We start from the raw sequence: 127520 nt of genomic DNA, 5'->3' as shown, positions 1-127520 counted from the left end.
TAATAAATTTTTGGATTAAAATATATAAGACAAAGCTTGTTTGAAATTTATTGAGAAAAATGATATTATCTATCTGTACAGTTAAAAATTAATTTGCTAGGATCTTTCAAACGCGTATAAATAACATAAAATTAAATTAAAATAATAAATTAATAAATTTAAAATAATATAGTTTTAAATATATTTCTCTGTTTCTTGACAATAGAAAATTGATTTTTATTTGATTACTGTAATTTAGTATGTATGTATGCCTATAGATGTAGGCGTTAAAGCCTGTATATGAATATACGCAATCGTTATATAGTGTGAATATACATTATAATAGTTACGAGCCGTGACGTTAACGCTTCTAGGGAAGATTTTCACCAAGCTTTTATACACAATAAGTGACCTCGATATAACAAGAGACTACATTTTAGAAGAAATAGTCACTTTTACGTTGGATGCGTTCCCGGAAGTTAGTGTGTCAATAGCGCCTTCATTGCTTTTGCCCTGAATATGTTGCTGCCAAAAGTAACTGAGAACGTTGTGATATTAAAATGGTAATATATCGGCTAGCCACCCGTTATATCGTAAAGAGTATTAGGTTAAAAATATAATCTACTCTTAAAGGCATGTAAAATCAATTACTCGAAAGTATCATTTATTGTTGACTCTATTTTTGTAATGCTGATTGCTTATCTCGATATGCCTTGTACATTATTTTGTATTTATGAGAATCTGTCATTTATCTGTCATCAATAATAAAGGAGTTAATGTGTATAGTTTGTACATAATTTGAATCATCTGATGCGAGTTTAATGCTTTTATTATTGATGGAACATTAAACGTAAATTACTCAAAAATAAGAAAAACTGCGTTTTTAAAAAATCAAGATGCTTGAAATAAAATTAATATTATGGTGGATAATGAGCAATCAAAAATTAAATAAAATTTATTAAAAATGGAAAAATATTATTTTATAATAAAACAAATAAGTAAAGTAAATGAGTATAATAAATGATTAATAAAAGAAATAAAAATAAAAGTAAGAGAAATAAAAAAAAGCTTATAAGCTTATTATACATTTAATTAAATAAAATTTATCTTAAAATGCTATTTATAAAAAAACTGTTATAATATTTTTGATTAAAATAATAAAATAATTGAAATACACACGCTGTATAATGAAGTGTACAAATATAATATCCTTATTTTTAATTAAAGATAGTATGTATTTTTAATATTATATAAAAAGATTCAGTTGAGTTACGAATATAGCATATAATAATGATCACTGAATATATGTTTACGATAGTAGAATGAATCGATATAGTAAACGTAAATAAGGCAAAAAAAGTAAAAAGAGAAAAAATTATTGTAACAGGTTTCCATATTGGTAGATCATATAATCAACATTGTCACAGTTAATTAGTACTATGCGGGTATATAATTACATTGATAATGACAAATACAACGATTCGTTGAGGCAACACGTAAAGCTTGAAGTCTGCGATATTTTGCTACTCAGCGCTCGTTTTTTTTTTGCAGCGAATAGAAACATATTTCGCATACATTTCGCCAGGCATGTTGCTATTTTTCAATCATCCGCTTTCCGTCCGGAAATTACCTTTCGATATTTGCAGAAGCGAAAGTTCAGGCGCCGCGGTTAACGGAGGGTTGCTTTAAAGTCTCCCTATATGTCAGTATGTTTCTGATAAATTCACAACAGTTACACTTTATTTGATCAGCATGTTTCTCTTTTCTTTTGTTTGCTTGAATAATCGAGCTCATAAAGAAAAAAAGGAGAAAGAGAAAATTTGCAACAATATCGGATTCAAAATTTTTCTATCCATATTTTGTGATCGATAATTTGATCTGGCAATATTCAATGTTTTATTACATTTCATATCCATTTTCAGTTTTATTGCTTAATTTCCTAGTATTTTTTTTTATATAAAATATCTATATTTTTTCTTTTCTTGATAAAATATAAATACATATATGATATAAAACTTTTTCTGTTAAGAAAAGAAATAATACGCTTAATATTTTTTGTTTTTTTTTTGTTTTATCCTTTTTTAACTTGGAGATTACTCGTAATTTCGAAAATTAATGTTAGATGTCATAGAGAAGAGTCACAGATACATAGCCGTGCAATATTGGATACGATGAGATTTATAGCAAGGGATGGTCAAAGCATGCTTAATTATTTGTGTTACGTGAATATGTTGTTTATTGACAATTCAGAACGATTTACAAATTGAATATATGGTCATGTTTGGAGAATTAAAGTTGAACTGCTGAAGTTCTAATACGCTTGAGTTGCCAATAAAGTTATCAACGGAACTGTATGGTAATATTAATAATCACACATTACATAACATATTAATCACATTACATAAATCCTACTAAATTAATTGTATATAGGGAACCAGGGTTTATTAATCAAAAAACAAAAATTTCTTTTAAACATATGCGTTTATATTAATTATTATGAAATAAATAAATATAAAAGATATATTATAAATATATAAATATATTATAATAATAAATTATAATATATTATAATAATTACAAGTATAAGAGAAAAATTTTGTGTTTCACTATTTTATTATTATTTTTTCTAGACATATATATAATACAAAAATGATATTTAGAGTCAAACTTCTTTCTTCAATTCTTAAGTTAGATAAAAATACTTTTTATTAGTCAAATAATTTTAGATTAAATATAAATTATTAATCACAGAATTTGAAAATTGTTATCAAAATGAGATTATTTTTTATTCATAAACTTACGTTAGACAGATAATATAAATTTTTTTAAAGCAATATATTTTATTTCTAATGACTGTGCTAGTGCAAACGGAATAATTACAATATTGTCAAAATAATGTACAAAAAGTTCACATTTTTACAATAGCTTAATGTTCTTTATAGCTTTGCTATATCGTAGTGAAAATTGCAACAAATTTTATTTTCTAATACAACTTATTTCTAATATATGTGTATATAACAACAGTATTAAAAATAATTCCATAGAAAAATTTAAATAATAAGGAAATCTTAAAAATAAATTATTTTATTAATAAAAAGAATCGTGAAATTTACCAACAATGTGAGAAAAGGATATAAAAATTAATATTTCTATAATAATAAAAGCTATCGCAAATTTGTAATTTTTCTAAATCGATATGCAAAAAAAATTTGAACACAAAATAAAAATTATATTATAAAATACTAGTCAGACACGTACACACTTTTGCTCACGTGTTTTTTTTTCATAGAAAAAATCCGAGTCATTGTAAATCACTGAATTTGTAATCTCATAAATCTATGTAACTCCTTTCTCTCTCCCTCTGTGACAAATAATATATATATATATATATATATATATATATATATATATATAACTACAGAAAGAGAGAGAGAGAGAGAGAGAGAGAGAGAGAGAGAGAGAGAGAAATATACAATATATGATTGATTATTTAAATAAATAAATTTCATACAATTCGATGATAACATCGATGTTGTGAAATCTCCGATATTTATTTATAATTGCCTATATTTATTGATATTTATTTATCCGAGACTTCTGTTTATTCGTCTGATAATAACACAACAGAGACAAAATAATTTTTATTATCGAGATTTTGTATTTGGAAAATACATCTGCGATATTGTCCGATATGCGCATACAAAAATTCTACTAACATAAAATCGCTAAATATTATAAAAATTCTCAGAGACAAGCGTGTAGAAAGAAAGAGAGAAGGAGAGAAAAGAAGGAAAAGACTTACAATAAAATAACTTTCCGAGTGAAACAGTGATGAAGGAATATGTACATCGAGATATGAAGAAGTTTAATCCTTTCCAAAGATTTATGACGACGTATCCCCTTTAATCTTCAATAGAAGGAAGATTTCAGAGAGTTTCGTGTGTAAAAACGTAAATTCCTTTCAGGAATTTCAAGTATCAACATTACTCAGTCTAAACTTATCGATGCATTGATTTTACATCGCTCAAGCTGCGAAAGCTCTTGTCAGTTTTTGTGCCATCATCGGAAACAACGGTGCAACAATTCAGTTTCTCCTTCGTCCTGTAAAATCACTATGTGTTTTTCGATTGCCTGTTCCGGCTTTCTTATTTCCGTTTAAAATTGCTATGCCTCAGTTCCGTCGTTTATATCGAGGTGAAAGTTTAACGATGGCTTTCAGAGAGAGCTCGGGTTCTCTTGGGCGCGGCTTGCATCGCGTAATAACGTCGAAGCGTCATAAAGAGTCTCGAGGCGAGTATTTACGAGTGCGAAACTAGCTGAACGATGAACGTGATCGTAAAGAGGATATTCGCTAAACGATTGATAGAGATATTGAGCACTTGAGGATTTTCGTAGGAAAGAAGCAACTTTGTTTTTCAATATACTTTCACATGTTTTTTTGTATATATTTAATTTGACAAATAACATTGCATAGAAGGACATATGTACAACCTCTCTATGTAAAGATACTTCCGCAATTTCCGTCTGACTTATTTTACGAAAGAATTCCGGATAAAAGATTCGTCCTGGAATTGTATGTTTGATCACGCTGCGTTTATTTCACGTTCAATCTATTGCGTATAAAGATGCGCTTGCGCGCAAGGACAACGTCGAAGATAAAATGTACTTTGCGCAAAAATACATGTCGCGCGAAACGGATAACTCGCGTGAAGGAAAATTAAACTTTCACATGAATGAAATATCGGATATTTAGAGAGCGAAGGAGATGGGATACACAACGAGAGAATTTGCGATTTTACGGCGAGAGCGACACGTGGGTGGATTGACAACCGTTGACAAATACCATGGGAGCAAATACCTTCAGAATCTAATTTTGTTAGCGAATAAAAAAAGATTGAAAATTCCGTCGGATTTGGAGAATCCAAGATATTCCATAGCGATATGTGTTATATATATTCAATAAAAATTGCGATATTTTTTACACTCTACAATTTTATATAATACTAAATGAAGAAACTTTTATTTGAATATTCGCCGAATATTTCAGTATTTCACGATTTCATGCATATAAATAGATAATTTAAAAGTATTAAAAGATTATACATTATTAAAACGTAAATAACATCACTGAATATTCTCATACACATTTACACGTATATCTTCTTTTCTCGAAAATTACCTGCAAAATCTCGTGAATATAAAACTGACATTTCACGTGTAATATGATTTGATACAGATGTTTATAAATGCAACGTTGCACGTGGCTACGTGAATCAATTTACTTAACTGTATCAACATTTACTGCACGTCCTGCACATCGTAATCCTTAATTGGATAACGCTCGTGCGCGTCGGTTAGATTCACTTTAATTAATAAGGGCTAAATATCGTTATTCGAGGAATCAATTCTATATTAATCTCCTCCATCGGTTCAACATCGGTTAATGCACTCTCGACCTTCGTTGTACTTTAAACTCGATGCAACAGAATTAAAAACCCGAGGTGTCGTACGTCGTTGCGAGGGAGAAGAAAGTTACCCTTTGCGTTATAATCTCTTACTTACAATCTCTAATTTATTCTCTAAAGAAGAGAATCGGGACGTGATATATCCTTGACAAAAAGATAGTAGACGGCAGACATTTAGAGAAAACTAAATTAAATTCTGTCGCAACAAATTATTCACTCTTGAAAGATAATGTACTTCCAACGAGATACACCCGCGATCCAGAAATAAATCGAATTATTTCGAATGGATAAACGCACGCGTTGTTATTCATTCTCGTCTCTCTGTCTCTTTATCTCTCTGACTCTCTCTCTCTCTCTCTCTCTCTCTCTCTCTCCTTCTTTTGTATTTACATTGCATTGTCTTAAGATATTCGTTCGCTACAAAGAAACTTGGCCGTTTTTGCCATCACTAAAATTTACTGCAAGATCGTATATTTATCGCGCATCGACGAAATGTCATTGCCGTTTAAAATATCACGTTATACGCGGAATTTTGCTTAAATTAGAGTTTATTACGAAAGTAACAAAGATTTTAAACTCTCATTATTAGCATATCAATCATTTCTGAGATTAATTTGTTCCGCTTAAAATCTTTCCTGCGTTGCTTCCAGACAACGACCTAAATAAATATGTTAAGATTTTCTTTTCTTTTGGAATATACACAAAAAGAATATGATATTAATATAGAAAATATATATATTTTCTTTCAGATAATACGTATATTTTCTTCGGATAATACATATATTTTCTTTACAAATGATTTGTTGATTTTTCTTGTCTTTAGGAGAAATCGCAAATTGTGAAATAAAGTTACTTAACATTATACAATAGATGAATCAAACATGCGACTATTATTTCCGAAGAAGCGGTTCTTGTATAAAAATCATGGAAAAATAAAAATCGCGAACGTAAGATCTTCCATCCTTTGTTGAGAACCGCATTTTCACTTATCTTAAGTAGTAGTGATATCTATATGGCCAGACGTACGAGAGCGCATCAATATATTCTTTCTTGTGTCTAATCATATGATGCAAGACAAAATACAGAATCGTGTTTATACTACTGTAGTACAATAATTATATAAAATATATATTTAATCATATAATATAAACGTAATTTATTCACAATAATATCGTGAGAAATCATGAATGTGCTTTTATGTCTTAGATAAGCAGCATCTACTAAATACTTTATATAATGCATTATAATTACGGATATCAAGACAATTAATTGAGAAAAGCACATATAATACATTATGATGATATCTTTGTAAAATAATCGGGATATTATAAAAGCCACTCTAATTTATACGAGAAACGTTCTCTTCGAGTCCGCGTAAGATTGATACATGTATCGGAATATACTTAATATAGTAAAGGAACTTCGATCTCTCTCGTCAAAGTTTAGCTTGCAAACATCGACCTCGTTTCTAGACGCATCAGTAGCAATAGTTTTCGGAAAGTTGTACGCGAAGGAAGGTTGATCGTAACAGCTCACGGTTGTTTGAACATAAATTGCACATTTGATTTTGCCGTGATACTCAAAACATGCTAGTTTAAAGCCAAACTAACTTCCGGATGATTTATTACTACATATATAGAGAAAAACAAGAAAACTAATCTCTCACGTTGTATCTTCTTCACAGTAAAAAGACTGAATATATCATAAATGCAAAGGAAAATATATCGTAATAATTTAATATCGAAGCAAACCGTCGATCAAGTATAATAATTAAGAGAGAGAGAAAAAAGGAATAAAAAAATTTGAACAAAATAAATATAAATTAAAATTATCTGTTAGAATCTAAAAACTTTTTAACAATATATAGACATACATATGTTATTTTTTGTTGTAATGTTTGATAATCATAACTGTTATCGAAGCAAAGTATCAGATAATGTGCTTAAAGTGGAAGAGACATTCTCGCAAGCAAAATTTCATCAAAGATATTGGTTCAAGCATGTCATTTGCTCATATCAGGTGCTTCATCGCGTGCTCCGTTTTGTGCTTTCGTAGTTGATGAAAGAAAGAAAGGTCGCTCCGCGCGACAGAGATACCTGTGACACGTCTACACTCCGGTAGACTCTAGATAGAGCGTATCCAGTGATGGCAATGCGCAAGTGGAAGAAGGTCCGAAAGTTTACGAGAGCGCAGACGCCGACCGAAAGCATCGAGGATACCACCCGGTACGGTATCGAAGTACCGGACAGAGCTAGCTCGCCCGCATTGCCGTATTCGTCTACACGCCAGCGTGTCAGATCGTATATTCAGCGAGTCATTAGGGAAACGCATATTCGGTTGGTCGGAGTGTGTCGCGAGAATTTTTGCGATTTCGACGGTCGTCCATCTGGCCGGTGATATCAACGCATCGTCTTCGTCTCATCGCCTCGTTTTGGAGAACCGTTTTCCCGCGCTTGGCACGAAGTCGATTTGCACCTGTTCAATACCACGCCGCTTTCACTCTCGACGTGTCCCGTTTGCATGTAAGTAGAGCAAGAGACCTCAAAGACACATTTGCATTTTAACGATCAACAACACCTGTAGGATTGCGCGAGGAATTTTCAAAATATAGCATGGTTGGGATGAATAATGCGTGTCCTCGTAATAGCTAGGAATTTCGAAACGCGCACGAGCATGGGCATAAATATAAATGAGCTTTCCACAAATTGGACAGGCGAGAATTGTAATAAAGTGTGGTAAAGAATTCTAACTCTTTGTTTAAATATTAATTAATGAAGAGACACAAAAGATACAGATATATACAGAAAGATAAGTTTCTTTATTTTAACAGAAAATTTTAGTATTTAGAGACATTTACTATTATATGATTATAATCATTGTATGTCAACATTATATAAATAATTTATTGCAGGAAATACGAAAAAAATTGTTTAATCGTATTTCTCTAATGTTACTAATTCTAAATTCTATCAATTTCAAATAGGTATATATTTAATTATGTACATATAATTTTATATATATAATATAATTATACAATGTGCTTTTTAATATTTTACAATTATTTAAAACTGCTATTATTTAGCAATATATAAACAGACAATAGAATTAGATATAAGTATATTATTTTTCAAGAATTTAAAGTTATATATATAAAGATTATAGAAAACGAAATATTTCTTTTTTATGGATAAAACGCAAAATAATAATCTACATTCTAGTATTTTTGATAAAATATTGATTTATAATAAATTTTGTATAAAAATTTCAAAATAATTTGATGTATTTATTATTTATTAATTGCGTTATTATTATCTATTTGAATTATTCGTATTTGAAATATCAAAAATAATATTTGAGAAGAAAAGATATTTGCATATTAATTTTCATGAATTATTAATATAATTATATTATATTCAAACAAAAGTTAATTAATAATTCTAGTGCTGCTGATTCATTTTCGCTGTATTGTTCACCATATTATTACCTGTCATCTTACACAGATATTATAGATTGTGTTACCCCCTGTGTTTGAACACAGTTTGCTACTCTACGCAAACTACCCAAATTATACCACACACATAAACATACATAGACATCATACATATACATAATCCATAAAAAATAATAACTTTTGCTATTTTCATGAGTACGAATTATTGCAAAAAATTTATGAAAATTTATATTAGGGTAATAAAAATTTTACGTAATTAAATTTATATTTAATCACAATGTAATTACCATATCTGTTTGTGTGTGTACTCGAAAATATCTATTTTTTTAGTTTCTTATAAAAATTTGATGCGTTTTATTAAAATCATATAATTAAATTAAATCAGAAGAAAATGTAAAACACGTCAAAAGTTTTTAGTATATATATATATGTATATATTTAATTATAAGCTCTATTTTTAATAAATCAAGATATTTAATATAAAAAAGGAAGAGATAGAGAGGAAAAACGTTATCTTACATAATATATAAAGAGGATCAGTTGTTTAACTCTAAAAAAAAAAAAAAAATGATATAATTTCTCTTACATAATAATTTTTCTCAACATATAGCTCGTTATTCTAAAAATAAAGTATCATCGGGATAAAATAATTTTCAATACGAGACATTATATTTTCGCGTTTGCGACAGAAAATAGTATTCGTGTGTATTTTTGGCGAGCTGAATGGAACTCGACTGAAAGAGCTGTGATATTTCCATTTATTATTTTTTTTAATTTTTTTTACACGCGATACATTTCCTTCGTGCCGTAATATCGCGCGTAGCGTATTATTCTCTTGTTGCTCTTTTACGATGGAATCGATCGCCGTGCAACATGAAGAGCCGTTGAACCGAAATTTCTAATTAAGTTACACATGCAGACGATTTACGCGTTTACATTCTCGAAAGATATTCTCAATACCCTTCGGATCCCCTATCTACGAAATCCTTCCGAGTCAGGTGTAGGGAACGGCGTACGGCGCAGTAGATTGCATCATTTACCGAAGTGCTCTCAAACCGCAACTTTAGCACACTCAGCCAGTGCGAACTTCAGCCGCACGTGCGTCTCTTTAACACTCAGCAATCGCAAAACAAGCGGCAAAACTACATTAAAGACTGCCCGTTAATAAAACACCGTAAAAGTCAATTTCTCGCAAAGATTCAACCGTTAAAAAAAAAAAAAAGTTAAATGAGAAGCATGAGAAGCAATTCTGACCGTTATTCTAGATATTAGTATATAAGCCTCTTCTATAATCTAAAATTAGCGAAGAACTTTGTCATTCTATACTCAACAATGTTTGGAATAAAAGAATTACTCCAATGTTTTAATCCTATTTGATTAATTTAAACTAATATCAAATTTTATACAAAATTTAAACAGAGAGCATGGATTTCACACGATGATACGAGTAGGAGTTATTTCGGTGAAGAGTTCTCTACGTAATCTCAGATAACTGTATTGGTTCGTGTGAAACTTGAATTGAGTTTTTGATGTAACTTGTATGACGCTTTAGTGGAAAAGCGATTAGTTTCTAATTCGAAATTTGTGCCGGCAACCAGAATATCAAAAAATTTGTCCTCGAATTTTTCCTCGGAAATATTTCAAAATAGCAAAGTACGGTAATCATTTGATAATTGAATGGCATTCTTATGATAAAAAAGGGATTATATATACATAGTATCATATAATGTTATAAATTGAAAGCGATATTTCGAAATATATCGACGATGTATTTACATATAAATTATAGATATCCTAATTATATCAGAATATGTATAATTTTATCGGTCATCCGTTATAATAATTTAACTATCACATTTTACGTTTATTGCGCATTCATTAATATCCATTAGCCACTCAATATTGCTTTTATAACAAATTTTTGTACAACAAAGTTTGCATACTTTGCAAACGGCGTTGCATTATCTTAACATTACGCTATGATCTTGTTCTGGTAAAAATTATTTCACTTATAGAGCCCATTATAGCGTGCACTTTTGACATTTGAACCGATGTTTCGTCGCAAAACGCAATCATCTGTTTTTTATTTTCTTTTTCAAGGCTAAAATAAAACCTTTTTTAGCACTTTGAATTAGTAATTAGCTATTATTTGTATGAATGATAAGAGAGATCGACATCGTTTGAGATCTTGGCTTCCTGCCAAAGCAGTTTTGATAAATTGCGGCGCGCTTATTTTGTGAAATAATACGGATCTAAATTAGAAAAAAAGACTGAAAGAAGTGTGAGATTTCAAGATTATACTAGATAATTAAATTAACTAAAACTGTACTTCTTCTTTGAACTCTTTTACTTCACTAATAATTTTTGTAATTTACAATTTTTTTTTCTTTTGAAAAAAATATCATCGAATATTTTCATTGTTGACTTGTTTTTTATTTTGTCAAATAGTATTAATAATATTTTTAAGTAAACCAGAAAATCAAAATTTGTTTTACTTTCCGCGTTGTCTTACTTTTTTTTATGAAAGATTGGTAGAGTCAAAATAAAGAAAAACAAATTAAATGAGTAGAAAAATTTTGCTATCCACATTTGTGTATCAGATATACGCACATTCCGTACGATCGCTAATTAGATCAATTCTATCAGTGAATTGTAAATGGTTACGTTTCCATTGGATATCTGACGTATGACACAGTATCGTCCTGTAACGATCACAGTAAATTGACATGGCTCGGTCACGCCAGAATAAATCAAGTGATGAGCTTCTGGTAGACGTTGTTAAGCGATATTGCAACGCGATAATACTATCGGATCACTATGTTAGCGTAACGCTGCGTTAATATCTTTACTTTAAAAAATTGCAGAATATTTGATTGTTGTCTAAAAATATTAGGTTAATTGCCATTAATTTAAAGTAACATTAAAGATTTTTTCAGATTTTTTATTCACATATTTATTTACAATCTTTTTAAATATCTTTCGTATCTGTGATCTATAATATTAATTATGAGATAACATTAATTATGTCATGTGAAATGTAAAATTAATTAGCAACGACTGCGGTTTCTTTTTGTCTTTAAAATAGAAAACGGAATAATATTGTATTTTAAATTATTTTCTTTATGATATAAGTGTAATTTCAGACTTCAAAAATAGAAATATTGAATCTTTTTCACATACATTACGCGAAGAAGATTGGTATCTTCTTTATATTGAAAAAATGTTACTGAAATAAATATCAGATATCGTAGATATTGATATCACTATGATAAAACGATACACTACATCAAAATATTTTCGTATATTTTGGAGCACAATGCTCTTGGCAGTTGAAATATTCGAGATTTATGGTAACGATACGCCGACAAAGTAAATTCTAGATATACTTTCTCTCACAAGCTCTCGTCTTCTTCACATTGCGAAATTTAAGATGAGTTTTACAAGAGGGAGAATTGTCTTAGTTATAATTTTTATTCAACGTAGCTTCTAATAAGATTTAAATTTGTTATGAGAGTTCGCACACCTTAGCATGTTATATATGAAAGATTATAGTATATTATAATCGCAATTCTCTCACAATTCTTGAAAATTTTATAATGCCAGGTGATATTTTTAAAATTTATAACTTTAATTTGTATTTGTAATGTCTTTAATGTAAAAATTTATATGGAACATCTTTTTAACGCTTTGCTTTTGAATAAAATGTTGCGTAAATCTATCAGCTTTTTCCGTTTTACGTTCATGTCACTTTTGTCAACAAATAACAATTACAAGTTCTGATCGAGCACGGAATTAATTCTAAATATTGTCTATCAAAATATAACAAAAAATAAAACATTAAAAAAGAATCAAATATGTCAATATCTGTTCAAAAATCACACACAAAAAGTAAATCAATATATGTGAGATTTGTGAAATATTTACAAGGAATTAAAGTAATATTAAAATTTTACATCTTTTCCTTTTTTTTTTTATTCTGTACTTATCCTTATAAAACTTTGCTCTCTCCTATTTTTGTTTAATTTTAAATTCTAATATTATATAATTAGTTCTTCTATATCTCGTACACAGATATAGAAAATATTCTCAAGAGTAAAAGTTAAGCTTACACATCTCTGAGAAGACTTTTTTGAGCACTTTTTTCAGTATATTCTAACTATAAATTACGAATGGGAGAATATTATTCAATTAACATGCGTCCTCGACAGTGATTTCGACTTGTTCCATCGCGATTATACTATAGTCATCAATTAATTTCCTGAAGACTCGATTTCGTGGGTGCCGATTAAATATATTTGAAGCCTAGCTTGTGCTAAGTTTAATCTCGTGTCAGATATGCTACGAGTCCAATATATATACATACGTATATATATATATATATATACATATACATATGTATATTGAACTAATTGTTTCATAATAATTGGACTAATTGCTTCATGTAAATATATATATAATTTCGAATTAATTTAAACTCTAAATTGCCAATATACGTATATGGAAAATGTGTTTGGAAATGATATAATTAAATTTATTTATATCTAAAATATATATATATATATATATATATATATATATATATATATATATAAAACAGCGGAAAGCACGTTTCGATGTATTTCATTTATTTACGCGCGTGTACGTATTACATTGTAATATAATTCTTTTTGCTTTTCCATTCCATTTATATAAATGGAAGGTGAAAATATTAATCTTTATATTTTCTCACTTTTACTAGACATTCTATTTTGCGTTACTTTTGTAAATGATGAATATCCTATTTCTTACAGCGCGGTCGTAAAAAATATTTTTCCGTTACCACAGTATGTCTATAAGCGACTTGCTTGCGTGTGGAAAAATTTCATGAGCGAAATATCTCTTTGCGAGTGAGGACGTGGCGACGATTTGTCACTCTAACGACAACTCCGTAGATGAAAAACGATCCTTCTTGTTGTCACGTTTAGTTTTCGTTCATTAGCTTTTGTAATTTTTGATACACATTTTATAGTATATAAATATATAGATAAATAAAATCATTTATTATGTAGGATGTCATAAAAATTCTTGGCATTTGCTTCTCTTCTATGGAAATTCTTGAATTAATTTGGAATATATTGATTTTCTTATAATAGCGTTAAAATATTAATAGTATTTATAGTAATAATACTCTAATAATCTTCAAACCATAAATAATTGAAAATCTACAATTTACAAAATAAATCACGCAGAACTTCATCCTTCTTTTATTATTGGCTAAATTATTCAACTTTATACAATTTAATTTTCGATAGAACTGTATCTTATTTTATTTTAAATATCTTGTAACCTTTTTAAACATATATAAAAAATGCAAATTAATATATGTATAATGCGAGAAGTGTTACAAATTAAATTTAATTAATTTTATCTCGTTAATAAAATATATTACATAATAATTATTGATGCAACATAATTAGTTGATTGTTATTTGTTACTTGCGATGTTATTATTTACTGTGTGTTTGAATGTTTTAAAGAGATTTTTTTATACAGATACTCCAAGTGGAGATATATTTACAATGAATAACGAACAGATAATTAAATAATTCACATGAAATATTATCTCTCACTCAACATTTTCCAATATATTTTTGAACAGTGTTAATTTTATTTGCTACATATGATACGAATTGGCCCATTGAATTTTTACGTAAAACACGCGCTTTGCGAATGTTCTCGTTTCAAACAATATTACAGCAGCAATTGGTCACACACGGCGTGACAAAATTTCATCGATAAAAAATGATCGGAACGGTTCCTCTTTTTGCTTCAGCATTCTTTGACCTACATCCTAAATTAAATATGAATGTCAGCGCGTTTGCAAATATTAACAAGTATATATGACAAATTGCGTTTGTAAAATGATGTATATTTGAATACAGATTTCCTTGTATAATACGAGAAAAATAGTAATATTAGATCAACAAATTGATTGATTTTTTTATCTCCCAAAAAATTGATCAAATTAATATTTTATCTATGGATGTCCGACATAAATACAGTCACGTCTTGTAATATGTGGAAAAAAAAAAAAAGATTTATTTTGTACAAAAATACATTATGTTTACACTTTGAATTAAATTATACAGTTTTATTAATATACACACTTTAACTGTGCAATGCAATATTTTCACCGCATTCTGATGATGATCGCATTCCGATTTTATTTTGATATGGAATAAAATCGTTCCAAGTTACGTATAATACTAACAAACGATTGCATATTAAAATGATATAAATGCATTACTGGATTACATACAGTTGGAGAAAATTAGCTCTCTGCAATCGAGCTTTAATGTAATGTATTTATGCTCTTCAAAGACATCGCGATGTCACTCAATAATTCTTGCGCTATCGGATTTTACGCTTTAATTAACGTTACTCAATTGACATTTCTGTTACCGTTGCAAAAGTCGATTTTAACGAGTAAGCGAATGGATTAGATCAAACTAATAGTAGATTAATGTTTTCGTTAATTGTATTTTTTTTAATGCAATACCTACAAAAGTGCCTCTATGAGTACGCGTTTCATAGAGTTTATTGCCTATTCGTAAATGTGTTCCCGATTTTTCAAATGAATTGCGTGTTGCACAATCCATAAAATCCACGAACTGTGCGAACAATATATTTTCAGTCAGCTTTTATCTCGATTAGTTTCTTGGGAATAAATTTTATATTACGAGAAAACGTGCTTGTCCTTTCGGATTTATGTCTCTTCCACTTTCCTCGAATTGCATTCTGATTTGCATCACGGATGCAATAATCTGCTCTAAATCGCGTTTTTGCGATTGTTAATAAATTAATCGCGTCTTAATATTATATATTAAAATAGTAAAGCTTCCGTCACCTCACGTAAGTAAATCAATGTCCGTTTGCTTAATGAATAAAAAATGTGTTGTAAAATAAAAATATGAATGTATACTTTTGATCTGCATTTTGTATACAAAGTGTATTCTTTAATTTAAGCTATTTAAAAATATTAATCCTTCTTTTACGAAATGTTTGATAATATTACAAATTTTGGAATTTTTATATTTTTTTAGTTTGTGTTACAAAATAGAAAACAATGGAGAATTTTAACTTTACAGAAAATTAATACCAAATCAAAGAGATAATTAATTCTTTAATTTTATTTATTGTATCTATAAGGCACGTTAAAAGATCTGATCAAAAGAGAAAGAAAAAGAAAGAGAAAGAGAGAGAGAGAGAGAGAGAGAGAGAGAGAGAGAGAGAGAGAGAGAAAGAGAGAAAAAAAGAGGGACCGTAGGTATACTCCAGCGTAGGATGCAAAAGATGTAAGAGTGTCAAAAATGTGTGAAATGTCTAGAAACATGTAAAAATGCTCCGCTTGGTTAACGGTGACCGCCTTTACCTAGGTAAATACCACCCGCTTGTATAATCTCATTTAACCGTGTAGGAGTCCTATTAATAATAAATCAAAAAACAAAAAGAAAAAGAAGCTAAATCATAATTTTGCGAATTGCAGCGTAGGGGCGCCTAAGGCTTTCGTAAGGCCTCGCATATCTTTAATGTTAATCCTAATAAAATTATTTGTTGACTTTATTACGAAATGGAGTGTGCATATGTGCGGATGAATAAACCTTGTTTGAAGATATTGCATGGGATTAGACACGACATAATATAGAGATAAAAAGAGCGCAAAACGACGCAGAATATATAATAAACTTAATAATTTTGCGCCTCCGCGATCTTTTCGCGCTATTGATATCCGGTGTCTAATATTGTTCAAATGTGATCCTCGAAAAATACGTGTATATATGAGATACTATCGAAAATTTTCCGGACTGCATAAAAAATGTTAGACTCACCTTATTTACAATTTGCCTTCATTTCTTTCTGCCATGTTTCAAATTTTCCCTGGAAATTTTTTCGCGTGTGAAGCGCTCTCTGCGATTCGGTCTCGATCTCTTGTACCGTTTCGAAACATCGTCCTTTGAGCTTCAGTTTCAGTTTTTTTTATTTTTGGGAACAAAAAGAAGTCAGAAGGGGTGAAATGTAGCGATAGTCATAATTTTTTCAACATTTTCGGAGGTTGTGCTGGTGTGCGGCCGTCCTGTGTGCTTGTCGTCTTCGACCCTTTTTAAAGCGTGCATGCCACTTAAAACACTGTGTATGACTTAGAGCGTCGTTACCAAAAACCTGACAAAGAATCGTAGTGGCCGATTTTCCGAGTTTGATACGAAATTTTAATCAAGATATTGGTGGAATACGACAAATACACAAGACGGCCGCACACCAGCACAACCTCCAAACATGTTGAAAAAATTATAAAAAAAGTTTGTGAGAATCATCGCTACATTTAACTTCTTGTGACTTTTTTTTATTCCCAAAAATAAAACTGAAGCTCAAAGGGTGACGTTTCGAAACGGTACAAGGGATCGAGACCGAATCGCAGAGAGTGCTTCACACGCTACAGCAAAAATATTTCCAGGGAAAATTTGAAACATTGCAGAAGCGCTGGGGTAGTTGTATAAAATCACAAGAGGATTACTTCAAAAGGGATGGAGGCAAATCGTAAATAAGGTAAGCCTAACATTTTTTTATAGAGTAAATGCGGAAAATTTTCGATAGCACCTTGTATATGCAATTGCTATAATTGCATAGGAAGAATAAATATGTGGTAGAAAGAATAAATAAGAAAACCAGAAAGAGGAACGTCCATTTATATAATATGTAGGATACAGAAGAGTAAAAAATTAATTATAAAAAAACTGTGATGCAGAACAATTATTTTAATTCGGTCATTACTAATTAATCATTGCTAGATAAGTATTTTATTGATGTGACTCAGGCTCATACTTCAGGTTCATTTATTAAATTATCATAAATTTACGTATATATACGTATGTGTGTTACTAATTCCATACATAATCTGCAGATTAGATTTTCATAGATGAACAACGGCTTGATTATTATCGCTCTGTAGAATGTAGAATGTTGTTACTGTGAATGTCACAGAAAGGCACATTTAAATTTGCATTTAGATGGCACAAATTTTACTAATAAATTATCACTTTAATATAGTTAACTAAAGTGTTGTTAACTATATATTTTTTAAAAATTATTTGTGTAATAGAAATAATATTATGTAACAATTATATATTGTACGCACTTTATCGTAGCATTCTGTATTGTCATATATGACGCAAAAAAAATACTCTTTAAAAGTAGATGTGTAATAGTTTAGAATGATTTTCAAGAGGTAGGCGTTCCGATGTTTTCAAAATGATTGTTTCTATTTAATGGCAAGTCTATATTCGCAAGAATAGTAATTTTGAATGAATCGATAATGTACAAATTATCGTTTGTGGCCGGTTATGCAATGCGTTTTCGCCGTAATCAGCAAATTAATTATTAGACCTAACGTTTGCTGATACGGAATCTGTAAACGTTATTGCGAGTAATAGCGTGTCAGAATGTTCGTTTACAATAATAGATGCAAAATAAAAAATGCAATAGTACTATCATAATATTCATAACATAAGTTTCTGCACGCAATTTTTACGAGAAAAGTACCGTTCTATAATTTGTCGTTCCTCCCATTTTATTATCGTGTATAGCAATGATTTATAATAATATGTAAAATTTGATTTCTCCAAAAAGCGATTATGGTAATAGTTGGAACGAAGTTACGTGTAAACAAACGATGAGAAAAATGCATTTAAGACTTTTATCCTATGTCAAAAGAATACCTCTCAGCGACGAATATATCATTCAATTATAATAGTTAAAGTCTCCGGGTATTCTACAAAACAAATACAAATTCTAAATGCACATTTATTTTCCTTCAAAATATGTTTTATATTTCTTTTTATCAACCATTACGGTAACAGGCAAAAGTTAGCGATATAGTCGCTATATTTATCGATCCGCAAATTTTTCCATGCTATAAATCATAGCACAGAATGCATTAAGCGCATAATATAACGCGCAATTATCACCTGTATGGTCATAGGAATACCGGTTATGAGTCTCAACGTTCTTAATGTGAGATTTATGCTTAGGAATATTTATGATTCCGAAAAGAGATATTGCGGAAATAGGTCAGCAGATATTTAATATCTCATGAATAGTCACTATCGGCGTTTACGTAATTTCGCTCAGTCTTAAATATAAATTATAAAATAATTTTATATAATTGGAAGAAAGAAAGTTATATATATTGTACTATATTGAAAAAATTTGAAAGAAATTTATATTCACTTCACCTATATACTTATTGATTATTTTTTTACAACGGTGATTGTAACAATTAATAAATATAATAATTATTATTATAATATTATGTGCTATTATATTTACATTTATTTAATTTTGTTTTTAAAATACAATTTGCATGAGAATTTTAAAAATTCACAGAAAGTTATAAAGTGGAAATAAAATGTGAAAATCATATTCAATGTGGACAATGGACCGTACAATCATATGAGGAAAGAGCAATGGTAGTCTATTGGACTGTTAAAAATGTTATATCATTCAATGTAGCAGAATAAATAAATTCATCCCAAACGTGTAAAGAGTATGTTATGACATATGTTAAATTTTCTGTTTTTAATTATATTTATATAAATAAAAAGATAATATAATAATATAACAATATATGTTTCATTTACTTGGCAAGCGGTTTTAAAAATTATACTCGAATCGGAACCGCGTCATCTTACATTTTAATCTTATTGAAATTAAGGACATGGCTTCAAATCTTAAAATTTAGTTATAAAATAATTAATAATGTTGTAATAAGTTTGCTGTATGAAACAGACGATGGAAAGTTAACAAAATTTGCTGTACTGGTCATACTTTAGATTTTCTAGCGAAAGAAGATACTTGTGTTAAAACTTTCCTCAAACTTTACCGGGACGAGCTCGAATAAGTGTGAGAAATTTGCGACAGAATCGAACCCTTCTACAGAGTGAATGTATTTTATATTCAATATGCGAGAGCTTTATTGTTTTCTCTTTGTGAGTGGATTTAGAAAACTGATCGGGAAATATCGTTTATCTTTGATAATACTTGAAGTTGGTTGAGCGTTGAATATTCTCGCCGGTTTAAATTTCCGTGTTCATTTTCGCATCACAGATCTCTCTGATCTAAAAGATTTTCTTTCTCATTCTAGAAGTTTCGAGAATTTAATTAAGATTGAAACACCGTAATTTAAAAATTGGATTGAATGTATATATAATACAAATAAAAATCCGCTGATCGCGCAACGATAAAAAATTACACGAAAACGCTTTGATACAATTAATTTTATTTAAGGTAAATTAAATTTAGAAAATGTCAAATTATATGTAGCAATATTATGTTTACTTTAAAGAATTCTTAACATCTATAATAAATAAAGATCGCGTTAAGTTTATTTTTGCTCATTTATTGTTTGCCAGTTCCGTAAATGTTATAAACGGATTCTATTTGCTTGAATAAACATGAATGGAACACGGAACGCTTAAGTTTACGGTAAATCGGGATGTGATGCGTCAGTTTTGCCGACACGCGCGCACGGATCTCCTCCTACAAAATAATCTCTCGATTTATTCGTGGTTGCCGCGCAATTTAATCCCGCATCCGCTAACGCGATTACATCACGCAATTAATCCCATATTCAGTGACGTAACATTCAATTTCCGCGAGTATTAGTGCTCGCTTTATAATGCATGTCTGTGTCGCCTATATTTTTCGCGTTATTGAATTTCACAGCCCATTTTCCGCACTTCTGACGAAAGCGTCGCACGTTTATCCCGTAATTCGCGTGAATTCGATGTTCCAAGAAATACCAAACAAGTCAACATAAAGCTCTCTACGTGAAAAGTTCGAGTCGCGAAGACAAAAGTTGTAAACGATCGTGATACATGTAAAATTACTCGAACAGTAACCTCAGAATCAATCGCGCGATGCTAAATTTAATTTAAATATTGTATATAATCGTAAATAATTTTCTTCAAAAAAAAAAAAAAAAGGCAAACCAATCTTAATTAATAATAGTTTTATTTTTAAAAAGTATTTCTCTCAAAGTTGCAATATATATATTGGAAAAAATATATACTGTATCTCTTTTAAAAAATCGAAAAAAGAATAGAGAACTCTAAGAAAATATTAAACTTGCTTTTTATTTTTGTTAATATTTGCTTATTTTTCTTATGATTTCTTATGAATTTTTCTGATATCACCTTTAACAGGTGACATTTCCGTCTGAAAAGCGTTTATACTTTTTTACGCAAACAGCATGCAGTTCTTGCTCGTTTCGAGAAAGTAAAGAGGTGCTCAAGTGACCCATTAATAATATCTGTGATTTATGCGACTCTACTTATGTAGATCGCTTCGTATTTATCGCGTATCACGTCGTTCGCGTTATCACGGCTTAACCCAAATACAGTTTTACACTTGGGGTGATTTTACATTGATACTTATATCTTTAATTTATTTTTATATGCATAGCGTCAGATGTTGTTTACACTGCTGAACGTTACCCTGTTTTGCTAATCGTTTTCGCTAGAGTATATTTATCGGTGTTGAACGTACTTTTTGGCATTAATCTGTGTATTGACTATTTTTATACAAAAACGAAAAAGTAGCTAACTGACAAATCTTGTCGCGCGTGGATTATATGTTACGTAAGTAGATCAGTTATACAGGTTATTGACCGCGCTTGCTTGCACAAAGCTTGTATTAATCACTTAAATCAGATTCTCCACTACATACACACGCACTTTTGAGGTTTAAGAAAACCGTGAGGAAGTTTATAGAATGTATGTAGAATTTCTTTCTACTTAAAAAGAGAGGAAATTATTTTGTAAACTAAAATTTTGCGATTACCCCATAGATCATAATTGATTTAACTAATTTACTTTTTTGATTATCAAATTATAATTATATATATAAAATTTGTAGAAATCGATACGTTCGGAAATTGTGGCGATAATTGTACAATATGCACAATTTGAGATCTGTTAGAGAATTAATTATGTTTTGTCATATATGTATATAATATTATATGTTATGTAAAAGCTTGTATCTCTCTCTTTCTTCCTTTCTTTCGTAATTTATTTTATAAATTTATTTTAAGAAATTAGAAAGTTTCCGTGAAGTTTTAGAGATTTATGACAAATTAAAATACGTACAATTGGCTCGAACGTACGCATGTAAAATGGCATGCAGAGTGTGTCTACTTCTTCTTTCTCTTTACTAATTTTATCGATCGGTTCGCGATCCAATCGGAGCAGCGAGGATGTTACTCCACTTTTGGTGGTGGTATTTTGGTGATGTTAATTCGGGTCGTCCTGATTGTGGTGATAGTAGCGGAGCCGTTGACCGCATCTCTGGTTTTCTAATGTTAATAGCGCGGATCGAGCGTCTTTCTCCTTTTCGAAATTTTGAATTTCCGAATGCCCTGGTTCTTTTTAGAAACTGACATCTATAAACTTTTCTGTCGACCTTTTTATGCGTGATTAATATCAAAATGGCTTTTCCACGACTATAATTCACGACGGTATTCTGGATATCTGACAGTGGAAACCTCCGCAATATATGTCGGTGTTATCTCGAAGGGATGTACGGTGAATTATTTGGTCAAATTAATTGCTCCAAGAATTGATCACGTGCATAGGATGTGACATGCATGGTTAGTGGAAGATATTGTGTAATTTATACCAAAAACAATCGTAATAAGCGGAACGTAATCAATTACTTTTGTAATTAACACACACATATATATATATGTGTGTGTGTGTGTATATAAAACATGTTTGTGAAATGTCAATATAATAAAAATTAACTTTTTTCTCGCTGTTATATATATATATATATATATATTAGTTAATTTTTATTATATTGACATTTCACAAACATGTTTTACAAGCGTAAAATAAATAAAATTATGGATTATGCAATGATTTTCAAATATTAGCACGTATAAATATTAATATTAGCAAATAAATACATCATGCATCGCCAATGTTGATAATATACCATGCTAAAATAAATATCGTTCTTTTTAAACAAAAGATGCAAATATTCTGTGTATATTTGAATACGAACAATGCAGCTCTCTTATAAATACATAGAAAATAAAAATAACGAAACTTTATGTACGTTTTAATAAGACTAGCACAACGTAACGCGCGCTTCGAGCGCCATTTATTCTTTTTCATTAAATATTTTTAACGATATATACACAAAATAATTATGAAAATATGCAATGAGAGCCGCTTACACAGTAAGCGCAGAATCAATCAGCATCACGGAAAAGCGACAACAATAAAATTCGAGACTTTCGAATATCGACTTTACATGCCTTTCTTAGAAAGAGATCGTCGCAGAATCGTTTCAATTTGTGTTATCTCATAAAAGTTTGCGCCAAAAATATATTCTGTTGTATAAAAAAGAGCAATGAAGTAATAATATTTGTTGTGAATATTTTTTTAAATTTAATTTTTATAAAAATGTATTTATTATTTAAAAAGTTGATATTTGATAAAAAACAGCAGCAATCTTTTGCCATATTATTACTTACTCCGTTGAAAAACTTGAAATTTTACGCAAAACATTCATAATAATCTTGGGATACTCCAGACATCAATACTGAAAGTTTTCAATAACTCTGAGTAGTCAGGCAGTTCGATAATTTTGCATATTTGCATAACGTCACCACGCAATGTAGCTACAGAATTTCCATAGTCGACGCGTTCCCCACTAAATCCTAAAAATACCGTTTTAAAATTGCTCGCGGGTGTTTCCATGCACACGAGTTGCGTAGGAGATTGCGAAATCCATGAATAATCGCGTCTCACGGGAATGGATCGTGTGTGGAAGGTCGGTGAATTTTTGTGCGCGCTCTAAACACACATACAAAGATATACTCGTATAAAGAGTCACATATATACGTGGGACGATTGGACATTACGGACGATCGTGACGTAGCTACGATGAAGGTGCGTGCCTATGTAAAATGGAGCAACGACCGGCTCCGTGCTGTCGGGTTTCGTTGTATTGCACCGATCCAGTTTACACAGGCAACGACGATTACTACGAGACGGCGACTGACATTGTCGTCGTCGTCGTCGTCGTCGTCGTCGTCGCCCTCGTTGTCGATGCGATTCGATTCTCCCTCGTTTCCTCCTGGCTTCTTGCCCCTTTTTCCTGCTTTAGAAGACTTCGGCGCCCCGTCGCGTACAATGTGGGGATGTCAGCAACCCCTTTTCCGTTATCATCTTATTTCGTTCATCTACAATTTCGTCGTCGGTCTTCTCATCGAGCGATATGCAGGCCGGTATCGACGTTGACGAAGTCACGTTCTCGCGATATGTTCCGTTGTCAAAGAGATAATATTTGTCCGTATAATAGCTTATTAATACAAACTTAAACTGATCAAATCAGTTCATAAACCTATTTTTTAGAAAACTTTAGAAATAAGATTATTTTAAAAAACTTGTTTTTTGTAATCAGCAAAATATATTTTCTTTCTTATATTAAAAAATTATAAAAAAATTGTAAAGTTTTTTCTTATAAATAATTTATAACGATGCTACTGAATCTTTGTATTATAAAAAAAAAAAAATAAAAAAAGAAAATTATATATCGATGTATCTGCATAGCTATATATAAATTTACGAAATTGACGTTAAACATTAGTAATATCAAAAATTTTACAATTATGTATTTCTACTAATATTTATTTAAATATTATTTAAAACATATTTTATTTATGCAAAATGAGAATAAATGATAAAATTTAATTTAACGTTCTGCGCGTGATTTTTAATATTAATATCATTTTATTATATTTATCGTGCTCTATGTAACAAGTTGCCAAATAACTTTATATAGAATGTGTACATAATTTATTTGTGATTAAAACTGCACTAATGCAAATTATGTTCGATGCGCACCGCCATATTACTCATCCGTATGTTCTTGCACTTGATTATAACTTGATATGGAAACTAATTGAAGCCGTGCGCGATATATTCCACATTAAATACTGAATATTTCAATCAGATAGCTTCAATAGCTGTATTTCATATGACCTATGTGTATTATGTATTTTTACTTAATAATAAATTTCTTAATAAATTGCTATAAAATATATTGAAAAACTGATGAAGAAAAATATATGCAAATTTGATTACTTTTAGCATAATTTGTATTTATCCCGTCATAAAATTAAATTAAAAGCTAATTTCCTTTTTACATAATCAACTTTTTATATTACCAGCCGATTAAATTTTCTTTCATATATCAACGTAAACGGGGGAGGAAGAACTATCACCGCCGGGGATGTTACGTTTTCGTTATACGCTGAGTATGGTGAAAGGTTACAACTAGGATTTAGACCCTAGAGATCTGTCAGGAGATCACAAAATAAACGTATGAAATCAGCAACTTGTGAAAAACCATGGTTACTAAAAGAAAGAGAGAGAAAAAAATAGAGGGAAAAAGATCTCTAAAGATATCAGAGAACTTCTTTCGACACTCACTCTGGTCTCTGTAGCAAAAACATGTTTTCGCACCAACTATTATAAATTTTGAACAGATATAGAGAAAATTAATAAAATTTTGAAAAATGATGATATATATGTAACATTTCCAACTGTCTTTAGTATTATTTATAAAAAGAAAATGTTAGAAACACGCGTGCACGTTCTGTGATCGGTTTTGATTAATTTTCAAAACTTGAAAATACTTATTATTATACCGCTAAGATTTAAGATATAATATTGTCGCACTTAAAGGAGCAGGCGAAAAATTCAAAGTACATTCGCCCGCGTAATCCTCGCAATGGTTCACGTAACAAGTAAGAAGTTACTTTAGACTAGAGGATTAACGTATATCACTCTTACAGTCCCTGAAGTACAATCCGACGGAAATATACACAGTTTCTAGAGCTTTTACGACTCTGTGATCTGTCGTGCGGACACTTCATGGTAAATCGTCGGTGAAACTACGTAAAATAAAAATCAACAAAAAAGCAGGCAGGTAAAAACAAATCTGTTTTGAAAAGTAAACTTACGTGTCGGATATTTCTATACCATCTGCGGAGATATTTCATAATTTTATACATTGACGTGAAAAAGATTAATGTATTACACATACCCCTTATCAATTATCTATAAAATATTGTATAAAATATTTTTTATCACATTCTAAACATATTTTTAATGCAAAACATGCATCACAAAAGTTATATGATTTATAATTAAGAAATATCGGTTTTTGTGTATGAATCTGTGGATATTTAAGTAAAAATACAATAAATTTGTTCTTTAGTATAAAATCGAAATGTTTTATTGCGAAATTTGGGTTGAAAGATTCTCTTTTTTAATAAGCAAGAGATATTAAATACAAATAATTATTTAGTAAAGATTTATTTAAGAGAAATTATGATACATAAATTTTCGTATGTAAAGTACTGCCGTTTTTACGTCATTGCGTGCTAGTTCTAACAAAACGTTTACCCGCATTACTTTTCGAAATAATTTGAATATCGATCCACAATATCTCTCTCTCTCTCTCTCTCTCTCTCTCTCTCTCTCTTTTTCTTACCCGCTTCCCCCATATAATGTTACGTGTTTTTGCGATACCCGCACACAAAATTTACATCTTTGCAGGAGCAAAGAAAACGACACGGTGCACCGTGTCAGAATTTGTTGTTTATGCTCTGCACGTAATGAAATAAAAATATTCCGATATTCACGGGACGAGATTTATTCGCCTGACATATTCCCTTGTTAACGTCGTCTATTATTAAAACGCAATGAAATATTTTGGTGGGAACGATGCAACCCGCGCAAATCTCTCTAAGCTAGATTAGCTCTATGGACCCAGAAACGCACAACTTGATTATGATGATTAAATCATAACGATATTACCGCTTATCCTCTTTTATGGTCCTGCAATTTTGCAGTCATCATGTCGATGCCATATAATTTCCGTGTTGTACAATATATACGCAGAAATATTTTCCTGTTATATAGAAGATGCATCGTGAAAATTATTTCGTTATATAAAATTATACGTTGAATAAAATTATATGAAAATATTTGATGATCTTTGAAGATGATAATTAACAATTGTAGAGCTGTAAAAAAATACTTTGTAAGAATTATTGATAAAATACATGATTTTTTAATTAAATAGCAAATGATTTTCTTTCGTTAATATAAATTTTATTTTAAATATAACTTTAATATGTATTTTAATATTATTTTCAAATATATAAATGTATAACGTTATATTACATTCATTACACGTAATATAAAAATCATATGAAATTTAGCTCTTTTTAAAAATATAAATAAGTCATACAAATTTATAAAAATTTGAATTTATAAAAATTTAAATTTGCCACGCCAACACATTATGTTGCATTTATTAAAAATCAGTATTTAAATTAATTATAGAGCAGAACGTATAGATTGTGATTTATGGAATTGTATTCTAGAATTTTTAACTAATGTATCATATAATATATTATATAATGTAAATACTACAAGTTCCGCACACAATTGGAGGGTGTCTGACATGTTTTACGCAGTGATTTGCGGAAGAAGCTATTGAATAGCTTTTGTATAGGAAAAAGAAAATTGTGGATATTCGAGAAACCCTTGTAATTTCTCCTCTCGATCTGGAGAATTCCCGGATGATAAATTCTGACGCGTTTCATAGGTCGAACAATACTGTTACGTAAGATTGGATCGTGAGAATGATTTGCAGACACATATTGACGAGACATTAATATCGTATTTGGTTTCTCTTTTCTTTCCTTCGATTATTGTCAAGTTTTTTCCAAGCTAGAAAAATGATTGTGAAAAGATGCAAATATATTACAATAAATGAATAAATATATATATATATATATATATTCGGTGTGTTCAAGAAATTCCAAGGCTGATTTTTTCAAAAACTTACTAAGACTATCTCTCAACCAATACTGGAACTAGGTAGTACCAATCTTTCTAAGTCTCCCATAATTTTTTTTTTTGTTTAATGCAGTAGTTTTTGGATAGTGCACATTAAAAGATTATTTGTTCTTTTTGCATTGTCACGATTTCAAAAATGGAACAATGGGCCGCGATCAAATTTTGCTTTAAAAATGAAAAAATTGTTTTATCGAGATGTTATGGATCGATTATTGAAGCAAATTTGGCGTGTTAAGTCCGAGTTGTCATGGAGAAGGAACTATTCATCTGATTAGTAAATGGTTCCTTCTTCATGACAACGCACCCGCGCATTCGTCAATTGCCGTCTCCCAATTTTTGCCCCAAAAAAATGTGACCATCATCATCTACTCGTCGTACTAGATTTGGCATCTGCCGTCTTTTTTGGTTTCCCAAGATAAAACTGACGATGAAAGGGACTCGCTACGAAGATATAAAGACGATTCAACGCGCTGTGACGAAGCATTTAAATGCAATTTCCCAAAAGGAATTTTCCAAGACCTTCCGGCAGTTGTACGAATGTTCTGCTGACTGTGTGACGAGAGAGAAAATGCAATGAAAAATTGAATTCTACAGATAAACAAAATTTTATAATTTACTTTTCTATATATATACTTTTTAATTTTATATATTGCATAATTAATATCTCATAAAAAAAAGATTAGTAATTACATGAATCTAATAAAAGCGTCGTTATTAATATTTACATATCAAACCAAGCTCCATTATAGAATCGATCAGAGAAGCAAGCTTTAACTAAATATATGCGTTATTGACAACTGGGAAAAAATTAGAAGACGATTCAATGATATTATTGATAATTCAAGTCCGTCGCGTAGCAGTTATGACGATACTCACCTATCAATCGTTTCCGTTCCTCTCGAAGATAGGATATGCAGATTCGCGTATATTAAACGGGTATCTGTTATCTTAATGGGAAATTACGTTATAGTTATTGATCCATGATAAATGTCGATAAAAGCCGGTTTACGTGTTTATTTAGAGCGAATCGGGACTGGGCTGTTTTGAGCGAGATTGAAAAATATCGCTTCTCTGCAGAAGAAAAAAAAAACGAGCCTATGAGCCTTATGTTTTCTGCGTCTCTTTTCGATATTAAGAACATTATACTTCATGAATTAATAAAAACTGAAGATTCAGATAGCCGAAATTTTATGATAAAAATTAACGAGCGAAATAACGAAGCTATTGATATTAAGTGGGAGAATCTATCGCTTTCTTTATTCCGAAGATATTTTACGAGCAGGAAAAAAGAGAGAAACGATGTGTATTTCTTATTTTATATACACATCATTATTATGCATACAGAGTAATCGCAATGTTACATACCATATATATGTAATTGTTTATAATTATTATTTTTCTTTAATTTATATATTATGTATATCTGAACACATATACACATATTACAGGACAAAATAGTCGACGGAAGAGGTCAAGAATATTTTAGAGCTGCTTTATCTGGCTTTGCATCCTCTGTAATATTTTACACGACTGCGGTTTTATGTCTTCTTTTGTTCTCCGAGTAAATTTTAGATCCCGACAAATGTAGAAACAGAGATAGACAAGAGACGAGGGTTTACTTTCAGTGTTTCTTCGGGAAGCTTGATTGCTTCCTTAATCAGTGCCCGGTCCTCTTGCCGAAGAGCAGTGTGGAGACGATCGCGAGAATAAAAAGAGGCTCTTGTACGGAAACGTGCTACGCTTTATACGTCGAACACGTACATTCGATTATTTAGGGTGGCAGCTTAAGCCATCTCGCTGTGTTGCGGCTATTCAATAAACTTCGTAACGGCACAAAAGATTAATGATGTAAAGCGAAAAAAAGATCGCCTAAAGCGCTGTTCCGTACATACAAAAATGGATTATACTTGGCGGGAAATGAATTTACCCTGTTAGAGTTATTATGCTGTGGGGTATATATCTCGTAGCAGGATTGCGAGCATACTTGAGTGAATTCTTTGATGTCAGTGTTGTATCATCTCAAAATTAACTGCACCGTAAAGGAAAAGTAGTGTAATCGGTCGTTATTTAAACTGATGATCTTACAAACTCTATATTTTCCGTATTTTTAAAATTTTAAAAATAAGATATAAATGTAAGGTTCTTATCGATTAAAATCAAATATTTGCAATTTTAATTTATATGTTTTATCTCCATAAATACACAAAAGCACAATTGAAAATAACAGATTTGTTATATATAAATTATATTTTAAATAATCTTACAAATGTCGGTAATATTAAATACAATGAATTTTAAATTGAGTATCGTTTATAATACATTGTTAAAATTATTAAGCATATATCGATCAATATTCAACATAATATTTGCAATAAACTAAGCGATTAGCGACAGCAAAATTCTATTTATTCGTGTATCAATTGAATGTGTGAAAAGACCGACCATTTGCATGGTCGACCATGATTTTTTTCTCATTGCTTTATGACGCAATTACGCATAATCAAAATGTATAACATTAAACACAATAATATTAGATATAGAGATTGACATTCGTAAAAAAAAAATATTGACTACATATTTTCCATATATGTATATTAAACTCGTGTATATTAAAGAATTTAAAGAGTATATATTCCTATATCAATTTTTTAATCTTATTTTCGTTCTCTTCCCCAGAGTTAATAAAATTAGAAAAATGGCAAAACTCAGTTATCTCAACACATTTTTATTAACTTTTTCTTGCGTGGGAATTTTTTTCGATCGTTATTAAATTTTCGGGAAAAGAATCGAGTTAATAGATAAAAAGAGGGAAATTGCAACGCATATTTTTCGAGAGACAAGAATTAAGACACTAATAAATTTATTAACGTAATTAATCTTTATATGCAATAGTTGCGAAACAAAAGTTTCATTTTTAATACACGTGAATTCTTATCGCCAGAAATTTCACGGCACAAATGATGAAAGGCCGTCATCAGTTTCGCCGTCGCTTCAGTTTGCAACCTTCGGCACATTTGAAAGAAGAACAAGAAGATACAACGACAAAGAATGTCAGGTAATGTGCGAAAGAGTTTCTTTCACAATTTTTATTTCTCACTACTATTCGCCGATCTGTAATTAATCATGATCAAGTATTTTAAAATAAGATTATTCAACTATTCTTCTACTGACTAATCTTCAAGTAATAAAAGATTTAAAATTCATTTCCAAGAAAAATAATATTATTTTTAATATTTTTTCTATTAGTCCACTCTATCACTCATATAAAAATTACTGGAACGAATCGCAATTATAATTAATGTATGAGTCATCTTTAAGAAGAAAAGTTTCATGATACGTGATAGAACCAATATTAATCTTTTCATCCCTTTGAAAGAGGAGAGATTCATCTTCTTTCCGGGAGACGCGTTCTTTGAAGCAACATGCAGATACAGTGTGTTCGATTTTCGATATTATATCTCTTCGGTACCTGAGACACGAAGTAATAAGTCGTAGGCCAGAAAAATTGCTTTCAGCGTAAAATCCCGCTTGGGTGCGCGATGTACTTGCTTTTTTCCTGCACTTTCCTTTCCGTTACCGTCCATTTCTCGTAACTAGCCAACTATCAGAGTTTAGTTCGTTTTGTAATTTCAAGGCGAATCTACGCGAAAAAGGAAGCTCCCTTTTTCTTCTTTGTGTACCCGATAATGACTACATCTGACTTCTTCTAATAAGCGCAGATGATTATGAAGAGACGAAGATATTTAGAGACAGTTGCTGCTATTTGGTGCATGTAAAAGCGACTGTATGGCCTCGCCGCTCACAAGAGGCATTCTCTAGCATCGATAATGCCTCGTATTCAGGACAGTCTATACAAAACTGTGGTATTCAATAACATGCGCTTTCTTGTATCGTGTATTCTTCGCGTTCATTAACGCAGCATTCTCTTCGTTGAATGATTGTCTTTCTTAAATAGAGAATGTGTGGTTATCTCTTTATTTCCGCCATTGTATCGCGGAAGAAATTGTATTCTATTGTTTCCGTTAATAACAATATCTCTCATAACAATTCCTCTCGTACCTCTTAACGCGTGCAGCGATTGATATCTATTTAGAGAGATATATTTGAATACACATTGTAATGAAAAATGTTGATAATACTTCCGTACAAATCTGTTACCGTAATTGTAATATTGTTTTGCTCAACTTTTTAAAAGTTTAATATTAACGTATCGAGTAAAACCTAAGTTAATGAAAAGAATGTGTTAACATTTCAGAAACGACAGATTGTCAGAATCGGACAGCGGCGGTGGAAAATCGGCCGAGAGTTCGATTCGGCATAAGATCGTGATGATGGGCGCAGCGAAAGTCGGCAAGTCAGCAATAATTAACCAGTTTCTTTACAGTACATTCACGCCGAAGTATAAGCGCACCGTCGAGGAGATGCATCACGGTGATTTCAATGTTTCCGGGATCCAGTTGACTCTCGACATTTTAGACACGTCCGGCTCGTACGAGTTTCCGGCAATGAGAGATTTATCGATCAAATCAGCTGATGCCTTTGTTCTGGTTTACGATGTCAATGATGTTAACACGTTTCTCGAGGTGAAAACTCTCAGGGCTCAGATACTCAGCACGAAAGGAGCCGTCCCAATAGTGGTCGTTGGTAACAAGATCGATCTAGTAGAAACGGAGCAGGAGGTGAGTTTCCACGGCAATAATATTATCGTTGACCTCTTTACTTTTCTCTGGAATTTTCAAAGAATTTTGGACACATTTTCACCGTTTTCATAAAAGAGATTATTAAATGAAAGCTTGCACTTGCTCAATTCTAAGAAAATTTATTTTATTCTTGAAATTTTATAAAATCTTTTACAATATTTTGGAAAAGAAGATATTTATCGCGTTACATTATTCTGGATATTTATATCCCGTTCTAAACCTGATTAGAGCCCGATAAGAATTGAATGTTTATCTAAACCTCGTATAATCATGAATTCGAAATCACAAATATAGGAAAATTTACGTGTAGAAATATTTATAAATCTAACAAAAATTTCAGGATCTGAAAACCCAAACAAAAATTTAAATTTTTTTCTAAATAATATTTAAGTGTATGTATGAAAAACATTAAAAAACAAATTGTGAATTAAAATTTAGAATGCATATAATAATGAAAATTGTATACATATTGTAAAGTTAAATAATATTGGATCTAATTATCTGTGTGATAAGTTATAATGATGAAAGTAAATTGCAGGTGGACACCGAGAGCACGAGAGAGTTAGTAACCATGAAATGGGAAAACGGCTTCGTCGAAGTGTCTGCAAAGGAGAACCTAAATATCTCCCAAGTATTTAAAGAGCTTCTCATCCAAGCTAAGCTGAAGTATAATCTAAGCCCGGCGCTCCAACGTCGTCGTCGACAATCTCTGCCACCTCCGCAGCACATGAATTCGCGTAGTAGCAGCACCCACGTGCCATCCCCGACTCAGCTTCAACACCTGCAACAGATTCGCGAACGCTCCGATTCCAAAAGGAATTCTTGCATTTTGTCGTAAGGCGAGATCCCTGCTGATATCGCCGCGATAAATCTCCCCTGACGATTCCACCGATTATATCGGTGCTATCGAATCGATCGGCGTCCAATCTGAGAATTATCAAATGTGACAGATGACAGATAATTCATTGATCCGGATAAGGTTTTATTTACGAGCTATGGGATATGATATAAGCTATGGATATCGATTGTGCGAGATTTCGATAATTCGCGCAAAGCCACGAAAAATGTCACGATAATTCGATATTTCGTCCGTCAAACATGCAAAATATTTAAACGAGTCTAAAAACGTGCATGTATTCAGAAGAGTTTTGCTCTCATGTCAATATTTTTAAATATGTCAAAATGACGGATCTTCTATATATGAGTAATGAAAATTTAAGGAAAATTTAATGAAAAAACACATTCTATGGTAAAAATATAAAATATAAAAATATAAATATAACTGAATCTCTTTTTCAAATATAGAATATAGATATATATTATTAAAGATTACTTTTTATATGATTAACTAAAATACTAAATATTTATTTTGAATTTTAGAATATGCGATTTCTGCAATTTCTGTATCTTTAGATCTGCAATATTTTCAATAATTATATGAGGAGTCACACTTGGTTTGTTTAAGTAAAGAAAATTATCTTGCAAAACTTTTTCTAACGTGTGCGAAAACATTAGGATCTTGTCTCATACACAAAGTGTAGTTCAGAAGAAGAATAATATTCTAAATATTTAACTAAAATATTAAAATACAACTGTGTCCAGTTCTTTTCGTTTCAATCTATGTGAATACTTCCGTCAATTTGATGGAAATAACAAACATAACACATCAACAAAAAATAATAGTTGATAGCAGTATAGTGTAAGTAAAAAAAAAGTATCACACACATGAATCTGTATACATCGCTTCTTTCAATTTTGTAATAACTATTCGCTTGGATAGTAAACAATTTCAAAGAGTCAATTTTTATTACGGCATCACGCAAACAAAGCGTTATTTGTTTCTTCGAATGCGAAGAATATATTTCATAAAAATATAAATATACTATATATCCTATTAGTAACTTTTGCAACTTATTGTAAGCAATTTCTCTACTTGTCGCAAATACGAGAGATATGATAATGACTATGAAGCAGACTTTAAAAAAATCGGTTAAAGAAATTAAAGATGATGCAAGATTAAAGAGAGTACACTTTTCATATTCTATAAAGTAAAGATTAAGAATTTGTAAAATTTCTTAAAAAGAATTATTAATTTCCAATATGTAGAATGTCAAAAATATAAGAGATGTTTTGTTATTATATACTTACAATATATGTGCATTAAGATATATTAACAAGACTTTCTAAACAAGATCTTTCTTCCATATTGTCTGTCAACTGCGATCGAAACAATGATCTAAATAAAACAACAATTGTGCGTTCGTCTATATACCGGATTTATATAAAGATAATAATAAAATAATTCCGAATTATGTATAATTACATAGTTTTATCATTATACATACATTTGAATATCGTATTTCAGGGTTACTTCACACTGCCCGGTCTTTTATTATCATGAATTACACATATATATTGTAAAAATCAAGAAGATACTACAAAAACTTATCAACTTTCTATATAGTTATACATATATAATAAGAATTGGTTCTTATCTCTTTGTTTTTTGTATGAATATATATAATATATGTATATTTTGTTAGAATTTATTATATTAATATTATTATACTTATAATATTATACTATATATCGCTAACAAAATGTTTACTTGCAATATTAGCAAAATGATAACAGTGAAAAAGAAAGGAATGAGAGAGAGAAAATGTCGCAGTATTATACAAATAAATATAAACTTTCGCCTATTTTTACGATCAAATGAATCAAGTTCTTCTATTAATAATTGAAAAACGAACAAAATATTCTATCTACAGCGAAACATTAGACGTTTCAAATATTTGTAGCCTCAGCATACTAAATATATAAAATAATCATAAAAGTCTGTATTGTCTAGAATTCATGTGCTAAACGTAAATCTTATGACATTCTAAGTGTCGTTATAATGATTATAACAGAGCAAGACACTTTCAGCTGCTGTTCATATCAAAATTTTGAAAAGAAAATTTAATGTAAATACTGTTCATATTGTACTTCACTTTCAAGCTATAATATAAAGCGGAAAACAATAGTAATATGTAGAACATAGGTTTCTTTTTAAATACATACTTGACAAATATATATGCATCTTATAAATTAAACATGGCTGTTTAAATTGAAAATGTGAGAATTATTAGAATAATCTGGTAGACAGTGGGTAAAATTAATATTTGTGCAATACATTTTTTCAAGTTCCATAGAGTACAATCGCGGAGTCATACAAAAAATGAATCTTTCTGGTTGTTAATGTACATTTAAATACATGTTAGATACATACAGAAATGTGTTACGTGTTATTCTTTTTTCTCTGATGTGTAATCATGTGAGTCGTCTTTTAAATATTATTTTTTTAACATTGCTTAATTAATTTTTTAATTATGTAATTGTTTACTAATTGTAAATAGAAGAAAAGAAAACTTTTTATTATCTCTAGTTAAACGAATAGGGTTTTGAAGTGTAATACGTTTAATTCTTCAATTTTGCGTGTGCAAATTGAGAAATAAAGATTTTTTTTTATTTGGAAAATTTGTCTTATTACATATATATTTTTATTACTAAATTTATTTATATTTCAACTGTATTTTTTGCATTAAAAAGAGATATACATGTACATAAAATTGTAACGTTGACATACATTTACATCTTGCTGTTTTTAAATTTGCATTATGGATTTAATTTTACACAAATATATACAATTAAGCAATATAATATAATTTTAATATAAATTGCATATATATATTGCATACATGTGTGCGTGTGTGTGTGTGCATGTGCGCGCGCGCGCGTGTGTGTCACTGTTTTAGTATTTGTTAGTACTATAAGAATCAATATAGTATATAAGTTTCAACTAATATAGGTATTTATAGAAAATAATAATTTAAAAATAATTACCGTTTCAAGAAAATACTTCTGTTTTTACTGTATATTTCTTTTGAGATAATAATATGACAAAATTTATCGTCGACATTGAACGTGTTGATAATAAAAACATAAAGTTTTATATATAACATAAATAATATTATTTTCTTATAAATATATTAGAGCGCATTCTTCTATGAGCGCAGCTTTATGAGGGAAAGAAACATAAATTAGAAAAATATGTCGTATATAATGTTTAAGTGAATTATATATTTGATCATAGCTGATTTATTTTATAATATATGATAATATATGACTGCAGCCTTTCCTCTCCGTTGTCTGAATAAATTACATTAGTAACAAATGCTAGAATTACACATTTGACTTTGTATTATTGCGGATTAATAAATAAAATATACAGTATAAGAAATAAGATCTCCTGCTTTTCGCAAGTTTGTTTTTTTTCTGTAACCATATTAAACTTTTTATTTCGTTCGGACGAAATTAATAAAATATATTGTACAATATTGCGCATCATACAGAAACATCTATATCGAGTCTCAATTGAGAACATTTCATCAGCATTTCGCTTATTAATAAATTATAACAATGATTTTGTTACATGTCTCATTACCATTGTTATAGTAATATTATTTGCAAAACTGCTGTTGATTCAATTGTGTAAAAAGAGAGAAATAGTAGCATATATATATATATATATATATATATATATATATATATATATATATATATATTCTAATAGATTTGATTCGTGTATGTCTCAAAATATGTATGTAAAATGAGTACATTTCAGAAGAAATTATACTCATATGACACAAAACAATATATTTTCTCGGATTTTTAATAATATTTCATTAGCCTCTAATTAAAAAATTTGAGAGAAAAAATAATATATTGAAGAAAGGCAGGAAAAATGTTTCTCTCGTGTAAATTTGTTCTAGATGGCGACACCATTCAGAGATTGTGCCCTCTTGCTCACAGCTGATTCGGGATTGATTCGGATTTATTCGGGTTTCAAGTTTCAAGCAGTTTCAAGTATTCGAGCATGTGAACTGTCGAAACAAGGGCGAATGGATCGAGAATAACCAAGAGAGACTGACGATCGCATTGCCATTCACGTCGTTTACAACTAACACGTTCAAATCGACCCGTTTCACAATGATAAATGCAGGAATCACGATGAAGCATCCACATTTCCGATTAAAGATCGACTTGTCCAAGTTTTTCCACGATGCGCGCAAATTTTGCTGGATTTTTATTGACGGAACAAAGATCCAGCAGATTTTTCACATCCAACAACACATTAGTAAACTCTTCAGCATCACAGAACCATTCCATTTATTATTAAATGATACCGAATACTTGCCGCCAACAGAGGATGTGCGTATACTTAAGGAGAATGAAACGATACAGTTAGTATAGTTTAATTTGTCAACGTTTTTCGTGGCTTAAAATTTTGATTTATTGTTTTTTATTTATTTTGCAATTTTGCGGTAATTACTTGTCTTAATTGTTAATTATGTATTACTGAGTAGCAATCTCATGAATTGCAGAGTAGTTCCTGGATCAGGTATAAAAAATGAAGTTGATAAAGCAGAAACATACAATGGCTCTATGCTTGATAAACAGGTCCATACCACAAATATAAAAACAGGAATAAATACATCTGATGCACTAGTTGTATCTAATAATACCTTGAATGATACGCAACCAACCTCAATAAGTTAGTTTCATTTATATATTGTATCACATATAAATGCAAATAAAATAAAATGAGATCTTTATTTAGTAACATAATTATTGATTATTTGCATTTATTTTAGATAGTACTACAGGAAATATGACATTCTACAGTGTAATCAATGATACAGCGATTGATGATACAGAAGAAGATACAGATTCTAAAGTTACGGATAACAATATAACAGAGGATTGTAATCTGACAGATTCTGTTATATCTATTCCAAAGAGAAAGCGAGTACGAAAACGAAAACCAAAAAATCAATCAAAAACTCAACTTACATTATCCTCTAATATGAGTGAAAAAAACAAACCGAAAAAACCAAAAATTATAGATTCTTATATTATTCCATCTGGAAAGCATATACGGTTTGATAATACAGAGAAGGAAGAGAATGATATTGCGAAACAAATAGTACAAGAAATATCTAGAAACGAATCTTATATAAGCAAAAACTCATCTAGAGATTTAGGTAACCTTTTAGCATTGGGACAAAGCTCAACGCCACTTACATATGTACACAAGAAAGTAAAAAATGAAGTTAAGATGGAAAATGAATTAAATGATGGGATAAAAATAAAAACCTCAAATAAAATTGCAGAAAATAATATTAGCACAGAAAAAAATTTAAATAATAAAGAAAAAACACAATGTTATGAAAACTGGATGCATAGCGATCCAGAAATAATTCCAATTATGACTAGAAAACCGCAAGTTAAAGACATTATTGCCTTTAAGGTATATAATACGTGGATTATTGTAATTTATATATATAAATATATAATATACTATATCTTCTTTTTTAAATAACTATATCTTTTTTTTAATTTAACATTAAATTCCAGACTTTGAAGATAGGCGCTGATTATACACCTCAATTATCTAATTTTATTGTGACTGAAGTAGTAGATTTCTGTGCACACTCTGCAAATTATTATTTGAAAATAATCAGTAAGTAATATTATTTATATTTACGATTTTATTTGTTTAAAGTACATACATCATTGAATGATATAATAGATGATGTAATATAAAATTAGAGAATTTTATACAAATTGATATATTATTTACAGAAGGCAAAGAAGAAATTCAAGAGCCATGTGGAAAGTTTTCTCTTTCAGAAGACATGTCCGCTAGTCACTGTGACACAGATACGTTTTTACTTAAGTTATCACAGATACGAGAACCTCGTTTACTTGCCTCATTTTCTAAGCCTTCCATTTTATAAATATTTGTTTCTATGTTTTCATTTAATTTTACTTAAGACGCAATTTTAAGTATTTTATATTTAGCTCACTAATCTATGATTTTTTGTTTTTGTTGAACATTGAACTTGATTGCTACCCATTGCGATTTCTCAGCTACGTAATATTTTTTATTATACTATACTTATATATATAGAAGAGATACAATTTTTTATTTTATGATTAATATTAAAGTTATAATTTAAAATAATGTTTAGTTAAATTATATGTATGCTACTTTCACATGAAATGGAATTAGTATATATATATAAAAAGTCTTTATATATTTAAATTTAATAAAACATTAATTTCTTATTTATAATTTTTCATATACATCTCAGGAAGAAGAAAAAAATAATAAATAGATATTATCATATTAATATATGGATATAAATATAAAAGAAAATAAAATATAAATAATTATTATATAGATATCTTAAGATAATATTTATATAGATTATATAAATTCTGAATCATGCATTTTGCATTATATATAAAGAGCTTTTTAGCAAGAAACACATGAATACTATGTCATACGATTGACTATCAGATAAAAAAATTGTCGAAATTTTTAAAATTCTATATTTGTTAGATAATTGCAAATTATCCTACCATTATCGAGTCTCTGCAATAGTAAAGTTCTATATATTATATGAATTCAGACATTGTGGGACTTTCGATATTCATTAGATTGGCAAGAATGCCGCGATATACAGCATAACGCGCGCATGCGCATGATTCTGATTATCTTGCCGCGCTCGCACATCGAAGTAAAGTCACATCCGTAATGCGTCGCGTCTTTTCCGAAAGTACATCGCGGGTGCGAGGAAAATTATATCGTAAATGTTTTGAAAATATTCAATGAAATATTATAGTTTATCGCGTTAATTATTTCATATAAATAGTGTATTAGTAAATATTTTTGATATACTGTTATTTAAATGTACGACAATATCTCTTGGGAATTCGAAATGATAATTCTTAAACAGGAGTTAACTTCAAAGGAGCTGGTATAGCATGATGATATGGCGATTGGTGAGTGAATTTATTTTATATAATAATAATTTATTTTATTATACTTGTGTGTGCGATATATATGTTATTTGAAGAGTTTGAAGACAATATAGATTAAGAGTCATGTATGTGTAGCAAAGTTTTCAAGTGAATTTTTAACCGAGAAAAGGAAAAAACCGTAAATTTTAAAGAGGACCTAGCATTCTTTTTTGCAGCTTTTAACATAACATTTTTAAAAATAATATATTATAAAGAAATTATGGACACATGATCGGTTATATATATTTGGCATAATCCTGATAAGAGAGAGAGAGAGAAAATTATTATAGTTAGCTTAAACAAACAATAATTGAAGCAAATAAGGGCAGATTTTATTTTGAATTTTAATCGACGTTTAATCTCATGTTGCGAAATGAGTATGTGAGAGAGAAAACAAACAAAAAGTTGATTTTAGACAAAGAAGTTAATCTAACGAAATACTCTCCGCATAAGATGTCATATGGTCGTGCGGAAGTTGTAGTTCACAGTTGACATTCTTGCTGCGAAACACACAAAGCGTGGAGAAACCGAGTGTAAGTCATTATCCTCGTTGCAATATGTCTCCGCAATTGTTTATGCCGGTGCGAACAACATCTTGTTTTGGTTACTCGGTCGTGAATAATTCAAGAATTAGAGCGCGAATATGTAAATATATGCCTTCGAGGCTCGTTGGATTAGGTCTCGCTAGTGCAAAGAATTTTTATCCGCGAAATTCGAAAGTCTATTTTTTCATGATATTCATAGTCAAACAATCATCGTACTAAATATATAATATACGCCCGATACCATCGGGTTTTTCTTGTTTCGAAAGCAAATACTTTTTGTGCGCTATGTTTGACAAGATCGTTTGTTAGAATTAAAACTTGAACAAATATTTGAATACGATCTTATGTTACAATCAATTATTTCAATATTTATAAAGTGCTGAAAAATTATTCAAAATTCTCGACGGCAGTTAGTTCGTATTCAGACTAAAAGCGGATTATAAGCACTTTTCAGTTGAATTATTTGCACATTGTTTGACTGCTACATCATCCAATCGATGGATCCCAATCATTATGCATGTTGCAATTAATGACATTCATTCTGTCGATTGAACGTCAATTAGAGTTCTTTTCACATATTAATTATTTGCGTACTAGGAGTGGAGATGGGAAAATCTTGTTATACACGTATCTGCTTTCAGAGGGATTCTTTTATAGATATCAATGAAAAGTCACGTATTGTATAAAATATATTTAGTGAATTTAATTGCGTAGGATGAATATGATTTGTTGAAAATATGTGACAACACTAAATTTATATAATACATTTTATATATTTCAGCAATTTTCATGAAAATTAATTTCTAGAAAATAAGAACCGGGAATTGAAGAAACAAATTTTGAAAATAATTAAATTTAACAATAATTAAATTTAAAAACTTTAAAGAGAATAGAATATATATATATATATATATATATATATATATATACATAAATGAAAATCTTATCATGAAAAATACTCATTAGAATATTATTATTCGTCTCGCGTGATATTTGAAAAAGAACGTAATGATATATAAATAAATGATACATTACATATTAATTTTTGCGTACTCTAAACGCTTTTTTACATCAAAAATTAATAAATCTAATACATTTCAAGATTTATGAATTTGACATTGCATATAAAGCACACTTTTAGCCTTTTAAGATATAAAATTAACAATTAATTTATAAGTTAAAGTAAAGATTTGCTCTATAGAATATAATTTAATCTTAAAATTGGAAACATTTATCTTATATCGAATTAATTCTTTTTTTTATAGTGACTGTATCACAAAAATATTATGATCGTGCATAAAATTGCATGAAAAAAACTTTTAATTATATAGAGCAAATCTTTACTTTAACTCATATATTAATCATTAATTTTTATATTTTAAAAGATGTAATTAGTGTGCAGGTGGGCAATGTTAAATTTATGAATCTCAAAATGTATTAGATTTACAATGTTCTGTCATAGCTGATCCATACAATTTTTCTTTAAGCAACTGCTATATAAATCACAAGATATTTTCAGTATTTTCGCGAACAAGACATTACTATTTCAATATAAAAAGTGGCATAAAAATTGTGGGTTAAAAGAAATTAAATTCTTGATAAGTTCCGGTAGAAATTGATGAAAGCAACTTATAATAAATCATCGGTGCAATTATTCATTTTATAAGAACTTTTCGCTCAGACTTCACAGAATGTTTTTACGAGTTTTTTATTTATTTTTATTTTATTTTATTTTTTTTTTTTACGAAAAGCAAGCTACTTTATCTACATACAGTATTCAAATAACCTGCGATCTTTTATTCTGGGAAATCATTTTGTTTTTGCTACTGAGTTTTCATACTGCTATAATTTTTTTGCTAATTATCTTTCGTAAATAAATAATTTATGTAAATATTAATTTTGCGTGCGAATAAAATAAATTTAACATTTTATCCGAAATTTTAAAATTATGAATATCTCACGCATGCGTAACAATTACTAAATTTGCATACGGAAGAGCACTTCAACTAAATCGTAATAATAAGATATAATTTTTTTTTTAAATATAATTTTTATTTTACGATTACAAATTTGTGTTTTTGCAATATTTGAAAAAACTAAAAACATCGTATTTTTATGATATCACAATATTATACTATACAGCGTACGTCAATATAAGTTTAAATATGAATACGTAAACAGAAGCCTTCGAGATTTCAACGTATTTCTGAAGCTTTTATGAGATTCTCTTGTTTCCTTTTTCGCAACTTTCAGTGTCAAGAGTGATCGTTTCAAGTTTAGATCCTTTCAATAGAACGAATGCGCGTGTTGCAGATTTTCTTTCATCCATTTCTATTGTATTGTAACTTAAAATTTTTTTCCACGTATATATTACATATTTTCCATAAAAACAACATAAACTCGCGGATTTTAAACGAGCTCCTTTAACATGGTTGGAGCTACAATCAATGTTTAATCTAGTAGCGCTAAAACTCGATGTGCAATGTGCAATCACGCGCACCTTATTTATACAATCGCAGTTACCTTATTCTCACTGAATAAATCTCACGACGATCGGTAATTTCGGGGAGAACATCGAAACTTTGGAGAACTTGAAATCGTAATCTCTCAATTGTTATTCACGGTGATTATTCTTCCTTTCCTTGCAAGTTATAATCTTATTGCATAAATTTTCATACAAAGATATATTACTTATATATTACGTACGAAAGTTTAAGCAGTAATAATCCAGCATGCATAAATTTTAAGCAATTCGTGATTTAAAAGCAAGGGCAGAGCAAGATGGAGACGTTATAAAAATAAGACGTTATAGAAATGCCGAACAACAAACTGGACGACATAGAATGAACCATTCGCTGTAGCAAGTATTGATTTAAAAGCTATTGACAATCCCGAATATACTTGGGTATGCTATTTGTGACGTTCAACGAAACTTTTCTACCTTTCTAGGGTGAATGCGTACAATCCAATTTTTACCGTTGGAAGTTGCGAATATTTCGATACATAAATATGCGTAAAATTTATGTATGTAATTTATATATAATTTATGATCTAACTTATTCATATACAATTCTTTTCTTGAAAAATAATTGACATTACACAAATCTAACTGATGAAAGTTTATGGAAAATTAATATATATGGATATATCCTTGCATAATGAAATCTTCGGTATTTGAAAGATTTAATATAATATTCGATGTGTGTCTTGTTTCATTCTTAATAAAGCAAACTGAAAAAATATAAAAGAGAGAAATACAAAATCTCTTTCTCCTCTATAATAAAAATTAGCTCACACACATACACATACAATAAAGTCATATAGATCAGAATAATAAATGTGCAAATAAATTATAAAAATTCTACATATATATATATAATTAATCATATTTCATGGCATTAGCAATAGAAAATTTTCAAAGTTTTATTCTAATATTAATTGATAATTAAAAATATATTTATTACTCATTTATATACTTGCATATATATATATATATATGATACGTTTCGCTCCCACAACAAACTCGATTTTTTTTTTATTATCCCTACGGGGATCTGTAAAGTAAACTATTGTTCTGTTCTAATCGTAATACCATCGAATTTCGGAAATAAGAAGGAACTGTCCGAAGATGAACAGTAAATCACCGATCATTCGTTGAATTGCGGAGCTTATCCTTACTATTGAAGCCTTCGCGATTTATAGGACCGAGCAATCGAGCGAGCAAACTCGGTGTATCTTGTGTGTGTATCCGATAATAATTCATACCCTTTCGTGACCAGCAACATGAAGGATCTGTCGGGTGCGTGCACACTGAGATACGCGTGTATATTTACTCACGACAACATCTCAATCAATTTACGTGCCGACAATGGCGCGACCGTGTGTATGTATCAATATATATACGTCCGTAGAATAACGGATTTATGATGTATGGTGTGCAATAACATGACGAAGTGATGTTGCAGGAATAAGAACACCTCGTAATATGATTTTCTTCGCGAAAAGAAAACGACGCTGATGAAATCTGACAATCTCATGAAATATGACCAGTAGGGAAGAAAGGGGGGAAGAGGAAGAGTTTTATTTAGTTATCTCTAGAAACATTCGTTCGACACACATCAAACGTACATGGTGTATATTGATAAAGTTGTAACGATGTATATGATAATTTTTACATGCTCGACAAAGAATTAAAACATTATAAGCTATAATTAAGAAAATTATTAAACTTATTTGCAATTTATTATTATAAGTGGGACTTATTCAATGAATATAATACGAGGATCATTTCAATAATGCACAATGTGGCAACGCTGCAGATTGGATGAAATTTCTGGTGATCAGACGGTATTCTATATTTTGACGAACGATTTGCAGAAAAGAAAAATTTTGAACCGATGGGTCTTTCACTGCTTGACTGCTGCACAGAAATAGACTTGTTTGGACAATGCAACTTTGTTTCAAGCTTCACGCAAAGCACTGTGAATATCTGTTGAATTTTTGGCCACGAAAAGTTTCAATCTTGACGTGCGATCGTTGATCTTCACGCGTCACAGTATCTGAGGCGTTTGCAGAAGCCATTTTAAAGTGCAATGCATATTTTGTCGGTGACAAACTTCGTCTTCTTAATAATTTAGCAATTCCTAATCAGCAAATTTGAATTATCGAAGACTGCCAAGTTGGATTAAACATTAAACATTCGCTTCTTTGAAGACGTTGCAAGATACTAATTTAATAGTTTCGAAGCATTTCCATTAAACTAAATTGGTAAATTGGCCTTCCTAGTTTCCTGTTTACTTAGCATCAATTTACGCTGTTGAATGATATCTACATTGGCTTATCGTAATCGATTAAGCCTTTTAATTAATCTGGAATCGTGTTTGCATAAAAGATATTTTAACAAAAAGCAGCAAATTTTTTTTATATATAAATAGAATAGATTACTATTCCGGAAACATACATACATTCCCATAATAGAGTATTTTAAGTTTTATAATATAACGTTCTTCTCTTATAATAAAAGAGAAAGAGAGAGAAATGTATTCTTTTTTAAAAAAAATTTATAATATGCAAGTGTAGCTTTACTATTATACAGCATATATATAATCGGTATGAATTTTTTGATATAAAATCATTTCCATACACAGAAATAAAAATTATAATGTAACATGAGACCATAGTAGCAATATTATTCCATGAATTTTCAAATTCGATGCATTTCGACAAATTTTTAAAACACGTGCGAGTGATCCCATTGCACAAGCATTAGTTGCTGAAAGTTTAATCAATGGAAATGTGAACAACCCACGTATTTGTTCGTGCATTTTTATCAAAATTTCAGGGGAAGCATAACGGAGCAATATTCTCTACTAGCAATAGAGCTTCTCGAAACTTTTCCATTGCCGAAGCACTTGATTCGATTCACACACGCGTGCCATGTTCCGAAATATCACACTTTACACAAAATTCTGATGTGCATTGTAATATATTATACGCAACACCCGGGGCTTATATTTTATATCCGATGGTCTTTTCGAAGAGTATCGGCAATTTTCTTGATACAAATTATGATCTATATTTCTTCTTGTTTTTTCTTGTATATAAACAAAAAGAACCGATAAGTCACAAGTTGTCGAAAGATGAACCAAACTCGGGAAAAGACACGTTATTGAAATTCTGAAGTGATTGAGTGCCTACTTGAAACTTCATGGTTCAATTACCATATTTACAGAGAACACGAATTCGCGCGAAAGAAAAAATTCGTGAAAAATTTGATTCATTACGTTCATCTAAATGAAATTTTACAATGGAAATTAGCATATTTATATTATATGCCTTTTTCTAATCGAGCATTTATCTTTATCGATATCTCATCATACATATTAGCTTTATATCGTAATATATATTTTTATATTGATATATTTATTATATAACAGATAGAGTATATAGAATAAATCACTTTGTTATTTATATAAGTAGGAAAAATGACTGATTCCAATTTCTGAGTTGTGCTATTCCGCGACAATTGTTGTTAGGAAACGAAATAAAAGCGAAGTAACAGTACATCGTGGTGAAATTTCATTCTTTCTTTGTGTGTGTGTGTATTTTTATGTGGAGCAATGTAGACTGGAACTGAAGAGTGGCGAGAAGAGCCTCTCCTATAAAACCCAAAATGTACTTCATGGTATAGTGCCAAGCGAAATAGAGCGACTAGGTTGATAGTGCTTGCGACAGGATGCCTGACCCTTGGGCAAATTGTCACATCTGTGAGAAAATTCGTAAATAAAAAATTGTTACGTTAAGCACAAGATGAAAAGGATAAAAGATAAATCTCGATAAAAATAACGACTTTTGGATTATGTTATTTAATTAATTTGTTTTTTATATGATCAGTTTTATCAATGTCGTATGCTGTATGGATTTTAATTAACTTTGCAAAATTAAACTACGCTTAACTAAACATTGTACGTCGAAGTGTGATTCATAAAAATATTCTAATTTATTTTCTAATTGCTTTTCTATTTATATATATATGTAATTCATCTCAGTACAATTAATTATATTTCATTTGCATGCCAATGAGCGACACGATGGCATTCAATATACTTCATTGTAGCAATCTACTCTTTCTCAATGAAACTTGTATTGCGTAATTCAAGCTTAATGTAATATAACAAAACGAGAGATTTTCAAAAATAGTTTGATATATTTTAATTTTTACATCTCGAATACGAACGTTTCGTGAATCGGAAAGATACGTACGATCATAAAAAGGACAGCTTAGATTCAACAATTTTTTATCAAAAGAATTCTCCGACAAGTTCTCGCTTGCCCGATCGCGATAATGATGCGAGATGGAATAGGAATCTGTCACGGGGAGACTACAACGTGGAAGAAACCTGCGTTTAATCGGACTCGAGAGCCGTGAGAGAGAAGAGACACGCATGCGCATCCCCTTTACATTTCCCCCTTACCCCCATGAACTACCGGTCGCTAGTAGCGTCGACGTCGACGTCGACGTCGTCATTGTCGTAGTGGTCGTCGTACTCGTCGCCGGCGTCGCGACGCCAAAGTAGTCACGGCCGTGTGTGCCGCCTCTCATCCTCGGAGCAGTGCGTGTTCGCCTCGCGAAGACGCGTTTTCTTCTCGCTGATCCTGGAGAACTCGCGCTTTATTTTCACCACGCACACGATCACGTTGCTCGTGTATGTTACCTTGCGATTCGCGCACGTGACACTATCGCATTCCTCGCGCGACTTTCTTTTCATTCTCTCTCGCGGACATCCGTATGCTAATTCACGATGCGCTTCTCGTTGCTCTCCGAGCGTTGTTCAAAGAGGAACGTGTCCGACCGAACGCATGAAGGAAGTTATCGAATACCGCATGACAGGCTTGTCACGCACGACAGGACGCTGTGAGGTAAAGGGGTAAACGAACGTGTGGTCTGCATGCGAGAGGAAGCGTGTCTCGCGTGTGCATGCGAATTTAAAATTCAAATTTTCTCGACCAAAACCGCGATCTCCCGCCGCACGATGCATCACTGAATATCAAAACAGGGATACTTTGTTAATTTCCGAGCATTTTTCCGCTTAAATCAATGTCACTCATCATTTGCTATTTTTACGTTGGAAAATGCCAGTGCACGCATTGTGGAGCGGCAGGAAAATATGAAAAGATATACATATGTATACCTTATTTATATATTCGCATATTGAAATATGTATGTTTTGAGAGTATATAGGGAGCAGTTTGTTTTAAAAAAATGTATTGGGTTTTAGAAAATAATATAGACATCCGAAAAAATTTTTGAGTTCTATTCAATTCTGATCAAATATCTAATGGCAAAAGAATGTAGTTGAAGCAAAATAACATTACCCTCTCAATAATTATTTCCACAATCTAGAATCATATTAAATTAAAATTCTTTCCCAAATTAAATATTAGCACACTAAAGTATTCAAAAAGAAAAAATTCTATTGTTTTATGTTTTTGATATATACTTATAAAATCTTTTAGTTGTAAACAATAAATTTGATTTTTACTTATTTTAAAATTTGAAAAAAATTGCGTTTGCATATAATTATTTTAAAAAGTCGGAAAATAAATAATAATATTGAAATATATATATTACTACGTATATATATATACACTATTACTACATATATATGTATATTATACTTTGGAGATATTATAAATATCTAATCGTATAAATCTAATATTTTCAGTATTCTTCTACTGGTTCTCCTACATAAAAATTAAATTTTATTTTCTACTGTACCTTTAGATTTTAGTTACTTGCATATTTTATATTTTTATTATATATTGAATATTTATATAATATAAAGCATATATGTATATATATATATATATATATTACATAGTTGTGATTATCTATATAAACAAATAAAACATTTAATGTTGCAAAATTATATAAAATTAGTACAGATTGATTGGTATAAAATTTAATTTGCAATTTAAATTGCATAAAAAGAAGTTTTAAATTAATGTTAACAATAGTTATTACTTATAATAGTTAATATTTAAAGTTAAAAATGTAATAAAGATAAAAAAAACATAAGTTTAAAAATGAGTAAAAGTTTAAAATTATATATTTAATATTTTTATATATAAATCAATTTTTATATAAAATTCTTCTTTTATGTATTTTTATAATTTTATTATAATTCGTACATACATAAATATTTCTGTAAGTATAGGAAGTATAAATATAGAAAGAAAATTTCTTTCATTAACAATTAAAACTTTCTCGGAAATAATTATAGTCTAAAACATTCAGAGAGATAAAACAAACATTGAATGTACGAAATCTTTATAAAACATATGTGTAAAGGCGTATTTATAGCTTTCTATCTTTAATCATAGAAACACATCTAATAATAAGCAGTATGGGGAGAGAGTTTGATTTTTTTTTTTCCTTTTAAACGATGCTTCTCTACCGAGAAAGCGATTGTAAGAATCTGGAAAAAAAGGATTTTCGATTTTTATTTCCTTAATAACAAGTAAGACTTTCGATGTTCTTCGACAATTTCGTGTTCCGGACTTGAGACATGAAGTTCTATAAAGAATCGTAATTTGGATTTTACGAAGAGATAACAATATCTGTATTTTTACATTACATTTTTAGTCTAATTTAGGTGAAATGTAACCACATTTTTTTTCATTTATTTCACGCACTTTATATATAGAAAATAATTATCCCCCCCCCCCCCCTATATATACAATATATAGGGTAAGTAGATAAAGAATGTATATCTCTAATAATAAGTAACATTTATAAATGATATTTCGTGTGCATTAATCTGACATAGCTTCTGCTATGAAAGGTTCCTGCTAGAAAAAAGTAGTCTTATAGTTTTTTCTTGCTTATCTCGGTTTATTTTATTATCACACATAGTACATTATACGATATATACATATATAATGCTTCATCATTGTGTCTTTCTTTTCTTTTTTTGCTTCTCATTTTCTGCATCATTTCTTATTGTGGCGTGCAACCGCGCATACAACCCAGCATGATTTTTTTTTTTTTATTGCTCCCCTTCAGAAGAGAAATATCTCATTGTTTCCCCGAAATGTTTAACTACATATTTATTGCATAACTTAATGCATTACGGCATATTTATCAAAGAAAATTAATTATTCAATGGATATTTTCCTAAATGTTATTGTTATTAATATGACTAAAATATTTAAATGAGGTTGTCGTTTTGCGTAAAAACTGGTTTATAAAACTGATGTCTTCAATAATATACAATTGCAAAACAATGGATAAATCAATTATCCTAGCTGGTAAAATAACTATAAAAATAAATGAAATAAAAATATAATATTAATTATTGCTATCGCAGTATAATAGATCAAAAATGCACTACATAGCATTTGAGTATAAATGCAGTTATGCATTGTGTTTGAGAGCACTTTGGCTTTCAACGCAGCTTTATGTTTAATGCGAACAATTGAAGATCTTCTTTTTATAAGATCTCTTGATATCATTTTGAGAGAAACAAACAGAAAACAGTAACATGTTTATGATAAAATAGAAATGCGCAGATGAAATTAAAATCCAAAGTAGCACCATACCGTACTTTTTTTACGACCCTTCATAATAGTTGCATTCAAAACGCGAATGCCCAGATCATATTTTACGCAAGTACTTCTGAAAGGATGCACTAATTATAATACTCCTGTGCGTACAAGAAAAAGCGAATTGGAATTATAAAGACAGTCATTTTACAGCTTCGACATGTACGACTTGAACATACATCAAGTTATACTACTTATATGTCAAGCTCGTACTTTAGAATGCATTGCGCAAAAAGGACACGAAGAAAATTATATGCAGGTTGCATAACTTTAAATTTCCTGAATATTTAGACATGTTAATTCAACTTTTCATCTAAAATTATTCCAGTAATTGTCATTACGATTATGAAATAATTAGAAATGATATCAAGAACTCTTAAAAATATACTTATAAACAAATTTAAATCTCATTTAAATAAAACGATGTTACTGTTTCTTAATAAACGTACATAAAAAAAAAGGGAAGAAAAATTATCTTGCTATTCAAAAATAAAAAATAAAAAATTTGAAATTTTTTTGTTGGAAAAATAAAATATAAAGACGAAATTCCCGCAGATTGAAAATCATTCAAAAGGATATCGCGTTATCAGCATCAGAGTCGATGTTATAAAACCAGATCCTTAATCTTCCGCAAATCCGTCAATCTCTTTTTTTTTTTACGCATCATGCCTTAATGCGCGACGCGCATTAAGATTGGGAGAAAGCCGAGCAGCAGCGGGACCCGATATAACCACACATCGTCTCGTTTGAATATGCTTAAGTAAATATGCATCAAGTTGTCTCGCGTGTCACGATTCATGATCGATCGATGTGGCTCGCGTCAGACCGTAACGTCGCAATTATCGTCATAAATCTTGTCTGGCGCATACATTAGGGAAGTTAAGGTGCGAACTCGCACGAATTTACGTTTCTATAATTAGCGTAGTCGTCTAGAGTTCATTTCGGTCTCCTTGACAGATTGGCCTTCTCGTTTTTGAACGATGGACGTCGTTTCTTATTTCTATCTGCGCGTATTTCCACGTCTCGACGTCTCTAAGGAATATAATCTGCGAATGTTTCCCGTCATTATGTCCGATTTAATTTTGCTATCGCACCTTTATTGAGGCTTTCATCATATAAACCGACTTTATAACGTTTTTTCGCAGTGTCATCGTTCAGCTTCGTGAAATACGATGTCTTCGATCGTGTACGTGGTCTCAAGTAAATCTTCTTTTTTCCGCGCTCAAGTTACAGGGATATATAGAAAGTTCTTAATATATAGGAGATGTATTTCAAATGCTAAATATAAAATTGCCATGTCAATCGATCGATATATAATATCCTTCGAACGCGGTTTAAATTTAAAACAGCTAATGATATAAGATGCGAAGCACAATTCTGTCTTGTTGCTAAGATATATAACGGCATTATATATTCGATTAATATAAAAAAACACTGTGATCCGGCATATACCCTTGAGTTTATTAAAAGTTTATAGCCGCTAATTGTAAATGGCTTGAACCTTACGAATGGCCTTTGTCTCAGCTTTAGCGACGATATTTTCATTTTATGGAAATGTACGTACATATTTCGCTGATTAAATCGCTTTCTCGTGATATTGCGTATGAATCTTCCCCTACCTCGTCGATATCTGTCCAACTTTGATTTTATACTTTTTTCTAAATAAGTAGAATACTTGTGACAAGTGCTCGCCATAGACATACGGGGACATACATCTCTTACGATAGTCTCTCAATGATATAAACATGATAAAATTTGTAGGATGCTTCTCACCTCGTCGAATCTCGTTGCTTGCGATGGAAAATTTACTTTCGCGCTTTTATAGTATTTTTATTATAAATTTGTCCCCCGCATGCGCGCGTTTGTTACGTATGCGAATACTTGTACAGAATTTTTGTTCGTAAAACGAGGGATTGTTTGCCAGGAAACGAAAAGAGAACGGTTTGTACGTGACTGAAATTACTTCTGGATATTCGTTGTTACACATCGCTTTTCTCGCATTGTCTTCGTCCTCGAGTGTCGCTTATAACGTACGATATTGCAAAAGGATATTCGTTTCGCGCGTATCTCGCGCCATTCACAACTTTTCTCGGTTACTTTCATTTACACTGCAGGCAACATTTCATCGAACAAGCACAAATTTCACGCTGATGAATGATATATATGAACATGACACGAGCAAAAATTTCGCATTGAGATGAATAATATTGATGTCAAAGGGCAAGAATCCCGATACGTTCTGTGGTCGGTTTCTTATGCTATTTCTGCGATATCATATCCCCCCTTGTTCGACAGATTGATTTTCTCGCTTATCGCAATTCGTTTTATATGTCTGCTCTCTCATATCAATACGGGAAAATGCGTCACGTAGCCAATTTCTTCCTTTATCGAGCTTCTTCGCGATTACCTATCTTTTGTCGAGCATTTCAATCTTCTCGTGCAACAATATATAAAACACGTCCTTTTATTTCATTTTTCCTACAATTAGTAAAGCACGTATATTTATTTTCATACATATTTATTTTTATAAATCATTATAATTTATTAATTTAAATTTTTATTAACTTTTTATTAATTTAAGTTTTATAACTTGTTGAACATGCAAACGATGTATAAATAATTATTAATACACTAAGAGATTGACTATTTCAGCAAATCTATTAAATAAACACAAACGTAAACTAAATATCTTTAAATTAAATAATACAAATATAAAATAATTAATTACATTATTATAATGTAAAATAAGATTTTTAACTTATGTACTTGCGCATCTCTATCGTCAAAAAGAACCAATATTCGTGCAATTAACGTTCGATTAATTAGCGTTTTATATTATATTTGAAAAAGAAAGAAAGATAATAAATAGAATATCAAGAATATTTTTCTCATATATTATTTTCCATTATCGGCTGCACGTGCGTTTACGATTGATTAAAAATGAACTTCTTGATTTGTAAAGCGATTTATTAGTCTTTTAATCTTGATGAATCCCCAACAACTCAAGATCCGCTTAAAAGGGGGAACGAAATCCTTGGACAAAGCAGTCATAAGCCCTTTGCTTTAATAGCAAAACATGAAGATATGAGGTCTTAGAATGCGGATACGAAATAATTACGGAAGGAATTATATTATATTAAATATGTATTTCGGATTGAACGCGGAATTAAAAACCAAAATTAAAGTAGTCAGAGATACGCATATAATCCTTTCGGTGAGGTCGTCTATAGGGACCGTAAACGTAATTAATCTACGTATTGTTTTAATTTTACAATAGCGTGCAATGCGTATAGCTATATTTGAGCAAGAAATAAATGCATGCAATATGCATGTGCGCTAATACTTACATCTTTTTAAATATTTACATGTATATATATATATTAGAAACGCAGCTTGTATTTTTCTTTTATTTTACTATCATGGCGCATATGTGTGTGTTAATTCTTGCTGAAACATCCGACATAATTCCTCTTTCTATACCAGTATTTATTTATTATAACATTAGTGTGCGTTATATTACACGCACATTTATCATATTTATCACGCGAAGACCCTATCATCAGCTTTATTCAATGCTTTTATCGATTGGCGTCAGGTCGAACGGTCATAAACACAATTAATTATATCCGATCTAATCTATCCGTGTAGTGGTAAAGTCGGCTGTCGGAATTCGCTAGCAATTTAGCTGGATAGATGACCATCGTTATTTATCAAACATCGAGTAAATTCACGATTGAGAAACTTGGAGCAATCTCAATTCTGACGTTTGAATTTTGAAACTCATGGTGATTTCCGATTCCGATACGTTTATCTTTCAGTTTGCTCGTCGAGTTTTCGTTTGCGTTCTGTATTCATGTGCTTTGGAGTTTTGCGTCGTTATCGTTTACCTCGGTTGAGCCTGACCTGAATCGTATTCTATGTCTACCATGATTCGGGAAAGGCGAGAGTTTGAAAATAAAAAGGAAAGACATAACGACGAGTTTCGTGCGCGTTTCGCGCAGATTTCGCGTTATGTAAATACTGGGCTTGAATATGACATACCAATTTACTTGGGTTATCGATTCATTGTTATCTCCGCGCATATAGATCGGGTTATATCCCGGTGAAATTAATCGCGTTATCTCCAGCGATCGTAGATCGTCAGATGGTAGACAAATTCGGCTCAATTATTACCATTCTCCTCGAACTATCTCCCGTGACGCAGAAACTTCGTAGACCTTGACGAGAGAGAGAGAGAGAAAAGGAGTGAAAGGGGGAGGAGAAAGGGAAGAAAGAGAGAGAGAGAGAGAGAGAGAGGAACAACCAAATCCTAAGTTAGGGACAGCTCGTACACTGTTAGTTGTTGCTGTATCGCACAGTGTAGTTCAGATTAGGATTCCGGTATATTTGCTTTGTCTCTGATGCTAGAAAGTCAATTAAATATAATTGAGAAGACAGACAGAAAATAAACAGATGGGTGGATGTTGACAGAATTTATTATAAATTGCATGACGCACAAGAATAATTGCGAATAAACATGGTATGCTATGCAAATATATTGAAGATCTCGCAATATTCGATTGCAATATGTACAAATGCATCAACAGATTAATTAAAGTGCATATCTTTAATATTTAATGACGTAATGATAACGTAATGCTTTTTAGCAGATATATATATATATATATATATATATATATATATATATATATATACATAAAAGCAAAATGGATATATGTTTATATTCATTGATTTATAATAAAATATTAAATTGATAAATTTGTATATAAAAATAAGAGATAAATTAAAATAACCGGTAAAATCGTATCATGACAAATTAATATAAAAGTAATAAAGAGTAAAATTAATGGAAATTTCTTGCAATACTTATTGTTAGCAAACTACTTATATCATACAAATTTCGAATATCAAGATTGAGAGTATCGAGTGATGGAAAGATAATAATTAAAATGTAAAAAATTATCATAATTTTTCCCTCCCCTTTAAAATTTTTTTAAAGACAGATGACTCTCTCTTTATAATTTGAGATAAGAAAATTACGTAGCAACTGTTTTTATATAAAAATTATTCACTTCAATACACTTAGCAACGAATATAATTTCACTTTATCGAAATTTTCTATTGCGCAGATTACCGCTCAAGTATATATTTTTCTTGCCGATAAAAATAGCAGTTTTAAAATCACATACCTATCCTCTTTTTTCTTCCCCATCTTTATAGAATCGAGCAAAGAATGTCGTTCCTGTACAAAAGCACTCATTGAAATCGCGCGAACGAGGATGGAAAAGATCCGATCGTCGGGCGATAAGGGAACCGGGAAAATGTGGAGTTGGTACGGCAATCAGGTACCAGGGAGAAAATACGATCGAGCGATGAAAGGATGGATCCGCCCTTGTGTGGCGCGGTTTAAGTCTTCGAGTTGCTGCCGCACCCTCGTCGGTCTGACATGCGCCATGACCCGCGTATAGGTATATCCGTAGGTACGCGCGTTCCGACACTTCTCCGCTGTACGACCGACTTTCCGTCACAAACCGAGCACGCTCGTGAATACGCACCTTGGATGCATTCTCTTTCTCTCTCTTTCCTTCGCGCCGGCGTTACCCCGCTCGTACACCGCGTGCATAGGGTCATATTCATCGCGCGAATGACATTTCCGTCGAGAATAATCGTTGTTGTCTCTCCGAAAGAATTGATTCCATTGACATCGGCACGTGCATAGTTTCCGAATGCAGAGATGCGAGATACACAACACACATGTATCGCAGTGCAGCGACTCGTTCGCACAAATTCGTCCGGACTTGCAAACGGAATGGCAATGGAAATCTCGATGCGCGGTATCGCTGCCAGTGCTGCTTCTGCACCACTTGTTACGCTTTTTCGAGCGCGGGCGAATAAAATATAGGTCGAGTCTTAATTTATACAGTTACTTTTGCACTTGAAATTAAAACCATTATTATGAAAAAAATGGTTTGTCATGTATTACATATTACTATATATATTATTATATTATTATAATTTTCGTGGCAATAGAGAGAGGAATTATTACTGCCTAATTTGTCATGTTGTATATTTTATATTTATACAAAGAAAGGAATAATATTTTTTCTAATAATATTTTATCTGTTTGCAAAAATCACATTTATGTAGCTGATTCTGTTTTATCATTTTAATACCAGTCATGCATAAGGATTTTTTGATATTCAATTATTTTTAAATATTTTTTTAGATATTTGAAAAAATTGTGTTTTTATCATAGATTTATAATTAATAAAAAGAACGAGAGACCAAACTCTATAAGATATTCTCTCTCTTTCTCTCTCTCTATTAATAATAAAAAGTTGTATAATTGAGATACTGAGAATGGAGAGAATCACAGAAAATTTAAAAAATTTAATAAAATGCAATAAAATTATGTATAAAATGAGCTTCAAGCTTTAACGCTTCTTTCTTGCAAAAGAATATCATTTTTATTGATTTGTCATTTTATTCACAAGTAGCACAGTTATATTAAAATTTTCTGCAAAATATGAACTAATCACATGCATAAATCTTTTTTAATGCAATATATAAATAGGCGAGATTCATAATCTCAAGATTTATTTCAATTATGTTTAGTGCGAGATAGTAATCCTGCATGCATATTGCCAGCTTTTTTTAGAAACTTACAAAAGTTTTATTCTCGCACGATGTCGGTGATATGCTTGAGAAACGATGCCATCTGCGAATATTAGACCGTTGAACCTTTCTCAGAACAAATCGATGGCACCTCTCTTTGATCGTGATATCCTTTGTCGAACCATGATTATTACTCATATCGCCGAATCGCAATTTGAATGCAATAAAATTTTTATATCCGTATATTTCGTTGCTTCTATCGACGAGGTTACGCTGAATTCTGCGACGTAAATTAAAATAGATATTGCAAGATTGGAAATATATATTTGGTATAATATCAAATGCCTGTATCTCTCATATACAGGGTGACCGCGAACGTTTCAGCCAGACTTTGAGATCTTGTAGGAAATTTAATTCTGAACAAAAAATTTCCTATAAACATGGCTGGAAAAATGCTTTAGTTTATAATTAGACAATTAATTTACTAACAACTAATTTAGTTCGCATTGTCAACATTGTCAACTTATCAGATATTACGAGAAAACTACTGGGCAATTTTCTCCAGATACATTTGCCTCAGTTTCCATAACACGTAGATGAAGGATTTGAAGCTTTAAAGCCTCGAGCCTTTTCTCTCCATCGTGACATGGAACTACGGCAGGATATGAGATTTGCTTGTATAAGGCCGTTTACATATCGTGATGTTAAAATTACCATATTTCGGTGGCGGATTGACAATATACAAGTGATACACTTTGTTCGACGGGCGTTTGCGATGATTTAATAGCAGTACATTTTTTTAAACATAGAGAAAGAAAACATATAAAAATTTTTCTTAGATTTAAACGTGATATAACATTTAAAATCAATAACATATTATTTAGTGAATTATTTAATGAATATTTATTTTTAACAATAAATAAGTATTTCTTTCTTTTTGAAAACTTTAAATATCTTCTGCAGATTTGCCGATTTTAGTAATTTATTTGCCAAGAATTTTTTAATTTTCTTTGAAATACACCTATTCTCTCGTTTAAATTGTAAGTACTCTATAAATGTTGCGTATTGTTGTGCGGACAGTTTTTGTTGACGTCAATATCATGTCAATCTAACTTTTAATCGTATATCAATCGATTGAGCGATAAAGAAAAGAAAGTGATAAAGAAAGTGCTCTTAAACTATTTTGTAACATTATCGATCGACGCGGTAACTTTATGTATTTTATATACTTTTTCATAAACTCGTACATCCCTCTATGCGTTGCATCATTCGTTATGAGAGGTAAACGCAGTGAGCTTTATCGAATAGTCGTTCCATGCTATTTCGGAAATATTTTCCGAGACGTATAGGATCGTTAGGATGAAAAGCCGCTATCGCGATGAACGAGAGCGAAGGGGGTGAGCTGGAAAAGCTAGAAAGTGGCTCTCGAGAATTGACATTTGCCAAACATTATTGTCAAACGGAGAACCCGATCGATGAAGAATTAATTTTGAATAGGATTCGATATATAACGTTTTCATTCTCCGTAGGAGAGAGTGACGTGTCTTTTCCTTATCCTGGAATACGATATAGTTTTTCATTCTTTATTGTATCTGCCACTCTTTGTGTTCTCGGTATATATATAAGCGTTATGCGATGTCATATACTGCGAAAGATATATTGGAGAAACGAGATGAAAGATGCAAGATACGTTCGAACGGTAAGATATTGTTTTGATACTTTTCAATTGTTGGATTATGAGAAGCCACGTGGCATTCCACGTTTAATCTCCACCCTTCGATCAAGAAGTGCCCCTCGTTTGAATCGATTCCTATACCCGATTGCTTCTTTCCTCTTTTATGATGTCGAGAAAGTTTCCAGAGCACAATTCGGTCATGCCACTGTATATAGTCGGGGCTTAAAATAAAAGGGTGCCATTTTCAAGTTCTACGCGCTTGTGTTATATTCCGACAATTCTCTTCTATTAAATAGATCTTTTGTGACACAATTAATGTGAATTCTAGTATACAGGATTTCTTTCGCGAATATAACTGATACTCATAATAAGAGCACTCGTCTTGCTTACCTAGATACAATTGACGGTAATTATTTAATACAGCATCTGAGAGACCTTTTGCGCGCTTTCATCTTGCTTTACTTGATTAAAGATTTCTTGACGCAAGACTGAGCCAGAAGAGACTGCGATTAATTGTGTTATATTTACACTTTGTGATAACAAAAAAATTTTCTAGTCTAAGAATTATCGCTATTTATCCGTTGGTATAATTACTGATATATTGCAATGCAATATTAAATGATTGAGTTGTATTTTATAATAATTTGTCTTATTTTAAATAAGATCACGATATTCTTGCACCAATTTTAAATTAAAGCTATCGTAGAATCTAATATCGGTAAATAATTATATTAAAATTCTGCGATATTATATTTTTTCTCTTCTGCGTTTGTAAAACTGATGGAATGTACAATTTAAAAAATGCTGTATATTTCAAATTTTATTTGTATTGTATATAAATTTAATATATACGAATTTGTGAAAATGTGCTTTATTTTATGAATTATGAAAAAGATTGTATACGTGATGTGTTAATTTGTTTATCCCGCGCATTTTTCTCTCTTCTGTCGCGAGCTTTTAAAGAGGGCGGTAAAGCATGGTATATAAAAGTAATTAAAAGATATTTGAACATACTATGTATATAGTTTACATAATAGTAAAAATTCTCGTTATTATTATATATTATTCTCGTTATTATACATTATTCTCGTTATTACATTATTCTCTAGCGAGAAAAAAGCCAACATGCAAGAGAGCAGGAAGCGTGTAAAATGCATAAAAAATTGTATAGAAAAATTATAAAGTTATAATTATACAACATTCTTTGCATTGCAATTCAAAGCGCGCATATTTTACCAGGAATTTAGAATTATATTACGGTTTTAAATAGAAACGTAATTTAGCTATATAATATTTTGCGCGATATTATTCAATTTAAATTACTAAATTCATAATTGTAATTAATTTATCGTGTTATATATTTATTTCTGGATAATGTCAATTGCGGAAGGAAAAACAATTTTTATCGTGCTTTAAGATATTCTATACAAACTATATATCTAACTAGTTATTGTCATACCACAATTTAATGGCGAAATATTTTCACGAGCGAACTTAGGAAATTCGAGCGGCAAAAGTCTTGAAAGAGTACGGGTCAAATAGCGCCGACTCGTCTACGTTTCACTATACGGAATGCAAAGAAAGGAAATGGCGGTCTGGAAAATGAGGATAAAAGCCAGCACGGAAGCGTAGACGCGTAACCAGCCAGGAGTGATTCAACCTGGACGAAAAAAAAAAAAAAAAAATATTTCGCCAGTTTCCGCTTGCCCTCGCTGAACACAGCTATACTCACTACTACGCATCTCCGGATAATTCCCACGGCTACTATGGTCGAAAAACTATCTAACAAAAAGGCATTCTCTCGTCGGCTTTTACTTGTTATTCCACCTCGTATTGCGACATTATCTTTTTCGCAAAGAGCAATTACGTTCAACTTTTTTGTATAATATATATTGTAGTACAATTTCTCTCTATTCTCTCTTATAGAAGTTGTTAGATTTTTTGAACTTTATGAAATTCCAGAAGATTGCAGAAAATTATAATTTACATATTATCTAAAAATAATTTTGAATACTTAAAAATATTTTAGATATATATTTACAAAATATGAATTTCTCGATGTTTTGATACAGTTTTCTGCTTTAAATTTAAACTTGTCACATATTTTTTCATCTAATCTCCAGCCACACATAGTTAAAATTTCCATTCAGAACAATCAGACATTTTATCGATATATATGCCGTGAAAGAGATAGACGAAACAGATGCTCTGAAAATTATTCACGTGTCATGTGTAATCGAGATTGGTATACCAACTTTTCGCCGTTTGCACGCTTCCACTGATGATACAACTTTGGTGGCGCGTTACTACATCTTCTTTCTTCCCTCAGAAAAGTTTTGTCCACCCTATATCCTTGTCGGAGTAATATAAGCCAGTTACCGCGTAGATTACTCACACAGGTATGATAAGATGTGTTGTGTGTGCGTACGCAATATCATATCACCAGCTCTTCTTCCTCTTTTCTTAGGGGTTGATACAAAATCGATGGCAAAAAAAGCAACTATTCATGAACAATTAAGCTTTGATCCCCGCTTTGAATGATTAATGATTCTTTGCTCATTAATACGTATGTATAGATAAATATTCCTTGTAAAGCCCGTAGATTTATATATTCGCAATAATTGTAAGAGATAATAAAAATTTGATATTATAGTTTCAAGAGTTGCAAAGTGGACATTTCTCATTATCTCTAAAGGAATGAAGAGGGACATATTCTCTATATGCCTTTAGGTGTGATATAGCATGATATGATAAATTTACTTTGCTTTTGCACAAGTCTGTTCCTTATCGAAGCTTTATATTGATAGAAATACCATACGTAACATATGATAATAATGGTAATGAAGAAAACAGATAGATATTTATAGTTGTTTCTTTATTTAAAAAATTTTTCTACATAGTTCTTTTTGTGTCATCAGTTACTATAAAATATAAGATTTATGGTTGCGAGAAACAAAACCAAAGTGTCCTATTTTGCAGACGAAGACTTATCGTAAAACGAGCTGCCGAAATAAATTGTATTTTAACGTGGAAAACTGAAACAAGGGCACTTTATAAAATAATAAAACTATTTACGCGTGTGTTTATGCATATAAACGCGTAATTTATGTCGTGTATATCATAAGAATCAAAGATAAAAGATAAAAGCATAGCGTAGCATAAGTGTCATCGGAGAAAGAAAGAAAGAGAACGCGTCACATCACAGAGCAATGTTCTGTAAAAAATTAAATTATTTTTAATCTTAACAATATTCAAATTTTATGTATCTCATGCTCATTCTTTTATGTCAAAATATTTTTATTTACTTTTATTTTTCTTTCGCGCATTTTAGCGATAAATTGCTAATTGAACAATATCATTACACGGTCTTGGTAATTCTGTAAAAGGGTGGAGCAACAAGATGGAGTTAATATTTCACGCTTGGCTCGTTGTCAAGACCCGCGCCGTGCGATTTCATTTGCCAGGTCGCGTTCTTTGGCAACAGTCCTTTTCATCGGCGCGGAGCATTGACTTCTTGTCACTTCTAAACGGAAAGATCGATACTCGCGATGGGTTACGAGAAAGCCGATACGCTTATGCCCTCCTCTTTAAGTTGGTCGAAACATATCGCGGCAAGTACAACATATATTTTCGAGTTTCTTTACAATCATTACGGACAATTCAATTCTCTCATTAAGGAATTTCATAAATTACTTTATACATGACCGCGTCAAGAAGATTAACTGCTGTTACTGGTCCGCCAAAAATTCGAAGCAGGAGTATTTGCGTGAATCCAACTTGCTCGCTTGATTAAATGTAGCTAGAGTTCGTGACATTTATGAAAGTTGCTAATCATCCGCCACGGTACGTACAATAATGCCAGAATTCGTTAACACGAATGTTGTTACAGCTTTATGTTTATGATAGATATGTATAGCGATGCATTTTCGTCTCAAAATTGCAAAAGTTAATAAATTAAATCTCACGCATGCTGTGTAATTCAATATTATATATTATTAACGTGTGAAAAGCAAGGAATTGTGTAAAAGTTAACATTGTTTCGAACAGGCAATATAAACGAATTATAATAGCGATATTATTAAATTTAAGAAATATTCGAGATGTTTGAAAATGAAAATTATTTTGCAATTATGACATGCACTATATTTACTGTCAACATTTGTTATTTTTCTCAATTAGCATAATGATATATAATTGTATTACAATATCTTATACATTTAGTTAATTATTTTGCTTAATTTTAGTTTAATTATTTTCCGTAACAAATGGAAAGTTTCTCGAAATTTAGCGTTAATACTGAGATAATGTGATAGAAGCTATCTCCGTATAGCAGGGGGCTTTAAGCTTCTAATACCTAATTTTCCAAGTGGTTGAACGTTACGCGTACGTGAACCTTTTGATGCCATTATAATCTAAGACTGATTATAAAGTTTCACAATATAATAACAAAGATTATCTCATCAATGATATAAGCATTTCAACAATAGCAGCCTATAACATGTGATCTTATGCGGTAGCTTTTAGCAGAATTATCTTTAAGCGTCATATATAATCAAGTAGAGTATATCCACTTTATATCCTTGATTAGAGAGAGTATTTTTACATGTTTTATTCTTTTCTCTCTTTAAGTACAAAATCTTTTTTTTTTTCAACACGGTACTTTTATGACATGATGTCTGTTTAATATGCGAGATAACTATGAAAAATGTGATAACTGTCGTCGCCAATCGATGATCGATCGAGGAAGTTTGATGTATCGAGACAATTTGCCATAGAGATATTTTTCACCATGTCGTAAGAGGTTTCAGTGGAAATGGCGCTCGTAAATTCTCTTTCGAGCGTTAAATTGCGATTCTTTAAAGCATTTGTCCGTCACAAATAAAATCCATACCTCAATTTCTAAGATCTTATTCTATTCTGACTTTAATCCATTCTTTGACTTCAAGATTAAAATTCGTTTGCGAAAGCCGTCTTATCCATTTCAAACCATTGTTTGCATATTGAAAAGAGAACGAAAAGATTAAATGAGATTTAATTTACAAGCTTTTAATAAAGCGCCTCATAATAATAGTCTCATGGTACTGGTATGAAATTACCGTGAAAATAACGTTACTATCATAGTTATATATAGTTTTGCAATAAATTAAAATTGGTTACAATGGTAGCAACGAGAACATTTGAAATTATTCTTCAATGTACAATCCCCCAACGTTTAAAACATATTAAAAGAATATTTCGTTATCATTATATTTTGTTTCAAGTATTTTTAAAAAATGATATTACAAAATTTTTCTGGACTACACGCTTTGCTTATTAATGTTGCATCAACTGCTATCACAGACGGTTACTTGTCAATATCATAACGCGCTATATATATATATTTGATATTACTACAATGTATACATATATATTCTCTGTGTGTTTATTTAGTAACCCTATCTTTATTTTATTTTTAGTTCAACCATAAATTTACTTTATCATCCTCTTCAGGATACGACAATTTTTCACAATGAAAAGAACAAGCTTCTTTTTGTTCCTTTTTCATGTTCTTCCATCTCGATTTAAAATAAGAAGATAACAGGCGAAATATGTTTTGTCTAGAAAAAGTATCTACAACCAGTGCTTACAACAGTGATTGACGTGCGTTATAATCTAATATCAATCCCAATAAAAACTAACTAATTACTTTAATTACTTCAATTACTACTTTAATTACTACTATAGTTTAGAGTTTAAAAAAATTTTAGATGATTATTATTAACAAAAGTAGATTATTGTTATACATAAAATGTAAAGAATTAAAAAAAAATATTACAAAATTTATATTTATTTCATAGATTTACTTGTTATACATATAAAATTATTTTTCTGCAATTTTGAGAATATAAATAATATAAAGAGAAAATTATTGCTTATTATATATTACAGAAAATATATTGAAATACTTTATATACCACATATATATATATACTAAAATTTAAAGAATTTATAAATCACTCTGTTTACAATTTTTAAATAACACGAACGCAGATATTAAAACTATAGACATATTGTATGGACGTAAGGGCAATCTTGCGAATTTACAATGCAAACTAAATGTTTGAATGATTAAACAATAATATTGTACTATGTATGCATCGATTCTGTAACTAAGAGTCCGCAAACCGTCATCGTGTTTTAATTTCGTTAAATTCTAGGACTGTTAAATAGCGATAGTGCAATGGTAATAATGGCGTTCTCGATGTTAAATGCTTTTGTAACAGCCGTACTAACCAAACACCGTAGTCGTTATTCGCAGTGACGTTGGAGGTTAAAGGTGGCAACAATAATAACCATAAGCTCCGCTCGTAAATTTAGCTTCGGAAATTAAATCGTGCTCGCTTAATTCCTAACCCCTCGCGCTCTTTCCGCCTCTGCCTTTTCCTCCTCTTTTTTCGTGCTCGACCGCTCAAAGCACTACGTGACGAAGAACAATTCGCGACGAAGAATCTCGTAGATGTAGGACGTATAATGTTCCTTCGAACTCGAGACGTTTTTCAGCTTCATCCATTTTTACTTCTCCACCTTCAACGCTTCTTGCCGTCCTTTTTTTAGGTTTCTTCTTTTCTTTCTTTAACATGACTGAAATTGCGATTCCTTTATTCTACGAGTTAAATGATCTGAAAGCGATTTTCAATAATGGCTGTTTAATGGCGTTTAGTTACATGAAGCAAATTATGAATCACTGGAGTATTCTCTCTCATATCTATTATAAAAAACAAATTTATTAAAAAACATTAAAAAAATGTATTAAACAGAAAAATTTATTAAAGAATATATTTTTCTGAAAATAAGAATTAATTTTAGGTATGCTTTAAATCTCAATAGAATGTGTAAGAATTTTTTTAAACTATAGAAAACACGAATTTTCTCAAGGCTTAAGATTATTTGATAAGATTAAATTTTCTTTTCCTCTCCTTACCAGATCCTTTGATTCTTAATATTTATGTCTGTTCAGCAATGGAGAAAAGCAAAATTTTTTAAGTATATATATTACGTCATGTGATTATATAGAAACTACGAATTTTGGTTAAAATAATATACATGTGCATACTTGTATAATGCGAGAGTTGCCTACTTTTATATTCCTTCAAAAAACACATGAAATTTGTATTTTGATTTTCTATTTCGCTGTTACCTTTCTGTACATTTCTATAGGGATTCATTTCATGAAATATTAAATTTTGTATGGCACTGCTCTCATGCTTTTTTTATCTTTTTTTTTATATTTCTCTTCATTTGCTGCTTGTGTTACAATCCATTCGACACTATGAATAAGTTCCATAAATAAGTTATCACCGATTGATTCTAACCGAGTGCTTTTATCTGATTATAAGACTGTGCGAGTATCCGAAATTTTCGGCTCTTTGAGCTGAACCGAATTTGATTTGAGTTCGAAATCTCGATGATTCAATTGTCTTCGATTACATGAAGATATTCGAGTTATTGAAACACAAGAATAATCACAATTTCGAATTGACTTTTGGATTTTGTTACTATTCATGCGCGTTTTTTAATATGCGTGTGATTATATAAATTAAATAAATTATCAATATAATAATTGATTAAAATTCGAGGAATTGTGTAATAAAAATTCTATAAGATAATTTTAATAATCATACACGTATGTATAATATAAAACAATTTACATTTATATTTCTAAAAGTCTGTTATTTTATGATTATATTATAATTTATTTAAATTAGGAACAATTTTATGTCCGCTATTCGAGAGACCTCGCTATTTATAAGAGAAAAGGAGAAATATCTAAACATATCGAAATATAACAATGTCACGGTAATGTTAAACGGTGTGAAATGAATGCGCACAATCTGTGACCGTACAAATATTTTTGAAGCTCGCATAAATAGCAACACGTCATTAAAATATATTTCTTCTGCTTCTCGCGCAATCTTTCTCGATTACGTGAATTCTTTCAAACAACGTTCTCTCGCGGCATTTATTATTTCGCTCAACGCCCAAAATGCAATATAGATGCAAATATGAAATATAGCTACGATCGAAAATGTTGAAACATCCGTGTTCAGAGAAATTCGGATTTTCGCAATTTCATGGATACAGGCAATGTCATTCTGTTTTAAATCCTAATTGCGACACGTAGCTCATTTTATGCGATGTAGCGAACCTGCATATTTCCGATATATTTCCCGATATTATATTTCCGTAACTATTTGGCATTACAAAGCAATTAAAGTGACAAAAAATAAACACGAAGAAAGTCGGTTGCATAATTTGCCGCAATAAAAAGTAGCCTGATTCACTCGCCTTCGAACTTTTCTACTTCGCAAAGGCGCTTGTCTTGAGCTAAACCAATTTCAACAATGTGGTACGGAAGCTATATAATTCTTGGGAAGAACGGTCGAAAAGCTTTTCTGCGAAAGACCGGAAACAAAACGCGTTCGGAACGAGGAAGTGAAATATCTCAAGAACAATCCGGACAAATTCATTGGAGAACAGGATATCGGAAATGGTCGCGTAATAATCCTTTGTCGCTGGTGTCGGTGCGCGGATCCAAGTGTCGTTTCCATTCGGAAATGAGTCGTGCATCTGGCAAATTGCTGATATTCATGATTTTCACACGCTTTCATCTACACGATACTTTGATTGCCATCTATTCCCACATCACCTGAGCAATATTCATATGTATATATATATATATAAATATAAATACACATACATACTTGTATACATATGTTCGCATAACATATCGCGGGTCGAATCGAAGGCTTTTTCGGATGGATTTCAACGATCCTTGACTTAGAGTGTTTACGTAAGACATTTCATAGCCTACATTTGCTTTTACGTTCGCAAGAAGATTGTCCTTTCGAAAAAGACGTTGGATTTTATTGGTTATCGTATATTTCGTGGAATTTAATGGTTTAACATTTGTTGTAAACGATATTCCAAACAGAATATTTGTATATGTATATTTGTCGAAATTACAAAATTACGTGGCATATTTGAGAATGGGATTAATAATTTTTTCATTTATTAATCTTTTATTGAAAAATATAGTATTAATATGTCTTATGCGTTTCTACATTTTTATCTTTGTTATTAATTGATTGCTATATTATATAATGACTTCCGAGATTAAAGTATTTTTATTGTTATATATTATTCTTAAAATTAAACAAATAAATAATATCGTTTTTATTTTTAAAACTAAAAATATATTTGAGAAGAATATTGAGAATATTGAGAAGAGAGATTAAAAAGACAGTTTGTTATTTATATGATAGATAATTAAATTGTAGAATATATAAGGCGACATTTTTGCATTAATATATTAAGCTTTACATAACTCGAAATAGGAATTTCAATGCAATTTTCTTCTTTTCTTTTTTATACAACGAGCATTGAAGAAAAAATTGGCATGCAATAAGTTCAAGACTGAATTCCAGATTTCGCTCCCAGAGAGATTTGTCAGAGATTCTCCGTTCGATATAATTTCTCATTTAAAAGTAGCGTCAAATTTTCTTATCTTGTATATACCGTTTGCTAATCGAGATGATTTGCCTCTCTCCAGCGCTATCGTTATCGATTATCTTACGATACAACCCACTTCCAGTCTTTCGTGTTAGAGTTGTGCGAGCATTATGACAGGAAATGTGCGCTGCTGCAGGATGTACTTTTATTGCCGTCGTGTGCGGCGCGACAGCACTTCCAGATAAGAGAGTTTCAACGAGGTCGTTGTCGTGGACATAACGCGCGGGTATAGATAATATAAGAAAATGCAACCCCCTGGTAATAACATTCTTAAAACAACTCGAGAATCCGTAGCTGTACGTAAAGTGGCTACTGACATTCGCATAAATTGCGCTCGCAATATTCATCCGTACTGTGTTTTCTCTCTGTTAAAATCTGTGAAGTTAGAAATTCTTAATTCCTTTCTTATATATCTGAGAAGAATGTGAGGGGCATCAATAATTATTATTATTACTAATAAAAGTCAAAGATTCCACGCAACAGTAGTTTAATCCGTTTTTATTTTTCAAGATCTTGAGTAGATGTAGATTAAATCTTTTTAATGTAAAAAAGTGACTTTTAACATACTGTTTTATCGAATCCTTCAGATTTATATCTACACGGTAAATAATACTACGTTAGAGGTAACTAATTTACATCTTAAATGAACTGGATAATTGTTCCATTGCACGAGTATATACGCAATGCTCGCGACCATTGCGTCGGGAAGCACTGCTAATTGCTTCTCTTAAAGCTATAAGCATATCCGATTAAAGCACGGAAAGGAAAAACTGCTAGTACGCTTAGAAGATACTGCAAAAGGTCGTATTGCGACTCTTGCTTATCTCTTGCGGAAGTATACTCCGTGGAGCTATAAAATTGCTAGTATGTGTAAATGTATTGTACAACGGGATATGCTGAAGTCTTTGGTAGTATTTATTTTTATTCCCCAAGGTGTATTTAATATTCTAATATTTTTTGAAATAACTTCCTACGACATGTATAACTTTTTCAATCAGCATACAAGTTCAGCAATCCGCGCTTTCGCTGTTTTTCATAATAAGGAAGAAAAACTTTTTTACGGTAAACAAGTGAAACTTAAAGTCAAAATGTTACATTTAATACAAAGTGTATATAAGTTTTATTAAATTTAAATTTTTGCCTTTATATATTTATCAAATTATGAGACATATATTCCTCTTAATTGTCATTTTAAATGATTGTACACACACACACATATATATATATATATTAGATAAAATAAAAATAAATAAAATAGTAAAACGTTATATGAATCAACCATAGGGGATAATTCAAATGTCTTGGATTGAACTGACAAAAATTCCTCCTAAATTTCACATCTGTATGTTTGTCTTTCTTAGAAGATGCTGAGAAGTTTAACCTATGGCTCGTAAATATTATAACACGATAATTTATTGTTATAGACGTTTAATTAATACCGATAGTCTTCGTCGCGTTCTTAATTTAAACGCGTATACTTAATTACGGCACGTGTCTTATCCGCACGATATCGTTGATACGGCGCCGGGGTGTACAGATTACGCGGGGATACGCTTTTTTTTTTTATCTTGCCGTTGAAATAATTTACGTAATCCAATTTGCGTCTCATGCCTCACGTCAGAGGATCGCGAAACCATTAAGGTTCGCTGCACACGAAACGTATGCACAATTAGGGAAAGCGTTTCCCGATCCATTACGGCGTCGCGACGAGCGGCATAAATTATCAGGTATAATTCGCCGAATAAATCGAGTCCCGACATCTCGATGGCTGTTCATCCCTCGCCGCGCGTGCCGCAAAAACCTCTTAAATCAAGCTGAAAACGCGCGACGCGAGAGTTAATATCTGACTCGATCGTCGTCTTAACGGCCAACGGCAACCCGCTACATTGCACTATCAGCCTGAAACCGGAAGAAAAATGGGAGTGCCAACGATGGTACAGCTATATAAATCATGTAAGATCACGTTCGAGCCACTTCGCGCTTCAACACACATTGGCTGGCTGCTTCGTATTCAGGTCGTTTCTCGAAATATGATGCTAGCGACTTTTAACTGCACGCTGCGACTTTATTAGAGTGCATTGTGGATTCGATCATATTACCAATATGTAGATTATTAGTTAAAATTTATGTTCCTCTTTACAAAAGAGAGTAATGTTCGTGGCACGATTTCTGTCCTTTATTACTTGAGGAATTTTCGAGATTTTATAGGAAAAACTATTTACGTGAAATACTCCTATCGGCTTTTCAGGATACGATGTAAACCGGTAGGAGATTTTCTCGAGACGAAAAGGTGTAATATATCATTACAATAAATTTTGCATAAACATTATAAATCAAGCATTAATTGTCCGATAAAATATTAAATAAGTCACGTATTTCTTTTATTTAAGAGGAAAAGAGTTTTATTTAAATTGATCTTCTATTCATTTAATAAGACTATTGTAAAAGTATCATGCTAACTTTAACGGCTTTGACGAGCTTTAGTTTTCTTGTCATATTACCGAACGATGCCGGTCTGACAGACAGTGCGTGCGAGCGCTCGTTTCGAGTGTTCGCCGAAGGTAAAATTACTCCCTTATGTAATCAGATAGTCTGAATTTCAGGGTTGATTCTCGTATACACGTGCGCATAGGTATATCTAGAATATATCCTCGAAGTTTATCTACTCAATTGCCTTAAGCGTAGGGAGTTATGATTAAGTCTGTCGCTCCTCCCGGCTGCGGTTTCTACTACTGCAAACGCGTTACAGTTTCCCTTCCAGTGACGCAATTTAGGCTTATGCTGGCGGTTAATGTAGATCAAGCCTTTATTAAGTTCTATAATAGATGGTTTAATAACACTAATCTAAAATCTGATAAAGCAGGAACAAACGGGATTATGTTTATTATGGCGCATACCATAACGATAGATTAACGTTAACGTTAATAAATGATGCATCTCGATAAATGAAGTGATTTATGCCGTTCTCGATATGTAGATAAGCTACCACTTAATTGAATCGATTTCTGAATTGGCTATTCCAATGCATATTCGATTAAGAGAAAAATTATTGTTAGAATGTAACTTTATAAATTTATAATACGTTACTTTACGTTCCCGCAATCGTAAAATAGGTGAGCATTGCATAATTTAATACATCGCGAAATCGAGTTAATTAATATTTCACTCCAACGTTATATGATATGTAGACGACATAATTCTACTCCGATTTAACTTACAAAAAGGAGTGTGTATAACTTGTTGTATAATTCCGCTATTTATGTAATTGTATTATTATTATTGTTTAACGCTTTTCGAATTGTTTGAAAATATGTGTAATAATTATATTATAATGCAAATTTGAGAAATTTAAACGTAACATCAAACTTTGAAGCTTTATAAAAACATAATTATCACAAAACTATTTCGCTGAAAATATTGCTGATGTTCTTCATGATTTTTCGAATCTGTAATTCTAAAGTTATCATAATTGTATGATAATAATCTTTTTCTTAGAATTATAGAAAATTCGCGTTTTATTTGCGTTGAAATGGATTTAAAAGAGAAGAGCTTCGTGTGCGTGGTTGAAGCTAAAAAACCTGAATATATAAATATGATCGAAAAATCGTCCGACGATTAAAATCTCCATGATAAAATGTGATGGATGAAGTAAAAAATTGTGCTCGCTGTGCATCATAATAATTAAGCTAGAGATATATAGTTCCTCCGCTTCCCCACGCTATTACAGGAAATAATTTCCTGTGCACATTTCTGCAATATTCACTTACGAGTGGCGTAATGACATCAGGATCGAACCACATCGTAGGACGAACTCGTAGGTGGAATTAGCTACTGGCTAATAAAGCGAGACTACACGTTAGCACTTTGAAGCCGCCCTGACCGACTTTACGCCACGTTTCACACTAGTTGACAAAGTAGAAAGAGTCGTCTATTAGTTTCACTATGACTTTCTCTCGATTTGCCTCTCGTCATCAAGTAGATGTGCGTGACAGAAACAAAAGCGGGTATATCCTTTTGAGGAATGCTCACGTCCGATGTCAATTATATAAAAGCTTGCGAGGTCTTGGTCTTTTGTCAGTACTTTCTATACGACATATATTCTACTGAACTTTCATTTGCATGATGATATCTAATTGCAGACATTCTTTATCTTCATGTTTTGTGTGATACAATTTAAAAAAATTTTATTTTTTTATTTCGCTAAACTTAATAGCCAGCGTAAAATATTTTTTTATTAAGACAGTATATAAGAAAATATCCTAAAAAGATCCTGAGTGTAATTAGAAATTTAAAATAAATTTGTAATAAACAAATTATATATATATACAAATTTCTTTAATCTTATATAAAAAGAACTCTTATTAACATACTAATTTCTGTTACTTTCTATAAATTAAATATTTTATATATATATATATATTATAAAAAAGTTTGTTTCATCAATGCAGTTAAAAGCAAGCACTTCTATTTATGATCGGAAATGTATTAACGGATTATTTTACGGAAATAATATGGAGATTAGTTGAAAATTATTTTATACGCGTGCCGTGATAATAAGAAAAATGTTAAAAAACGTTAAAGAATTTTATAATATACGAATAAATATACGCATGTTTACTTATATGGTATGCAACACACTTATATTTTACATTAATGTATTAAGAAAGCAAAATATCATTCGAAATTTCTCGCATATTACATATCTTTTTCATTCATTGTGATATTTTGCATTATAATATATATCCATAAAATCGTAAGAGCAACAATGATAATGTTTTTCTTTTATTTGACTTTAGTTTTTTTTTTTTTTTTTTTGCTACTTTAGAATAAAATTTCACACATACAATATGCGTGGTAAAAAGCAAATATTTTCATTCATTTTACGCGAACATTTCGCAAATATTTATCTTATAATGAAACACGCTCTTTGGAAATTTTTTCCATAAAAAGTATTGTTTGTAGAAACATATTTATACAAGCTTGATTAAGTCGTCATACTTGATAGCATAATTTCATCATAAACATGTCTCTTGAATGTACATTCGATATTACATAACAATTATATAACAAAAGCTTTTGGCGAAAACGATTTATTGATATTAAGAATAGAATGTTTTAATAAGGTAAATATTAAAAATTGTTAAAAGATCATATCTCATGCTGTGATTTAAGAATACTGCTGAAAAATTGTACACTCCTTTTATCATATCTTTAAAAAAAATCTGTCAAAAAAATTAATATTTGACGAATCAAAAACAGTCAATCACTTTGTTAAAAAAGCTATATGTATAGATAGTTTCATTTACATGTATGTAATATATTGTATGTAAACATATGCTCGTGTTTCGAGAGCCGATCTCTTTCGATTATTAAGCATCGGCAGCATTGTTAGGTTCAGTCAAATGTGCTACTCTGAACGCTAGACCGCATTACATTGCTAAGCATTAGGCTAATATTTGCATATTACCCGCGTGGGGTTACCGATAATGCATCATCCGCTAATTTACCGCACATGTTGCAGCATATAACATGTATTTGTATCGCGTATATACCGTATTAATATGTTTTATCAACCTAACAGATGAAATTAATGAGAATAACAATTTACTTGCGCATTTTTGAGAAAGAGAATAAAAAGATAGGATAAAGAAAAAAAAATCTGTTTTATATCGAGCAAATAAAACTGTAATAATAAATGCTATTTTTGAAACGTTATCATGTTTATATATTATTTAAACTGATTACAGTATATATAGGAATTCTTTTTAAAGAAACAAAAGTTCTCATTTTTTTCTGTTTTTCATGCTCTCTTTATAAAACGTACTTCAAGTATATAATATAATTTATTGATATAAATGATATGAATATTATTAATACGATTTAATTATGATTATAATTGCTATCTGACACCGTAATTAAAGCACGTTATTAAAATTATTATATGCTGATGTAACAATGCCTGCTGTGCGAATGGCTACATGTCACAGCACGCATCGAAATAATTGGGCCCCGATGTTCTCGACAATTGAAATTGCTCGTATACGCTCATATACAGTAATGTATTATAATTTATAATTAATCGGCAATACAATAGAGGAAAATGTGTGAAATTGATTTATCTAAAGTCACGACGATTTTTCAGACTAGCGAGGACTAGTAATAATTTTAAATGCGTTTCGTGTCGTGCGGCAATAAATTATAGTATGTTTTAATTGTTTCCATGTTAATACGAAATCCAATTCTGAACGACACGTGCTAAATTGTACATGACGGTTATGCCTGTCGTTCGCAATAACCGTATTTGTTGAAATTAATGTGGAAAAAAAAACGCGATATACCAATTCGCATCAATGTCGATTATCAGAGTTCTTAATCTCTTATCGATATCGTTTTAATTCGAACAAAACTCTTATATATTAAAAAAAATAACATTTATATTATCAGATTATAGCTTCGCCATTCCGTACGCACGCAATCAACAGACAAATAACAATTGAAAAATGCAGATAAATAATGTTAATAATATTTTGTAAAATTTTTATATTAAAAAACTGTTATATTAAATAATGATTTTTAATGATTCAAAATAACAACTTTTAACTTCCTCTCTCTCTCTCTCTCGTTTTTAAAAAATTATTGCATATTCCATTTATTCGATTTTATTTTCTATGCATAATTATTATACACATTAAATCTTTTCTATAAATATATACATATACGTATGTATAGAGAATATTTTAAAATTTTTAATCTGTATTTATTTATTTACATATCTAAAGGAGAGAAATATAAAAACATTGAGACAAACTGTACATACCATTAAATTCGTGTTATGCGTGACAAAGATGGATATTTTAAAAAATCTATCATAATTAGTAATTAATTGAATGAATGCGAAATGAAAATTCTGTAAGTTTACCTTTTTAGAGATATCTACACATCTGTATGGCCAAACTTGAAAATATGTAAAGATAATAATATTAACGTTTTTGAAATATTTATTAACATTTTAAATGTTAATAGAAAGCGGTTAAAAAATTTCAGATCATATAATCTTTTATATTATGCAAATAGATTTCTTGGAGATCACTACACAAGAGAGACGTTATGGTAGAACGGGGGTTACCTTTGAAATTCTTTGTATGTCGCTTTTGTTAGCAGCTACATAAATTCTGAGTCGAGCGCGATAAGACTGGTGATATACAATTTTTTTCCTTAAATTCTTAGAATTACGATCGAATCCGCGTGTTCTTGGAAAAAGCGGTAAAGTGTGTAGGAGGAATTGGATGAATATAAACGGGGAGTAATATATTCTTTAAAATATTCTATATAAATATTTTATATAAATATAGCAAACACATACGTTAATGCATCTTTTGATTATTTTAAAAATATAATTATATAACTTGAAATTATTATATTTATCTTAATTATTTAAACTTTTTGTTCTATATTTATGCATGTTGTTGAATCTTTTCCTTCTTTTTTTTTTATAGAAAAACTTTTCCAATTTTTAATTGATTTATTTTGACTCGCTGCAAAAGCGATGGAATTGTTAGAGTCAATGAAAATAATTACGAAATGCAACAATAAACAGAAATTTTACACTGGGATAAACGTGATACTAAATTTTGCACAAATAAAGCGTGGATCGAAAGAAAACATAATATGAACACGCATAATTATTTGATGCTCAAATCAAAATCATATATATAGAAATACATAAATCATCAAACGTTAATTAGAGAGTCATATTTCAGTAATAACGTCTTTATCTCTAAAGTTTGTAATATTATATCTACTTTTGGTTACAAGCGCTGTTAACCATAATTTTCAATGTACCCTGATGGACTATAATGCTACGACTTCACTAATACATGGCATTATCTGCTTCTGCGTTGGAATCGGATTTGTAAAATATCATATAATATCATGTGCGATGACGTACAGATGTCGTAAGCATACAGAATTAAAAATAACTTGTAGAAATAATTCTTGTTTACACTAGATTAATTCTTTTAATCGCACAGTGGAGAAATAATAAATTATAATAGGGATAATGTTATAAAGTGCTACAATATTTCATGCATTTTTTCCTTTCCCTCTACGCGTTACTCACTCTTTTTGTTTTACGGAAATAAGTGTAAAGTTGGTTGATAAGTTTTCTTTTGTATTCTTCTACATTTGCATTATCTTACTTTGTGCATAAATGAGGCATTATTGATATTTTCTTTTTTTTTTTTTTTATTACGCTTATCTCTCAAATTTGCATAATTCGAATTTGCATAATTCAGATTTGCCGAATATAAAATACTGCCGATCTGTATATATAAATGGATTACATAAAATAGATCAATCCCTATGTGTACATGTATATACTCTCCTACTATTTTCTTTAGATCATTACACAAACAGAGGGTGTCTGATAAGAGATCTATAGTCTCTATAAATACCTTATTAAGCGTTAACAGTTGTTGATAGACGCGATAGTGATCGCACGAATCCTTACGCATCGTGCGACGAAATACAACGGCGCGTGCTCCGTGTGTGGCTTCTAGTAATCCACGAAAAAGGAGTATCTTCATGTTACTTCCTCGCAAAATCAACAGCTCGGATCACGGATCTAATATATCATCCCGGAAACGCCTTGGTGCTCGCGTTGTTATCATTATACCTCGCCTCGCCTCGCAACGTGAGAATAGAGCCACGTGCGTGCCAATCCGTAACTCGCGTGATGTTTCCTTCCCCCGACATACACGCGTACGACGTCTCCAAGGTGTATACAACACGCGTGTATACGCACGTACACGCGGATGCGCGAGCGCAAAATATGTACAACGCGGATGACATCGGGTTGCCATCGCGACGCCAACGTGCATTTTCACCCTGTCGGCGTCGCCGCGAATGTCGCGACACATTAACACCTTGATAATCAACACTTTCAATCGCGATTCGATTATCGCCACGCCCGAGCCTTCCACGAATCTTTTTCTTCAACGGACGCTTTCTATAGTGATTCTTCTAAAATTGAAGTACGAAATTTTTCTAATCATCATCAGAAATGCTCGCAAGTTATGATACGGAGATCATTTTTTATTCTTGCTAATATAAGTATCTCGATGGATATTTATATTTACCAATCGCTTTATATTAGTACAAGATATGAAAAATAATGCTTACATTTTTTTATTATACCTATGTATATTTTTGGTACGAGTGTTTTAAAAACTAAATTTTATTGCAACCAATTAAATATTGATGCTTTGTTCCTTTATATGAAAAAAATTATACACTTATATGATTTTTATTATATAACAACGATATCTTAATTGAGACCATTCGATCAATATTATAACTCAATAGGGAAATACTGAAAATATCTGCAAATTTGGTTGTCCTTATCCCACAATTTAAGATCGAGTCCGTTATATTTGGATATATAGAATTAAAAATATTGTATTTGCAAAAAAAAAAAAAAAAGATATCAATCTTTGTTTTTTATAAACAAGATATACATTGTAAATGTAAAACAAACAGAAACACACATTGTCTACAATGTACATGAGAAAGGATATCCTCGAAAATAAAAAAAATTTTTGTTTCGATATTACGCATTCATCGCTTACACCTTACACCGATATCGATTACTTTTCAGAGAATAAATGTCAATATTTTCTTTATTCTCGTTATTTTTCCGGTAACATTGCCACAGAAATGGAGTTATCGTTAACGGATATTCATTTCATGTTTTTATTATGAACGTATTTCTCTGTGCGATGGTATAATAACGCTTTATAAAGCGTTATTACTATCACATTTATGCGGAACGCATGCCATACATTTTTTCTCGATAAATATATATCAAATTTAAATCGTGCAAAAATAAAATTTACATAGTCATTATTTTAGTTAATTTACATAGTTATATAATATTATTTACATTATATAACAATGGGATATAGTTGCAATCTCTCATACACACATGCACATACACATTCTCATTCAATAGTAATTATAACTTATTTCTAATTACTTGGCGTTGCACAAATGTACCTGAAATTGCAAAGAATATGTATGTATTTATTATTTAGGATATGTTACTGAAATTGAGACTTTATCCAAAATTTTCTCTCTCTCTCTCTTTCTCTCTCTTTCTCTTGTTCCCTCTCCATTGTTCCTGTCCGCGATGTTGCAACTAAAATTAGACCGCAAAGTTGTATCATGTGTTTACGAAATACCATTATTTCATCTAGAACACACAGATGGTCGAGAGATGAGAGTTGTTTCTCTCTAGCTAATAAAACTTTATCATTGCGTTAGCGACTGGCAAGAAACCAAACGATTTCTTCGGTCGTGTATTTGTTATTCTGTTGTTATTATCATCGCCATTATTCCAGAATTGACTGGCCTTTTCAGCCTTCACGCTACTTTTCCCCTAGTCTTTTCAATTTCATACAATGTCAATCACTTTTATAGCCCATTATATATACGATATCGACACAATGTACCGGATACGCCAGAAAATATCGTTGACCGCGTAACTCTATTTACGTGCCCTATATAATTGAAAGTATTTTCCGCCATCGTCTTATTTCCCCATTGTCAGATCGGAAATGATGCAGCAAACAGACGAAAACTGGTTCAGGTTGAATCGTTCGATAATAAAGGCGTTTTTCTTGTAAACTATGCGAATAACACAATAATGATAATAACGCGCAAACTTCTTTTGTCCTTTCATACTTTCAATGAAGATCATTATTTTTAATCTTATCTAAATAATAATATATAGATAATTAATATAGTAACATAGGTACTATAAAATTCTAAACATTTAAATGAGCAACGTCAATACTGTTATAGAAATATATAATAAATTTATGTAATTTCAGTGAATTTTTTTACATATAAAATAAATTATTTTCTTGCAAGGATAATGAAAAGATCGATGATAATAGAATGCTTAATTTGAAAAGAAGGCGTAAAGAAGCATTATTTTCACTGTGAGAGAGGGCCATCAAAAATCCATAGACGTAATGAATTTGATGATTATTCAATATAAGTGGAAAAAAATCGATGACGTGACTGACTTTAATGTAACATTTATCGAAAAATTAATATTCTAAGAAACTGAAGTTAATCGTATTTCAATCATACTTTGATTATTTCATGAATGATCTTTCTTCAAAAGTTAGAAATTTATGCAACAATATTATGTCAATTTACTGACTTTTAAAGCATATATTGTATTTCGTTAACAAGAAATTTTCATCGCTTGTTCGATATAGTTTCTTTCATTGCAGTTATATATACATATATATAAGTTATCAAATTATTAAACAGTCAGTAATCAAATTATTTCTGCTCAAATAAACACCAAAAGTATCTAATTTTAGACATTAATATCACATATCTGATGCTTATTTTCTTTTTAGCAATCCCTTTTATATTACAAAAGTTATTTTACATTCAACGAGATATCTTATTTCATTTTTGCAAGAAATTTTTTTTCAAATTTCTTAGAAAATAAAACAGTAAAGCATAAAATCTGAATGTCTACCATTAGGAAATGAACTCTTCGTAAATATCTATTCTTGTTTTTGTAGGTTCTTTCTCCGTTATAATTATTTCTCATCCGAACTTTTGACCCTATTATGTCCGATCTATAAAAAAAGTAGATGCAACTGACATTTAAACATGTCGAAATTTTTCATGTGACACGACATCGATAAGATATCTTATTTCAAGTAGTGACAAAGAAATACGATGTCTTTAATATATATATATATATACATATAATTTGTTATAATAATATTCACGATCGGGCGCGATTTTACGATAAAAAGATATATTTAGATTGCGATGTGTCAGACATTGCCAGCCAAAAGCAATTTTCCTTCATGTTCTTCAATATGTTTCGGCCTAAAACACTTTCAAGACATTCTATATCGCAGTCGATATCAGAAGTCATCTAAGCAACGTGCCAGGCAAACTGCGGAAAAAAGTCCTAAATTATTCCAGGACAAACACTGGTATACACGACGCGACCCAGCACGCCTTAATGTACACTTCATCGACGCTTTACTGAAGGTAATCTAGCTGGATGCGGTTTTAACGAAGGCCCGCCCTCGAGAGCCTGGGGAATTTCATGAGATTCCCTCTGTCAAAGCCGCGAAAATGTTATCGATTCGCGCACACCGATTATGGATCTCACCGCATAGTGGGCGAAATGTCCTTTCGTCGAACGCGGGGGCAACCTACACGTGGCATCTCTCTCTTGGCATGCGCCGTTCGTGTATGTATGTACATACATCGGAGATTACTACATTTGGAATTTCGTGTATCGATTGGCGCGATATCGTTGACAACATCGCGAATTTATTCGCGCTCTTTTACAGAATCCTCCACAAAGCTGGATGATAAAACGAAATATATCAAGACCGTCGGCATTTTTAATCCGAAACTCGATTTATTTAACCCGAGCTCTTTTCCAGCTTTGCTATGCACTGAAACTTTTGAAGAATTTCGATCATTTCTTTCTCGAAATCTAGCATAAAGTAACACAACTAATATATGCCAAGATATAAGAATTTGAACAGGATACTCTGATCAATTTCTCTTGCAGAGATAGAAATGTACCATATAACATTAAAAATTACTATTACTTTTAAAATTTATTATCAAGGCTTTATATAAATAAATAACCATATTTATTGTATCCATCCAAATCTTTTTAAATTTATGTTTTTCTGTAATAATAAAATTCATTGAAATATAAGCCTTCGTCTTTTACTCGACAAATTGCTTTTAGTGTTACGAAAGCATGTTCAGTAATGGATCCATGTTCTTATTCGATTTTCGACATTTTATTTTGTACATAGTCTCGCAGTCTCCCATCGTTTTTTATGGATGCTCTAATTGCGTCCATTTCAGCGGTGCGAATTTTTAATAATAATGCTGGACAAGTGCGTACACGCTGTTTTAATTAAAAATGATCGAAAAGGTGAAAGTCATTTCGGTAAGATATTGCAACAGTTACTTCATTATTCGCGTGTCTTTATAAGATGATGCGTGATGTAATTTTATATGTTTTACACTCATTATATCATTAAGTCATTAAATAATCATTATCATTAATCTTCACATGCACATACATACGTCGCTTTATCATAATATTTAATGCTGTGCGTTGTATAATTGCCGGAAGTGCATAAAATAAAAAAAAATGTTAAATGATTCGCACAAATTTAGTTATCTACACAAAGCTTTATATTGTAGTTACAAAAGTAAATCATGTCTTATAGAATAGAACGGTTATTTTCAATTAAGCGTAAATTACTTTCCTGACAGAAATTATTATAAAAAAATTTCGGATTAAAACAAATCAGGTTTATTTTTTTTTTTTTTTATTAATTAAAATGGACGCTATATATGAGGAATATATGTATATATATTTATATTCTTTGTTCTTCGTGTATTGCTCATTCTCCATGTATTTCTTCATTTCTCATTCATTGTGACATGTCGATTAAAATTATTATACTCTGCGTGCTTACTAAATTACATTTTCAAGCACATTTTCCCAATTTATTCGTTAACGATTTTCAACGTGCGATAAATCTCTCTATCAATTTCTACATTATCGTGGTATTTACTATCTATCTGAACCTGAAGCGGCAGTGTAAAGTAAACAAACAACACAAATCCTGCATTATCTTTCTGAAATCGAATTTCGACTCGTTCAATTCCCTTATTTACCACAATCTAAATACGTATCCCTGAGAGAACGATTCTCAAATATTATTACTTTTTAAGAAATACATTATTGAAATGTTTTTATTATATATATATATATATATATATATATATATATATATAAAATCAAATTATTAGTAACATATATATTTATTGTTATATATTTATATCATAAAGTTTACGATTTTCATATAACAAATTTCTGCTTTTCCTCCCAATAATTTCTATTAATTATTAATATATTTATTATAATCCACATTTAATTATTTATGACTCATAAAAATAACAATATCTTAATAATTATAACTAAATGTTTGCCGAGCCAAATTATTCGTATTATCTGAAATATAAATTTATCATTGTTAGTGTGTAAATAATATTTATATTTGAAGCCGTTTATTCGGAAATTTCTTTCTTTCAAATGTATCCGCAGAATAAAGACCCAAATACTATTCAACGGCACTTATACAGTGCACAATAACACAATATCCGCAATTGTAATTTTTTTCCAAGTTTTTCTTTATATTGGACTAATGCAATTTCAGATTATAATCTTTTTTCAGAATTAATTTTTCTTACTATTATAGTTACTTTTATGTGACATTAAGTTATCTCTTTTACATATAAAAAAATTAATTAATCATTTTTCTTTATCCACAAAAAATAAGTTTTACCGCCGTAAGTTTTAAACCTGCCCTTCCTCTTTTTCAGATTATTGAGTAGTTAAGCATTATAGACAAGTAAAATATTACAAAATAGCATAAACAATAACGAAAAAAATTTAGTATTAAAAAAATATGCGTTATTAAATATTTATTTTAGTAACTAAACTAATATGTAAAAGGAGAATTAAGTACATTTAATTGATTAGAAGAAAATATGAAATTTTTATATATTTAATAAAAACATTTTTCTCTCTCCCTCTATATCTCTTTTTTTCTAATCGAATACACAATTTTTACATGGAAATAATAGATAGAATATTAAAAATGATAGCAACTCTCCGGATTTATAAAAGTAAAAAATATTTCATTCGTTATATGGTCCCACTAACGGATAAATACATATTATTTATGCTTCTGTTATGTGTGTGTCGAGTAAAACTCCGAGCTGAATAACTCTTTATCACGCCAAATGGAAAATTCCATCGTCCACTGTCCAAAACGACCGACGCGTAACTGTGGATATAATGCTGTCAATCTTGTCATCCTTGTCAATCTATAAGCAGATTAAACTGTACGTTATACCAATATTTGAAGTGGTTTGGAACGAAGGCTTAACACACGATAGTTGAATAGCAAGGAAATACAGATACTGATAATATCTTTTGTTGCAACGTTGGGTAAAAAATATTAAATAAGTATAAAAAAAATTATTTTGGACTTAAGCTAATGTATAATCCGGATATTATATATTTGTAAAATTTACATACATAAATATAAAATTATAAGTAAAAATATTTCATTAAAATATATATTAAATTTGAATGACCAGAAATTATCGAAATTATATTTATTATAATAATGTTTAAAAGAGATTTATAATAAATTTTTTTAAATATGTTTGTATAAAATCGAGAGTTTTGAAGAATCGATACTTTTTTCATAAACTCGTATACTTGTTGATCTCTTTGAGAATAGAATTGTAAACGCTATTAATTAGTGTATCTATCTATCGCGTATCTATTGCATAATTGTAATCAGTCACTATACATGTATTGAAGTTTACGATACCTGCTCTGACAACTAAGGTACAGAATAATAAATACGTATATCTGCGTTTACAGGCAATATCAAACGTTTAAACTCGGCTATATTCAAACAATACAAGAGTGCCTGTACTCGCTCTGTACAAACATCAGCCAGCATTTAGATTAATTCTATAGTGAATAGTAAATACATATTTCATGTATGTTAGAATTGTTCAACTAACTTTGATCAAAGACAACATTGTCATTATCAGGATTTAATTATGTTATAACTAATTATCGAATAGCAGAATATGATAACGGGTATAGGTGGATGCATTAACACATTTTATACCAAATTCTAAAACAACAAATAATTGAACAGCTTGTATATTTTTAATCGTCTGTTAAACCCAAAGTTTTATACTATTACCTTCCCAAAAAACCAAACTTGAAAATATGATATTTATTAAACGCATAGGTAAAAAAATAACTGCATATAAATAAGAAAAATGTATGTGTGTGTGTTTCTTAATATAATGACATTAGAAAAATATAAAATAATTTAAATCATAAAAAATAACAGTATAAAACACGCATACACACACACACACACACACCCATATATATAAGAAAATAAAAATATAAAGAAAAATAAGAGAAATGAAAAAAGACTCAGAAAAAAATATCGGTTCAATCTCTTGAAAGATCAAATTTGTAGAAAGGGTTTTGGTTATAACGCAAATAACGAATATACGTGTGCATACTCTTTTATCTCGTGCACGTACGTAGATGTGTGTGTGTGTCCCAGGGGAATCTGGTACGTATACATGAATCGCTTATTTATCAGGCCGACATAATCTGACCGATGAACACTGGTCATAGAATAAAGGATAGCACGCGAATTTGCAGAGACAATTTATCAGTGGCCAGATTGTTATACAATGCCTCGAGCGATGCTTGCATCCATGTGATTGTTACCATACAATGGTCGAATGTTCGACAATGGCGTTTGACGATTAATTCGCGATATCGAATAGTCAAAATTAAGCCGGATTTCTCATTAAGCTAATGACAAATAAGAGACTTGTTAATTGATTCGATATAATTGACGATTCAGATAATCAATCGACTGTCAGCCTGAATGAAATCTGGAAAAAAAAAAATTTTTAATCTTTAGCTATATTTTTATCGAGTTTAATTAAATAATTGAATTTTTCATTAAATTCATGTTGAATATTTGTGATGGATCTAGTTCTTTTTTAAGCAAAAATTTGAAATTTTCACATATTGCAAAATGTAACGATACAAATCCATGAATTTCTCATTGCATTGTAAGTACTGATTAACTTTTATTATAAATTTAAATTGATCATCATGAATTTAAATTGAGTATAATAATTATTTGATTATTTATGAAAAAAAAAGTAGAAACGGCCAATATGTTTGTGTTTTTAAAAGTACAAACATTTGTTTATTCATTATGGGGCATCGTGAAACTTCATTTACATTTAGCATGAAATTACTAATAAAAGGTCTGCTGACTGTACTGAAGCAATTGAGATTGCTAGAAGGGATATGGTTATCGGTAAGAGCAGCCTTAAGGGGAATAAAACATGATATGAGGCGACGATTCAACGAAGCACATCTTATTTTCGTCTATTGTCATTTTATATTCCACAGAAGTACTCTTTACGTTTATCCACAAAAATTGTCTATCAACTATTTTAACAGAACGTATGTTAAAAGGATAAAAATAAAATATTATATTATACATATATAATGTATTTAAAGCGTAGTTAGATTGCATGGTCGTTAAAAGCATGGTCGTTAAAAAAAGACTATTTTTTATGCACGAAATTACACGTTGTAATATAATATATGTTATTTCATATAATAAAATGTGTTTTTTCTGTTAGTAATTAAAAGTTTCGGTATATTGTATTTGGTCCATATAAATCTCCCGAATATACTGATCGTTAAGAGAAAGCAAAAAAACTTTCATGCATCAAATTATTATTTACACAAATATTTGCGATACAATTTAAAAAAAAATACAAATTTTGATGCAATTAATAACCAATAGATATCTAGCGGAGTAAGTTGTAAATGCAACAACTTTGTTGCTTGCACCATTTACTGGTTAGATATTTTTCCGATTTGAAAAGAAAGAACATAAAACACATGCGAATGAACATAAAACACCTGTGAATTTTTCCCGACAAAACAATGGAATATTGAATTTAAATAAAATACGCACATAACGCACACTTGTACACACATACATACACACAAATCCCATGTACCGTATTTTGCTTGTTTGTGTAAAAATTCTTTTTATGGTGATCAGAAAAAAGTATATTAAATATAAAATTTTAAACATACATAAATTTTAAATAAGTGTAAACTAATACATAATATAAAACTCATTGCAAAACTTCATATAATAAGCGTATTACATTTCCATATTAAGTGCACATACCAAAGTTAAATAACTAATAATATTGTATAATAACAGAATAATATATAATTTATTACAATTTAATTATATTGCGTTATGAAATAAATTTTATATATAATCCTTGTAATTCCATAAATTTTAATGTTCAATATCATAGCGTAATGACATTTAAAAAATTTATAGAAACTAATACGTAATTTCTTATATTTATAACATTTTATGTAATTCAATAATTGTTATTTAACAGGCATGAATATTATTTGCATGAATATTAATATTTTATATATCTCTAATTATATAATAGAATTATATTTTATTTCAGTTATATATATAATTACTTTGTATATCTATTGTATAATATATTAATAATACAATGAGAGACTGCTGACTAGGTAAAATATATACGTATCTGTATCAGTCGCGTTACATTTATCCGGACTTTTTCTTTAGGCATATGTACAGACAGATATATACGAATCGTTGCACATTTGTAAATCAATTACTTCGGGCGCGATTCACTGTATTCCTAGCGCATGCATATGTATCGATAGACTGTAACAAAGAGTGTGTGATATACGTGTCCGGACTAACAAAAAGTTACAAATACATATAGAATTGTGAGATCGGATCAAAGTTTCGGCTCGTTTATTATTGTTCTCGCGTATGTATGCTCGGTCAAGCAATATCGTCCAAGTTATCGGATACATCCGACGCTTTTCGACTTCCCTTCTCGGAAACGTTACTTCTTTGACAGCTGCATACCATCCTAGAAGGATATACGTTATCTAACCCCCTGGATTAGCAATTTTACGGCCGTGGCACCCTCGTTGTTGTCTTGGGAAAACTCGAAATGTTGTGCCATATTTTTTCGTCATACCTGCCCCGCTATCTTTTAGCAACTATAAAACTGTCATTTTAACGCGGAATGAGGACGTTCAAATTTCCGCATATGATCTATCATTATCTCCTTACAGCATCGCCAGCATTTTACGCTGTTCGTAAAGCGAGATAGCTTTCTTAAGTAGCACTTTTACATCCTATTGGATAATCGGTGGCAAAAAGAACACGAGAACGATTCTACGAGAGATCTGTTACAATTAGAGAGAGAAAGAGAATATTTAATATCCGGAAGAGTATTTAAATAAATCGTAAAAAAATTGAATGTATTGATAGCAATATTTTCTAATGGTTGAGTCAATATTGTGTTTGAAATGAAATTTATTTTTTGAGATAATGCCATATCTATCAATTTTTTACATTTACAATAAATACATATAATTTTGGAAAAAATAAAAGAAATGCCATTTGCTCAGAAATCTTTATATTGACTAAATCTCATTCTCTGTTTGTGTCTATGTGTTAGAAAAGATTAGGTAGAATCTCAAAACTAAAAAATCGATAATGTAGTATTTTATTCAATATTTGAATACTTTGAATGTTTTATTCAAAAGAGAAAGAGAGAGAGAGAGAGAGAGAGGGGGGGGGGGAAATAGTCCATTTTAAATAACTATATAAATATTTATGTTTGATTATAGATTCTATATCGAACGTATTCAGCAAAAAATCTGCATTAAATTTTGTCAAAAACTCGATAATACGCAATCAGAGACAATTGAAAAGATATAAAATTGAATAACAAAATTTAATGCCGGATATCGATTCTGTAATTCAAGTGAGGGTGAAAATTACAAAAATGAGCGAATTCACTAAAAAATTTATAATTTCATTGATTCAAACCTAATAAAATCGCTCATTTTTGTAATTTTCATCCTTACTTGAATCACAGAATCGATATCCTAATTTTTTGCTGAATATGTTCAGTCATTTTAGCTAGAAACACGAAATGCGACAGACACTAAATACACATGCAGCTATTACAGCTGCCTAGCAGAGCGATTGAAGGATTGCGCGGTCTGGCAAAAAATCATGTACAAGTCCATGATCGCGTATCTACGATTGCATATTGCGCTAGTTCCGTCATCGGGCTGCAACTGGTTGACGGAAAAAAAAAAATGAGATCGGATACTTTTTGATCAGATCTTGAACATGTAAAAAATTGTAGGAAAAAATCTTTAAAATATTCTCTTTATCTGGAATTTTGAACAAAAATATCTGGAAAATCGGGGAATTTTCAGGAATATTTTTTACACGATTTATGCAGACGCCTCTGGCTAAACGATTTCGTTGGACGGTTTCGGGCAAAATAATTTCCATGTATTTGAAATCATAAATATCGTTCAAAAATTGCAAAGTGTATGTTTACGATTGCAAACAACATTCTTTTGATAAGTTCTTTTAATCCCTGGCGAATTGCATCTCGTTTCTTCTTTTCTGAAACGAGTTCGAAAGGAAAAAAAAACTTTTCCTCTTTTCCCGCTTTTTATATTGCCTCTCGTTTTTTATGCTTCACGCATGCTCATACGAAAGAAACGGAAAGGAAACTCGTTTCCTTTTACGCACAAGAAGCGTATTATCAGACGCGTTCTATCCGAGCGACCATCTGTCGCAAAACCGCAGCAAATCGTTCCTTAATCGAGATTCCACTCGCGTTTACGAGGCTTTTAAAGTTCTCGCGCATAAATTCAATACGGGGCTGGCCGCAGCTTTCCAATCCGCGGCGTTGATAAGGAATATTAAATTGATCGTATTTCAACCGCGGATAGGATAGGTGACAAAATTGCGGGCTGACGCTTCTTCGATATGATTGCTTGCCAAACTGTCAGAGATAAATCGACTCCGCTATACATTCCGACTCTCTTCCCCCGATCAAAGTAATCCCAAACCGAATCCCTTACGAGATAGTATCGCGGAATATCATAGAACTTGAACACGTGGACGCGTAAGAAGATTTTGTATTATCTTATCCGTAGTGGATGTCATCTTTAAATGATGAAGTTAATAATAGAAAAATATATGTTTCCTAGTTATTATATGAAATTCTGTAACTCCTTGTGAAATGCCCGATAAAACTCGATTTATTTCATTTATTATCTAGAAAAATAATAAAAACACAAAATATGAAATCTGTCATTATTCCAAAAAAAAAAAAAAAAAAAAAAGATTCAGAAGAAGTTAGCAAAATATATTTGATTTTGATTTTCAATAATATTTTTTCTTGTTTTTATTACCGTCTGTGTGTAATAATTGTTTCTATAGCGAGGAATATATTATATATGTATATAAATAAATGTGATCTAATATATGTGCATTATTCTTAATTATTACATTTTAATTGCTTATGTACTTGATACACAAAATACGTATAATTCCAATAAGAAGGAATAAAATCTCTATGTCCCGCATCGTTGAAAGCAATGAAGCTACGAAAACAAAGGACTCGCAAGAATATAAATCATGTACGGCGTGCGCGGTTGTATGCAAAACGCATTTGCGTATAATCCAGCAATAATCGTAAAACGACGTACTACCGTCCGAAGAGCTATAGAAGCGCAAACGTTGCTGCACTAAATTCTACTTCTGGACGGAAGGGGTTCGTTCGCTGAAACTCGAGCGGAAACGACCACTTCACTACCAAAGTTCTAGTAGTATTATCGTGGGTAATATTGAAACGACGACCCGCTTCTTGTCGATACGACGTGCTTATCGTAACTTGTCTTGCGACAAATTGCGTAGAGTAGAATACGGTATTCCCTGCGAGTAACTTAGCTCGACGATTTTCTTGTCACCGTCCGACATTTTAAAAGCTTCCAAACATATTACACTTGATATACGATTTATATAGTGCTTTTCAATAAAATAATGTTATCAATCTGGAGAATGCATTTTCTCAGCTGCAATTTATCTTTGATACCTTCGATAAAAAACGTTGAAATTCATAGTATATTTTGAGAAAATGTAATGTTAATGTAATGTTAATATCAAAGCTCATATTATCGAATTTGTCTCTACATCAATATTTTTCTAGCAAAACTTTTATAAAATAGAATTAACGCTTTAATTAACGACGAATGATGGTTATCTAATTAAACTTACGTAATCAGAAACGATATCCTTCGCGATTACATTATTTTGTAGAGTGTATCATTTCTGATTAATTCATTTAGATTGTTCTTGGTCTCAATAATGACATTGATTCATTTTGAATGGACGAACATAAATGCGTCGCGACTATTCAATCACACAACGCCATTTTTCTATTCGCGTTCTTATCTTATCGAAGAGAGAATGGCATTATAATGATAATGGGAAGTCATGTTATATGTTATGAGACTCAAAGCGAGATTCAAACGTTTGCATGCGTCCCAAGGGTAAGATCAATTTTGAAAACTGCGAGATACTCGCGACCGAGTTTTCCTATAGAAAATTATCTCTTCTAAAAATCTACCTCGCGACCAGTCAGATTGTGACATTATGACGCCATGAACATAAATGTTGAATTTCAAAATTTGTACGTACTATGTACATTTGCATGTGAATGTTCTTATAACAGTCCGTGTGAAAAGTTTAAATGTAAAGTAATAAAAAAAGTAATAAAAAAATTTCTGAGGAAAATGTGAGATGGATAAAAGTGCGAATACTTTTGTATCATAAAAAGTATAACAACTGATAGAGAGATTTATATTCTTGTTAGCATCTACAAAACTAAATCTGAATATTTCTAGTTTAATTATATTAATTGAGAAATTTGTTAATAAAAAGCACACACACACACACACACACACCACATATATATATATATATATATATATATATATATATATGAGTGTGTGTGTGTTTTTTTTATTAACAAATTTCTCAATTAATATAAGCGAGAAAGGAGAATTTTTTTTTACTCACTATTTAATTACTATTGTATTTTAATAATAATAAATACAATAATAATAATTTTGATAATAACAATAATTCCTGATAATTGATAATGCAAGAAACAAACTTGTTTAAATAATTTGAATTTCAACAATATTAACCATACCTTTGCATAAGAATGCTCCACATGTTTTTAATATAAAAGCTTTTAACCTTAAATGTCCAAAAGTTTTCAGAAACCCTTAACGTTTGTGAATTTCTTCGTATCCTTCCTTGAAACTTGCAATATTAATTATCACCAGGATGTCTGACAAGATAGTCCCCCACCCTATTTATGATTCGTCCTGAGAAATTCGCAGAGGTATTTTAAAAACTTTGTTCTCGAAGAAGAAGATCTGCCGCAAGTCGGAAAACATTGGAATCAAGCGGCGTATTCTGTCGTTTTGTCTTTATTACGTAATGATTCTTTAATTCAATAAATCGTAAGAATATCACGTAAACAGATTATTTCATTTTGCACTAGTTCAAATTCGAATAATTTACATCGTATCATTAACATTTGAACTGATATTAAGATTTAATAGGGAAATTTTTGTTTCAGGACGATAGCGATACTTTTATCTTTATGAAACGAATTCTCTCCTCTTGGATACTCGATATCCATATACATCGGAAATTGAATGTAATTTGAATCTTTCATTAATCATAGGCTTGAAATATGATACATGCCAAACGTTAGCTATTTGCCGTTGTCCTCTTATTCACCATGAATAATCATCTATTTAGAGAGAGAGAGAGAGAGAGATGTTTTTTTTTATAAATGCCTCTACAAAATGCATATAAATAGTAATACATACATTACGTATTTACGAGACTTTTCCAATAAAAGCAGAATAATTTAACGCTCGTTATTGTAACAATAGTAAGCTGTTGATGTGTCTAGACCCGCTTTAAGTTTGTTTATACAATCATTTGTTTAATAATAAGCATGATGAATGTACAGAAGGTGCCTGTCTCAATTACGCAACGCATAAATATTAAATTTTTAACGCGCGAATATGTTAAACCAGTTGAAATTTTGTGCAAATTACGCGTACAGTTCGGTAAGAACATATTATCGAAGTTCCAAGTATGTATGGTAAATGGCATAAGCTTTTTTGTGAAGGTTGTGAAGAAATTGCAGATTTGATTTATACGCGTCGACCAAGGACGAAATTGAAATCATTCAATAAATTCGCGACTTCATTGAGGACGAGTAACTGCTCGCGAAATTAGTAAAGGGGCTGGCATAAGTTATAGGAATATGTAAACAATCATCGAGAATGAGTTACGATTTCGAAAAATCATTGCACGATGGATGCCTCGAATTTTGAATGCAGATCAAAAGACCGTAAGGGCTGAAATCTCTCAGAGGCTTTTGGATCACCACGGAGCAAAAAGAGATGCATTTTTGATGCGCATTGTCATATATAATGGATTTGTTTGGACCCCTTGAAAAAGCTTTATAGAGAGAAAAGTTTTTCAACGACGATGAGATAAAAGATTTCGTGCGCAATTGGTTTTGTAACTCGTCCTGTTACTTTTTATGAAACAGAGATAAAAAAAGTGCCATGGCAAAAATGTGTAAACGTTACTAGACGCTATGTGGACAAATAATTTTGTATTAATTTGCACGTGTATTAATCGAATAAATATTTTTTAAACAAGTCTCGTTTATATTTGATCCACCCTAATATACAATATCTAACAGAAACTTTATAAAAGAGTTTTGAAAAAAAAAAGCAATGAGATCTCGTCAAGACGAAAAACTCTCGGTAAGTTCTTTATTTTTTAAAAATCTTGAACATAAGATAAACCAACGTGGATAAAGCTTGCGTAATAACATGGCAAACACAGGCGTAAATCTACCTTTAGACGTGCTAGAAATCGAATTTCCATTGTTCCATTAATCATCAGCTTACACCGACTTTTCCGTGGATCCCATCACGAAGTGCTACCCATTGACACGTCACGTGTTACGACGAGTGTACCATATATACATATATATATATAACGATATTATTATAATTATTATTATAATTATTGAAAAAATATTATGAAGAAAATGAAGTTTGAAGCAAGTTCTTAGCAGAAATTTAACAAAAATGCACAATTAGTCATCAAATAAAAGGGACATTTGATTATTAAATATATCTATTAATTAAATTTTTATAATTTTTACAATTAAATATTATACATAGTTCACTGTCTTGATTATTCAAAATTTTACTTTTGTGACACTTTTCTTTTAAATTATATTATAATTCAACTTTTTCGGATAATTAATTTAGAAGGCTAAATTGCGTCGATACCCGCGCTGCAAAATTTATAGGAAGATTTCTTTTTATTAGACCTCACATTTTTATTTTCTCGTCGTCTACACGTGGTTCGTTCCAATTCATTTTATCCTTTAAAACTGAGGCGGTCGGAATTAATTAAATCGTTTCTCGGATGGTATTCTTCACGGCCAATTCGCAATACAAAGAGGCAACATACAACTGCATTTCAAAAAACTGGACAGCTAACACAAAGAGACCAAAGTGAATGTTTAAAGGGAGAGATAATAAAACGCAAAAAATATAAAAGCTTGGGAAATAACGGCGAATAAGTAACGCAATGGTATGTTGGAATTTAATAAGCTCAAAATAGACGTCCTCTTTTTGTTTGCACAAAGAATTCACAGTTTGGCGTAATTACCTGACAATACCAATTTACTTCGAATAATCTAATCAGATGAGCAAGATGCAAAAATTTCGTGTTGCTTTATCAAGAATTTTACATTCACAGAATGATAAATCTCCTATCTACAGTTTTATATCTTGTTAAAGAGAGTTGTTGAAGAGAGAAAATATGAGAAAGAAGAATTATTATAAATTTTTAGTTATTTTTTAACATTTTGAAAAAGGCTTTATAATTTATACAGTAAAAAAAGCAATTGATTGAAAAACTCAAAACTGTACGATTAAAATAAATTTAGCGTCATGAAATTGTTTTTATTGAATAAAAATCAGAATATTAGTTTTTTAGAGGAGCAAAGTAAATACAATATATCGCTAATTATATTTTATATATCTCTCACAATTGTAATAATTATAATAATTATCCTACTCTTAAAAAGCATGTTAAATCGATACTCTTAAGTATCATTACCTCTTTTCCGTGATTGATTATCTCGACGCGTTGTGCATTATTTTACATCAATAAAAGTCTGCCATGACTAAGTGACGCATTTGACAGTTCAAATATTAAGTGTGTAATTTTTATTTAATTGACTTTGAAAAAACGAAGAACTTGAATTAATATAAGTAGTTATACACACTCATAATAAGTGGCGCGTACTTATAATTCTAATTATATATATATAAAAAACGTTAAAATCTATTTAAATCTAGAGAGAGAGAGAGAGAGAGAGAGAGAGAGAGAGATCTATATAAAAATAAAAAAATGTTTAAACGCTCTGAGAAACATATCTATTAGAATGTGATATACATAAATGTGTCAAAAGTGTAGTAAGCAGTGAGGAAACAAATATTCGTTAAACCATTTTGATTTTTCGATACTGCTCGTAAGTTTTCGTCCGCAATTAAACAGAAATACGCAGTTTATTTTGATTACTTTATAACTTCCTAACAGCTTTGACATGTGTACAATCCCAACCTTTGTACGATCTAATCTTCTCTGTAGCATAAACATAGACGCGATGACAGGATAAAGGCGTGTGTTCTCTGCTACTTCACAAAGTATCCTAAACAGAACATATCCGCAATAGCTACGACGCTGAAATAGAATGTAATCGAAAAAAGAGAATGTTTCTCCCGTCCTCATATCGTTTTTAAAGACAAAAGACAAAAAAGATCGATTGGACTGAATCAAAATTTTCTGCAAGAATATACAATCGCGTGTTATCTTACATATATTATTCACAATAACAAAGTGTCTGTTACATTTGTGCTTTGAGTATCTGCCATTTGTTTCTCTTAGCTATGCAGAGCGCGAATTTATTCGATCGTATGTAAGGAAGAATCATTAATTCTGCTTTCTTCGTTTACGTCCAGAACTTATCTTGACAGATGCGAAGCCGATGTGGCTTGATTGTTTGCGCTGTCGACGACTCATTGAACGACGTGTCTCGAATAAATTTTCGCGAGCAAGACACATTATCGTGTATCCGTATATATCTGTTATCTAAAATAACTGAACTCTCTTGCACAAATTTCGCGAAAATTGTGCCACGCGCAAATATCTGCCAAGTACATGCAAATGGAAATTTTTTACGCATTAAACATGAGATTTACGTTTAAAATGCGAATGTGCAAATAATATTACTCGGTATATACAACAGAAAGAACTTGTGAATAACCAATATTTAGTTAAATCATCAACTATATTTTGCTCAAAATTCTCATAATTTCTGCGTAACATATCTGCATAGACTAATGTAAATAATTGTACATCAAATTGTGTAATTAATTACTTATCAATATACGCTTGTTTTAATACGCTGTATGAAAATCTCCGTGGTACGCTAATAAACAACCAATATTAAACAAGATAATGTTATATATTATTATCTTAATTATTTGCATGTTTATATTGGTTGTTTATCAACGTTCCACGGAGGTTTTCATGTAGCATATTAAAATAAGCATATATTAATAAATTATTAAGTACACGATTTAATATACAATGACTTACATAAATATATATATATATATATAATGAAAAAAATTGTTAATTTCTTCAATAGGCATTAGAAAATGGCTTGCAATGCACGTATTTACATTTGAATGTTATGTTAAATATTGTATATTAATTTAATCGAGGCTAACTAAATGTTGTATAACTATACACACATGTCTGCTTTTGTTAATGTTTGCCCTTTTTCAACTTGTTTCTCACCTAAAAATGAATCCCTTCTCTATTCAGCGCATATACATATCGTCTAATAATCTTTATTTACGACTAATTGTTGCAAGAAAATTCACATCCGGCTAAAAGAGTAGTCTATAATATCTATTTGATTGCTTCAAGGACTATGTACCTAAGTTTCAACGACGAGACATTCGTTTGATCAAGTTCTTTCTGTTAATATCACTATATTCCAATAAGGAGGCAATTAATTTTTTTCTCTCTCATCGTGTGCTTTCTCTCACTCTATTTTATTATATCCCGGTACATCTGCAAATCTACATATTATTTCTCGTGTCTGCTGCATTTTTTCTCGTCCCTTCTCCGTGAAATTTTTTTCCGCGAGAAACGTTTAAAATATATTTACCAAGCCCACGACTGAAGTCGAATAAACTCGAGTAAATTTGTTAACCAACGCGTTCGCGCGTCGTTAAATCTACTCGACTACATGGCCGCATTATCGAAAAATCCTTTTTACACTTTCCGACCATCATTCGAATGTAATGTCATTTTAATAGGCGTAATGCCAGTTGCATCATAGGCACACCGAGGCACGAAAGCGCGAGAGCACCGGCTAAAAACAATTTGCAGCTTTTATGAATTCATATAGCGCCTTGCGCTTTCGTGACTCTTTCGTATGAAAAATAACTAATTAAAAATAATTTAAAAAATGTAAATTGAAAAAAAAATCTAAATACTACGCTCGCTAAAGTGATATAAGCTGATTTGGATAGAATGATTATGGTTGTATTATTAAACGTTCGGTTATCTCATAATGGAAAATAGTCGACGTTTAAATTCACAAATACGAGCCGCACTCTTAGCAGATAAGAATATAAAATAAAAATACAGTATTAAAAAATTAATTGAATTAATAAATATATATCACATACACACTCATATATATATATTATCTATATAAAATTTGATAGACTATTCTAATACAATATTATTATATATAGAATATAAAAAATTATTTTACTAAAAACTATTTATATATTTTCTCTTAAAAGAATTATATATATGAGATTGTGCATGACCTATCAAATTGGCCAGATAATACTTGAATACTTATTTTCGGTTTGAGATTTAAAAAAAAAAATAATAATAATTAATACCGTTCCATTTTCGATTACAGATACGTAATTTTTTTCTACTATGAAAAGAATAGGATGAGAGACGCAATTAAGGAAACTTTAATCGAAATTTGAGATTCAAATTAAAAAGTTGTCCCGCTTGAATTCCATTGTGCCAATGTGAGTCAATAAATGAAGTTTCACGGAGAAAACTGCATTTTTTAATAATGCGAGAGCCAGCCATATGCATGAAATATTCATCATTCACATGTTGACTACATTAATTCTTATCTTGTTCTCACTTTGAATTCCATCTTCGATGTTGCTCGAAATATGGCTTATGAATGATACAGGAAATTGCAAAAGGACAAATTTTACGACTGCGATATCTGGAAAGCAAAATGTGTTTCGTTTACTCTACAAATACGCAAATGACCGGTTCGATTATGTAAAAAGTTTGATGCTTCTGTTGCGCTGACTTCGCCCGGAGAATAATATTTTGCGGAAATTCTACAAGCGTGTTCTTTTATAAGCAAAAATATCGCAAAAATTTTAGAATTTTATCTCTCTTCGCGAAAACGTTGCAATAATAATTTCTGATTTTTTTAATCTCCCTCTCTCGCTCTCTCTTTCTTTTTATCTTCTCTTTAATCATAATGTAGCAGAAAAAGTATTTTATACATATCCAAACCTTTTACTGTAACGGAAAGAAACCGGAAATGTTACTGGAAAAAGGGAAAGAAAACTTTCATAACAGCACATTGCTGATTATATATGTTAATGCCAATTAATGGATCGATCGGAACTCATTACGGTGCAAGAGAAGCAACGATTCTCTTGCGATGCAACGAGTTTTATCCCGGAATGTCTGAGTAATCCTTTTCTCGTATTCATCGCATATTGAAAATGTAGATTTGCTTTCGATCTGTAACAAACAAGATATGTACATAAATATTACGTGATTGTAATTTTATATTTCCTATATTCCGAGCATTGTTAGATCGCGCAATATTGTAACGTAAGTAAAATATAAATGATAACATGCGATATATTCCTTCAAACAACGTTTTCGATGAGTCGATACTGTCGATCTGTGATAACGGAAATGTCGAAAGTTTTGTTGACTCATAAACGTACCCTACTATCTCTCGAGGAGAGTGGTTTAGATTTATGTCCGCGCCGAATGAATCGCGCTATGAATTCTTCCGATTGCCATTTCGTGGATAACGAATGCTCTACTTCGAAGATAAAATGTCCTATTTCCGTGACTTTACAAGCTGTTTATACGATGTAGAGAAAACTTTCGTTTTATTCGAGTTACTTTAGAAAAAGAGAAAGAAACAGAAGAAGCTATTAGGAACGATGTGAAAAGTCTTGTTCTTTCTTCCTTAAGTAAATTGGCGAGAATAACCGTCATAAATTTTCACGTAAAGAACTTTATAAGCAACTAAATCTTAAATTCAATAATCGAATACAGTTTTTCGATAAATCATTAATTTTTTTACGAACGTGTTTTGGATATTTTTCACATGATGCTAACGATGATCGTTAGATTAATTTTTAATACATATTAATTTTTTTTCTTTGCAGTACAAAATAATTATTATCATACGCATAGAAAAGTCGTCACGTTACAAGTGTCATCGCATTGTTTTACATTGCTGTCATTTCTTCTTCTTGTCTCTATGAAGATTCAAGTTTCACGGCTCGAAAATCGTTTGTCCGACTCATCAGTATCGTGTCTTCTACTTGCACGTGTTACGGTTTGCCGAAACGTTGCACCGCCTGCAGCTTTCGAGTTGTAGCAAGAGCTTTCATGGCTCAACATGGTTCGGTACAAAGGTATTATCTCGTTCACATTCTCCGTCTCTCTCTCTCTCAAACCATCGACAAAATTCTCTGAGCTATTGTTAGAATACACGAGGAAGATTATTTGCCTGGGAACCGGTACTTGGAAAATTATCATGTCGCCGCCAGCGTTATTGCTGTATTACCCCTACAATAATTTCATTGCGTTTCGCGTAGAGTGAAATGGGGTACTCTGAATAGATCTCTATTTACTCCTTTGCCATTGCAGACGAATTGTGTTGAACTGCGGGAGAACGTTGAGTGTAATGATAATAACACCTTTCCTGCGTAATTATAATTTCTAAGAAAATGGATGCTTATATATACCTTTAAATATTATTAAAAATAAACGCAATAATTAAATAATTTATTTTCATAATTTAATATATATTGCCGTGTAGCATATTTTTATTAATTGTTTTATATCTCTGTTTCAGATTCTACTCTCAAAATCGAAGTTCAATCTGATAAAGCAGATAAGAGAAAGTTATTGAAGCTGTTATCCGGCAAAATAATCTTGGATCGTGCGCGCGGCAAATGATTGACAGAATGATATCAACGTCACGTACGTTATTCTCGTCAACAAAACAAACTTTAGTTATGTCAATATCTCCGTCGTTATTTCCTGACAGAATATTAAGAAGATATCTGTAATCCAATCTAGATAAAATAAAGTCCTGCTGCGATTAATTACATTATGTAATAAAGATCGGTGCGAAAGATTGTTGGAGAGCAAGGTGTGCAGTCAAGAGTTTTTCTATTCTTTTTTTTTTCCGCTCTCTAAGAATTCCCATTCACGTTGTTAATTCCAAAAGCAATGATGACGAATACAACAATGGACATGATGGATTACGTTCAAAATTCAAGTTACAATTTAACGCACAACGATATAGGCCAGAATTGCGAGGCTGAATTGCCAATCATCGCTCTGGTCAACCAAATTCTCTACTCTATCGTCTGCATCGTCGGACTTCTCGGGAATACTTTGGTCATTTACGTCGTCCTACGCTTCTCGAAGATGCAAACAGTGACAAACATGTACATCGTAAACTTGGCAATCGCGGACGAGTGCTTCCTGATAGGTATACCGTTCTTAGTGACAACGATCAGTTTGCGTAGCTGGATCTTCGGTAAGATCATGTGCAAAGCATACATGACCACGACAAGTATTAATCAGTTTACCAGCAGCATCTTTCTGTTTATTATGAGCGCCGATCGTTACATCGCCGTGTGCCACCCGATATCATCCCCGAAGATGCGCACGCCGTTTATCTCCAGAGTAGTCTCGCTTACTGCCTGGGCCACCAGCGCTCTCTTCATGGTCCCGGTATTCCTTTACGCGAACGCCATGGAATCTCCGGAAGGTGTTGTCAGTTGTAATATTTATTGGCCCAACGATCGCGGCGGTCAGACCTCTTTCACCCTTTACACCCTCATCCTAGGCTTCGCCGTTCCCTTGGTTCTCATACTGATCTTTTACTTCCTCGTGATCAAAAAGCTACGCACGGTGGGGCCGAAAAACAAATCGAAGGAAAAGAAACGATCGCACCGAAAGGTCACCAAGCTGGTGCTAACAGTGATCACTGTGTACGTATTCTGCTGGTTACCCTACTGGGTCACCCAAGTGGCGCTGATATATACCCCACCGAAACAATGTCAGACCAGCATCACTATTACCAGCTTCCTCCTAGCTGGTTTTCTCAGCTACAGCAATAGCGCAATGAATCCAATTCTGTACGCTTTCCTGAGCGACAACTTCAAGAAGAGCTTCCTAAAGGCGTGCACCTGTGCGGCCGGCAAAGATGTAAACGCGGCGCTGCACATCGAGAACAGCGTGTTTCCAAGAAGGAACAAGACCAACGTCGATAGACATCAGTCTAACCGGATGGTTACCTCCGGACAGTCCAGGATAGAACTCGAGGACGAAGACGCGGAGAGAGGTTTACTCATTAGCAAAACCTCTACCACCACAGTGACCATGACCTCACGATCGAACATCACGGTTAGCAGCGAGCCCAGAGATCTGGCGCAGAGGGATAAGGATTTAATTAAGAACGGTGCACAATTAACTCTGTTGACGCAGGTTTAAAGCTCTCTTTCTCGGACATCATCGCGATTCCAGAATGAGAGCTCTCCATTGTCCGTTGGAAATGATAAACCGTCTTATCTGCTTGCTGGATCCTGATTGTAGCGACGAGATTCGTATCTATTGCGCTGTTCACGAAGATGTAGAATCAGGATCAAGTGCAATGATAAAGAATTACTAAAGATGCGTCGGCTTGTCAGTGATGTGACATCGACGAGTGATTTCACAGTGCTAGCGTGATCAGAAATTCTTTAAAAAATCCACGACGATCGTGGAAATGCATCGCGTCGAATACCGACGTAGTCGCTGGATATGAATGGAAAGAAACACGAAGAAGCTGTGCTTCGCGTGGATATTGAATTCTTGGTGCTATTTCGACACAACAATTAACCGAATAATTTGAAAGTCATTGATGTTATAGTTTAGAAAAATTTGTATGAATCAACGCAAGATATATTTTAGAATCTACATTATTGCGAAAATGAGAGGATAGAATTTAAATATTTTTTCGTAAAAATGATTTCTCTAAATACAACACACAATCGTTGTACCTGATTGTTGTTGGTCGCGATATTTATATATTATAATATTACTTGAATCTGAAGTACATTATATATATATATATATATATATATATGTTTAAAATACGAAGATTATTTTAAAATCCGAAGACACTGCGCTCAATTCTAAATGCAACGATCGTCTAACCGATATATTCTTTCGCGATAGATGGGATGAACTTTTTTCTTTATCTAGTAAACAATGCATCACTGGACCGAACATAAGAGCTCATGATCGATGATTCTCTCATTTTTCATGACAAACATTCGAAAACACAAAAACTCGAGGTTGCCGAAAAAGTTGCGACTACATCCGCCTGGATATTGATCTATGAATACATGAAATTTATGAAAAAAGTTTTTGTTAGATTTCGTGATGATTTATCCACATTTCAAAACGGCAATGCATGTATAATGTTTCGTGTAGCAGTAAAATATAATTGTACAACTATAATATTGTGTAGGTAGCTAAGAATATTTATTAAAAAATAATTCAGCATCGCGTAAACTATTGGCATTTATTAAAATAATTATTAACGCAGGTTGTATGACAAATAACTGATAAATCTTTGCCAAGATACAAACAAATGATCTATTTTACTAGTGCCGTGCCAAAATTAAATACTGATTTGCATAAAGCAACACACACCATAAAGAAAGGACATTCCTATCGGCGAACAATTACAAAACTCAAGGCAGAACCAAGGCAAGTAGATTTTCAAAGACGAAAAACTTTCTCGATTCGGTGTTACGAGGCCTAACAATCTTTCCGAAATGTTCCCCTTTCGGAAGAAAAATGATATTGGTCTCTTGAGATTCGCATCTCATCACCTCTCCTTCTATTTCCCCGTTTAATGTTCTATTCCATTACTTTCTTTTCACCCACCAAAAAGAACAATAAGATCAGTACTACAATAGTGTCGCTGTAATCACAATACGAGCGGTATATTTTATATAAGCCGTATCTCTGTTCTCACAGAATTACTCTTGCCTCTTATTGACTCATCTACGCTTATGGAACGGAGAATCGTAGAAGATAAAATTCTCGATATTGTGCAATTCACGATAAAAGACCACAACGTATCATGTGTCGTATTTCGAAAAGTAGTATTCTGTCAAAGTTTATAGCGAGTACACGTATGATTTCATAGAACATTCGGATAATATCGGATAAAAATTGTCGACAATATTTTAAGCAAATCAACATTGAAATATTTATTGAATCAAACTTGTGGACATTGTTGATTTATGAAATTTAATGCTGCGAATAATTTAATAAATTGTATTATTTATCAATAATGTCAGTTAAATACATATTGATTTTTTACAATTATTTACATTTAATGGAAAAATATGATTTTCTTAAAATTAGCGCATAAATTGAATTAACTCTTCCTCGCGTTTATATCATCATTAACACTGTTTATATATAATTTTTATATGAGATTTTTTTATCATTTTTATAACTTCCTTATTTACATACTTTCAAACTTATCAATCTTTTTAATGAGAAATTATTGACATGATTAATTGAGACTCATTAATAATTATTACTATAATTAATTCAATTAATAGTAATTACTTAAATTAATAGCAAAATTTTAAGCTTGAAAAATACGAAGACATTTACATAATATAAAACATACAGAAATGAAGTGAGAATTGTGTTCACACATGATAGATTTTTTCACAACGCAAATAATTTAAATTGAGACATAAAAATTATTCGAAAAACGCATTCGCGGTGAATTATTATATATTACATCATATTTTCCAATAAGCTGGAAAACTCGTAAACTACCATAGGTGAGAGATGTGCTGATTGCTAGCACGTCTGTGTACTCATTCTTCAATCACCATACCTTTTGATCTGCCTTTCCCTTCTATTTCATTTCTCTGTACATTAAGATTCTATCCAATTCAAGATTACATCCCATTTCATAAAAATCGCACGCGCGCAAGAAAAAATATTCAGTAAAATGCTGTCTTGCGGCGTAGAAAATATATATCTTTTCTAAGATATATGTTTTAACTATGCTGCATAAATACACACACACACACATACACATATACAGACATTGTAAAAAATGCATTTTATAATATCAACATTATAATAAATCTTTTAACCGATAATTATTAATTAATTTATGTTATATTTTGACAACTTATTTTAAATTATAATGATTTATAAAAATATTAAGCGCAATAAGCAAGATTATATTTTTAATAAGAAACAATTTGTAAGTAACATGCGTATTTTTCTCTTAATACGTATATTGCAAGCTTTAATATCAATCATGATCTCGTGAAAATATAAGAGATAAATGTCTAATATAATTAAGACAAGATAGAATCTCTCTCTCTCTCTTTCTGCAATTTATTTATCGTCGACAATGACAATGATAAATTGGGCATCCGCATTCTATTCTATTTATTATAAGAAAAATCGATAAAATAGCTTGATAACTGAGAAAATTACACATGTTATCGGATAATTTCATCCATCTCGATGATCCATTGGCAACTGCCGTTTTTTCTATCATTATATCTGCTAATATATTACGGTTTCTTTGTCAAAAGATCTTTATTCGTTGTAGTCTGTGCATGCGTCCACTTTCGCAATAGACTTTTTAATAAATAAATAAACGACTTTTTATTTTACAATAATTCGACACATTGAAAAAAAGGAAGATGTTTTTTTATGTGATTCTGTGTGAATTAAATATTAGAAAACTAAGTATCGCGTAATATTCTTTTTGCTTTATATCACAGTGTGTCATCTATTTAATTCTCAAAATACTTTATTATAACAAGCAATACATTGCAAGGAACACGTGGCCTAGGAATTGCCAAAGAAGTTACCTGATGTTTGCTATTAAATCAAGATATATAAATGCAATAGACTGTATTAGAAGTTGTTTATTTTTTCTAAACTGAAAGTCAAACTAAGACTAAACTAGAAGCTAAACTAAACCAACTGACGGCCATAAAGACAAACTAAATTAAATGGCAGTTGCTTGAAAGCCGAAGCGTGAATAGTTTTCGAATTAACTTATATAAGCAAATGAAAATTAATGAGATTTAATGAATTAAAGTTGAGAAGTGTAAACAAAGAAGAAACTTTCTTCATCAGTTATAATTGTAAATGGTGTTTACTTTAATAAACTTAATGTGAAGTATATAACCATCGAGAGGTATTTAACATTAAATATTATAAACTTGTAAACAATCGTGATATTTAATTAAGCTTTTGTGCTTAGAAACAATTCTCCAAATGTTATCAGTTGACCAATGTCTGAGAACGTATAAGCTTTATGAAAGATTTCTGATACATTATGTAATCCGTAGTTATAATTTAATATATATCAGCTATGATTTTGAACATGAATGATCAATGAATACCAAAAGGCTTAATAAGAAAATCGTGGAACATCGTCGACCGATATCCCCTTAAACTTTAAATGGTAATTAGATTAATTGCCGGGCTTTACCATGGGCGTGCACCTATGATAAATAAATTAACACACACAAGCACGTAAGATCATTATAAAGATCATTATAATAAATATTAAATTACTGCATAATTATCTATATGTATATGTGTATATGTGTGTATATCCTTCTCTCTTCCTCTAACACCTTATATTTATATCTCCCCCCAAATTGCTTATATTTTGGATGTTGCACGAATATATCTTTTTCTTTTTAATTCATATAAATAATCCTCGTATAATAAAGCGTAATTTTATGTAAAACGTCATGGATAAAGATAATTGAGATTCAAGCACACCATCTTCAATTGTAACGAAAAATTGGAAATCATTGATCGACTAAATATTTCGCAACATCCTTATTATTTCTGCTAAAAGAGAGAGAGAGAGATTTAACCTTCATGTTTCTTTAGAAAGCTGTACACGAAATTATAAATAGGCATATATACACAAAAAAAAACTACATAGGGGAAAGTAGAGTAAAACCGGGTACTCTTTTTCGATTTGTCTTCCTACAAAAAATCTGAGAGTAAAAAAAAATTTGCCAACCGTTAGTAGTTTTTAATGAATCTTAAACTATGAGAAAATGAAGCTAATTGCTGGAAAAAAAATTTTTGGATATCAAGAATAAAAAGATTTTGTGGAGAAGTCAAAGTACCCGGTTTTGTCCTACCGGTAGAGTCAAACCGGATACCTATTTAAAAATATACAAAACATCGTGTAATTACAAAATCTAGATTTATTTTAATTTAAAATCAATATAAATATGTATTCTATTGACAAAAGTCACAAACAAAAATATCCTCTTGTTCAACACATTGCTGCAGGAATCCCTTATTTAACTTTTTAATTTTAGGGGTCTCGAAAAGCTTTTTTTTTTTTAATGATTTCTTTTTCTGAACGTTAGTTTTCGGTTTTTAACTGCTTTTTGTAGAGACACAAAGTCAAGATAACAGTTCTCCCTCTTTTCATTATATGATATGTGTAAGTACCCGGGTTTTGCCCCACCACAAAGGAAAGTACAAATACGGTGGTTGTATATTTCAGCGTACAAAATACCGATCAAAATTAATATGATATACTCTTTTATCAAAAAAGAAATATTATAGAGGCTCGGTTTGTTTTAAAATAATAATGACGTCAATCTACAACTAATAACACAAATTAGCCATAGATAGCAGTCATTATTACGAAAAAACAGGGGTACCCGCGTACCCGCGTTTTATCGAACTTTTCCCTATACCTATTTAAAATTTTAATTGAACAACGTGCGCACGCATACCGTTATTTCTATATCTTGCCTTTAATTTCACATCAGATACAGACGATTAAATCTGTACGAAATCAAATGTACAATGGAAATTAGATCATGAGATCTTCGTCGCGATCCTGTCGCACCTGGTTTTCTCAGCGAAGTTCATAATCCGACATCTTGGTCGACATGTTCGTTGGCGAGACCTCTCGCAAAAGCGGAAAGCTACGTTAACTTTCTTAAACTTGCCATAGCAACGAGCCATAAACCTCCTCTCTCCATATACCAAGCCGTCTCTCACCCAAAGGGACTCCCCCTTATTTTAAATGCGTCTTCACGCCAAAGTCGCGGCGTAAAACATAGCAAAAGAGACCCAGAAAGGAGCGAACGAAGAGTGGGTCGGATGATTAAGGAGAAAGGTTTATTACCTAAAAAACAATTTCCCCCAAGAGCAATGATAAAGATTAACCTGCTGTAAAGTTACCGCAATACGTGCAATGACCTCTGTGAATATATATGTTTCTGAACGCTATCGTTGACACGCTAGATTGACAAATTGGCTAATTTTGAATAGAGTACACACGCGATTGCGTTGTGCAGCTGACGGATTGGATGTAGGCGGACGATATACGCGTCCACCGCTATACGTTTGCTCCGACAACGGCCATTTGCTCTCCCTTTTAATTCCGTTATTCCTTCGTATATCTTAATGATCGTCTCTTTCATATCTTTTTTAAAAAAACTCTGTAATGATTTAAAAATAAAACACGTCTGTTTACACGTTACAATGCACGTCTATAAAAAAGTTTTTCTTAGGAATCAGTCTTGTAAAAATAAATACTTAATGTATGTGTGTGTCTCAGTTAAAACGTTATATATAAAACATATTTTTTTAATGTTTTCAATAATGCATTTTGTAACATAAATTTTTATACTTTAATATTTTTTACAATATTTTATAATGTTAAAAAATTAACTACAAATTAATCCCCAAAATATCTGTTATTACAATTTTATCGATTTAATCTGGAAAACTTCGTATATATATGTATGTATGTATATATATGCATCCGCTATAAAATTGATTTAGAATACTATCATCATGATCCGATTATACTCTCGACGCAAATGATTGAACATAAAAATAGAATATTCTTCAAACAATATATAAATCGTTTCTAATGCGACCAGATTCGCGAATCGCCGGAAACGATATTGATGCGAAATATAAATTTTATCGTCGCGTATGATTTATAATGTTTCCGCGATAAATATCCGAGATATTGCAGGAATTTCCGGGAATAATTAAGACGAAAAAAAAATTGATATTAATTGTTACGGTTACCATCTTGCATATAGTTCCTTTGTGTTATAATGAAGATAATCATACGTGTAACAATAAATTTGTTAGGGTAAATTTATTAAGATTTTTTAATGGAAAAAGTAGCTTTTTTAAATAAGCGTAAAAATGATTAAAAATAAGAATAAATAAAATGTGCAATTTTATAATATTTTCTTTCTTTAGTGTAGCGAACTTTTATGTATTATTTCTCTCTCTCTCTCTCTCTCTTTCAATTAATTATCAAGTTTTTACTTGATTTAATCGATGTTATCAAGAAGACTGAATTCGTTCATTTATGACAATAATGTCTTCCAAATTTCCAAACTAAATCAACTATCTTTTCTCATCGATTTCGCTGGATATTCTTCCATAATGTTCTTCCCGTGTTCTCGAGATTTCTCATTTAGATTCGCAGTCTATCGGGACTTATCGAATATCATCGGAAATGCGTATCCTATGATAATAACGTGGACACAAAAATGAAGTTAGTAGGTCACCTTTTGTACTCATTCTCTTCAGCTTTTTTCTTGTCAGCTGACGAAGCTGAACAAAGCTTCCGATACTTATGATCGAGTCATAAAGAATAATTCATCGTGTCGCATCTCGTTGTGAATGGAAGAAGATATAACGCGCGCGATAATATTATTCATGGATTTAACATTAATTATATAAATATTAATTATCATGATGATAAAACCAATTAACTCGCAAAATCACGTCGTAGTGAACCACGTTTTAATGTTTGCCAATCGATTGCACAGGTTTGCGAAGATTTAGCGCTTTTGAAAAAAATGCGTCTTTTCGAATCATCTTTTTATACTAATTCCAAATATCAAATTCGTTTTTCTCTCAACAGTTTTTGTGTCATTTTTGTCATTTTGGTAATGATAATATTTAATATTAATATTTAATATTAAGACTAATATATAATAATATAAATATATATATATATAGTCATATAATATAATAATGTTAATATTTAATATTAATAATAATATGTAATAATGTAGAAATATATAATAATATATAATATATAATAATTTTTAACATTTACATAAATAAAATAGTTTTTTTAATTAAAATAACCAAAAATCCTTAAGTAAAATCGGGATTCATAATTTACAATCCAAAAACAAATAAACCCGTCATAAGTTGAAACCCCCTAAATAAAAATAATTTTTGCAGACCTGTGTTATCAACGTTTATTTAAGGCGGTACAAGGAATGTACATATCGTAATATCGGTCGATAAATCGCGTATGTCTTTGATAACAGCACCGACTCGTAAACTGATATCCACTCTATAGCTCTTAGCTTAGAGTATGCACATCACGCACGTATTCCGAAAGTGGTTGACATGTCAAGAGTCTCGTTTTCGCGACAACCACGTGAGGACAAACCTGCACAAAAGTACAACGTCATGAGCGGACCGAGAGTTAAGGGCTGAATAAATTTATCGTCCACCGAGGACTTTTCCTGGCAGAATGTTATAATGGCTATTCACGTCCAGTTCACGTGAATATATTTTTACAGTACGTTTTACATAAATATTGAATCTGAAATTAGGCGTATTCTTTCGTTAAATAGAAATATTTATTTGGTTTCTTGTTACAATTATATAACTCGAAAAACGGGAGGTAGTGAATCCATATTAAAAAATAAATCTTAAACAACAAATCGAGAGGTAAATAAATTATCCCGAAGACGTATTTATTTATTACGAATAAAATTAGTAATTGCCGTCGCGTACGATGCCGGTTCCAATTATTCAACCAGTCTGATTATTAAATACGCGTATATCACATATGCTGATTGCCACAACCAGTTGATCGTTTGTCAACTCACAAACACCAACGTTTCCGTTTAAAGCTCCATTCATGATCGGCGGTAGACGCTAAATTATCGCATATGGAAGTTATACGATTCCATATCCGTCTATGACGAGCACAATGTTCTTACGGTAATAAAATTTGTACGCTGTTGGTTATATAAAACGAAGAAGCACGATTAACAAGCGAATAGCAAAAAAAGAGATGCAAAAAATGCCGATACTTAAGAAATTTAATCTCACTTGATAGACGTTACAAAGGATTAAGGAGCGATCCGATAATCTGTGTCATAAGAACGACCTGTTGCGGCGACATTAAAAGCTCTTCCTCCCTCAAAAGATTTAGATTCGTGTCTTAACTACTCGCTTCTATGCTAGCCATAAAAATTTGCAAAATTTTATACAAAACTTATTTTTGATGCCATAAATCGAATAATATTCTGCTGCATAAAAGTAAAAACTTGTGTATATGCGACGTAAAAATATTATATAAATAACATTCTTAATATTTAATACGTGCAGTCTAAATATTGCGCTATCTAACATTATAATTTCTTTAGTTTTTATTTATGCAATAAAAATTCTAAAATTAATACATGTCACGCATAGCCTGATCATCTTTCCTCTCAATAAAGCGGATATTAACTTCAATATCTGTCAATGTTGTTAAACGTTTTAATTAATCGCGAGTCCAAATTAAACAAAACTTAACGATCTACACCTACTTACATCGCGTGCCCTTCGTGATAAAATAATATTGTACCTCATATTCCCCTTACGATTGGCCTCACAGATTTATAGAATTTTCTGTCATTAGCAAATACAATTGCCGATTGAATGGATAATTTATTAATTTCGTTAATTTACATCAAACGCATATTTGTGTACAATAGATGACTATAAATTCGCAGCGATCGAGCATATTGCGAGACGTAAACGACTGGTCGCGTTTGAATATTAAATGCGTAAGAGAATATATGCTCTGATTGCTGGACAGAGCATTTATGCCTCGATTACTCTATCCCTTTGCTTGTAACTGGCAAAGTCCATTTTGCAGCTCGTTTGATCTATCGACGATTGTGGCTATCCTCGAGTGAGAGAATATCAGCGACAGAACTATCATAATTGCAAGGGTCGCGCCTTTATTGATCAATTTGCCATTTCACGTAGATCACTTGAAACCGATATCGAGGCGAATTATTGTTGACAGGTACAAGCCTTTTATGCGGGAAAATTGCAGAATGTTCATGAGAGACAGGTAAACGACGCGCATTCTACATCGATGATGTATTCTATCGATTATTTTAGGTATGCAAATACACGTCTACCTTTAAGTGCATCAATTTTAAAGAGAGCTTAAATATAAGCTGTTTGGCACATATTTCAAAGAGCAAAGTAATGTATATGTACGTCAGCTGATAAAATGTAAATGTCTACATGTATTTTATATATATGTATATTTATATTATTCGATTTTGTGAGAAATTTATAGATTATTCTAAATGTGTAACATACTTTATTATTTCGACTGCGTATTTTCTTTACATTTTAACGATTTATGTAAAAGATAATAAAATTAACATAAATTTAACATTTACTTTACATTAAAATAAAATTAACATATTTAGTCTTAACTTGGATATAATAGATCTTTTCAATCAACTATCTATTTGATTTTTATTCGGTATATGATGCGCATACACTTAAATTAATTCGAATTACAATAATATAAAATTTAATTACAGGTTAGTGTTATAAAATAAGTGAACATAGGCGTAATAGATAATGCAGCTTCCGATAACGTTAGTATTCAAATTGTACCATTGTTAATCTGTTAATTGATTGGACATCCCATTTTCGAAGCTACATGTTCGATCAGAATCATTATTAATCGCGTTATCATCGTTATCAATTGTCTTCACCTCAATTGGTTTCCTATAAATATGCTTTCATTAAAAATCGAATCTGAATATGGCACGAATAATGTTTGTCTCGTAGAAAATTGATCGAGTATCAAATATGAGATATTAGTTTACTTGGCTATTGAATTATTTTAGGAATTAATATGCTATCGCGTTTAAAGCACAAAACATATTGAATAAAATAAATGGGAGAGAAAGTAAATAAGATAATATTAATGGTATAAACGAGACTGAAGTTATTTTGTCGAATATAAGTTGAGAAAAAAAAAAAAAAAAATTAATCAAGAGACAGTTTCGTCAATCAGATCGTTATCGTCATTATACATTTGCTATTGACATTTGATAGTATATTTTGATTTGAAACATGTCGTTCGTTTCATTTATGGAAAAGCGATTGATTTCCACTGGACGTTCGTCACTGGACGATTCTAATGAAAAATCACGACTGTCGCTCAAGGCCAAAAAACGGTAGAACAAAGATAAATCTGGGACAAATCGGAAAAATATTGCGAAAAAAAGTACGTTGGAGCAGTTTACAATCCTCATGGATTGTGTAACATCATACTCATTTTATATAAATTTTTCTATTAAGCATATAAATTAAGCATATATATAAATTATTAAGTATATACATAAATTACATATATATAAATTACAGAAATTGTAAGAATTATAGAAATAAAATATTCTCTCTCTCTCTCTCTTTCTCTTATATTGTATAATTAATTGCAAATTCGTTAAAAGTTAATAATAAAATCACATCTTTTGAAGATTTTAATTAAATGTGGTATAGATACTACTTGAATCTCATTAACAATATGCTAATTACAAAGAGATTAACACCTAGCCTGTTTAGCGTAATTACACTTGCCGCGGCAAATTTACACATTTATATAATTGTAGAAAAATGGGATAAGCGCCAATTATTAGGGTGAAGAGGAATTAATTGAAATTATAATTGTATATGCTCGATATAATAAACAAAAGTTTTAAAAAACTTATTGTATTTTGAAACAATTTTTATTAACGTTTGGCGCATTCAATAATTTCTCATCGCGATTTTCAGAAACAATATACGGCCATCAAGTAGATTAAATTGCGCATCAACGTTTAATCATCCGTGTAAATGTCTACGACACTCTTAATCAGTTAATGTCGGCATTGTCACGCCCGAACTGGTATTGCGCCACGCTGACGAGAATAACTCTGCCTTTCTAGAAAATCAGATAAAATCGTTGCAACAACATCTATCTATCTTAGTTGGTACACACGAAATGACACAACAGACATTATTCAGTCGCGCGCGTGTGTGCGCATATCGTTGACTCTCCAGATGCGCGCCAGTTTTATATAATAACGAACGAGAGAATTCGCGGCACGATGCCAAGATAAACGCAAGTCGCTTCGCAGTTCGCGAATGAGACGCCGTGATTATGCTCGAGAAGTTCTACGCGAAGGTTGCCAAAATTTATGCGTTCGTACGCGTCGACGTTCTTCCTCTCGTGTGATTTTATGTTCGGGTCTACAAACCGAAACCTGTTCCGCATGACAAAATGCTCTCGTCGGATCCAAATGATGTCCACGGTTCAATAATCCTGAAATCGCGTTTGACATGACATGAAATTCGTTTGAGCATAACTCCATTACAAGATACTTTAATCCTAGTTAAAAAAATGTGCAGAATTAAATATATATAAGATGATACAAGATATTAATCGTATAAATAAATTATTATAAATTAATTATCAAAATAAATTATTTAATATTGTATAAAAATTCATGTAAATGACTTTCTCATTAAAACAACAATTTTTTGTATAAAGAGAGACAATTTATAATTATTGTACTTATAATCTTACGTAGCTGATACTTATGTTTAGATTTATAGTGTAATATGATATTTTTAGTTTGAATTTAACTAGAAAATTATTTGTGATAATTATTGGTTTAAGGACTCTTCGTTTATATGAAAAAGGGGACCGAAAAGGGGGAAGGTTTCAATATAAGTAATTTTTTTATCTATGTACCGGCTTCGACTAGCATTCTTTCGCTTTAAGAAATTGTATTGCCATGCTACGATGACATTCGAGATTCTCGAAATTCCTTGAAATTTGTGCCCGCAAGAGATCGCGCTCGCAAACGCTATGACTCGCCAGAAATGCACTTGTTAAATGATACGATCGTTAAGCCTGAACAATGCACGTAATGTTCAAATGTCTACGATTTCGATCAATTAAACGCATAGTCGAATCGCAACGGTTATTACATTCTGCATAACCAAGCGTAAAAATACACGCGTAGTCATTAAAACAAAAAATTTTAGCAGTGGCTGTCATATATTTTCTACAAATATAAAATGTTATTTGATCTTTAAAATCGCGCATGCGATTTATATTATTGTAACATGTCGCCGTGAAATATTATCTTCATACACTCTTGTCCCGTAATTTATATTTTATAAGTTTTTCGAATAATCTCAAGTAGATATATTTTTTTTATTGGCCAAAAAATAATGTTTAGTCGAACGATTTTTTAACGAGTGAATTAAAACGCCAAAATATTATGTATAAATATAAATATCACATTTAGCTAGTAATTGTTAAAAATAAAAAGAAATATCGAATGCAAAGAATATATATCGGAAATCTGTATTGTGATTATAGTGTCTTCACAGTAACGTTACGTTATTTCATTCTAATGTCTATAAATGCCATCATTCTTGATAGTACTGACGTATCAATGTATCTGTAAAATTTGTATGTATTATTCTAACAATAAGATATGTGTATGTGTTGTATCATACGTTATATTTAAGAAAGAAAATTGTACTTAATGTAAGTAAATAGATATACGTATGACGTTCGAACGTTTCAATGTTTTCTTATACAGAGTGTTAACGATAATTTAATATTTATGTAAACATCGATTTTTTTAAGATTATCCTAGAAAAAATTAAAATTATAAAACCGAAGAATATTGTCGCCTCTAATTAAGACATCTAATTGCGATTAAATATAAACGATTTTCTTGTGAAATACGTCATATTTATTGTATCATAAAAATTCAACTTAGATATTCGTTAACTCACGAATCGATTCTCCATAATATACTTAAATCTCGTTGCATGACGTTATGTAAATTTATCGAGTAATTCTTGGTGATAGCTGTTTGTTAATTGAATAATAACCGAATATCTCTCACAAAAGTATTTACGTTAATTTTTCGTTGTTATCCGTCGACGTAATAAAACTCTACCACCATCCAATAAATATCTTTCATTTCCAAAGATATAAACATATATTTCCCATAAAACCCTAATCTTTATGGCATTGAAGGGAGCGCAAGGGATAACATTTTTTTACGAAGCATATTTTCCAGAATATGAATTTTTTTTTTACTATATCAAAGTGACGTCTTGGATTTTTTATAGTTTTCGTTGTGCGTACTAAATATACGAGCAAAACCGTAAAAAAGATTTACGAAAATTGGATAAGAAGGTATAATAATATTCATTTTCATATCTGCACGTCTTGTACATCAAATTTATAAAGTATTATATATCAAAATACCCCGACAGAATTATAAGCATCAAAGAATATATAAATTTTATATAATATCTTAATATAGAGTAGAGCGTCTCCCTTTCAAAAAAATGTAAGATTTAGCGTCTTCATAATAACACAAATTAAGATTGATTTGTAAGAATCTACTGATAAACTTACGCGCGTGTATACCTACTTTGTTTCCAAAAAAAATAAAATCTAGTGCCATTATAAATTTATTGCGAATGTCTCGACGGGATGGCGTCAAAGCATTTGCATCGAGACTGTGAAATCTGATTATCATAAATACGAATTGGATGCGAATATATCTTATCAAAATTAAATGCGTGACTTTGCGAAACTGGATACTGCCGAATCCTAAACACGAAGGAAGCTTTTTCAATTGGATCCGCAAATAATACGTAACAAATGTAAATTTAAAATTGAATATATATAATGCTATAAAAAGAGAATTTTTTTATATCACACAGTTAAGTGATTTGGATGTCGCATAAATAATTGAAGATATTCGCTTTTGTATCGCTAATGATATTATATATTATATGAAGTAGATTCTATGTACATTGTTGATTATTTAAAACACAAATAAGCTTCCTGATGAAAAATCTCTCTGACTATTAAGCAAACAAGATTCCGAGAAGATAAATGATTTACAAAAACACAATCTCTTTCGGAGATAAAATTTTAATTGTGTGTGTGTGTGTGTTTTTTTTTTTAAATAAAAGGCAAACTTAACTTTGCTGTTTACTTGTCATTTTACTTTGTTATTCGATGTAGATCATATTACACGAAAACATACTTCGGAATCAACGGTGCGTATAAAAAATGTATGTTTATTCCCTGATGGTTTATAAATAATAAATCTAAATGAAAGAAAAAGGTTAAGAAGAGACAAGAAAGCTAAGCAAGCAAGTATAATGAATAAAGATGCTGCTTTTAATTGGACTGCTAAAACAGTCTGTAGCTGAAAAATTTAATAAGAAAAATTTTGAGCGAACTATATTTATGAAAATTATACGAAGGTAAAATCATGTATATACGGTGCATGGATGTTCCTTTTGATATCTTCTAAGAACATTTTATTTTTTATATTTTTTGTATATATTAATTTAAATGCTTGAAATTGTTGGCATTTTGACACTAATGATAGTTGAGCGAGTAATTAAGTTTAGTAAAGTCTCAGGAGTTTTAAATAAATGTATTAGAAAGAGTTTTTAAATTTATTTTATTATTTGCTATCAAATAAACCGCTATGTAAAAATAATATTATTCCAAAACACATGCAATTTAAATCGAGTATCTCGGCATTAGCGAAAAGTAAATACATAACGTTACTCATTATAAAATTTAACAGACCATGTAATTTAATTTGCAAACAGTTTTATTTTCAATAATTTAAAAATTATCAATACGTAAGAGTATTTTCTTTAATAAAATTTTAAATTTTATAAAAAATAACATCATATACATCCGTACATATGTCATATCCGTCAGCGCATTAAATCGAGCCAAGAAAGTAGGATTTGAATATGACCAACGTCAAATTATAAAATAATGGAAAAATACTATGCTGTTCTGTAAGTGCTGTTGAAACGAGTTCCAAAGATTTAATTTTGAACGCTATCAAAAGAGCTCCGAGCCACCCACGCGAATATATACGTCTCTGCGACTTTAAGGGGAAGTCTCAGAAAATTTCTATAACCTTTGCATAAAAAGGAATTGCATCGGTCGAGCATTCAACTTCAATCTTTCGAAGCGGCACAAATTCGCATTATTTTTCACACGCATTTTTGCATTCGTCGAAAATACAGATATACGGATAAGGTACTTTTACGGCCAATTTACGAAGCAGTCAAGTGTACGAAAAGCCTTGCAGAAATCTGTAGAAAAGAGGCGATATAACGAAAGGACAGCGATTACACACGCGAACGGCTTAACTTAAACGAGCTGTGGCTGTTTCTGGCGGAGATTCTCCGAGGATACTATCCATGAGAGTCTTTACGTTATCGGACTTGGATATGACGTAATGTCGCATCAGTAAAAAAGACCATTTGTTTCGAATAAACTTTCTATCTGATGTATTTTTGAATCGTACATGTGTGGATTGTGTACTCGAAGAAATAATAGAAAGTATATGAGAAAGTTACGGATACACAAGTTAGCAATCGCGATAAACATCTCGAGAAATATTTTCTACTAACCATTTGTTCCATCAACGTAGAGAGATAATAGAGAAGAGAACTTTTTTAACGAGGACTTTCTCTAAATACTTCGTCGCACAGCGGGAATATCTCTTCAAGCTTTTCATATGGATGACATGTTATCTCAACGGAGTCAAGTTCGGATTTACATACATATATATATATATCTGCATATTTATTTTGAAAGAACTCTGTCAGAACCTTGTTAAGTTCGCATCAACTTCTTTTCCGCGAGTTAACAAGGGAATAGAGATCTCGACGATAAATTTTCTCGCGTCAAGCTTTCCGACCTATTATGTCGTGAAGAAGAAACTGTCAGTAGTATAGATGGAGTAAGGATTGACGACACCGTATCTTGTCAAAATAAACTTTCCTAAAGCTTTCTCGAAGTATCACTTTAGAAAAGATCTTTCAAAGTAGGTGGTTATATAAATAGCCTGTATTATATGTGTGTACATGATATAACGCGATATACATGATATAACAAACTAAGTAGGTGGAAAAGTAAAAAATCTGTGTAAAAATAATTCTCAAACTAATAATTATTAATGATTAAGATAAAGAATTTTATATATTAGATATTATTATGATAAAGAATTAAACTCAATTGCGCTATGTTTGCGATAATTATACATTAATGCGGGCATTAAAAAATTAATCAAAATAAAATTTTGCAATTTTAATTTATCGGAGACTCATTCCTTCGGAAAAAAATCGAAATATCGATCGGTTCGTCAAGAGTACCGATTTGCTGAAAACAAGTTCCTACGAATCACCCGCGCATCGTTTCTCAGTCCTCGTTTATCACTCCCGTTTATACCGCCCAGTCGACTTAAGACCGCTCTTTTTCCTCGCCCTTTCTGTTTTCATGAGACCCCAGACAGGTAGATCGATAAAATAATTCCATTCGTAGAAAACAATTTTTTGTCCAATCGCGAGTGCTATGCGAATGGATGATGGAAAAAGTTGTATATTTATCGGCAAAAATAGATAACGAGTACTCGATACCAAATGGTCGAATTCCTTCAGAATCGCTAAGATGAACCTATTTCGAGGATCGAGGATATCCGAGAGACTTTTTCGGAAATACGATCACTTCAATAGCTCAAATTTCAGTATTGATTTTCAATTATATGAGGTCCCTAAGCTTTACTGCTAAGCTAGTTGTACGTCAGGAAAACGGGCAACATGATAAGAGTGAGATGCTCTGCGAATCGAAAAGAGCATAAAAAATATGCATAATTAATTAATGACTTTCCGCTCAGCGATGCTAATTCTCGGTTATAATCTCGCTTCATCTGACGCTTAATTAGATCCAGTGGCCGTATACATATATGTATATATATATATATGTATGAAGCTAACGCCGTCATGACGGTCATCGATTTTTTCGCGACGCCCCGACGCCGTGTTCGTAACTGCTTCGTCGTCCTGTGAAATTGGTTGCGTAATTAGAAAGAATTTTATTGGATTGCGGACGTGCCAGCAACTTAAAAGATTGTGCGAAACTACTTCTGCTTGATGCTACGTGCTTAATTATCTTTTTCCCTCGCTATAAGTTTAGATTCTTTTCATTTATATAACATCTTGTAAAACTCCGATTGTGTAAAGTGAAATAAAGGGAACTTTATATTTGTTTCTTTCCTTCTTTTAAAATCTAAAAACTTGTCCTGAAAGAATAATAAAATCATATATGTATAATTAAACTCTATATTATTGTATGTATATGAATTTGATCCGTTAGGCATAAGTAGGATAATGAAAAAAAAAGCATCATTTCTCGTTATGTCAAAAAAAAATAAAGGTAATTTTTCTTACTTTCCTAAAGACATTGAATAATTAAAAATAAGAAAAAGTAAATATATATAGAAAATAATATACAAGAAAGAAAGAGAAGATGTAAAATTTGTTGCTTAATATAAAACTTTATATATATATATATATATATATTTATTTAAATTGTAAGATATCTAAGATAATTTTAAGATATCTTAAGACATCTTAAAATAAAATATATAAAGAAAAGAGAGTATATGTCTCTTTCAAAATCGTTATTAAAAGATTATACAGAATATTTTCGAAGAGCATTAAATGTCTCGAACAATAATAACAAAGATGAGTCGAGTATAAAATTAATTTAATATTAAGACAAGTATATCGATGATTATCGTTGTTAATAAATAAATCGATGATTAAGCGTTGTTTTTTTTTATCCAGTGCGATTTAATTAATATCTCGCGTCACGTGTTTCCATGGTAACGCGAGCTTTAATTAAAAATTATGATAAAGGCTAGATCAGAAAGGTCAAAGTTTTAATGATGAAATCGCTGGACATAAAAATCGTTGTACCTTAGGAATTTTTTCAACACGAGAAAATGTTTGTTTTTTGTTTGTAACTCGCGAAACTTTTATTTCGAACCAACATTTACGTACTTTTAATTTAACTCTTGCATTAGTATTAAATAATTTATATCTAATTCTTTTTCTTATATATAAAATTTTATTATTTTAAAATTAAAAGCATGTTTGTGCAGAAAAAGAATTATATAATTACACAGTACTTACATAATATATTTCTATTATAACTGCAATATATTCCTTTACAAGATAAAACATTTTATTCTTTTTTTTAAATTATAAAAAGTCAGAATTATTTTAGATATGATCTTATTTGTATTATGACCCAATAGTGATTTCCCATCTTTAAACATTTGCATTAAATAAATATAACGTAAACAATTTTCCAGTCAATTTATCATTCACTGTTAACATAAAGTGAAGTTGCTATCTCTATTTATTGCATGCATGACTTTATCTAATTCGCTGATATTGCAGCTGTCGCAAAAATTTATTACGCAATTCAAAAGCAACGATCACATATGACATATGGAATCATCTTGTGATGTCTCACTATTACAAATCGATTCATGCCAATCATATCTATCGCGATCTATTGTATTCTCGTCGCTTCCGTTCTGATTCGACGCACGCATTAAGTGATAAATAAAATTACACTGAACCGGATTAAGAGATGACTGATTGCCATTATCAGCCGACACCTTCGCGCATCGCAATCAATAATTACGGATAGACAAGATCACAGATAATGCCAAAGATTTGAGATGACACACGATCGATGGTATTATGGAACTGTAACATTGTATGGTACGTATTTTCTTTTTATCGTAATCGATCAATCAATTAGAGAACTTGATGGAATCGATAATGAAACTTTCTTCTCTTCCCCTGACAGCTTGTCAATTTATTTCCCTTATATATTGTTCCTACTAAGTTTTAAATAATATATTTGTTATATCTAATAATGTTTTTGCCTTCCAAAATATCATTATCGTTTATTGTATTATCGAGTCAAAAATCAATTCTAATAAAGAATAAATTGCCATATTTCTTTTATAAATCAATCATTCTTAATTGTCAGTATTTGAATATTTTATATATTTTACGATATTTCATTCGGAAATTTAAAATAATTAGATTTCTATAACATGTATAAAGAGTCACATGAATCAATTCCGTCTTGTAGCCAAGAAAGAAATGAAAGACATGAGGAGATGCTAGCTGAAAATTGTATGAGTGGCGCCATCTTTCTCTAATTTGATAAATGTCTCTATTTTATAAGTTTATCATTTAGAATATTAGATAATCTAATTTTGTCAAAATATATAATAAAAATTTCGTGATGTATTATCTTGCAGCATTTTATGTTTAACCTTTTTTCGTATTTAATCTATGTTTTCTATAATTTTACATGACCTGAGATGTTAAAATATAAACTATCACATTATTTATAAAACATATACATATACGTTATCTATATGTATTAATTATAATTTTATTATTTTAGTAATTATGTATAAACAAATTATTATTATATATTTATTTATTTTTTTTTTTATCAAATATTTATGCATAGAAATTGACACATCTAAAGTTTATAATTATAATCTTTATTTCTGCAAAGTATATTACAAATATATTGTTTGAAAATATATTAAATTGTCAGCAAAAAAAAAAAAATACTTTAGTTACATTTACGTTATTATGAAATACAAAATTAAGGATTAATAATAAACAATGATAAATAAATTTAATAGCAAAAATTTTATATTAATTAATTACGTGTTTTATCGCAAAAAAAAACTTTTATATTAATAAAAGATCAAGATATGATTTCAAAATCATAGCTTGTGTCTTTTTCGATTGCTTAGAAAAATTTGAATTACCAATAGTCGGTAGTCATGTGTGTGTATGTGTGAATGGAATAGAACATTTAATATTTCTTTACCGGACAAATGTAAAATATTTAAAGTTTTGTATAAAAACAGCGATTCAATATTTTTTTTTTTTTTTTTATACAAAAGAAGATTGAATTTATTTTAAATTATATTATTAGTTAAACATATTCAAATCTAAACCAAAAAATAAAAAACCAATAATATTATTATTACCTTCCTTTTATATCAATTTAAATATAAAAAATTAGACAATTTTTTAATAAAATTTTATTAAATGTTTAAAGGCAATAGTGCGATACATTTATACATGTAACGTGTCAAAATCTTTAAAATATTGTTAAAAAAGCATTATATTTTTCATTGATTTCTTTTATTATTGCATAATGAAGTCGATAAAATAAGTGTCTACTATATTTATTGAACCAAATTATTCTTTCGCATAATTTGACATTCTGCTTAAAAAACGTTTTAGCAGAATCACAAAGTTAGAGAAAAATTTTATTATCGCCTTAATAGCAGAAAGAAAGTAATCTAATACAAATTTGAATAAATTTATTAATTCTTGAGACATGATGAGAGCATACCTTGAAAATAGATGAGATTAGTAAGGAATGTTTAATTTTTTGCGCGTCAAAATGTAATTACGCCAAAGAATTTCAGATGCAAGTTAAAGGTCGTAATTAAGCACACGCGCAAAGCTAGTGAGGCAACCGCAAAAAAAAAAAAAAAGACACGATTCCCTAAAAATTAATACACGCCCCAGATATTAATATACATGGAACTCGTTCCCGTACTCATACATTTCCCGAAGATGGTCGCATTACCGTTGAATAACGATAATCAGCGCGTCAACCGCACGCCATCAATTATTTACGGTTCTTTCTTTCTCTCTCCTTTCCTTTTAGTTTCTACATTTTCAAACTTTGGATGATATTCTCACCATAATACGCAGCATAACGAGCGTTTAATGTGTCTTCTCACCTCATAACTTGATTCTCCGTTCATGCGTCTGACAAAAAGATTTAATTAACCGCAAAGAAAACTGGGTTGCGCGATAATGACCCTCGGATGAGAGATTCCGAACTAGGATAGAATTAGATGTAAGAAGAAGGGAAGAGACGATGCTACTTTATAATATAGATATTTGTCTATTATTTGAGGGCATTATATCAAGTTGATAAATTATATTAAAATGACGAGTTGACTATGTTAATGCCATAATAACATTGATGCAACTCAAGACTCTTTTCCCACTTCTCAATTACTTTACTGAATTATCTTATTCTCTCCTAATGTTTACTTTGAATATTAAATTACGTATTCTGCTTGTACTAAAGACGTCTTTCAACACATAAATATGTACATATAATTCCATGTGAAATTAGAGAAATGGAAATAAATTCGTCTCAGGCAAAGAGATTTCATCTGGAGCACGTTCACAGAGTTTAACCCTAATGAAGGATAATTGCGAAGTAATAGTAATCGGGGGGTATAAAAACTGTAATAATTTTGCGCATAAAAAGTAAGACATTTCTGAGACAGCAAAGAAAAAAAATTCAACTGCATTTTTCTGATTACGTTGACTCGTCTATAAAATCATTTCATAATTTTTCCATTGTGCTATTCACTAACAATATCATAATTTATTATAGGAATAAAAACAGTTCTCTTTTTAAATTTAAAATCAATTTTTAACAAACATATCAGGGTGCCAATAGTTAATTTAAAATTTTTTTTCAATTAAACGAATTAAGTGTTGACATTAAAACAATAAAATCTTTTCTTCTTTCTTCATTTATTTCATATAAATTTATAAATTAATTTCAAATAAAAAAAAAAAATATATATATATATATATATGTGTGTGTATGCTAAGAAATTAGCCATCAAATTTAGAAATATTCGTTTAAAGAATACTCTTTAAAATTTTTGAAAACATTCAATGAAGATTTTCTTAATCACTACACGAACAAATGATAGATTAACTGTACTTATTCTCTTGCTTTGAGAAATGTCAATCTCGAGGAACCTCTGAAATAAATTCGTGCGGCAATGTGGCCTTCCGATTCGTCTCCATATATCGTTCTACAAAGCAAGTCACGTGCGAGTGCCGCGCGTTCTTACGAACTTGCGTAACGTTTAATCGTTCGGCGTTACGAGAAAAAAGGGTTACGTGCTGCACGTCCGTCGCCTTACCGACGTGAAAAATGTATCGCGGTCTTTGTTCGCAATTTTAGATTTATTTCGATCTTTCTTACGCTGAACTATTACGTGACAAATATTTTTCAGTCGGGCACGCTTAATAAAGGAGGGATACATTTTAATTCTTCATTTTTCAGATTATCTGTCAGAGCAGGAGAAAAAAAATCTCCCTTCTGGAAACTACTGATTCGAAGAGTTGTATACGCAGTGCATGCCACACACACACACACACACACACACACATGCGCGCGCGCATGCGTATATGTGCGTGTATATATCTTAATTTGGTTTAATAAATATAAATCTAATTTTATTTGCATAGCCTAAATTTGGATTTTAATAAGCTTTTCGATTAAATTCATTCACATTTTCGATTATTCCTAGATTATTATAAAAGTTACGCGTATCATTTGTAGAAAATAAAGATTTTTAATAATTATATAGATTGTCAAATATAAACACAAATCCAACTATGTAATTACATTTGTTCGGTTTATCGGTATAAAAGTAAAGTACGTAAGTATCGAAATTTTATATCGCAATCCAATTTCTCTTTTTACTCATTTTATTAATAAAAGGAACAAAATTTAAGACTACTCGCTTATTCAAACATTTATATTCTATTTTCAGCTCGTCGAAGAAAAATAATTCGCATAAATCATTGGTTAGCGCAGAAATTTTCTCGTTGATGAAAACACTGCTGACATTGGTCTTTATTCGAGTGAATTTTTCGATCCGCTTATTATATTTTACGCGACGTTTTATACGCGTTCGGAGTTTCCCATCGTCGTTTTTTCAATATGAAATATGAAGGGTGCCATTCGAGCCCGAGAGTGCGACAGTGTTAGATTCGTGTCAGCATGGGGTGGTTTTCTTAGGAATCTCTAGGATTGGCCGCTACGGGGATGTTACGTTACACTTTATTCCCGGACAATTCTTTCGTTCTCTGATTTTGTTCCAGTGTATATTCGTTCGTCTGTATTTCAGTAGCAAAAATAAACTGACTTTTCCGAGAAGTTTCTTATATTACCCCGGAATAGCATAGTTTTATTATTTGCCGGCAAGCTATCCGTACCAATTGTTTCAAAAGTAAATTCATCGGTTTAATGAATATTATACAACATTCCCTTTATCTCTTTTCTACAAAATTATCATTTAAAAATTATTTTGCAAGAGGAAAAAAGATATTACACAAAATGATTGTATATTAACGTATATGCAGAAAAAAATGCAACAATAATTTATGCGATATAATTTCTTAAATATAATTAAATTTTCTATACTATATAATTTTTTATAAATAAATGCGTGCCATTTAATTATATATATTTTTATATTTATATAACACATTTCATATTCTTATATATTTGTTTTTTTATTCTTTCAATATCTTGTTTCAAAGTTACGTTCCAATATCGTGCCAGATACCTCCACGTTGGTACAATGCAGCTAAAAAGTAAATTACCGCGGTTCACCAGGACTGCCTTATTCGCTATTTCATTCCGTTCACGAGCCAGCGTACTCCTTTACCGCAAAAAGAGCGCCGTATGTTACGAAGCAATGTTCCCGCGGGGCTCCCTTCCTAGACCGCTCGTGTTCGGTGGATCGCGCTCATGCGCCTTGGGTGCGATTTTGGAGCGTCGAAGGAACGTGAATGGTACGACGACGACGACGACGACGACGACGATGACGATCGGGGCGACGACGACCGGGGCAACGACGATCGAGGCGACGATGTACGGGGCGATGGTGTGAGGGAAAGAGGACCGATCCGAGAGAGGACTCAGTCTGGCCGCGCGCGCCTCCGATCACTGTCGACTGTTGTTCTCACGTCGACGCGGTCTTCTCGGCACGCTTGCGAATTCCCGAATTTTGCGATTTAATCGCATACAGCGAATCTCGTTTTGCAGCTCCTCTCGAGATTCATCCCCGTGCATTTCGCCGTGCTTAGATAATTTTTTAAACCACCCAACTTTTTATTCCCTTAATCGCTCCTTGGATACGAGAGAAAAAAATAAACGACTTAGAATAGTGACCTGAAACACGGCAAACACTTGAAACTGCAAGGTGCTTGCAATTGTAAAAATAAGATACGATAGAAGAATTTTGTCTCTGTAAATCTGTTTGTTGTGTTCCAACCACCTGCTCATCTGCCATCTTTAAAAGTACGAAGCAAATGAGACGGAGAACGTGCTGCGAACAGATGAGGCGCGAGTAATCCCAAAGCAAGGACACCTCGTTGAAGGTTCCGTGTACTCGCGAATTGCAAATTACGGATACGACGAAAGGTGAGGTAAGTGAGGCATATTTATTAAATAATCAAAAATATTATCGTGTCAATAAGTAGATAAAAATTAATTAGATTAAGAAGCGCTACATAAATTTATTTTTTTATCTATGAACAATAGCTGTCTTCTCTATTTATTATAAGTATAATATTAGTTTTAAATTCTTATACTTCTATGTTGGACTGCAAATTATGAGTTGGATTGTCTTTTAAAATCTTTAATCTCTTAGGATGTATCCAAGGACAGATTTATTGTTCTTGCATGAATAAAATAAAAATTAATCATTTATGTGTTAATTAATCTTCACTTCTTCGGTTAATCGCTTCTACCGAGAAGCTTGAAATACACTTTACGATCTCTGTGGAATAATTTAAAACAGTTTAAAAATATAAAAGCGGAAACTCTAGCGAGAGTCATCATTGTATTTCGATGGGAAGTAGATGAAAACGTGGCGCGCGCGAATTATAATGATTAGTTCAACGAACGATGCTAAGAAAGAGAGCAAAGATCACACGCGACACGCAAGAATAAATGTTGCAAGATAGTCAGAATTTTCGGGAGTTGTAAATGACTTTTCGAACAAAAGTGTTACCACGTGCCAAAAGAAAGCCGAATCAATAATTTACAATACTGGGCTCTCGCGTGTCGCGCAGATCATAATAGTAGACGGACACTGTGTGTGGTAAAATAAGATGAAAGATCCAGAATTTATAGAACAGTTAAAATGTGTAAAGTTTACGTGTAAGATATTACTATCAGCGTATATACAAAAAATTTTTTCTGCAATAAATATTATCGATAAATATTTCCTTTTCTAATTGGAACACGTAAAAATTAATTAAAGAAGTAATACTTTGTCAAATAATACTTTTCAAATAATTGAGAAAACTTAGTCGATATGAAAATTGTTCCTAAGTTCCTTTTATTTTATTCTCATTCTAGATAAACTATTTTATAATTCGCGCAAGAAAGAGAGAGATCCTTATCTATTCACAAATATTAGACTCGCAAATGTTATAAGCGAG

The 127520-nt window shown here is 30.9% G+C and overlaps 4 protein-coding genes across 4 annotated transcripts in view; all 4 read left to right on the top strand.

Annotated features, from left to right (window-relative positions):
- The first annotated feature begins 7717 nt into the window (after positions 1 to 7717).
- On the top strand, positions 7718 to 35995 carry LOC138938423 (ras-related protein Rap-1). Its single transcript, XM_070305372.1, has 4 exons — positions 7718 to 7966; positions 30810 to 30923; positions 32124 to 32547; positions 33107 to 35995. Exons 2-4 carry the CDS (start codon positions 30826 to 30828, stop codon positions 33404 to 33406), a joined length of 822 nt encoding a protein of 273 aa, XP_070161473.1. The 5' UTR covers positions 7718 to 7966; positions 30810 to 30825; the 3' UTR covers positions 33407 to 35995.
- Positions 35996 to 37414: 1419 nt separating this feature from the next.
- LOC138938416 (coilin) lies at positions 37415 to 39731 on the top strand. Its single transcript, XM_070305358.1, has 5 exons — positions 37415 to 37853; positions 37995 to 38164; positions 38265 to 38920; positions 39028 to 39133; positions 39256 to 39731. The coding sequence occupies exons 1-5, from the start codon at positions 37600 to 37602 to the stop codon at positions 39408 to 39410; spliced, it is 1341 nt and encodes a 446-aa protein (XP_070161459.1). The 5' UTR covers positions 37415 to 37599; the 3' UTR covers positions 39411 to 39731.
- An 8406-nt stretch (positions 39732 to 48137) lies between these two features.
- LOC138934226 (somatostatin receptor type 2) lies at positions 48138 to 102126 on the top strand. Its single transcript, XM_070297731.1, has 2 exons — positions 48138 to 48443; positions 99943 to 102126. Exon 2 carries the CDS (start codon positions 100323 to 100325, stop codon positions 101592 to 101594), a length of 1272 nt encoding a protein of 423 aa, XP_070153832.1. The 5' UTR covers positions 48138 to 48443; positions 99943 to 100322; the 3' UTR covers positions 101595 to 102126.
- A 23891-nt stretch (positions 102127 to 126017) lies between these two features.
- Positions 126018 to 127520, top strand: part of LOC138937614 (guanylate cyclase 32E) — a 22240-nt gene continuing 20737 nt past the window's right edge. The window contains exon 1 of the mRNA XM_070304038.1: positions 126018 to 126500. The gene's annotated coding sequence lies outside the window, so the exon portion shown is untranslated. The remainder of the gene's footprint in view (positions 126501 to 127520) is intronic.

This window comes from Polyergus mexicanus, unplaced genomic scaffold (assembly GCF_030449975.1).
Source record: "Polyergus mexicanus isolate NDT 795.1 unplaced genomic scaffold, iyPolMexi1.0 SCAF_1, whole genome shotgun sequence".
Lineage (NCBI taxonomy): Eukaryota > Metazoa > Arthropoda > Insecta > Hymenoptera > Formicidae > Polyergus > Polyergus mexicanus.
The sequence above is the reverse complement of the archived record's forward strand: the minus strand, read 5'-3'. Positions and strand labels throughout refer to the sequence as shown.

What these genes read in the sequence shown, in the direction of transcription:
- LOC138938423 (XM_070305372.1), top strand. Translation starts at nt 30,826, where the DNA reads ATGATGAAAGGCCGTCATCAGTTTCGCCGTCGCTTCAGTTTGCAACCT. An exon ending in ACAACGACAAAGAATGTCAG is followed by an intron (nt 30,924 to 32,123) that starts GTAATGTGCGAA and finishes TTAACATTTCAG; the next exon opens with AAACGACAGATTGTCAGAAT. An exon ending in TAGTAGAAACGGAGCAGGAG is followed by an intron (nt 32,548 to 33,106) that starts GTGAGTTTCCAC and finishes AGTAAATTGCAG; the next exon opens with GTGGACACCGAGAGCACGAG.
- LOC138938416 (XM_070305358.1), top strand. Translation starts at nt 37,600, where the DNA reads ATGATAAATGCAGGAATCACGATGAAGCATCCACATTTCCGATTAAAG. An exon ending in AAGGAGAATGAAACGATACA is followed by an intron (nt 37,854 to 37,994) that starts GTTAGTATAGTT and finishes CATGAATTGCAG; the next exon opens with AGTAGTTCCTGGATCAGGTA. An exon ending in TACGCAACCAACCTCAATAA is followed by an intron (nt 38,165 to 38,264) that starts GTTAGTTTCATT and finishes CATTTATTTTAG; the next exon opens with ATAGTACTACAGGAAATATG.
- LOC138934226 (XM_070297731.1), top strand. Translation starts at nt 100,323, where the DNA reads ATGATGACGAATACAACAATGGACATGATGGATTACGTTCAAAATTCA.